General features: G+C 37.4%; 2 protein-coding genes and 1 non-coding gene across 7 annotated transcripts; 2 read left to right on the top strand and 1 right to left on the bottom strand.

The window, feature by feature from the left end:
- Positions 1-379: 379 nt before the first annotated feature.
- Positions 380-51,743, top strand: NBN (nibrin). Of its 2 annotated transcripts, XM_003821145.7 has the most exons (16): positions 380-667; positions 2,340-2,473; positions 3,670-3,818; positions 4,300-4,459; positions 6,874-6,977; positions 13,911-14,028; positions 14,651-14,844; positions 20,701-20,798; positions 26,360-26,489; positions 29,640-29,912; positions 31,530-31,977; positions 37,326-37,394; positions 38,913-39,068; positions 41,837-41,950; positions 48,145-48,194; positions 49,609-51,743. In XM_003821145.7, the coding sequence occupies exons 1-16, from the start codon at positions 631-633 to the stop codon at positions 49,637-49,639; spliced, it is 2,265 nt and encodes a 754-aa protein (XP_003821193.1). In that variant the 5' UTR covers positions 380-630; the 3' UTR covers positions 49,640-51,743. The 2 variants fall into 2 exon arrangements, with proteins under 2 accessions (XP_003821193.1, XP_054972689.1); XM_055116714.2 differs by lacking the exon at positions 2,340-2,473 and having other exon boundaries at positions 382-667.
- A 6,638-nt stretch (positions 51,744-58,381) lies between these two features.
- OSGIN2 (oxidative stress induced growth inhibitor family member 2) lies at positions 58,382-83,354 on the bottom strand. 4 transcript variants are annotated; one of them, XM_055116711.2, is made up of 7 exons: positions 82,041-82,268; positions 80,660-80,724; positions 75,545-75,699; positions 71,023-71,159; positions 70,490-70,681; positions 64,073-64,164; positions 58,382-60,734 (listed from the first exon to the last, which is right to left on the bottom strand). In XM_055116711.2, the coding sequence occupies exons 1-7, from the start codon at positions 82,053-82,055 to the stop codon at positions 59,702-59,704; spliced, it is 1,689 nt and encodes a 562-aa protein (XP_054972686.1). In that variant the 5' UTR covers positions 82,056-82,268; the 3' UTR covers positions 58,382-59,701. The 4 variants fall into 4 exon arrangements, with proteins under 4 accessions (XP_054972686.1, XP_054972687.1, XP_003821195.1 ...); XM_055116712.1 differs by having other exon boundaries at positions 81,974-82,254; XM_003821147.6 differs by lacking the exons at positions 80,660-80,724; positions 82,041-82,268 and adding an exon at positions 83,145-83,354.
- A 1,090-nt stretch (positions 83,355-84,444) lies between these two features.
- On the top strand, positions 84,445-84,548 carry LOC112440718 (U6 spliceosomal RNA). The gene has a single exon (XR_003028737.1). It is a non-coding gene; the product is annotated as a U6 spliceosomal RNA (small nuclear RNA).
- Positions 84,549-121,896: the final 37,348 nt, after the last annotated feature.

Here is a 121,896-nt window from a genome sequence, read left to right as displayed (position 1 = left end):
TGGAATTAGGAGGAGAGCTTGAACCAGCTTGAGACAGGTGGAAGTGGAAAGGAAGGGTATTAAATACAGGAGAATGCCCAGTATTTAGCAAGCTGAAAGTGTGGCATTATGAAATAAAGACGTTAAGACAAGTTGATCTGAACTTAGAAAAGAGTAAAAATAATGAGTTTACTTCGAGGTGAAATCCTTATCTTCATCATCATTATCACCATTACTAGAATCCAAAGGAATACCTGCAATTTAAGAAATTGCAAACGCACGAAACTACATAACTGGTCAGTATTTTAATGCATTTAATTAAAAATTTTCCTTATGTTGCTTTGGAGTTAGTTTTTAAAATTCTTTTCGTTCATAATCAGGAAAGGTTGTAACCTTACATTCAGCGACACCTTAGAAACATACCCTTTTAACGCAGCACATTTCAATACAGATTGTGCTGTTCCTTTTCCAACCACCAGGTGGCGGGCAAGCGCCCAAGTCGCACTCCCGCCTCATCCAAGGCAGCCTGCGTGGCTCCCGGGAGCGCGCACGTCCCGGAGCCCATGCCGACTGCAGGCGCCGTATCCGCGCTCGTCTAGCAGCCCCGGTTACGCGGTTGCACGTCGGCCCCAGCCCCGAGGAGCCGGACCGATGTGGAAACTGCTGCCCGCCGCGGGCCCGGCAGGAGGTAAGGGCAGAAGGGAAGCCTCGGGGCCTATTTTCCCGGTAGCGACTGCCTCGGGGGAGGGCCTGCGGGTGATGATTCCTGCGTCGCGTCCGTTCCTGCCCGGGGACGCTGCGGAAGCGGTCGCAGAAGCGGCGAGTACGCTGTATGGCAAGCGCGTATTCTTCCCGGGCGGCACGGCGGCTGTGAGCTGGCATTCAGCGCGGGCGGTGGGGTGATTGCGGCGCCCCCTGGCGGCAGTCCTCCGCGCCCCTCCCCTGACTCCCCCTCCCTCCCAGCCTCACCCCCGCGCCCTTGCAGCGCTCGGGCTGGATGGCCTGCGGGTAAGCGGCAGCAGGCGCCTAGTGGGAACCCCCGGCAGAAAGTTAGCAAGGGCGGACCACACGGGGGCCACACATGACTTGTGAAGAACTACTGGACAGTTTGGGGAAATGACTACCACGAAAAGGCTTACTTTCAGTTTTGTTTCAGACTCCTTTTCCACAATGTCATCAGAACAACGGGAAAAGTCGATTTTTTCCCATTCATTTCCAGCGGTGTGAAATGTGATCGCATGTTAATTGGTTGCCCGTGGTGGGTGTGAAGGGTCTTGTCCTCGGGAAGTTTACATGATGATTGGCAAAGATCTATGTAGAGATTAAATGGACTGGCAGGGTAAGAGAGTATGGAGAGCGCCAAACTAAATAAATTTTATACTGTGAAGACTCACAGGTCAAGGCGTCCCTGGAGACCTGGCTCTCCTGGACTCCCTACTCTTTATCTGCCCTAATCTCCCTGCCACTCGGGTAATGAAATTATGCTCCCAGACTCAACTCCGCATGTCTCCAATATATATACTGTTACTCCAACTTATGATTTACAGCAATTTTAAAAGAAACTGATAACCCTTTCCCACTGATTGGAGATGTTATCTTTAAGATAAAAACAAAATTTCAAAAAATGTACACGTGCATCTTAGTCTGGACTTTGTTGCATTGGTCTGTGTTGTTTACTCATGGTCCAGTACCATACTTTTAGTTTTATGGCATATTTTGCCATCTGGTAGGGCAAGCTCCTATTATATTATTCACATTTTTCTTGATTTTTTTTTTTTTGAGACAGAGTCTCACTCTGTCACCGAGGCTGGAGTGCAGTGGCACTGTGTCGGCTCACTGCAACCTCCATCCCCTGGGTTCAAGCAGTTCTCTTGCTTCAGCCTCCCAAGTAGCTGGGATTACAGGCTTGAGTATCCTTTTTTATAGTTTCCTGATATTTTTGTTTATCAAGTTCCAAACATAATATTGTGATTGTTGCTAGGTAATACATTAAGTTTTTAAGTTAATTTGAGGGAACATTGACTCCTTTCAGCATTGCTTTCCCTTTAGAAAAATGATGTAGCCTTCTATCTATTTAGATAACCTTTTTTTCTTTTTCCCTTTTTTATTGTATTTTAAATTTTGTTGTTGTTACTCCTGAAACACCATAGTTAGATAACCTTTGATAGCCTTCAGTGAGGCTTTACTGAAAACACAAGTTTGACATATGTAAAATTGACTAACATTTGAATAACAAAATAAAGGTGTTTTATTTAATATTTGTCATACCTATATCATATACACTTACATGTATGTGTGTGTTCGTGTACATGTGTATGTGTCTATCAACTTATCTTTTTTTAAAAAAAAATTTATCTCAGGAGAACCATACAGACTTTTGACTGGCGTTGAGTACGTTGTTGGAAGGAAAAACTGTGCCATTCTAATTGAAAATGATCAGTCGATCAGCCGAAATCATGCTGTGTTAACTGCTAACTTTTCTGTAACCAACCTGGTATGTTACTAATTTTATTTCACTAGTTTCCAGTAAGGGGATGGAAATCACAAAATATTCTCTTGGTGTGTATGTGAGAGAGAGTTCACAGGATTTGTCATTTTATAGAGCTGTGTAGACTTTTTTAATGTTAACAAAATTAAATACTTATATTGTGGCAGTGGTACCAGTGGTATTTGTTCATTTTGAGATTTGAAGTTTCTATTTCAGTAATTTACTCTTTGTTTTAGTTAGAAACTCAGAGGAAGTAGGACATAGTTATTTTTATTTGCTTACTAAACATTTATTGTTTACTATTAGTTTTGTGCAAAAGTTATTGCTGTTTTTGCCATTAGCAGTAATGTGTTTTTATGTGTCAGTAACTGTGCCAACCCTGCGAATAGAACAATGAACAGACCTTCATGACTCTGGCTCTTAAAGAGGTTATGTAGCTGTGTGGAAACGGGCATTTCTCATATAATACAAGTTTTTGCAATGGGAATTGATTTGTTTTATTAGGGAAATGCTTACTTATGCCCCACCGCTCCTTTAAATGGCTTTCAGTTTGTTTTGATCATAACCTTGGGTGATAAAAGTGCTAAAAAAAATACATAGGAATATCTGTACTCATGATAACGCTGGTGGTAATAAGAAAGATAAGCCATTATTTTAATCAAAGATTGCACATATGCGATCTGAATTTGTTCAGTTTTATTTAGGTTTTGTTTCTGTTCTTTTAGGTATAGAAAAACATTTTGGAAATTTCTACAGAAAAAGTAAAATTGTTACTGTAAGTCAGAAACACTAGCCTATAACCTCGTATTCTCATGGGACTAATTTTTACAATGTGGTTTTGATACTGTAAAACAAACAAAAAAGATCTAGGAATAGAAATTGTCATGTTTTAAATGAAACACACTGCACCAAAGCAAAAAATTCAAATGTGTGTGAGGGGTCAGGAGAATCCCCACTGACTTACACAAATAAAGAACATGTGTGTTCTAGGAGGGGTATTCCTGGGTTAAGAAACTTCCCTAAGGGGAAATATGAATTGTTAGTTGAGTGATCTTCCTCTCAAGGCAACCAAAGCAGTAATTGTTGTCTGCTGTGTTGGGAGGTTAGCCACCTGCCTATTGTCTTTTCTTATGAAACCTTTTTCTCTGAGAAGTGAATGTACTGAGTGGTAAAAGACTTTAAATTATTTGCTAACTTTTCAGAGTCAAACAGATGAAATCCCTGTATTGACATTAAAAGATAATTCTAAGTATGGTACCTTTGTTAATGAGGAAAAAATGCAGAATGGCTTTTCCCGAACTTTGAAGTCGGGGGATGGTATTACTTTTGGAGTGTTTGCAAGTAAATTCAGGTAAGACATTTTTAAATTGATTTTAAAATGGACAGCTTTGTTTCAGCCAAATCCTAAAGGAAAATGATATTTCTGATTAATGAATTTAAAACAGTATAATTTAGTTCCTGCTTAGCACAGTATTGGACTCTGTGCCATGGGTGGTGAGTGCATTTTGTACATCACGGTGATGAGAGTTTGAGTGGGCCCTGAGGGACTTCATGGGAAATTACATTTCTTCGATTCCTCATTGGTGAAGGTATAATGTTAACTTTTGGTCATTGTTTTTTCTTCATTTGGACTCAAGACTTAGGATTTGATAATTTTCTAGGTTACAAAGCTTAATGATGAGGAACTGATAATTTCATAGGTTACAAAGGGTAACAATAAATAAAAGTTACAATAACAGTATATGATGTGAGCTTAAAGTTTTAAAGTACTAAAAATTGCCATCTCTGCAACTCTGATACTACAACTTTATTTAACTTATTCTCATTTACAGAATAGAGTATGAGCCTTTGGTTGCATGCTCTTCTTGTTTAGATGTCTCTGGGAAAACTGCTTTAAATCAAGCTATATTGCAACTTGGAGGATTTACTGTAAACAATTGGACAGAAGAATGCACTCACCTTGTCATGGTATCAGTGAAAGTTACCATTAAAGTAGGTTGAATGTCTTGTTCTTATGTTAAAATACATTATTTGAATTTAAGCTTACCCACTATACACAGATTTTTTTTTAATTACTTTAAAACTATCAGAACTGTTAGTTGTAGATTTATATATACCCACTCCATCCCTTTGTATACCATTTAGGCTTGAGTGGCTTTTCATATAACCTGTTTATTATCTGAGACAAGCCAAAAGCAACTAAAATTATATTTCAGATTTTGTTTAGCATTTTAAAAAGCGATTCTGTTGTCCTTCCACCGAGAAGGTTATGACAGTGCATAGTTTGTGTTTTCAGTCTTAAAGCAACGCAACTAGAGATTAACTGCCAGTCTTCAAAGTTTGCATCTCATGTCTCTTCTATCAAGTTGTCTTTCTCCAGTCTCCAGGTGATTCATCTCCTTTTAAACAGGTTGACCTATAGATTTGTGGGATCCTTTTAGGTTAATATCTATAGTAAAAAGCCACAAATACTTAGATTGCTTTATTAAAAATCCTTTAGTATTTAATATAATTAAACTAGAATTATGTTTTATAGCTAAAGAGTTATCGTGGAGAAAGGCTTGCCGCTCAGCTGGAACTCAACTTGTACTTTGGTGGGGTTGTCTGTAATCAAGGGTTTTTTTATTTTTGCACATATATGAAATTGATTTTATAAATTCAGCAGTGTGATTAGCCTCCAGAGTACTAATATATGCATATAAACTCACAAATAGTAGATTTACAAATCAAAGTGTCCATTTATGGTTTTCAGTAGGGATGCACCTTTACCAGAATATTTAAGTGTGGGCCCTAGCACAGTCCTCTTTAAGATATTACTTAAGAAATAGAGTAGGTAATCATACACTAGCTTGGTTGGTGTGAAATATGATCAAAGGTAGTTAAATTGTCTTGAGAGATATTTTACTACATCTGTGACAGACCTGGACACTTCCAGCGAGTGGGATGCTGATGACCACCTTATGAATTGCTCCATTACACACACCAACATGGTTTACAGAGTAATTTGTTAAAAAAAATTCCTGGTCATTCATATGCCAAAATAGAAAACCTTGTTGTTATATTTTTTTTTTGGTAAATTTTCTGAAAGTACAGTTAGCTTATATTTTTTAAATCATTGAATGTTAGAGCCAAAAAGGAATTTAAAGACCATTTATTCTTACTATTAGCTACTTAAAAAAACAACAAGAGCAACAACAACAAAAAAAGCGTTCAGTTCAACTTTTATTTTCTGAAGTGTAAACTGAGGCATGGACCAATTAATTTCCCAAGTCACATGTATTAGAGTTTACCCAATACAGTGTTGATTTGCACATTACTGGTTCATGCTAGTTTATTTCTTTCACATTGGAAAGTGGTATCTTTCAGGTTCCATTCTTGAGAGACAATCTAAATCTACTTGCCCCTATTTAGACAATAAAATACCCTGTGTTATTGAAAGCATATTCATGGCTGGGTGCAGTGGCTTGCGTCTGTAATCCCAGCACTTTGGGATGCTGAGGTGGGAGGATTGCTTGAGCCCAGGAATTTGAGACCAGCCTGGGCAACATAGTGAGACTCCATCTCTACAAAAAATTTTAAAAATTAGCTGGGTATGGTGGCATGTGCCTGTAGTCCCAGCTACTCAGGAGGCTGAGACAGGAGGATTGCTTGAGCCCAGGAGGTTGAGGCTGCAGTGAACCAGGATCGCGCCACTGCAGTCCAGCCTGGACAACAGAGCGAGACCCTGTCTCAAAAATAAAAAAGCATATTTATATTATTCTGAATCTTATTTTCATTGCCCACTGTAGCATTTTCTAATGTTTGTCATATTTTTTGGATGTATCATATTTGAGGCTTATAGCTTAATTCACATGTGAGTTTAAGTTTCTTTTTTTCCACTTTATATGTACTTATTTTGTGCTTTTACCAAAAATTATTTCTTTATTTACTTTCTCAAAAAGGCTTTATTGCATAGTTACAATCTTTTTGAAAGACAATTAGTCTAAAAATAGCTCATGTTCATCTCCTAATATTGTCTTCCCTGAAGCAGATATGTTACATTTCCTCAATTCTGAAATATATTTTTGACATTTTAATGTCTTCGAAAGTGGAATGCATTTTAAAATTGAATTTTATTTTATGTTGTTCCACCCCTTCCAAAAAAGCAGTTTTAAAAATTAGTATTATAATTGGTGACTTCTTATAATTGAGTGATTATACTGTGATTTATGTTCTAAAATAATGCAGTGACCAAAGACCGACTTCTATTTTATAGATTGTGGCTTCTTTATAAATTTAGAGAGATGAAAGGGAAAACATTATTTTTTATGGATGTAAACAGCCTCTTTGTAGTTTATAACTTAAAACTTTTCTTTAAAAAATGCTAGCATGTGAATACATATATTCACATGTTTTCTTCATTTTAGACAATATGTGCACTCATTTGTGGACGTCCAATTGTAAAGCCAGAATATTTTACTGAATTCCTGAAAGCAGTTCAGTCCAAGAAGCAGCCTCCACAAATTGAAAGGTATATTATGTATTTTAAATATAACAAGATGTCACTTATATGATAGCATTGATTTTTATTTAGGTTAATTCCCTCTTTAATGCTTGTTTCAGGATGTAATAGTTGCTGTGTTATAGTTCGGTATTATTAATGGAAGGTTTTTTGTTAGTCTGTAAAGAAAGAGTTCCCCAAATTTCTTTGTTGGTTATTCTGTATCTCTGAAACAAATGTTAAATATGTGCTAATATTTAAAGAAAAAAATGGAAAGACAGTAAATGGCACTGAGGTAACCTCATGGTCAGAAGAGCACATATGTCAGTTCCAGGCATCACGCCACAGTTAGCTCTGGAATTGTGTGGTGCAGCAGCCCTCTTTGCGAGCCACATAGTCCAGAATATTAACAGCACCATAGCTTTGGGAATGGAGCTTAGTTTTTCTGAGCTCCAGTTACTCATTGCAAAATTGAGAGTAATACCTACCTAGCTGAGTTAAAAAGTCAGGAAACAACAGATGCTGGTGAGGCTGTGGAGAAATAAGGCTTTTACACTGTTGGTGGGGGTGTAAATTAGTTCAACCATTGTGGAAGACAGTGTGGTGATTCCTTAAGGATCTAGAACCAGAAATACCAATTGACCCAGCAATCCCATTACTGGGTATATACCCAAAGGATTAAAAATCATTCCACTGTAAAGACACATGCACACATATGTTTATTGCAGCACTATTAACAACAGCAAAGACTTGGAACCAACCCAAATGCCCATCAATGATAGATTGGGTATATGTCCATACCTATGCACATATACACCATGGAATACTATGCAGCCATAAAAGAGAATGAGTTCATGTCGTTTGCAGGGACATGGATGAAGCTGGAAACCATCATTATCAGCAAACTAACACAGGAACAGAAAACCAAACACCGTATGTTCTCACTCATAAGTGGGAGTTGAACAATGAGAACACATGGCCACAGGGAGGGGAGCATCACATACCGGGGCCTGTTTGGGGGTGGGGGACAAGGGGAGGGAGAGCATTAGGACAAATACCTAATGCATGTGGGTCTTAAAACCTAGATGACAGGTTGATAGGTGCAGCAAACCACCATGGCACATGTATACCTATGTAACAAATCTGCATGTTCTGCACATGTATCCCAGAACTTAAAGTAACATTAAAAAAAAATTTTTAAATGTTATGCCAGTTAGGAATTTTATTACTAATTTTAATCTGTTTTGAGCTGCTATAAGCTATTTGGCTTAATGTTAGTTTTTTAGGGACTGTTTATACCGGATAACAGCTGTCTGCTTTTAAAAGTAATCAAAAATCAGGTTTTTCTCTTTGTTTATAATTTTTATCTGGGAAGTTTTTTTGTATTTATACTCCAGTTGGCAGGTAATGTGATATATTTGGACTCTGGAAAAATATACTCAGATTTTAAAATAGAAGATTCTTAACATTTTTTGAGTCCAAGACCCCTCAGTATGTGCCAGGTCTGACCCGCAGACCCTGACCCAGCGACAGATGAACAAATGCACTCAAACACAGGTATCCAGTGAAAGAGTGAGCTAGGGGGCTGGGCCACCCACAGACACCGAGGAGGGTGCTGTAAAGAGTTAGCAGCCGCGGTCCCGACTAGCTGTTGCTGTGGTCATTTATTCAGTATAGACATAATGGCAAAGGCTTTGAGTCAACACACTTGTGGATAATTAACATGTTTCCCCTCCCCGGAGAGAGCAGTCCTACGAATGATTAAAGGCCAGGTTCCGAGCTAAGTAACTTATCTAGGTCAGTTTCTTAACATCCCGTTATCTAACCTAAGCTTTCAGGCACCATATAAAAGAATCTGGCTGCTTTCAGCCAAATCCTGTTGCGAAACTGATGTAAAACCTTCTGGCCTTCCAAGGTTTGCATCTTTCTACATTTTTTCCCACCACCCTGACTGAACTCCTGCAAATATGAAAGCAGGCCAGCCCTGGTTGGCTCATGCCTGTAATCCCAGCACTTCGGGATGCCAAGGTAGGCAGATCACTTGGGGTCAGGAGTTCGAGACCAGTGGGACCAACATACTAAAAATACAAAATGAGCTGGGTGTGGTGGCAGGTGCCTGTAATCCCAGCTACTTGGAAGACTGAGGCGTAAGAATCCCTTGAATCCAGGAAGTGGAGGGTGCAGTGAGCCGAGATCCCACCTCTGCACTCCAGCCTGGGCAACTCAAAAAAAAAGAAGATGAAAGCACTGGTCTCACCTCAAGAAACTTCACCGACATAACTACAAACTTGCATAGTATTTTAACAGAATCACATTTTTCCCTGAAGCCTCTTGAGGAACCTCCCTGAGGAAGTACATAAATCTTGTAAATAATGACTCTAGCTGCAAATAGTGAACTATTCTTAATTCTAGATTATACTTGAGGATAGAGGAGTCTGATAAGTTTTCACTACTAGTAGATATATTTCATGGTCTTGGAGTTTTTAGAATTAGTCGTTGATTCCTCTTTTTGTTCACATTGTCAGTTGTGTTTAACCTAAGGTTGTTTTTGACCAAGTTCAACGTAATTTTTTTCTAGATTCAATTTTTGATTGTATCAATGTACATGACGACTATACAACATCCCTACCATAAGATTGTTGAATCCCTCCTAATTCGGTGTTAACTAGGACAGGTTATTTATCCTATTAACCCATATTTGATGATGGCAATTGATAATACAATTTTTAAATATATTTAGTTATTTGCCTTAATAGAGTCCTATACCTATCTGGATCCATTTTGATGTGCTTGTTGAAGGCTTATTTGTCTGAGTACTCAATTAACAGAAAAAAGATTCAATTTATAAGCATTAGTAGAAGGAATGGGTTACGAAAAGGATATGAAATAAATTGTGGTGACGCCTTTGATTACATAAGTACCTCTAGTGTTCCAAAAAAGCATGACTGCTAGTCCTGGATTTAAATTAGGAGGCATACTATAATATTTTTTCCAATAAAATATACAGTCCTATTTAGTACAGCTGTGTCTACATCTTTGCACTGTTACCAAGAAACAGGATATGACAGTTATAACTTCATGTACATGAAATGATTTGCAATATCTCATTTTCCTTGCCTGTCATCAAAGTAGTAAAGTAGATGAAGTCATTTTTAGAAGAATACATTTAAAAGGAGTGTTTAATTTCAATAATCTGTGCTCTAATAGAGGAGATTTGTATGTCTAAATGTAAGGAGATTATCCCCTAGAAAGGAGGGGGAGTTGGCTTTTATTTGAGTTTTACAAAGTCTCTCATGTTGTAGGATGGTGTATTAATTATTTCAAACAACAAGTATTGTTTTAGTGAGACACTCTTGAGAGATGGACTCCTCCATGGGTCCCTTGCATTCATAAACAATTTGCTGAATAGGCCAAGAATGCAAAGCCTTGACCCTCCTTTACACAGACCATTTCTCAAGGGTATGTTTGCAGTGAGAAACCTCGAGGGATGAAGTAACGTTTCCTTCCTGTGACAAAATGTAGGCTTGCTTAAAGCTTGTTATAATACCGGTGGTTTCCCAAGTTCAGCGTTCCTCTCTCCTGTAACACACACGACTGTATGTACCTTTCACTGTATGTACCCTCTACGTCTTCCCTATGGGACTTGGTCAGAGAGGAGACCTGCAGCAAACATACTGGGGCTCATGCTGCTTGCTTTGCTGTGACTCAGGAGTGTTTGTCTTCTGCAAGCATCCATGAAACAGGAACAGGTTAACATACCAGCTGATAATCAAATCTCAGACCCAACAGACACATTGGCCTGAAATAATCTCAGTAAATGAAAGTTTGACAGTTTAGGAAGCTTATAGAAGTCACCTTACATAGTTAATTTAAATCGAAGGTAAGAAATATGACTAGTATTAGTAATTTTTTTCAGGATATGGAACCTCACATTTGCAAATTGTGGATGTCACTGTAGTCTAGCCTTTTCAAGATCACCAAAAAAAAAAAAAAAAAAAAAGCCATACAGTAAATGGTTCGAGAAATTATGAACATATGCCTGCAGGACTAATGAAATAAACAGCTGTCCAGATATTGAATAAATAAGTATGTGTGGCTTGGGATACAGTTTCTAGAGCCAGAATTATACATGGATTCAGAAAAATTCTGTATTTGCAAAATCTTCATACAGAAGTGATAATGATATACTGTAGGTTAGATGAAATTTATTGAAGATCATGTAAAGAATTTAAATAGAAAATGGGAATGGGAAAAAGCAAAATTTCTAGATTAATATCATTTTATAGAATGTGTGATTCATAATATGTACCAGTTACTGTGTAATAAAACATAATTATTTGTAGCTCTTGAAGTTTCTGTATAAACGAACCCAAAACATTTTAATTTTTTAATGATAGAAATTGGAGATCACTTTATATTTGTAGTATCGTTATATTCAGTCAATATGCCTCTAGCCTAGGTCTCTGACAGGTTACTTTCCTATTTTCCAGTTTTTGTATTAGTTTATTAAATTACTAGAGTGTCAGAAATGCTTTAAAACTTCTAGAATGTAATGCTTCAGACTTAATGATTTTCAATGATCTCTTCACATTCATCACTAGTCTTTTCTTTCTTGTTCTCATCATTACACTGGTAAAGAGAAAAAGGTTTATGTAGGTATTTGAAATTCTAGAACATAGTGTTTTTTAATCACTGTGTTATCAATTATCTATGTATGAATGTGTCTATCATATATCAAATGTATGTATTACTAAGAATAACCCATGTTGGAGTCATAGCCAGCATTTGGTTAGCTTCTAGATAATACAGTTTTGTATTTTTTTGTTCAAGATTGATCTTACCAAGTATTGGGGCTCAAATTTATCAGTGTTCTCAAAACAAAACCAAAATACATTGTTCAAGTTCTAGAATTTTAATACTTAAATCTATACTTGAGGGAATTGAAGGATGTTTATACTTTTTATTCACTTTTAAATTATTAAGTTGAATTTTTATTTATATTTTGTAATGTCAGTTTATTTGTAAATATGTATTGAATGCCTGCAGTGAAGCAGGCAAGATAGACTTGTGGATATAATGATGAGCCAAAAAAAGTTACAGTTTCTGCCCTCATGGCACTTAGTGGAGGAGCCAGCTGTTAAAGAATCACACTAATAAAGTTAGAACTCTGGTAGAACCATCAGAGAGGCCTAACAGGCTACCATACACATATGTTTAGGAACCTGGCTCAAACTTCATTGAACTAAGCTACATTTAGCTGCTGCCTGGCTACTGTAAACTGTTATCTATGGCATAATTAAGAATGACAGTGTGAATAATATAAAGCTGTAGATAATTTAAAAATCATTCAACTTTAGTGTTTTGGGAAAGCAGGAAGAATCTCACATCTACTCAGTCATAGTTTTATAGTCATGTATGACTATAACACACAGTCATATGTGTTAAACATTTCCTTACTGTTTTTGTCTGTAACTGGCTCTGTAATCTGTCCTAGTGTTGTTACATTATTGTGTGAACTAATTGGTAAACTAGTTATTTGTATGTAGGTAAAGTGTTAGTTGGCTTTTACACTAAAAAAGAAGTATAAGTTATGGGGGAATATTTATTAAGAGATAAAGGATAAAAAGGATTCAAAGAGATATTAAAATTGATCCTTTTTATGTGTCCGAATGTCTACTAACTTTCCAGTGCTCTTGTTGTAGATTTAGTTTTTGTTAACAGTTAAAATAGTTTCCACTGTTCTCTGTATATTTTAAAAGTAAAATAAATAGAATTTTAAAGTTGGTTGTTTAGAAAAACCATAACTAACGCAGTGGCCTGCATTCTGTCCTGCCAAGTGAGTCTGCTCTTGCCTGCAGATAACTCATTTGAGATTGCAGCTTCCAGAAATCATTGCTTTAAAATAGACTTACAGCATCTATTGTACTGAAATTAAAATACATGCATCAGTTATCAAAAAAATTTTAAAGTATTATAATTCTTCAATCATAACTTAGCTTTACTTTATGAAATGTATATGTTTCCAAGGAGAAGTCCAGGGGAAAGATGTAGGGTAATTAGTTCTAAAGTGCTGGATAGTGACTCTTAATGACTGCAGTGTTTTTACTACGTTGGATGTTGATCTCTGCAGATAGTTAACTCTTGATTTGTGACTGATCGTCCAGGTTGTGAATTTTTCCCTCCCTACATTGTTCCCTTATCATCATCATCATGGGTTAGTAATTTTTACTGAAAGGAAGAGAGACAAGTTGAAATGCCAGTCAGTTATGAACAGCTGTAGCAAAGGATCTGATTATACAGGAAGTTGAAACTCTAGGCTGATGAGAGGCTTAAGAATTGTCTGTTGATACTTCTCCATTTCTTATTTTCCTTCATTTTCATGGATGATTAAGATGTTCTTATAGCATTAAATTAAAGAGCTAAAACATTATATTCTTTAGTCTTCTTTTGGAAATTTTATTTAAACTGAGTAAATAATGTAAGTTTAAAAATTTCCTGAACTTCTCCAAAGAGATCTCTAACAAAACACTCATAATAGATTGTGCTAGTAGAATTGAAACATGAGCGTTTTAATAGATATTGGCTCCTAAGTAAACACAAGATGCTAATAGAATTTGATCTTTATGGATGATGTTTCTCTCAAACTTTTGTAATTCAGACACCTTGTTTGAGTCATGTGTGTTTAATGTTCATCTTGTTAAGATTGTCTACCTTGGACTATTTATTTTGAGATATTAATGATCAATTCTAGCTCTTCTTTGTGTCACCTGCCACCATATTTCTAGAAAACACGATTGGATGCTTTTTGTCATTTTGTCCCAGATAAAATTCTTACTTAAAAAAAAATACTATAAAGGTATTATGGAAATTACTCCTTTTGAGTGTCAGATAGTCACTCCATTTACAAATTTAATAGCAAACATAGTAGTATATAATTAGAATATACTTTAATTATTTTTACAGTTTTTACCCACCTCTTGATGAACCGTCTATTGGAAGTAAAAATGTTGATCTGTCAGGACGACAGGAAAGAAAACAAATCTTCAAAGGGAAAACATTTATATTTTTGAATGCCAAACAGGTAATTATGTTATAAGCTAAATTTTCCTAAAGAATACATTACAAACTAGGATACATTATTAACTCTTATCAGTAGTTGTTAACGTATTTCATTTTGGGATTTTGTGTAAAAGTGTGAAGTAGAATGAAAAACAGCCCAGGCACCAGACCTGCCCAGTGATCATGGCTGTGATTACAGGGTTTCTTAAAATCTGTGATAATTGGCCTATTCATAAATATGCAAGTGAGGAGGACAGGAAACTTAGTTTTAACTTCTTTAGTTAGTAAGCTAAACCTCTTTATTTAGTAAGCTAACTAAAGAAGTTAAATCTGTTGAATATGTTCTGTGTGCCAAAATGGGGTTTCAAAGAGTTTATGTTGTAGTGGAGAAATACAGATAAGCCCACAGTTAGAGTGCTGTTAGGAAGTGTGATGAGGAACCACAGAGAGTGTAACAGTTCCAGGGCTGCAGAGACTTGTTGAACTAGGGACTTTCTCAAAGTGGAAGCTGAAATGACCTACTCAAGAAGTAGCACCAAGTCTTCTTGAATTGTACTTCTATGTTTCCCAAATCAAATTATTATAAGAATGTGTTCAAAAAATTATTACATTTTACTTTTAAAAATGTTTCCTTCCATTTTTAGCATAAGAAATTGAGTTCCGCAGTTGTCTTTGGAGGTGGGGAAGCTAGGTTGATAACAGAAGAGAATGAAGAAGAACATAATTTCTTTTCGGCTCCGGGAACATGTGTTGTTGATACAGGAATAACAAACTCACAGACCTTAATTCCTGACTGTCAGAAGAAATGGATTCAGTCAATAATGGATATGCTCCAAAGGTATAGAATTATTCTTTATTAGTAAAAAACTGCAAGTAGGAGATTTTATGTTTAACCTTTTTGTTGCTTTTCACCTAACAATGTAAAAGTAGATACAAGAATTTTTTTTTTTTTTTGAGACGGAGTCTTGCTCTTGTCGCCCAGGCTGGAGTGCAGTGGCACGATCTCAGCTCACTGCAACTTCTGCCTTCTGGGTTCAAGCAATTCTCCTGCCTTAGTCTCCTGAGTAGCTGGGATTATAGGCACCCACCACCACACCCAGCTAATTTTTGTACTTTTAGTAGAGACAGGGTTTTGCCATGTTGGCCAGGCTGGTCTTGAACTCCTGACCTCAGGTGATCCTCCTGCCTCAGCCTCCCAAAGTGCTGGGATTACAGGTATGAGCCACCGTGCCTGGCCTATTTTTTATTTTTTTGAGACAGGGTCTTGCTCTGTTGTCCAGGCTGGAGTGCAGTGGCACAATCTTAGCTCACTGCAACCTCTGCCTTCTGGGTTCAAACGATCCTCTGCCTCAGCCACCCTAGTAGCTGGGACTACAGGTGTGCACCACCACACCCAGCTAATTTTTGTATTTTTAGTAGAGATGGGGTTTCAACATGTTGGCCAGCCTGGTCTCAAACTCCCATCCTAAGATGATCCACCCACCTCGGCCTCCCAAAGTGCTGGGATTACAGGCGTGAGCTACTGCGCCCGGCCGATACAAGAATTAATAAAAGGTTTTATAGTGTAGTATACTTGAAAATTAATTGTGACTTGGTATATTAGATATAGAATATCTTTATTCATGACAGTTTTACTCAAAAATATTTTATGCTTTTTTGTTACTTTAATAGAATTTGTAGAATTTACCTCTGTAAATTAACAAAGTAGTGTTAAGTTTTTTTACAGAATATGGTGCATTTGAGAAACTTAAAACTCAAAGGTAAAAGGTTTTCTGCAATTGCCTAGCGTTGAAATGTATTTGCCCTTTGATGGTTATTACCCATTAGAAAGACATATAAACATTTCTATCCTTATATAGGCTATTATGGGAAAGCAGACAAGAAGTCAGATAGGTTGAAATGATGTTTGTAGTGTGGAGGGAGACTGTAAAAGAGCTAACTGCCTTAGACTTTAATTTGCATTAATAATCTTAGCATCGTTGAAGCCAGTAAGTATTGTAGAAATATAAGGCTTGGCAGTCTTCTGACTAAATTGCTCTTCATGTGGCAAAAAGTAGGTGAGGACTAAAGTGTTTATATGCCTGAAAAGTCCACAGCCAGCTTCCTACAAAAGATTCATTTTTCCTGTCCCAGGAGTCCTTCTGACCATGGGGGGATTTTCTTTTTTTCTCTTACGGGCTTGCTGAAATAAAAAGTAAAATTTTAGTCATCTATCCTATAAATATTTTACTTAATTGAGATGTATTAACTACTGTAAAAAAGAAGATATACTATGTAACAAAAATACTATCTTACTACTACAACACAAATTTACTGTAGTTCCATTGTGTTTTAGGCATTGGAAATATAATGAAAAACAAGATAGTCACGGTCCCTGCCATCACTGGAGCTTACTGTCTAGAGGGAGAGACAGAGAAAGACAAGTAAACAAATCATTACACATGTATATAAAGGAAGCAGTAACCCGGCAGTGGGGAAGAAGCTTATTCTAAACAGAGAAGGCCTCTTTTAGGCAATGTCTTACCTATGACCAGTTTTTCAAAGAGCCAGACAAAGAATGTGCCAGGCAGAGCAACAGTAGTAATACATTAAAAAAAAAAATTATCCTACATAGCAGGTCCTGGTCTAAGAATTTATGTATGCATAAACATTTAATCCTCAACCTATATATTATTTACTGTTGTGGTCCTCACTGTGCAGATGAGGGAACTGAGGCAGAAGGGGGTTTGCATATAGCAGAGGCAGTGAGCAGGGTGGCCAGGATGTGAGCCCAGGCAGTTGGATTCTGGAGTCCAGGCTCTTTACTTTCAGCATATATTGACACCCTGAGGTTAAAAAAAAGTAGCTGGAGTACCAGGTAGCTCAGACGCTGGTGCCTTGATCATGAGGTGACACTTGGCCCCTGTTACAGTACGGTTTTTTGGGTTTTTGGTGGGGGGATGTTGAGACATGGTTTCACTCCAGGCTGGAGTGCAATGGTGTGATCTTGGCTCCCTGCAGCCTCCGCTTCCCAGGCTCAAGCAATTCTCCTGCCTCAGCCTCGCAAGTAGCTGGGACTACAGGCTTACACCACCACGTTGCTGCTAATTTCTTTACTTCTTGTAGAGACTGGGTTTTGCCATGTTGCCCAGGCTGGTCTTGAACTCCTGAGCTGAAGTGATCTGCCTGCCTCAGCCTCCCAAAGTGCTGGCATCATAGGTGTGAGCCACCACACCTGGCCACAATATGTTTTTTGGAGGGAATGCAGTATTATATTTTGAGAAAGACTGTCACTTAAAATGATACCTGTTAACTTAGTTCAAGCCAATGAAGGAGCAATTATATGAAGCAGAGTGGCTAGTAAAGCCAGCTATTGACCGAACTTCAACACGGCAACATTGTGATTGGTGATTGCCATGGCTGTATTGATTAGATGTCAGAAGTGAGTATAGGAAATCTGTGGTAAAGATTAAGTGTCTTTTGGAGAAGATTAGAAGTCTAGGGGAACAATACAGCCCTGATTTTTGTTCTTGCTGAGACCTTTTTCCAGTATCTCAGCTCAAATTTGGTAACTCTTCCTGTTATTAATTTAATTATTTTCTCTTTATTTCCTCCTGCTTTTCCTTCTTTCCTGACCTGTTCCCCAGCCTTGCACAGAATTGGATGAATCATAATCCTTGGTCCATGACACATGCTCATCATTGATTTATGCGTAATACACATTTATTTTGTTCACCAATTATTTAGTTATTTTTCAGACAGCAAGTGTTTGAAAAAATCTGTCATCTAAAATACCAGCCAGATCTTTGAAAATAACTTACATGGTTACCCCTAGCCCAGTTTTCTCCTGTGTGAAATAACTATCATCCAGAATCCAGTTTACAGTTGTGGGTGGCCAGAGCCTATTCAGCAGCTCAGGGTGCAAGGTGGGAACCAACCTTGGATAGGACACTATTCCATTGCAGGGCACACTGACACACCCACCCACACTCACTCAGACTGGTACAATTTGGACACACCAGTTCACCTAATGTGCACATCTTTGGAATGTGGTAGTAAAGCAGAGTACACACAGAAAACCCACACGGACACTGGGGGAGACTGCAAATTCCACACAGACAGCGGCCCTGGTTAGGAATCAGTTTTTTTCTTGCCGATGTTATAATGAAATGACACTGAATGAAATGATGTTATTCGAGGACCTGCTATATAGTAAAAATCTTTTCTGTTTTAGTCAGTGCTTTAAAGATACTCACCTATGTTTTTTACTAGTATTTTGATACCATCTTTTGTTTTTGACATTTGTTTTTAACTTATCTGGAATTCTGTTTTATACCAAAGTTACATGCACTTTTGTGTTTTTGACTTTATTCTTTTTCATTCATCAGTCTGCCTTTCTTTGTACCAATACCACATTGTCTTAATTAGTATAACTTCCATGAAGTCCTCCTAGCTGGTAGAACAAGTCTTTTTTTGCTCTTCTTCGGAAGCATCCTGGCTATTCTTGGCCCTTTATTTTTTCATTTACATTTAGAATCATCTTTTGTTAAAGTTTGTTTGGATTTTGATTAGGAAGTGCATTGAATCTACAAGGCAACTTGAGAATTAACAATTTATGTAAATTTTAATTGTTTTTATCCTTGAATGTGGTATCCCCATTTATTTAGGTTTGCTTGAAATCTCTTAATAGAATTTTATATTTTCTGTAGAGAGATCTTGAATATCTTACTGTATTTATTCCTAGCTAGTACATATTCTCTGATATTATTATAAATGAATGATATTGTCACTTTAATTACCTTTTCTAGCTCACTACTGCTGTAAAGAAATTCAGCTGACATTCAGATAATCATCTTATATCCAGCCATCTTGCCAGACTCCTCTTTTTTCCTAATAATTTATCTATAGTCTTTTCTATAAATCATTATCATCTATAAGGAATGTTTCCATTATCCTTTCTAATCGTTATTTCTCTGATACCTCTTTTTTCTGTCTCTTTGTTCCATACCAACTGGGACCTCCAGAGCAGTGTTGAACAGAAGTGGTGAAAATGGCCACATTTATCTCACTGTTGACTTTAAAATAAATGCTTCCAGTGTTTCTCCATTAAGGGCGATGTAATTTCTGTAGAGCATTATTAAATATGTATTAAAAATGTTTCTATTTTATGTAACCATTCTTTATAACTAATTCACATAGTATAATTTATAGTTGCAAAAGTTAGTAAATAAAATACCAGTTTTGAATTACCTAAATTATAGGTAGGTATATGTGATCACTTGATTATAAAGGTTTTTTAAATTTTATTTTTTTAGTCTGATACTTTAATTGCACATATAACTGAATCCTATTTAAGTAAGCTCAATACACACAAAAAGACACATTAAGCATTTCAAAAAGACCTTACGAACTAACCATTCAAAATATCTTGACCGAGCAAGGTGGTTCACGCCTGTAATCCCAGCACTTTGGGAGGCCGAGGAGGGTGGATCACTTGAGGCCAGGAGTTCGAGACCAGCCTGGCCAGCATAGTGAAACCCCATCTCTACTAAAAATACAAAAATTAGCTGGGTGTGTTGGTGCGCGCCTGTGGTTCCAGCTACTTGGGAAGCTCAGGGCGCAGGAATTGCCTGAACCTGGGAGGCAGAGGTTGCAGTGAGCCATGGTTGCACCACTGCTCTCCAGCCTGGGTGAAAGAGCAAGTCTCTGTCTCAGAAAAAAAAAAAAAAAAAATCTTGACAATGAGTATTGAAAGACATTTTGTAGTTGTTTGTTAAAATTTGAGGTGTAATTTTTATATGATATTAAATGGTGTATTTTTGTTTTTATAAAATCAGTCATTGACCTTACAGAACAACAAAAAATAGGTTCACCGTAAGATTCCTTTAATGTGAAGATACCTTAATACATGTAAATTTGGCAAAATGATTTGATTTACTAAAAGTTGTAACACATGTATAGATATACCTTAGGTATAGTTCTGTCTACTTCTCTCCGTCCTTCCTCTCTCTCTTCTTTTTTTCTTCTCTTTGAAGTTTCATCTTAGGATCATAGTATCCATAGATTTGTTTGTAAAAGCCTGTGGTGATTTTTTTTAATTTTTTTTTTTGAGACGGAGTCTCGGTCTGTCATCCAGGCTGGAGTGCAGTGGCACGATCTCAGCTCACTGCAACCTCCACCTCATAAGTTCAGGCGATTCTCTTGCCTCAGCCTTTTGAGTAGCTAGGATTACAAGCGTGCACCACTACACCCAGCTAATTTTTGTATTTTTAGTAGAGATGAGGTTTTACCATGTTGGCCAGGCTGGTCTCGAACTCCTGACCTCAAGTGATCCACCCGCCTCAGCCTCCCAAAGTGCTGGGATTATAGGCATGAACCACCATGCCTGGCCATAAAAGCCTGTTCTGTTGTTTAATTTGGGTAGTACTATATTCTTTTTATTCCAAAAATTGTAGAATTTTAGAACTGGGAAGATCTATATTCTTTAGCCCCTTATTTTACAGATGAAGTTAATGGAGTTACTAAAAGATGGTAGACTTGTCAACGTAACAGTGCCCCAGCGAGTAAGCTATTATAGTACTCTGCATTTGAAATTCTGTCTATACCATAACATTATTTGGGAGGAAAAAAAAGAGGTTGCTTTATCTTGACATTATCTGAATAAAAGTTGCTAGTTTTAATATATTATCATACTTAAACTATTTTATTCTAATAGGCAAGGTCTTAGACCTATTCCTGAAGCAGAAATTGGATTGGCAGTGATTTTCATGACTACAAAGAATTACTGTGATCCTCAGGGCCATCCCAGTACAGGTAACTGAAGCATTATTTTATTGATTTGTTAGCAACTTCATTATGTAAATCGATAAGCTAAATATACGTTACTCATATACTTGCTAGGGGTGACCATATTCACCATGTTTTAAAATTCATCCATTTATACTTTCATTTATTCATTCCATAAATATTTGTGGCTGCCATGTAGCAGAAACTGTTATGAAGTGGTAAATAAAATAAGAAAGATCCTTGTTATTATAAACTTTATGTTCTGAAGATCAAGATTTAGTAACCAAACAAACACACATGGTAAGTTCAGATCAAGCCAAGTATAAAGACAGGTAAAACAAGGTGATGTATGTAATAGTGATGGTAGTAGGCTGTTTAGATAGGTATTCAAGGAAAGTCTCAGGAGGTGACATTTGAGCCATGTGTCCTGAATGATGAGAAAAGGCAGCTGTGTGAGGATCTGGGTGGTGGATAATTCCAGGTAGAAGGAACAGATCACTCTTAGGTTTGTGTGGAGAATTCTAAGGGTTGACAATGTAAGAGGAGATATGAATAGAATGCTATTGTGGAAATCTGGATGTGAAAGAGCCTGATGCCTTGGACCAGCATGGTAGTAGTAGAGATGCAGAAAAATGAACAGGTTCAGGATATATTTTAGAACTAGACCTGGTAGGACTTTCCGGTGGAGCAGTTAGAAACAACTCCTAGTTTCCTGGCATAAGTAACTGGGTGGATGGTGGTGCCATTTACTGAGATGAAGAATGTGCATTATAATAATCTCAGTGTTAATCATGAAAGCCAATGTATTCAGAGACAGTCACTGTTTCCCCTTTATTATTTAAAACACATTTCCATAGTTTTTAAAAAAAATTTTTAGTAAGTTGTTGTAAAAATGGTTTATTTCTTTTCTTCTTGCTTTTTTACCTTGGAGATTTTTACATTTATTCTCTCTACTAACTTTTATCTAATTTGCCTAGCTCTCAGAGCATCCATTCTGTATTCCTTATATATTTATTTGCTTCCTGGATTTGTTCTGTAGTTATTTCATCAGCAGCTATTGAACTTGGGCTAAAAGAGACAAGTTAGAGAACAGCACTACCAGATTGCACACTCCGGGGAGCATCATTCACTGTAGTCCATTGAATGGCAACTATGGAGTCAGTCCGTGTATCTCCTGAGTGCTCTGTAACCTTGGTTTAAACAAGTAAGGAATGTGCTAAGCTAAATTTTGGAAGGAGTTAGCCATTACGGCCTAATGACCAGGAAGCTATTAGGTATGTAGATCGTTAGTAACCATGCGTAGTAATAATAACTGCTGTCTCTGGAGTGTGCAGAGACTAGAGTAAGCACTTTACCATCATCAAACTTTAATCTGCAAAACAGTCCTTATAAGATAGAGGGAAGAGCATCATCTACTTTTCGTAGATGAGGGAACTGACGGACAGAGAGGTTAGGAAATTAGCTGGAGGTCACATAGCAAGTAATTGGTTCAAGCTGAGTCTTAAAGCTGTTACGACATTACATTGCAGTACAAATGGCTTATATTTTAATGTGTGACGTTTTGAGAAATGGTGGTGTAGGGATGATTGGGAGCTGATGCAAAAGCATAGACATCTGATAAAATTTGACAGGCTAGTATTTTATTATTTGGATAAGAATATTTATTCAACTGACATCTCTACCCTGTCCCGTTGAGTATACTACATATGTTTGTGTCTGTACATAGGTAACCTTCAAATACACACAGTTGTAAGTGCTTGTGAAGTTTTAAATATAACCAAATCACTTATTTTGGTGGAATCGTGATATGATTAATATTTTCACCAAATTCCCAGAATTCATCCATAAAGTAAAAAGCTAAAGACCAACTCTTCAGGCTCTTGGCAAGGGAACTTTTTAAATGTGGACGCCAAAGAGAGCCATATTCTTGGAGAAACTACTGCTTCCTTGTCTACTAGAAATATGCCCAACTTTTAGAACTAGCAGGTGCTGTAGATATTATTTTGTTGATAGATTTCTGTTCTCTTACAGAAAAAAGATCAGTATCAGTAATTTTAGACTTTAATTACAACAAACATATAAAAACGGTGATTAGGTCTAAGTCAGTAGCTCCCCTTGTCTCAGCACCCATTTGGGGTCACTGTCCTGTGTTTCTCTGTTTAGAAAATCAGTTCTCAACTAGATACATGCTTCAGAAACAATTCTGAATACAAACGTACATTCTCCATGATTCAGAATATTCTGAGATGCATCCTAGACATCTGAGTTTTTTGGTTTGTTTTGTTTGATTTTTAAGCTCCTGTTTGCTATACAAACTCTAGAAACCACTAAATTAGAATAGTCTTGAGAAGAAATGAACTAGAGAGGAGTCTTCTTTTATATAAAAAGAAGAAGCACTCAGACTGGAAACTTTGGACATTTTTTATTTTTCCTTTTCCGTTTTATCACCAAGACCTGAAATTCTCACTCTACAGCTTCTGCTCAAGAGGTCTGTGACTGTCCCCTTCTCACAGCCAGTACCCTGTTTGAACCCTCTACATCCTTCTCTCTGGAGTGCTGGTTGTATTAGTAATTGCCCTAGTAATGGTCCTTACTCCAGACTCATCTCTACAGTTAATATTTCACTATGCCACTATTCAATTACCTTCTCTTTTCTCAAAAATTTTAACTAGCTCTTATTATCCACAGAATAAATCTCCAAGCCCTTTGTCTAGACTTCTGAGTCCTCAGTAGTTTAGCTGCAGCCTTCCTCCTCCCGACCTCGCCTTTTTTACATAGTCTCTCTACAGAATATGTGTGCCATATTTTTTATAGTTCCCACACTTCCTCACCTTGAACATCATGTTCCATTCCTAGAATGTTCAGTACTGCTCGTCAAAATCTGACTCATTCTACAAATGATTACCTCCTTCGTGAGGCTCTTCTAAATTGTTTTCACTCCCAACTCCTCCAAGTCAGATTTAATTATTCTGTTTCTGTGCTCAGTAGCTTTTTTGCATTCCAGCCGGAGTTTCTTCCTACTTTGGATATAACCGGTTGTTTCCACGCCTCTTTCAGCCACTGAATAGATTGTAGGCTCTTACTAATTTGGGATCCCCTAACAGCAGCAAGCACGGTACTTGTTTGTAATAGGTATAAATATTTTGCGTAATTGAACTAAGCTATTGGTACACAAGATTATGTTTTCCAGTGTGGAGCAACAAAATTTTGTCACCCACTGTTGAAATTGTGTTTATAGCTGAAAGGGCCTTAGAGATCATCTAATCGTTCTATTAAAAGATAAGGTATACCAAGGCTGAGAAAAGTTAAGGTACATAACTACTTCATGGCCAAGCCAGTTCTAAAATTTGGTTTTCTGACTACCAGACTGGTGCTTTTTTCTGATGTATTATTTCCTCTAGAAACAAAGTCATGAGAGTGAATTAAAAAGTATACTGTATGTAGTATTACTTCTTGCATATTTTCGTAGGTAGGTTTAGGTGGGTTCCAAGTCATAGTCCTCTGATAATAAAATAATTTTATAGCACAACAAACTTTGGGGGAACAGAGTGAATGAGTCTCCCTTTTCTCTCCTCCTTCCTTTGTTTTTATATTCACTCTTTTGTTATTCGACAAATATTTATTGAACATTTGTTATATACCTGTATTATGGCAAGCACTTGAAATAAAGAGGTGAATAGATGAGACCAAGTTCCTGCCCTTATGGTGTTTTTAACAAGGAGAAAATTGTAAGTAGTCTGTTAACAAACACCAGTTATTTTGGGTCATTAGCTTATTATTATTTCATAAAGTCTTGCTCTGTCACCCAGGCTGGAGTACAGTGGCATGATCATAACTCACTGCAGCCTTGAACTTCTCGGCCCAAGCAAGCCTCCTGCCTCAGCCTCCTGAGTAGCTGGGACTATAGGTGCGCACCACCATGCCCAGCTAATTTTTAAATTTTTTTGTTGGCATGAAGTCTCACTATGTTGACCAGGTTGGTCTCTTAACTCCTGGCCTCAAGCAGTCCTCTCGCCTCATCCTCCCAAAGTGCTGAGCAGCAGCGAGCCACCTCACCGAGCCTACATGAAATTATTCAGTGATGATATGAACATTTATAATTTTTACTCTTTCCAAACTTATGTGCAACTGAAAATGAATTCTAGAGATATGTGTCTTAAAGGAAATGCTAGTGAGCTTCTAGAGGTCACATGGAGAACGTGGCAGAAGTCATTTAAATATCTGAATTTAGAATTAGTAGTAAATATTAAGCACATCCTATGTCACAAGGACCTAGCAGAATGATAATTTAGCTTAGGTATTTAGTAAATATCAACTTAAAATGTTTTTCAGTTAATAGTTTAAACTGTAAACTTTTTTTACGTCTACTCTATACCAAATATTGCTCTAGGTACTGGTGATGTAGAAATACACAAGACTTAGTCCTTATTCTCAAGGATACACCAGTCTAACAAGGGAAAGTAGCAAGTAAACAAGTGATGATAATGATAACAGCTAATGCTGGCACAGTGCTTACTATGTTCCAAGCATTTTTCTATGGGCTATTTTACCCTCCAAACAACTTTGTGAGGCGGATGTTATAATTATTCTGATTTTATAGATGAGGAAAGGGAAGCAAAGGAAGTGAAATAACTTGACGCAGGTCACTCAGCTAGTCATAAGTGAATTTTGTTTATTGCTTTTTTGTTGCTGTTTTTTGAGATAGGGTCTTAGGCTGGAGTGCCATGGCATGATCACTGCTCACTGCAGCCTTGACCTCCTGGGCTCAAGTGATCCTCCCACTTTAGCCTCCTGAGTAGCTTGGACCGCAGGTGTGTGCCACCATGCCTGGCGAGTTTTTTTTTAATTTTTGTAGAGATGGGGTCTCCCAGTGTTACCCAGGCTGGGCTGAAACTCCTGGGCTCAAGTGATCCTCCTGCCTCAGCCTCCCAGAGTGCTGGGATAACAGGCGTGAACCACTGCACCTGGCTTGAATTGTTAATAGAATGATGTGCATGGTGGTATGGAAGCAGAATTGGAGAGCACTTAATTCAGTGTGGGAGATTCAAAAAAAAAGTATTCCAGAAGAGCAGCACTTGAACTAAGTTGCTTTTCTGGTAAATAAAAAGATGAGGTAATCATTATGGTTTTCTGGAGTAGCCAGAAGTTTATGTCTAAGATGGTTTTACATGATTTGTTTCAAATAATGCATTCCTTATGAAAATAAAACTCACTAATTCTGATTTGTATAGATGGTAGGGTGTATACACTTTCTGTGGGGGAATAAATGTAATTTTTTGGCCCACTGACTTAAAACATAATTTGAATTAGAATTTGCTTATTTTATTTTTCTTTCAGTTGATAAGACTTCAGCGCAAAGTATCTGATGTGGCTTTAAAATGATTTGGTTTAGATAAGCCCGTCATAGATGCCCGCAGGCTGCTTATAGACTGTTTTGTGTTTGTTGGTACCACTCATTGGAGAAAACCATGTGCAGTATTCCCTAGTTAATCCCCTCAGCATGGTATAGTCTAACAATTTTAAGTGACCAGATGTTCATCTTCTATCTAGCAGTAGTGATTCTTTCTTTCTACTTGTGTGATTTACAGGTTTAAAGACAACAACTCCAGGACCAAGCCTTTCACAAGGCTTGTCAGTTGATGAAAAACTAATGCCAAGCGCCCCAGTGAACACTACAACATACGTAGCTGACACAGAATCAGAGCAAGCAGATACATGGTAAAGCTTCTTCATTACCATACTATTGTTATTATTCTATCAATAAATTAATAGTATATTCAGGAAGTAATGCCTTTATCAGGTTGTCTCTTGAGAGAGAAAGCATGGAAGAATGGGATACCAGGGAAAATGATATCTCAGGACAAGGGTCAGCAGGTTTTCTGTAAAGGAGCGGCGAGTAGTTATTTTCGGCTTTGAAGACTGTTGATCTCTGTTCCAGCTCCTCCACTCTGCCACTGTAGCATGAAAGTGGCCATAGACGATATGTAGTCATTGTCAAGAGACAATACGTACTCTCTTAAAGACAAGGATACTTTCCAAGAAATGCTTCCTTACACAATTTTGGCATTGTGTGAACATCGAACAGTGTGTTGACATAAACCTACATGGTATAGCGTACTGTATAGTATAGATAGCCCAGGGGTTCCTTATCTCTCAGCCACGGTATCAGTCCATGACCTGTTAGGAACCAGGCCACACAGCAGTAGGTGATCAGCGGGCAAGCTAGCAAAGCTTCATCTTTATTTACAGCTGCTCCCATTGCTTGCATTACCGCCTGAGCTCCACCTCCTGTCAGATCAGCGGTAGCATTAGATTCTCATAGGAGCACAAACCCTATTGTGAGCTGTGCATGTGAGGGATCTAGGTTCTTATGATAATCTAATGCCCGATGATCTGTCACTGTCTCCCATCACCCTCAGATGGGACTGACTAGTTGCAGGAAAACGAGCTTAAGGCTCTCACTGATTCTACATTATGGTGAGTTGTATAATTTTTTCATTATATATTACAATGTAATAATAATAGAAATAAAGTACACAATAAATATGCTTGAATTATCCAAAACCATTCCCCCCTCTGCCCGCAAACATGGAACCTCACCACGAAGCTGGTCCCGGTTGCCAAAAAGGATGGGAACTGCTGGTATAGCCTATTTCTCCTAGGCTACACACTTATATGGCATGTTACTGTACTGATACTGTAGGCAGTTGTAACACAATGGGAAGTATTTGTGTATCTAAACATAGAAAAGGTACAGAAAAAATATTGTATAAAAGATAAAAAATGGTATACCTGTATAAGACACTTACCGTGAATGGAGCTTGTAGGACTGGAAGCTGTTCTGGGTAAGTCAGTGAGTGAGTGGTAAGTGAATGTGAAAGCCTAGGACATTACTGTACATGATTGTTGCCTTATTAGCACTACATTTAGACTACACTAAATTTATATGCAAAAAAATCTTCAATAATAAATTAACCTTAGCTTACTGTAACTTTTGTACTCTGTAAACTTTTAATAATACTTAGCTTAAAACATTTAAAATATTGTATAGCTGTGCAAAAATATTTTCTTCATATTATTCAATAAGCTTTTCTGTTTTCAAATTTTTTAATTTTGTTTTACTTTTTAAACTTTTGTTAAAAACAAAGACATAAACATACATGTTAGCCTAGGCCTGCACAGAGTTAGGATCATCGCAGTGATTGCCACATCCTGTCACACTGGAAAGTCTTCTGGGGCACTAACACACATGGAGCTGTCATCTCCTATGATAATAATGTCATCTTCTGGAATCCCTCCTGAAGGGACTGCCTGAGACTGTTTTAAAGTTATTTTTTTTATAAGAAGGAGTACATTCTAATGATAAAAAGTATAATATAGTAAATACATTAACCAGTAACAGTCATTTATTATCATTATCAAGTATTATGTATTGTACCGAATTGTATGTGCTATTGTGCTATACTTTTGTACAATTGGCAGCATAGGTTTGTTTACATCAACATCACCATAGACACTTAATGGGTTGCACTGCACTGTCAATAGGTGATAGCAATTTTTCAGCTCCTTTATAATCTTATGGGACCAGCATCATATGTTGCAGTCCATTGTTGACAGAAATATCATTATATAGTGTCTGTGACTGTAATTGAAAGTGTTGTGTTCTAATAACTGTGTTTATAAAAATAAGTGGCAGATCAGATTTGGCCTACAGGCTGTAGTTTGGCAACTCCTGTCTTAGGATAGTTTTTTTATTCCTTGCAAATGTACATGGATGACTGGAAAGAATTGTTCAACTTATTTGTAACTGGTGAGATAAGTTTGAAATACATATATTTGTATTGTGTGATGTTGCCTATATTTGAATGTTACTTGTAATTTTGAAGATACTTTATATGTGTTTACCTAGCTATTTAAATAGTTAATAGTTGTCCATAAAGATAGTTTTTCTATGGTTCTTTATCTGAAGAGGGATTTTGTTTTGTTTTTTTGAATGGAAGGGCTTAGCACTTTTATATTATTTGTTATTTTCTATTTACAACCGTATGTTTTTTATTTTAAATATGACATAAGTGTTCATATTAAGATACTTAAGATATCACTATATTAAACCATATTTATTTTAATTTTTGCTACACTCATATTGAGGCCAGATTTAACTTTTTCAAGAGAAATTGTTAAGGTTTTGGAAGTTGCTTGAATGACAGCCTGACCTCTTGTTTTTGTTTTTGTTTTTTTCTGTAAAATAAGAATAGCAAAGGCAGTGTCTAATTTAACCATACTGTGTAAAAGTAAAAAGTAAGTAAAAGTATACTCTGTGCATGTATGTTGAAAATATTTTTCTGGTAATCTAGAGTTCTGTTCTATTCTCGAGTCTGCCATCTGGCTGAAATAATGATATCAGTTCATTTACAGTGACCTGAATATCTTATATGTGATTTTATTCTGATTTTCCATTTTTAATAAAAAGGTACTATAATAATATAATAATAATAATGAAAGTACCATAATAATAGTGATTTTACATGGGAATAATTTAAAATTTTTAAACAAAACAGAAATTGCCTAGGATTATCACCTAGTTTAACTTATAATAGGCTATGCTAAGTTGGTATTCTGTGTGTGTTTGTCAGTGGACAACAATATGTGCTGTAGGGGGTGAAGAAGAGTAAGGTATCATCCTTCCACAGGATGCTTAAGTAATAAAGGAGTTGCTTTCTTGGGATGGTAAAATATATTCAGTGTATTTTTGTCTAAAAATTATCTTCTAAGGTTATATTACATTAGAACTATTTAACGATCTTTGTTTCTGTATTAAAGTTGCTGTAAACTTGATTATTTACCTTGCATTCTTTTCTTTTTCTACAGGGATTTGAGTGAAAGGCCAAAAGAAATCAAAGTCTCCAAAATGGAACAAAAATTCAGAATGCTTTCACAAGACGCACCCACTGTAAAGGAGTCCTGCAAAACAAGCTCTAATAATAATAGTATGGTATCAAATACTTTGGCTAAGATGAGAATCCCAAACTATCAGCTTTCACCAACCAAATTGCCAAGTATAAATAAAAGTAAAGATAGGGCTTCTCAGCAGCAGCAGACCAACTCCATCAGAAACTACTTTCAGCCGTCTGCCAAAAAAAGGTCTGTTTTTGATAACTTCTCTCATGTCTCTGAAAAAAAAATGTAAGTTTTTTATACTGTTGTAGAATGGTATTGTCTTTAGTCTGTTCTGATTAAGTATGCTTCTGCTGCTGCGGCTTTTTGACCGCTTTCCCTCTCAGAAATGTCCCTGATCTCCTTCACTAGAGCCACTAGACAGTTTCTCCTTCATCTCCTTCTATGTATGTACTTAACGTGTTATTTTACTTGCCGCAATTCTCTTCAATAAGAACTAAGCCCCCGTCTCAGTTCTAAAATCACATTTCTGCTGGTTTTCCTTGAGAACTGCTCTCACTCCCTCTAGGACCATATTCCATCAATTATTTTCTCAATTTCCATATTTTGAATATATTGATCATCCCAGATTTTTTTCTTCTGTTTTCAAAAGTTCAATCTCACCTTTATTTTTGAAAACCTTCCCTTGACCTGGTTTCTTCCTCTAGCTACTGCTGCCTTTTTTCTTGTGCCGTCCCTGTTAAGCTTCTCAGAAAAGATGATGTTATTTCTCCCATTTCTGTATGAACTTTGGAGGACTTCTTTTCTTTCCCCTACTGCTCTTTATACTCTGCCTTCAGGTTTTGAGACTTTATTACTGACAATCAACATATGCGGCCCTAACTTTTCCTTTAAACTTTACTTCTTTTCCACAGGGGTTTCATGCTGTTTCCCCAGTAATAGACCTAAAAACTTTTTCTATCCTCTCACCAAATGTGTGTTTTTTTTTTTTTTTTTTTTTTTTTTTTTTTTTTTTTTTTAGTAAAATAGCTTACGTTGTTACAATTTTTGACTCTTGTCCTCTGGCTCCTGAAATCAGTGTTATTGATTGTTATTTTCAGTGTCTGTCAATCCCTCCATTTCCATCTATTGCCAGGTTCAAACTCTGACCACCTAAATTATTACAAAAACCTCTCGATTGGTTGGTTTGTCCAGTACCTTGGCATTAAATTAGTGTTAATAGAACATTGGGTTGACTGTTCTTGTTCAACATGAATCCAATAAACTTCTGGAGAACAGAGTCCCAGATCTTTGTGTCTTCTATGGGCTTAGTACAGTTTGCATAAAGTGTTCGGTATTTATTGAATGAATGATACAGTATTGTATAGGAAACTTTTAGTGATATATTCACATAGCATTTGCAGTATACAGTCAGTACCGTATTGTAGATTTAGTCACTCTGACTTACTGTCTTGAATCCATCTCTCATTAACCCATCAGATTGTATTCCCAGGGTAATTTTCCCTGCCCACAACCCTACTACGTTATAAAGTAAGCTGCTGTCTCTTGGCAACAGTTTCTTTGTATTTTTATATTTTTCTACCTTTTCCTGTAATTTATCAACTAATGCAACTTAAGCAGAGAAGATAGAGATCACCGTACTGCTTTAGCCACAGGGTCCGTCAGTTCTATCAAAACAGCAGAATGTATGTGAGTTCTGCACTGTTTTCAAAGGTCTATTTGTTGATTTCCAGTAATATTGTTAATAAAATCAAGAGTACATTGTGAACTAAATGGAGGGAGTGATGAATATTGCCAAACTAAAAGGTTACTTAGCTGTGTTCATTTTCTTGTTTTGTTTTCTTCTTTTTTTTTAAATCTAAGGGAAAGGGATGAAGAAAATCAAGAAATGTCTTCATGCAAATCAGCAAGAATAGAAACGTCTTGTTCTCTTTCAGAACAAACACAACCTGCTACACCCTCATTGTGGAAAAATAAGGAGCAGCATCTATCTGAGAATGAGCCTGTGGACACAAACTCAGACAATAACTTATTTACAGATACAGATTTAAAATCTATTGTGAAAAATTCTGCCAGTAAATCTCATGCTGCAGAAAAGCTAAGATCAAATAAAAAAAGAGAAATGGATGATGTGGCCATAGAAGATGAAGTATTGGAACAGTTATTCAAGGACGCAAAACCAGAGTTAGAAATTGATGTGAAAGTTCAAAAACAGGAGGAAGATGTCAATGTTAGAAAAAGGCCAAGGATGGATATAGAAACAAATGACACTTTCAGTGATGAAGCAGTACCAGAAAGTAGCAAAATATCTGTAAGTAACATTTTAAATGAGAGGTATAGTACATAGAAGCTTAGAATGCTAACAGGTACTTTCGATTTTGTATTGACAGTATGAGCATCCATTAATGTCTTTAACACTCAGTACTATAGGAATTTGTTGGTTGATAAGGTAAATGGTAAATGTTAAAAGTACAGTGATTCTTCAGTAGTGTAAAATAAATGACCACAAATTAAACTTTCATATGAGATTGTTTTACTAGATTTCCAAATTAGGCTGTACTGTTACAAAAGACATTTGGCTATAATGATAAGTGTAGGAGATGCTTCAGTATAAGAAACAGGCACAGAAAGATGAAGTTAATAAAACAAAGTATCTACTCAATAAATTTTTAGGATATAACATCACTAGGAATTTTCATTTTCACTTAGGTTTTGTAATGTCCTTGTCTATTTTCATGACTGTTGATAATTTGTCTTACCCACTTTGATCTATGAAAACACCTCAGATTATTTTCTTTTTTGTATACATCAGTAAGTTGACCTATCTGTAGATTTGTTAGCTCTTTAGATGAGAGCACAGACCTGATGAAGTAAAACTTTAGTATTCTGATCTCCAACGTGGATTCATTAGCTCCACTCATTCATGGCTGTGGTCATCCTCTCCAGTAACACCTGCAGAATAAGGACAGGAATAGGCGAAAGGATAGGATTAAGTGAACGGACGTTATAGTTTATTAGCTAAGCAGTTGAGAACCTAGTGTGTATCAAGGACCTTATAAATCTACAACTACTATTCAAAAAACAGAACCTATGTCCTATTTGGCCTGTGTATTGTTATCTTCATATAGGCAAGGGAATCCCCATTATTTGTTACTTTTTCTGAGTGATCCTAAATGCCCTTCTGTGGACCAGCTGCATTGGAGTCAGCTGGTAAGCTTTTCGAAAATATAGATTCCCAGGCCAGAGCCCCAGAGATTTTCATTCAGTATATCTGATTTTCCTTCCCAGGATAAGTTCCCTCATTGTGTTAGCTAAGAATTCCTTTGATATTTTTAAAAATTCTAAAATCAGTGGCTTCCGTAAGATAGGATCTTTTTTCCCCTATAAAAGTATCCTGGAAGTAGATAATCAGAGCTGCTTCCCATGGTATTAATTTACTAGGTGTCTATCTTTCTGCTCTTTGAGAGGGTACCTCCAGCCATCAAGTCTACTTTCCAGGGAGGAAGAATGTGATGATGAGGGGACAGGTAAAGGCCTTTCCAGCTGAATTCCTCCCTGTTTTGTAAGGAGCTTTCTCAGAAACCCAACTTAATAGCTTTTGTTATTGGCCAGAATTGGAAATAATTTAGCCACTCTCTATCCTCAATCTAGAAGAGTCTGGAAATGTTTTAAACTTGGCACATTGCTGTCCCTGATAAAGAGTTGCATTTAAGGAAGAAAGAGAGAATGAATGTTGAATTATCGGATTCCATTTTGCAGCCAGAGTGAGAACTTCAGAGACAGAGGGTTTTTTTTTTATTGTGAAGGATTTAAGACTACTCTCATTTCACAGATGCACTAATTGAAACAAGAGATTTGTATGTTCTATAAGTCACTTCTGTCGCAATTCCTACTATGGTGGAGAGCTAGGTAAATTAGTTTAATGTGACATTTGTTGAAATCCAAGACATCATTTGCTAAGTTTAATACATTTACATATGTTTATAAAGCTATCTTTATTCTGTTGGCATTATGGATTTACATTGTTACTTTAGTTCCAGACTTTTCAGAATCTGTATTCAGGTTACTTAATATTACACGTAAGTGTTTAGAAAGTTAGCCACTTTTTACATTACTTTGGCCACACCTTTGGAAATACATTTCCCTTGCTGTGCTCTCTTCTCCTCTGATTTTCTCTGACATGTTATTTTCTTTAGTCTTCTTGTCCTAGTACATGCTTTAATCTTTTTTTTTTTTTGAGACAGAGTCTTGCTCTGTCGCCCAGGCTGGAGTTCAGTGGTGCGATCTCCGCTCACTGCAAGCTCTGCCTCCCGGGTTCATGCCATTCTCCTGCCTCAGCCTCTCTAGTAGCTGGGACTACAGGCGCCCGCCACCACGCCTGGCTAATTTTTTGTACTTATAGTAGAGATGGGGTTTCACTGTGTTAGCCAGGATGGTCTCAATCTCCTGACCTCGTGATCCACCCACTTCGGCCTCCCAAAGTGACTTTAATCTTTTTTTAAGTAGCTTCCCCAACCCCCTTTTTTTCCCTCAAATTCCACCCCAGATTAGTCTGCTGCTATGGTGGCCACAAATCTGTCTGGAAATGGTTGTGGTTTTAGTTTGTAACAGCTCTCCTTGGCTCATCCTGGATGACTGCTAATTAATCTTCCTGAAGACCTACTTTCACTGCACATTCTCCCAGGGCTTACGTCACTCGGGGCACTGGGCATTAGAGCACAGACAGGGAAAGACAAGAACTGAGCACTATACACCCTTGACATGGGAGCCATCAAACAGTCTTTCATAGACCAAAACTTTCATTTAATATGTAAGGTTTATATGAAGTATAACGATACCAGGAAATATAATTATTTTATTTTGCCCTATGATTCTATAGTATAATTCCATTTTTCCTTTATTTTACTGTTTGAGAATTCATGACATTCTAAATGAAAATTACAGTACAAAATATGTTGTAGGCTTTTGGAGAAAGAATAGCAATTTAATTGCGGTATCTCTCATTGAGATACAGTTGGCCCTCTGTATCCATGGGTCCCACATCCTCTGATTTTACCAACCTGTGATTGAAAGTATTTGGGAAAAAAAAATGGGTCTGTACATGTACAAACTTTTTAAAAATTATTATTTCCTAAACAATGCAATATAACAACTACTTACATAGCACTTACATTGTATTAGGTATTGTAAGTATTCTAGAGATGATTTAAAGTATATGAGAGGATGTGTCTAGGTTATATGCAAAATTTATGCTTTTTTTAATCAGGGACTTGAGCATCCATGGATTTTGCTGTCCATGGGAAGTCATGGAACCAGTTCCTCAGGGATACCACGGGGATGACTACTACAAGTTAAATCACTGTATTCCCACACTATAATATTTTTAGTAAGAATCTGTAATAGGTACAAAAGTATTTCTGTTTTCAATGTAAGGTTACTTTTAAAAACTGTTTGAGACACTTGTTTGTTCACATGCAGCGAACCCTTTATCTAATTTCCCCTGATTGTTACAGCTTGCATAACTACAGTACAGTATCACAACCAGGAAATTGACGTTGATAAAATCCATCAACCTTACTCAATGTGGGGTTGTTTTAAATTATTTTATTTTTGTTATTTTAAGAATTTGTCTGAAAGTTCATGTTAATCTCATGGATTAAAGGAATTGGTGCTTAATTTTTTTAGCTACAGAAGTGACTGTCAGAGAAAAATACTTCTTAATCCTTTTATTTAAAAATTTTTTTGGCGATTTTTTGAAGGCAAAAAATGTGATACTTCTCTTTGGTGTTGGAATCCCTAGCTATATTTCAGAAAGGCACTTTCCAATAGATGTTGATGGTAGAACTGTCATTTCTCTGTTTTTGGATCTAAATTTAGATTATAGCATGTCTGTAAGATTTCCTTTCAGCTGAAATGGAAAACTATTAGCTTAATATTCCTCCTAGGACTTTATCCTTATATGAATGATAGCTGTGCCTGAGTCTTGGCCTTACTTTCAGTTTCCCAGTCTCTATAAAATGCAAAACTGACTCAAGATCCTTAACATTCTTCTCCTTAACAGCACCCACTGTGTCTATAGTATATTTCCTCTTCACTTCATTGTACTCTCCTTTCTCAAGTCAAGCATTTTTATATAGCATTTTTTCAATACCCAGTAGTAAATTCTTAAAACTACAGCATTTTCCAGTACCCTGTAGTAATAGCTACCACTTATTGGATACCTTTATTATATTTACAGCAACCCTACAATGCAGCAGTTAATATCCTATTAAACATGTGTGGAAACTGACAGTGGGAGTTTTTAAGTAACTTGCCAAGGTCACATAGCTAGGTTTGACAACTTGGACTTAAACACAGGTCTACCATGCTCTTCTGACTGTTCCTTTTGTTAGCTTTCACTGTGTAATTCACTCAGTTATTCCATTACTGTAGGCATTGGGCATCTGCCATGAAAGGCAGTTTGAGAAGAGAAGTTTCATAAGCATTGAGGTAGAATCCCCAAGACTTGGTGGTTTACCTATATGGGAAATAAATAGATAGGAAAGAATATAAGTTAATTTCCAAGCTTATATTCTGAGTATCTAGGTAGGTCGTATGATTCTCTGAGTTGGAAAATCAAAACTTGCTCAAGAGGAAGAGCAACTTTGAGAGAGTAGGGCAGGATGGGGAGAAGGTCCATAAAGGGAGTTTGTATTCTGATTATGTATAAAGGGAGTAAAATGTTCTGATTGTGATAACAACTTTCTGTAAATGATATGTAAAAGTACTCAGCCTAAGTAAAATGGCACTTGATAGGGTTGAAACATACATTTAATTCTATTGATTAAAATATCCTCTTTACTCTGTGGGGAAGCACAAAGTACATTTGTTTTTCTGCCCTTTCCAACTTCATTTTTAAAACTTTTAAGACTTACTGCTATATTACTGAAAATGTGATGTAAAATGTTATGTGCCCCACTTTGCATCCAAGAGAATTGTAGTTTTTACTGAAATCATTACCCATTTATGTAATATTGTTCCGTCTAGGACATGATCCAGACATGTTAATGTGAAAGATACTGTGACTAATATACAAGGCAGTCTTCACTTTTATTGCAGACAAATATCTTGAACAGTTGAAGTAACTGTTTCTTCTTTAAGTATGATTTAAGATACTATTGTAAACTTGAATTCTTTTAAAATGTTTCTTTTTTGATTTTAAAAGTAATACACAATCGTACAGACATGTAGAAAATAAAACAGACAGTTTGTTGATAATCTTACCATCTACAGACAACCATGGTTAATATTTTGGTATTTTCTCTTTCCATTTTATTTTGCAGACTGTTAGTGCAATTTTGTAGTCATTTTTTAAATTTACTTATAATCATTTTCCCATATTGTTAAATATTCTCTAAGCATGTGATTTATATGGATTTAGATTGCTTCCAATTCTTTGTCCTGATACTGCAGTATCTCTTTCAGTATATATTTTCATCTCATAATTTCTTTTGGAAAGACAGTTGAAAGCCAAATGCCTGGTCATACATAACATGAATATCTCTTAAGTTTTTAGAAAGGAACCATTTTACACTTCATCTTATTCAAAAGGCTAAGAAGTGATAGAAACATACCATTTTATAACTCCTATGAACAGTATTTTTTGTTTTATTTCTTTAGCAAGAAAATGAAATTGGGAAGAAACGTGAACTCAAGGAAGACTCACTATGGTCAGCTAAAGAAATATCTGTGAGAAACGTTTTATTAATTTTTATACAGATTTGGCTTACGAGGACTGTCATCTCATCAATTTTTGTGATTTTACATTCTTAGGATTATTTCTCTTTCCTAATTATGGCTTACTTCATGATTGTGCCTTGAAATGGATTGATCATGGTATTATTATTATTATTTTATTTATTTGTTTATTTATTTATTTTGAGACGGAATCTCACTCTTGTTGCCTAGGCTGGAGTGCAATGGTGTGATCTCGGCTCACCGCAACCTCAGCCTCCTGAGTTTAAGCTATTCTCCTCCCTCAGCCTCCCGAGTAGCTAGGACTACAGGCATGTGCCACCACGCCCGACTAATTTTGTATTTTTAATAGAGACGGGGTTTCTCCATGTTGGTCAGGCTGGTCTGGAACTCCCGACCTCAGGTGATCTGCCCGCCTTGGCCTCACGAAGTGCTGGGATTACAGGCTTGAGCCACCATGCACGGCCTGGATAGATTGTATTATAACCATGATGCAGTGAAAAGAGTATAGAGAGAAGCCAGGGTGTAATTCCCTGCCTTCTGCTCCTTAGGTATGTGGCCTCGAACAAGTCATTTTCACATTTAAGAACCTCAAATACTCTATAAAATGAGGTTGATGCTTTTCTAGCAGAATTTATATCAGATAGAGTAATGGATGGGAAATATTTGTAAACTCTAAAAGTTTAGGCTGTTCTTAATAATGTGCTGATTACATTCTGTCACTATCAGATGAACCTTTTTTTCTGACTTTCCCCTTTTTTTTCTTTTTGACTGCTTTTATCTTAGATGTATTAGCAACTTGCATATTAATTATGTAGTTACAGCAGTTAAAAGAACTAAGATGTCAACCTTAAGCAGCTGTAATAATGTTGATGTGTAACTGACTAGCTAATAGTAAATGACATGAAGCCAAGAATCTCATCCAGCAATTGAAAGATAACAGGAAGGACTCTTGAGGCAAATTTAACAGCTATTAATCTTGAATTAAAAATGGCTTGTCAATTAATGAGATAGTATGTCCAGAATTGATGATTGACTTTTTTGAGGTGTTAAGAATAATAAAAGATACAAACTATTGAGATTCTCAAAAGTTTAAGAAAAGTAGATGAGGACCTGTAGAACAGGATATATTATAATCTCAGTGTACAATTTTAATGAAAAGCAAACAGTGCTGAGATTTTGTGTCAATAAGATATATATCTGGAGGTAAATTGTTTACTGAGATGATATTTATTAGAATAACTACTAGGTTAAAAATACTTCACAGTTTTTAGCCTTCTGTCACAGATGAGTATGTTATGTTTCCAAAGTTATAGAGCATTTGAGTAAGTAATTTTCTTATCTTGAATTAGATACAATTTGATTCCAAATACAAAGTTCAGGTACAAGAAATAAAACATTTTTACTATTTTTTCAGGTATTTGAACTTTTTTCTATAGATTCCCAAATGACAAGTGACTTTTCTTTGTTATTTCTTCTCTTTCTTACCTATCCATCTTAACCCCGTTTAAGAACAATGACAAACTTCAGGATGATAGTGAGATGCTTCCAAAAAAGCTGTTACTGACTGAATTTAGATCACTGGTGATTAAAAACTCTACTTCCAGAAATCCATCTGGCATAAATGATGATTATGGTCAACTAAAAAATTTCAAGAAATTCAGAAAGGTAGGTATTTCAACTGTATCACAAGAGGTCAGTGTTTGAAATGTTTTTAGAGATACCAGTGATGCTAAACAAAGATAAAAGCAGTTTACGTTGAAAACTGATACTTCTTCTGCTTAAAATGCTTTAAAAAATTCCTCTAGGAACGATATGAACTTACAGTTAATGAATATATTGAACACCTAGAATGAAATAGATTTCATCAAGATTGAATTCTTTAGAGGTTGCTGTTTATCTGGTTTTCTCTATCTTAAGCAGGAAGTTTTTGTTGATAATCACAGGATCTTCTCTGTTAGTCTAATATTGGTCTACAACTACTTGAGGAGGTTCTTTAGCTCAGGACTTTATGAAGATTAAAATGTATTTAAAATAACTAAGCATATTCAGTAATTCAAACTATAGTCTATATTTACATATAAAACACAATATAAATATATATGCTGAGTACGATCATCAGACCTGAGTTTCTGCTCATTAAGGAACTGATACTTATTTTATCAGTAATGGTTAAAAAGACTTCTATCCAGTAGGTATTCTTTTGTTGTCTTACATTTGCTTCTTGCTCCAGACCTACTTCTGACTGCTAGCCTTTACTTATCCATTTGATCAGAGTATAATAATTACTCAAAAGTAATTTTTGTGGAAAACTGCTTTCCTCTATAACATGATCTTGCCATGACTGTGAGGTAGTAGAGATTTTTCTCTCTACTGTGAGCATTTACTATTAACATTTCACAGTTAAATTAGTTTTTTCCCTTCTATAATAGTACCTAAAGGGTTCTGAACTCCATTTGATGGGAAGAATCTCTTCTACTTAGAGCAGAAGATGGAAATATCTTCCACTTAAATGGCACCACTATACTTTTTTGTTTAACACCACTTTTTCTCACCCTATATCTGAGGCTCATGAATAGCACAAAGGCATTCTTACTGCATGGTTACTTCATGTTTAATATTGTGTTATAAGATCTCATTAAATCAAAATTCAAAAGACTTTTTTTATAGTTTTACAAAGAAACAGTAATGTTTACTACTGGCACAGAGTGGTTTATTAACAACTGAAGAAGTATGAAGTAATATGAATCTCTGGAAAGTGGTTTGGAAATACTTAAAATGTTTAAAAATACTGCTATCCTTAACCAAGTAATCTGTTCTGAAACTATAGAAGAAATCCAATCCAAAATTTCTATAGGAAGATGTTTAACTGGATTGATATTAATGCAGGAATTTGTCTGAGTTCTTTACATCTCCAAATCATGCTGGGCCTGGTCGCTCACACCTGTAATGTCAGCACTTTGGGAGGCCAAGGCAGGTGGATGGCTTGAACCCAGGAGTTCGAGACCAGCCTGGGCAATATGGTGAAACCCTATCTCTACAAAAAAATATATAAAAATTAGCTAGGCATGGTGATGTCTGCCTGTAGTCCCAGGTACTCAGGAGGCTGAAGTTGAAGGATCATTTGAGCCCAGGAGGCGGAGGTTGCAGTGAGCCAAGATTACACCACTGTGCCGGGCCAGGTATCAGAGCCCCAGCACCAGGAAGTGGTCAACTTGCGGGTTGGTGAAAAGAATTTACCGACAACAGTATAGATTTGGAAAAGGAAAGTTTATTAGAAAGGAAGAACACTGCAGAAGAATGCAGAGGGGTGCCTCAGCGAGAGGACTGAGCACACCGTGGCGGATTGTCCTTAGGAGCATTTATGGACCTTAAGGTGGGAGCTTGGGATTGTAAAATGAGTTTCACCATGGCGTTCCAGAGATGTATAAAAATTGTAGTTACTTATAAAAGTTGAAAGAGGCCTGGAATCAGAAGCCGACTTTAGATACTAGGGAAGTTTGATTACTTCTAAATTACCCAGATAAGGAGTTTTGCCTCCAGTTAGCCTGTTTGATGGTCACCGGTTGGTCTTTGCCCCCTTCTAAATTGCTCAGAGAAGAAGTTTTGTCTCTGGGGCCTGTTCCATGGTCACCAGGTGATTTTCTCTCTCCTCACACTGCACTCTCCAGCCTAGGTGACAGAGTGAGACCCTGTCTCAAAACAAACAAAAAACCCTCCAAATCAATGACATAGCGTTTTTTAAACTTTTAAAATACTGCTTAGGGGTGAAAATAAATTTAAAATTCTCTTTCTACTTCATATATTGGAATTTTAAAAGCATGTTACAAATATTAAGGAACTGTTACTATTAACAATGTTATTAACTAATAACAAGTATTAACAATGATCTTGATGGGCATTTTCACATGGAATTTTCTTTTCTTAAAGCACCTCTTTACTTGTAAACAATTAAAATATCAATTAGAAGTATAAATTGTTGGCATCCCCAACATCTCCTGCTTGGACTCTGTGAACTGGAAAGTTTTGAAAAAGATTTAAATTTTCATCAATATTAGAAAGGGCTTAAGCTTTGAAGTCATTAGAACAAAATACAGTGCTTTGAATTGTAGTGTTTGTGTTCATCTTGAGTTGCTTTAATTGTGAAATGATAAGGTAAGGCCATTTTAAAATAAAAACTCCAAATGAAAAGTGTTAAATTATTTTTAATACATAAATCCCATGACATGTCCAGATCTGTATATAGTAATAGCTATAAAAGAAGGGCAAAAACAGATGGGTTTAGAACAGAGTTACTGCTCTCACTTTTATTTGTAGAATATAAACATCTTTGGCACTTATGCATGATTTACCATCTTTGCTTTTTAATCTTTTTAAAAAAATGGTCATTTTTGTTTGTTAATATGTTTTACTGTACTACTTTTATTATTCAATAGGTCACATATCCTGGAGCAGGAAAACTTCCACACATCATTGGAGGATCAGATCTAATAGCTCATCATGCTCGAAAGAATACAGAACTAGAAGAGTGGCTAAGGCAGGAAATGGAGGTTAGTAGGAAGTGAGGCCCAGAAACTTGCTTAAATTGCACTTTGGTCCATTATGGTGGCCTTCAAGCAAATTCTTCTTAAAACCAAATTAAAATAAGTGACATAAAGTCATTCATTCAGGAACATTCCTGAGTTACAGAGCATTAATCTATACCCTTCCATAACACTTCTTTAAAAGAATACTAAATGTATTTTTGTTAAAAAAAAAAAAAAAAAAGGTGAGACCTAAGAAATTCAGTTTACATCCTAATGAAAAGGGGGAGATAAAAGCCACAAAACTTTAAGGGAAACTAAAAGAATGTGGAGTATATTACAAATATATCACTTAAATGTATGTCAAGGGACTGGCCTTTTTAAATCTGGGGATTGTGTTTTAACAATTCTGAAAATTTCTTATTCATTTTCTTGAATATTAGTTACCTTTTTACTGTTTTCCCCATTATCTCCTTCTGGAATTCCAACTTAACGTAAGTTAAATTTTCTTTTCCATTTGTCTTTCCTGTGTATTTCATTTCTTTGTTTCTCTGGGTTATATTTTTGGCAACTGCTGCAGATCATCTTCCAATTTACTACTTCTGTCTTCAACTCTAGTTGGCATTGCATCCGTTCATTTATTTTTTCATTACTGGAAGTCTGTTTTATTTCTTTCTAAGTCTTCTTGTTCCTTGCTGTTTTTCAAGCTTCCCCTTTTATATTATTTGCCTAATGATACCATTACCTAAAATGTTTGATCTGTTTTCTGCTCTTATGGTACCTTGTTTTCAAGTTTGTGCTTTGTGATTTTTGAATATGAACTGATTGTTTTCTTTGTAACTTGATCTGTAGGGTTTTCTTGAGTCTTAAGTTCAGATGTATTTCCTCTAGAAAAGGTATGTTTTCTATCTTTGAGTCTTCTACCAATATGAGACCACTTTAAATTAAAATCTCTTGTGATTCTTTGAATCACCCAGACAGTTAGTACGTATTAATATTTGGACCAGAAGCCGGAGTGAATGAAGGCCGGCTTATCATTAGAAACTTCAAATGAGATTTTTATTTCTTTCCTTCACTAAGTGCCAGAATGAAGATGGACAAGTTTCTTTGCTAGCTCCTTCTGTGTTGTAAGGTTTATTTCTCTTTCTTCTTTTAGTGCTGGGTCTTTTATTAAAGTCACCACGTTGGGTTTTCTTTCGTATCACTCATACCCCGTATAGACATTAAAGCAGAGTTCAGGTTTTTCATGACTTGCAGATACTCATAGGGCAAGGCAAAAGCTGACTGTGGTCCTTGCTAAGCTCTCAGAGTTCCTTATTTTGCTTTATAGTGGGTATAGTGTAATTCACTTTTAAAAATGCTTTTTTCTCAGTTATTTTAAAATAAGGGTTATTTAGGAAAGTCACTTATGAAAGTAGAGTTGTTAAGGTCACTCAGGATACTTATTTTTTAAAAAATGAAAGAATGGAAATCACATCCTTTCTCCTTTTCTTTTTTGAAAGAATAATTGGCTTATTTTGTAACATGTGCATTCCACAGAATTATGGCAGTACACAAAGAATGAAGATGTGAAAACCTAAAGCCCAGAAATTACCTATTTAAACAGTGAAGTGAACAATATTCCAGACATCTCTTCATTGAGGAGTAGTGAGAGTCAGGGACAGACTGGGAAGGAAGAGAGAGACATTGATAGGAGGAAGTTAAACTGAAGGCATTGCTGAATTTCTATAAATGTTTCTTCCCTCCAAGATATTTTATTTTGTGAGATCTGTCTAATATTAAGGAGGAAAACTATAAAAAGCACTGTAAGTCGGAATGGGTAGTTCTAAACTTCATATTAAGCTCACATACAATTATTTGTTGGCTCGCTACAGTGAAAAGTGAGGACAGTATTAGTACTTCCTCCCACCTGGCCTCCCTTACCTTATGCCAGTCCTATTTTTCCCCTTTTTAGGTGACTTGCATGCATGACCAGTCATCTTTCTTAAGCTCGAAAGCCAGTAACACTCAGAATACATCTCAGTGTTGATCATTCTCCATTAGTTTTTCCTGACATATAGTATGCTGTTTTGATTTGCAGGCGTAATTCTCTTTCTCAAGGAACTTTTTTCTATTAAATATTTTGAATATTTTATATTTGCTGGGCTCTCTATAAGACATTTAAGACATAACTATCCTTTTATTGGATTACCTTTGTCGTCCACATCTATTTTTTCTGCATTCACTGTGGTTTTCTTAGGCTCTTTCACTGTATCAAAATTTTATATTTCAGGTGTGTCTGTAATGTTTCTCACCAAGTATGTGACCTTAGGCAGATTAATGTCTCTGTTTCCATCTGTGCAGAATGAGAATAATAATAGTACCTTTATTTCACAGACATATGAGGATGAAATCAGATACTACATATAAATCATTTATAACAGTGGAAAGTGTTAGCTATTTCTAATTTAATTCTGAAAGGCTGTTATTATGGTTCTTTTACTTAGCATTTGTTCTTTTTTCATTTCATTGTTCTTTTATCTGATTTTTTGTCATTATTTCATTGATTTCATGTTTCTATTTTACTTTTTATTTGTGGATTATTATTTCCTGAAGATTAGGTTCTTTATCTGTTTTTTGCATGTTCTGTATGTTCTGTTCCAATATCCCTTTTTTTTTTTCCTCTAGTAGATGGAGTAGCTTTTCTGTTTTTTGCCTTCACTTGAGTAAAGGGAAATGTCTTTTCCAGATATTCTGTTTGCTACATAAAGGATCATATGCCATCTTATGCAGGGATTACATTCAGAAGCCAGTTTGTGAGACAGAAATTCAGTATAATCAAAATTACTTCTAACATTCTTATCTTGCCCATAAGAACAGAATTCAGCCAGGCACAATGGTGTGGCTCATGACTATAACCCCAGCACTTTGGGAGCAGGAGGATCACTTGAACCCGGGAGTTAAGACTAGCCTGCACAACATCTTGAGACCCTGTCTCTACAAAAAAATAAATAAATGAAAATTAAACAAACAAACAAACAAAAAAACACAACAAATTAGCGGGTCATGGTAGTGCATGTGCCCACAGTCCCAGCTACTCAGGAGGCTGAGGTGGGAAGATTGCTTGAGCCTGGGAGGTCAAGGTTGCAGTGAGCCATGATTGAGCCCCTGCACTTCAGCCTTGGTGACAGAGCAAGGCCACATCTCAAAAATAATAATAATAAATAAAATAAAAATTAAAGAACAGAATTCCCTCATGCCTCACTGTCGGTATGGCATCATGCTGAAACAGTCAGTGGCACATGGCATATCCCATCTAGTTTCTGTTGTCTGAAGACATTGAATCCGGGAGAGGAAAGGCTCAGCTGGAGCTGTGTGCAGCTTGGGCTAGCTGTCTCCTGGGATTTTAATTAAATGTCCTATACCAGAGAGTGTGCCCTATATAAAAGAGAATAACCTAGCATTATTAGGTTGTTTACCTAATTTGTTAGGGATCCTTGGAGCCTATGTGTTTGGTCAGTGTCAGCCCTGCTTCTTTACCTTCTACACCATTAGTCCCTTCCCAGCAGCCCACTGGCAGTTGTTTTCCCTGTTCAGGCTACCTTTTCCCCAAATTTGAGGCATTAGTAAGAATCCTCAGGTTTGACCAGTTGTGTAGCACTTTTAATGGATTGAGACAGTATTAGGAATCAGCTGCATCAGAATCATTTGGTTCTTTTTACAGCTGCACTTTTTAAGTGTATGGCATGGCTTAAACTTTTCTCCTTGATTAATTAACACTGTCGAGTTTTGTTTGATTAATTTTAGATGGGAGAAGTTGAGAGAATGATGATACATCATACAGCTGCTGACTTTTTTCTATTTTTTTTTTTTGCTTATTTCATTAGGAATTAGATGGACTGTGTTCTAGATGATTTCACCAAATCACTTCTCTTTTTGCTAGAATCATTTTAGTTGCTATTGGTAGGACTTACTCTATAACAGACTTGACTTTCTTTTGCTGTGTGGCTACTGCTTATTTACGTAAATGTTCTGTACTGCCATCTCATTTCCCTGTTTGCTGCAGCTATTCTTTTTCTATATTCCCTTCCTATTTTTCTTTTTCATCCCTTCTTTCTCTACCTCTGCTGCAGACCAGTCTTGATTTTCATAATCACTGCGTCAGTTCCTGAAGTTCCCTTGAATTTAGGATATTTTCATTGTGTACATCAAACATAAAAATTATTTGAACTGTATCCAACCTGATTTGAATTTGAAAGACTGTGAGTAGTAGTTATCTCAGACCTCTGAAAAATGCCAGTAATATGAGGCATTTCTGTTTCTTAATACTATTTTATATGTTTTTACTAAAATATATGAAATAAAACTGCTTTCTCCTCAGTGGTTTTTCTTTACTATGCTACAACTTTATTCCCCAGGCAACCTCTAAGAATATTTAGAAAAATGTTGCCAGTAGTTATTTTGACAGCTGTTTTATTAAAATGATGTCTTCCCATTTATGTTTTGCTATCCCTATTAGAAAATATGAAAAGATAAGATGTAATTTTGTTTCACTATATGATAGAAAAATCAGTCTGTAAGATCAAATCCCTGCAAGTCACTCTTGTAGGCTTGCCCTAGAGATTCAGAAGCCCTGAGGCAGCCTCGTTAAGAGCTGGTGCTCTTAATAAGGTAGACCTGGTCAAATCCCAGCTATTCCATCTGAGTTCCCCTATCTTCTGCAGGTTTACCTAACCTAAGTCTCTGTTACCTCATTGGTTAAAACTGAGATAATAGTATAATAGTAATGAAGTTACATGAAGATTAAGTGAGATTTCATATATATATATATATATATACACACACACACATATAGAGAGAGAGAGAGAGTTTAAGATAGTATCTGGAAGCATTCAAATGTAAATTAGTAACAGTAAAAATGAACACAGTAAGTCCTTAACATTGTCAATAGGTTTTTGGAAACTGCAACTTTAAGCAAAATTACATAACCAATATTTTTTCTCATTATTACAACAAAACAACATGATTCAAGGAACTGCTGTATGTCATCTCACTTACAGTTGCAGTTTCCAAGAAACTATCAAAAGCATTAAGTCAGGACTTACTCTATCTGTATTTAAGGAACTTCTGGTCTTTTAGAGAGGATAGGGTACAAATATAAATAATTATAACAGAAGGTAGAAATTGATAAGCATCCTGGGAATTCTGTAGCTGAAGTTTTGGGAGAGTTCTTCACAGCAGGCATTATTTTTAGAAGAAGGGGATCAGGAAGCCTTTGCTAAAGAGGGGAAGAACATGTTCCTTGAAACATAGTAGGCACTAAATAAGTATTGAATGAATGTACCTTTAAAGATGGTTACATGTGGGAAGAGGGAAAAAAAGGAATTAACTTCCTTGGCAGAGGGAGAAATATGAACAAAAGCAGATAGAGGGTCACAGGATATTTATTAGGAGATGATTCTGGGGTTTTGTTTTGGTTTTGCTTTTTTCTTTTTTGTGTGATTCAGTTTTAACCAGCATACAGAGTCCACGAAGAGGAGGCTGAGAAGTGATTAGGAAAGTAAAATGGAACCAGGTTATGAAGAGCCTTGCACATTTCAGCGGGTCAAATGCAAGGGCTTGTGTTTTCATTGGTAGGTGGGAGAAGTCACGAAGGGTTTCAAATGGCATATGATAGGGGCATAGCTGGACTTTAGGAAGATGCACTCAGCACAGGGAGTTTTTGATTCTGACTCTGTAAGGTGCTGTAGAAGTTTAGTGAGTTTGTATTTAAAAGGACTTCAGAGGAGAGGTAATTTAGCAGCAGCTTCTAAGCCCTGATTTGGGACCAAGAACACAGGAGCCTCTTTAACTGTGGAGCTGCTCTAGTTGAAGGTGGGGTAAATGTTGCCCTCTTAGTCTCATCAGTGGTCTGACCCCCAAGCACTGAAATCTCATTTAGTAAAAGGGTTTTGCTGGAAAGAGTGTTTAAAAACTCAGCAAGCTAGCAATATACTATTGGTTGTCTTTGAGTGGAAATGGGTGGGAGAAAGCTGTTTAGTTAGAGCTCTTTTGTAATAATCTTAGCATGGATTGAAAATATAGAGGATCAGTTGAATGAAATATTGTAGAGGCAAGAACTCAGACGTGGTGACCTCCAGGATGTGGAAATCTCTAAGATGACAGTGACCTATCACTATCGCAATTCATTAACTATACGTTCACCACTGAGCAAATGTTTGAAATTATGTTAATTTTGACAGGTACAAAATCAACATGCAAAAGAAGAGTCTCTTGCTGATGATCTTTTTAGGTAAAGTTTGATTCACCTTTCTCATGTACCTTTGAGAGATGTATATAAAATTTAGTTCTGTTCATAGAAATTAAGAATTTGTTTCTTCTGTCCTCATAGACACCTAGTCCCTTCACCTAACACAAGTGTTTATTTTTATTACTTAAGCACCTCTCAATTGGGTTTATTGGCTATAGCATCGAGGTTTGGGGTTAAGTTATAAGATACTTAAAATTTGTATGGGGGCATTCAGGCAAAAAGACGGTTCCTGAATTGTGTGAAATTGTTGTATAGATTTGTGAGATTTTTCAGCTCTGAGTAGAATTACGATTGAGTTTTGAATTAAGACAAGTAAAATGCCAGACCATTTGTTTAGTTTTAATTGGCACATGCATAAAAACAAAAGGCTGGATTAAAGTTTCAAAGCAGGTTTTTGTGGGAGGTTTTAGAGTTGTACTTTGTGATTATAATTTAATTCTGATTTAATACATTTTCAGCATTCCTTCAGGCCTAACAAACCTATTATAATAATTGCCTCTGAAATACTAATAAAATACTGTATTAGAGGTAGATATCAGTTAGGGGAGAAGACAGAATGAAGAAATTATTTTTGAGTCTGTTTTGCAGCCAATTAGATTGATTCTCTAATTTCATAACTGACAGTATAAATTGCTGGTAAAAATGTTGACAAACAGGCCGGGTAATCCCAGCACTTTGGGAGGCTGAGGTGGGCGGATTACGAGGTCAGGAGTTCAACACTAGGCTGGCCAGCATGGAGAAACCCCGTCTCTACTAAAAATACAAAAATTAGCCAGGCATGGTGGCATGCACCTGTAATCCCAGCTACTCAGGAGGCTGAGGCAGGAGAATCGCTTGAACCCGGGAGGCGGAGGCTGCAGTGAGCCGAGATCGCGCCACTGCACTCCAGAGAGAGACTCCATCTCAAAAAAAAAAAAAAAAAGTGTTGACAGACAATACTGGTTTTTCATTAGTCAAATGAGATGGGTTGTTCAGCCATATTTGTTTAACTGCTGTAGGAGAAAATGTTGTAAAGTGCTAATTACATTTAAGTAGATGATGCTCTTTTGTGCAAATGATATGCTTTTATTATGGGGAGGAATGGGGATCTTTGAAGCCATACAGAAAGAAGTGTAAACATACCTTCATTTTTAAACTGTTTTCATTAATTATTTTAAAGCTTTAAAGGATTTTTGTTATTGTTGATTTTTTTTTGTTTTTACCATATTTTCATCAAAGCAACATCAAAGGGATACATGAAAATAAAAATGTCAGTGCTTAGTATCTGATCCTAAGGACAAAATTGTCATTCCCATCCTACTTGCCAAAGTGTGACTACAGTTTGAAAGTTCTTTACCTTTAAAAGAAATACCATCCCTTATCTAAATATCATTTAACCCCATTTCTTTCTTTGCAGATACAATCCTTATTTAAAAAGGAGAAGATAACTGAGGATTTTAAAAAGAAGCCATGGAAAAACTTCCTAGTAAGCATCTACTTCAGGCCAACAAGGTTATATGAATATATAGTATATAGAAGAGATTTAAGTTACAATGTTTTATGGCCTAAATTTATTAAATAAAATGCACAAAACTTTGATTCTGTTGTATGTAACAATTGTTTGTTCTGTTTTCAGGCTTTGTCATTGCATCTTTTTTTCATTTTCAAATGTGTTTTGTTTATTAAATAGTTAATATAGTCACAGTTCAAAATTCTAAATGTACGTAAGGTAAAGACTAAAGTCACCCTTCCACCATTGTCCTAGCTACTTGGTTCCCCTCAGAAAAAAATTCATGATACTCATTTCTTATGAATCTTTCCAGGGATTTTTGAGTCCTATTCAAATTCCTATTTTTAAATAATTTCCTACACAAATGATAGCATAACATATGCAGTGTTCTACACCTTGCTTTTTTACTTAGTAGATTAAAAATTATAGGAATATCAATATAATTTTTTTCTTTTAATATTTTTTTCTTTTCCATTATGCTGTAGTCTTACCTAAACTCTGGTGATCCAAACAAAATGGCTTCAGTGGTGCAGATGTCACCTACATGTTATTCTAGTACTAGAAACTGAAGACCATGTGGAGACTTCATCAAACATGGGTTTAGTTTTCACCAGAATGGAAAGACCTGTACCCCTTTTTGGTGGTCTTACTGAGCTGGGTGCGTGTCTGTTTTGAGCTTATTTAGAGTCCTAGTTTTCCTACTTATAAAGTAGAAATGGTGAGATTGTTTTCTTTTTCTACCTTAAAGGGAGATGGTAAGAAACAATGAATGTCTTTTTTCAAACTTTATTGACAAGTGATTTTCAAGTCTGTGTTCAAAAATATATTCATGTACCTGTGATCCAGCAAGAAGGGAGCTCCAGTCAAGAGTCACTACAACTGATTAGTTGTTTAGAGAATGAGAAATGGAACAGTGAGGAATGGAGGCCATATTTCCATGACTTCCTTTGTAAACAGAAGCAACAGAAGGGACAAGAGGCTGGCCTCTACATCACTCTCACCTTCCAAATCTTGTGGAAGTGCATCTACTTGCCAGAACCAAATTAACTTACTTCCAAGTTCTGGCTGCTTGCAGGTGGAACTCCAGCTGCAAGGGAGTTAGGGAAATGAAGGTCTTTTTTTAAAAGCTTCTCAGCCTTCCTAGGGAACAGAAATTGGGTGAGCCAATCTGCAATTTCTACTACAGGCATTGAGACCAGTTAGATTATTGAAATATTATAGAGAGTTATGAACACTTAAATTATGATAGTGGTATGACATTGGATAGAACATGGGATACTTTAGAAGTAGAATTGACAGGGCATATTAGTTGATGAAATGGAGTCATTTGAGTCTCTTAATAGCCATGTATCATCATTACCAAGTGAAGCTGGTGGAACATATGGTCTCCATTTTACAGTTAAGGAATATAATGGACAGATTAATATTGGTCTCTGTCATGCCCACAATCCCTTTCTAAGGAAGACTGCCCTACTATAGCAGTTTTTATATTTGTCAATTTATGAATATAATGAATGAGAGTTCTGGTACCTCCTATCTTTACAAATATTGGTGTTGTCAGTATTTTTCCTTTTTAACCATTCCAATCGGTGTGTAGTGATGTTTCATTTTGGTTTTAATTTGTATATCCCTGATAGCTATAATTGGGTCATAGAAATTCTTTATACATTCTAGATGCAAGTCTCTTGTCAGATATACGTATTGAGATATTACACCTAGTCTGTGGCTTGACTATTTTCTTTATGTCTTTTGATGAATAGAAGTTTTAAATTTTGACAAGGTCAAATTTATTTTTTTCGTTTGTTTGATATTTTTTCTCTCCAATTTAACCCCAAGATTTCAGATATTCTGCTGTATTATATAAACTTTATGTTTTTATATTTGTGATCTACCTTGAATTGATATGTATGTTGTGAATTATGGATCAGGGTTCTTTTTTTCCCCCATACAAGTATCCAGTCATTGTAACACTGTTTATTGAAAGAATTATCCTTTCCTCATTAAATTACCTTGCCAATTAGTAAAAAATCAATTAACCATAATGGTGGATCTGTTTCTGGACTTTCTGTTTTGTTACATTGAAATGTTTGTCCATCCTTGCACTCATACCATACTGCCTTGAATTACTGTAGCTGCATAGATGCTCCTTGACTTAAGTTGGGATTACATCGTAATAAACGCAACGTAAATTCAAAATACTGTATTTAAGTCAAAAGTGCATTTAATACACCTTAACCTACATCATAGCTTAGCCTAGCCTACCTCAAATGTACTCATGACACAGTAGCCTATAGTTGGGCAAAATCATCTAACACAAAGGCTATTTTATTGTAAAATACTGAATATTTCATCTAATTTATTGAATAGTAAACTGAAAGCAAAAAACAGAATGATTGTGTAGCTACTCACTATAAACATACACAGCTGAAAGCGCACTGGGCCTGAAGAATGTTTGAAGCATTGAACTAAAATTGCGGCATGATGGGGAATACTACACCAACAGGATTATCAATTTCCCTACTGATTAGGCTTGAGTAGAAGCATTGGTTGAAGGCACTAAGGGCATCAATACTTGATGGTTTAGCAGGAATAGTGTTCTTCACAAAGAGCAAGAATCAGTTTTTACCCTCTTGATGCTGTGGCTGACGGGAAGCTACGGCTTGCTGCTGCTGCCCAGCATTGCAAGATTGAGTATTGTATGGGCACATTACTAGCCAGGGAAAAGAACAAAATTCAAAGTAGGCTTTCTACTGAATGTCTATCACTCTTGTACTACCATCTAGTCAAAAAATGGTAAGTCAGGACTATGCAGGAAGTCTAGAAGTCAGATACATCAGTCCTCTGAGCATGTCAATTTCTATCCCAAAAATCGGCTAGAATTATTGTGCTGAATCTAAAAATCAATTTATGAAGAACTGACATCTTAAAAATATTCAATCTTTCAATCCATGCGTGTAAAATGTCTATTCATTTACTTAGATCTACTCTTTCCACATTGTTTTGTAGTTTCACTGTAGAGGCTTGGACATCTGTTTTAATCTGTCCCTAAGCATTTTTTTGGTACTGTAAATGATACTTTCAGAAAGTTCATCTTGCAATGATTTATTCTATATGAAAATACAATTACTTTTGGTGTATAGAATTTGGATCCTGTGAACTTGCTAATCTCACCTATTCTGGCAAATTTTTTTTTTTTTTTTGGCAGATTCCTTAGGATTTTAAGTACACAATCATGTCACTGGTGAATACAGGCAGTTTTACTTCTTCCTTCCAATTGTTTTTTTCTTTTTCTTACCTATTACAGTGGCTGTCAATACAATGTTAAATGTCTTTATTTTTTATCTCAAGGAACTATAGATTTTCTACCTCTAGTAGTTTCAGTAGTTTGCATCTTTTAAGGACTTCATATGTTCCAGTAAGTTGTGAAATGTATTGGTATAAAAGTTTATAGTATTTGCGTTAAAATGTCTGTAATATGTCATGGAGTCTCCCTTTCCTTTCTTGTTACCTGAACCTTGTGTTCTTAAGTTCTTATCTAACTAGAGGTTTATAAATTAAATTTTTTTGAAGAACATTTAATTTCATTGATTTTTCTCTAATGTATGTCCTTTTTCTATTATTTATTTATTTATTTATTTATTTTTTGAGACTCTGTCTCGCTGCCTCCCAGGCTGGAGTGAAATGGTGCGATCTTGGCTCACTGCAACCTCTGCCCCCCAGGTTCAAGCGATACTCCTGCCTCAGGCTCCTGAGTAGCTGGGATTACAGGCATGAACCACCGTGCCTGGCCTCTCCTTTTTCTATTTCATTGATTTTCACTTTCCTTGCTTCTGCTTACTTAGGGTTTAATTTGCTCTTTTTCCCTAGTCCTTTGTAGATCATTGATTTTAAACCCAGCTTCAAAAATGAGTATTTAGAATTTCACTCAACACACCTCTTTAGCTGCATGTGACAAATTTGGTTACTTGAGTGATCTTTTGGCTCAAAAAATGTCCTAATTTCCCTGTGATTTTTTTTCACTGACGTATGGACTAATTTCCAAATATAATTTTTCCATCTACCAAAAGATACAATAGTTAATTGCTATTTATTTCTATATGTTACTATTTCTAAAATTCCACTGTTGTCAGAGATCATATTCAGTAATATTTTAATCTTTTTAAATTTTTTGAGACTTGTTTTATGGGCAAGCATATTGTTGGCCCATTTTGGTGAATATTCTGGTTGCACATAAAAAGAATGAGTATTCTGCAGTTTAGGGGTGTAGTTGTTCTATAAATGTCAGATCAGTGGTTGGTAATGCCATTGAATATCCCTTACATCCTTTCTGATTTTGTCTACTCAGTCTCCAACTATGATTGTAACTTTGTCTCACCTTAGTTCTCCATTGTCTTTTATGTATCTTAAAACTCAGTAATTAGGTGCATATACATTTAGAATTGATATGTTCTCCATTAACTAAACATTGTTATAAAATATCTATCTCTAATACTTGAAGTATTTTATTAATGTTTTCATGGTATGTCTTTTTCCATTTTTACTTATAACCTATTGGTATCTTTATATTTGGATAAAGCTCTTGTAAACCTTGTTGAAGCTTTTTATTGAATCTGATGATCTTTGCTTTTAAGTTGGTAGTGCTTAATCCACTTGTATGTAAATATAATTATTGCTACGGTTGGGTTGGAGTATATGATCGTGGTTATTTTCTCACTTATTTTGTCCCATCTGTTTCTCTTTTTCTGCCTTCTTTGAATTATTTTTTAGTATTCCATTTCATCTCTTCTGTTGGCTTTACAGCTGTACCTTTTACTTGTTTTTAGTAGTTACTATAAAGATATGCATTCTTATCTAAATAACACACCACTAATTGTATAATGTATACACCTGATAAAAGTATACTTCTGCCACGCACAGTGGCTCATGCCTGTAATCCCAGCACTTTGGGAGGCTAAGGCAGGCAGATCACTTGAGCTCAGCTTAAGATCACCCTGGGCAATATGGCAAAACTCCATCTCTACAAAATCAGCTGTGTGTGGTGGCACTTCCCTGTGGTCCCAGCTACTTGGGAGGCTGAGGCAGGAGGATCGCTTGAGACTGGGATGAGGCTGCAGTGAGCCAAGATTACACCACTGCAATCCAGCCTAGGAGACAGGGTGATACCCTCTCTGGGGAAAAAAAATAAAGTGTACTTCTATTTGTCTTTCTATACAGTGCTACAATTATCATATATTTTACTCTACATGTCCTAAATCATACAATTTTTTACTTTTTGTTTTAAATTGTTTTTGGTTAAACACATTCTCAACAGTCAATTGGATTTTGAATAATTTAAGAAATGAGAAAATACATAATTTTTATTTACCATTTCTGGCATTTTTCTTTCTTTCATGTAGATACATGCAGGTATCATGTACCTTCAATGTGAAGAATTTCCACTTTTTGCAGTGCAGGTCTTCTGACAGCATATTTTCTCAACTTTCACATATCCAAAAACGACCATTTCACTCGTTTTGAAGAATATTTTCACTGGATATAGAATTTTAGTTTGGCAGTATTTTTACTTTAGCAATTCAAAGATATTTAAGACTGTCTTCTTGATTGCATTTTTTTCTAGTCATGTATTTCTTCTCATCATTGTTCCCTTTTTTCTCCGACAGCTTTTAAACTTTCCTATTTTTCTCAGCAATCTATTAGGTGCATAGGTGTGATTTCCTTAATATTTATCCTGTTTGCAGTTTGAGTTTCTTGGATCTATGGGTTGTAGATTTTTTAAATGAAATTTATAAATTTTTCAGCTTTTAATTCTCCAAATATATGTTTCTCTGGCCCAGTCTTCCTCTCCTTTTGAATTCCAACTGTACATGTTAGACACTTGATATTATCACATCAAGTCTGGCAATTGTTTTTTTAGTTTTCTCTATGCTTTTTTTGGATAGTTTATATTAACCTGTTCTCAAGTTCATTATCTTTTCTTCTCCAGCGTCCGGTATGTTAAGCTCATCCAGTGAATTTTTCATTTCAGAATGTACTTTTCAGCTATAGAATGTTCACTTTTTAGTTTTTCTTCTGAGATTCCCTACTTGTTCAGTGTCATTTTAATATTTTGAACATATTAACTTTTAAAGTACTTGTCTGCGACTTCCAACATTTATATCAATTCTTAGATCTGTTTTGATTGCTTGTTTTGTCTGGTTGTGTCACATTTTCTTGTCTGGACACCCAGTAATCTTTTATTGTGTGCTGGACATTACTGATGCTGTTGTGACAGTCTGGATTTTGTCTTCCTTGAGGAGTGTCAAGTCTTGTGCTGGCAGGCAGTTAATTTACTCACAGATCTGCTTGATCCTGTTGAGGCTTAGTTTGGGGCAAATTAAGGTACCCCTATTCACAAGGCATGGCCTTTTTGGGGTTTCAGCTGAATGCTTGAGGTGTTCAGCAAGGTCTGGCTCTGCTATTTGGCCAGAATTCCAATGTCTTCCAGAGCTGAATACCTTCAAAGTCTCCACTCGGCCCCTAACTTATAGCTGCTGATCCCTAAAGCCCCATGGTTTCTCCCTGTACTGTTTAGTATTGTGCCAGATGTAAGAAAATTATGCAGATTTCTGCAGCTGCATCTCTGCAGCTTCCTCCTCCCCAGTACTCTGCCCAGCAGATTCCAGCAGGAACCCTATACTGTGTTATTTTCTCCCAACCAGACATACTCCACTTTGTGTTAGTTTGCAAAGTACCTTCAAGCAGAAAGTCAGGGTGATTATGGAGCTCACCGCTTGTTTCTTCTCTTAAAAATCAGTCCTGGACTGCTGTCTACAACTGTATGAAAACACTGCTTTATATATTTTCAAGAGTTTTATAGTTGATTATTACAGTAAAAGGTAAGCCCTATTCTTATTACTCCATCATGATTAAAACCAGGACGCCATCCTTTTATTTTTAATTTGAAGGTTTTCATTCTTTTTATGCTTTATTAGTCATGATCTTCACCTTTTTTACCCTGTTCCTTCCCCAGACACCATTTCTCTTGAATAACCTGCATGGGTGGTTGGCGGTGGGGGGGGGGGGGGGGGGAGTGGGTAGTTGTTCAAAATAATCAGGGTATCTCTTTAATCCTTATTTCACATACTCTTCAGACTAGCCTTAGGGGACTCAGGCCCTTTATCCCCCTCCCCCCACAAGGAAAGTATACAACTTAAAAACTGTATGATCTGATCAGATCAAAATGGCTCTATGCAACAAGCAGCCTCTGTAACCGAGTTAGATTTTTAATTTTTTTTTTCAGATAGTTCTGCTCTGAAGCCCAGGCTGGAGTGCAGTGGTGCAGTCTCAGCTCACTGCAACCTCTGCTTCCCAGGTTCAAGCGATTCTTGTGCCTCACTTCCCAAGTAGCTGGGACTACAGGCACACACCACCACGCCCAGCTAACTTTTGTATTTTTAGTAGAGATGGGGTTTCACCATGTTAGCGGGGCTGGTCCCAAACTCCTGACCTCAGGTGATCCACCTGCCTCGGCCTCCTGAAGTTTTGGGATTACAGGCGTGAGCCACTGTGCCCAGCCCCCAGTTAGATTTTTAAATGACATTTACATTCAGTCTAATTTTGTTTCATTCTGGGTTCTTCAGTGTTCCAAACACTAAGATTTAGTGGAACTTGCATTTATTTAATAGTTGAATTTATTTAGAAATTTTCCACCACTTCCTATTGACTAATACAATCAACTAAAATTTGATGCCACAGAAATATATTACATAGAACTAGATTTTCAAAAAAGTAGTTGGATATGGTTCACATAGTCAAAACACTGGAAGCTGTAATTAAATCTTTTTGTTGTATCATTGCACTTTAAATCCCCAAATTCTGCTTTGTAAACGGTCTTTCAACATCTGCTAATTATGGACTGTTTGCCAGACACCACGCCAGGCATCGAGGGATAAGGAGGAGATGCTCACATCATGCTATAACTAGACAAGTATTTAGTGATTCTTCCCTTCCATGAATAGCTATAGCTAATAGCAAAGAAAAAATGTAAAGTGTTAGAATTACGGGACAGAAATTTATAGAACATGAGAGTATAGTATATCAGAGAAAATGCCCAAATGTTATATACCACACAGGACAGCTTGGATTGAGGAAGAACTCAGGAAATGGGAGATTACCAAAGATGAAATTATTCACCAGATTTATTTGCAGCTCCACTGAACTTTTATTTTTCTTGAAGTCTTTTTTTTTTTTTAACAAATACTCTCATCACAAAAAAGCCATTGTTTGAATAACTGTGGACTTTTGAGACACAAGGGGATGTCAAAGGTTTTATCCTTCCCTTTTTTATAACACTGTCATTTTCTATTTAGAAGTGACAGTAAGAAAAACATCTAATCCAACTCATGCAGAGGTCAAAAACAGGCAGGCAAGAGAGTACTGAAGCAAGTGCAGTCAGAGAATGTTATTTCATTAAGATGTGAAACTGGTTTGAAAAAAGTTATTATCACAATAGAAAACTAAAACTGGATTGTACAGCTTGTAAAATCAAGTTAAATTAGGTGTGATATTATCAAGAGTCTAAGAATTCATCTGAAGCAATTATTTGATCGACGCAAATATATTCTATACAATTATATTTAAAGTGAATTATGGTCCTAATAAGCTTAAGCATTTAATACTGCAATAAAATGAACAGAAAAACACACATTAATCCACTTTTAATTCTAAGAAAAATGGAATAACGAGAAGTTCAATGAAGACATTCCAGATGAAGTAATTGTACCAAAAAAAGAAAAGAAAATGACTGAAAAATTCAATTTGCCATGGAGAACTTCAGATGTTTTCGTCTTAACATTAAAAATTCTAGCAGTTTGTGTGAAAACACAGACAGTAAACACACTTATATAAAGATAATTAGAACAGATAAATCCAATAAACAACCATGATATAAGCTGCTATGTCATCTCGAATGAATACTAATAGAGATCTCTAAGTACACCTGTGGAATGGAAAAGAAAAATTCTGACTTTATTTTCTATTTTAACCTTTAATAATTTAGACAATGCCCAAACAATATTACAATTTTCGAAGTACTTACCACACCCAAATACCTTAGTTTCAGTGACAGAAAGTAATTCAGTGTTCACACAGGCATAAGTAGTTCAACCCACAATTTATTGAACTACAAATCAGATTCATTAAATGCTATGATAGTTAAATCGAGAATAAATCTCTGAAAAACATCTTGGTGAGTTCTTGGATGTCAAAGTGTATACCACATTATTGGACTGTTTAAATTATTAGAAGAATATGAAGTACCTGTCAAGGTTTCAACAATAAAAATATTTTTTAAAAGACCCTATTTGGTAATAAATTAGATTTATACAATTGATAATTTCAAAATAAATAAAATCTGAGTTGTAAATGCCTCCTACCCTCACCCCACCCCCAGTTATACATACCTTATATCCATTTTCATTTAAACCAGTGTCTCAAATTTTTATGAGCATACATATCCCTTAGGGATCTTGTTAAAATGCAGGAAGTAAGTTGTGGGGCCTGAGAGTTTACATTTCTAACAAGCTACAGATGTAAGATGCTGCAGGACCTTGCACCACCCTTTGAACAGCAAGGTGACCCATTATATATTTAAGATAATTTCTGGCATAATGACTGCACAGTTTTATAGATTCAAGGCTGTACTATTTTGGAATCAAGTATAATAAATAACCAAAAATGATCATGAAAAATAAGTTTTGCAAGAAAAGAATGTTTTAGTTAAATGAAAGCTTAAGATACACCAAGTTGGCAGTGTTTCTATTTGTCTGACAGTGACACCTTTGAAACATTACAATATAAATCAGGATACCAAATTCTAGTAACTTTTAAAAATGAAGTTACTATAGTTTGAGGCTCTCCTTCAGTTAACTCAAGTCCAGAAAATTCAAGCCAGTACACTGCAAAACCACTATTAAAAATCTTTAATGGCAAACTGTCCATTTTAATTACTTGTAAACTTGCTTTAAGCTATCCCATCTCCTCCTCCTCTTTCAACAAACAAATGCTTTTTCTTCTGTCTTGTAGCTAAACAGCGTGTAACACCCAGTGCCCCTCCCTTTAAAAATCGAACAAAATTGTCTCCAACCAAAGGACCCAATGCAAAAAGGTTGGCTTCTTTAATACACTCATAGGTATATGTATCTATTTCCACAGGATTACCCTTACATGTGATTGGCTGGCTTGACTTATGGCCTAGGTAACACCCTTGATCCTTCAGAAAAGACAGATTAGGATGAGAACCTATCAATACTACTGCTGCAGACAGCTTAAATATTTTCTTCAATCCAGAAACGCTTTGGAGAACACATTTCATGTCCGACTTAAAGGAAAGCACATGGTGCTCGGGAAAGCTGGTATAATCAGATAAAAGATTTGAGTCTACAGAATATGACTGAGTACACATCATATGATAGACTTTATGATATTCAGGATACAGCTTTTTGGGAAGCTGTTTGAAAATTAAGCTTGGATCAGTTACTCGTCTGCGAAACACATGAATCACAGGGATATTACTGTTGTAAGCACACAGTATTGCATCAGCGGCAGTAAGCCCAGAACCTACAATTAACACTGGATCCACTTTGCCACGCAACTTTCCTTTGTTTATAGCAGCTCCAAATTCAGGCATTGAATGAAACACAAAAGGAAAATCTTCCCCTTCAATTTCCAGATGGGCAGGAGAATCCAGCGTTCCAGTTGCCAGTGCTACATTCTCAGCAAAGAGGCAGAAGGGAACATGAGAACCATCAGCTATTCGCTGATAACCCCTAATTTCCCAGTTTCTCTTGATAAAGTTTGACTTCTCTATCTGTAAATGCTTTGTTGAAATATCTCTGTCTTGACTATCATCATCATCATCTTGATCTCTGTAGAGTCTTGATACGGAAGTTATGTAAGTATTCTCTCTGAAATTCTTCTGAAGACCCATGACTTTTACATAATGTTTATAGTAGCGAGCTATTTCCTCTGGCATAACTCGATCCCCTTTTAGGTTCCTAAAAAAGGAAAAGGAAAAATATCCTATAAGGATACTACTTTCAGTTTCCATGATTATTACTTATCTACCTAGTAAGCTTTTATAGCTTTTTAATTCTGCTGGACTGTCTTAGCTATACATTATCCTAACACTTAAAAAAAAAAACTATTTTTAGTTAAAAATCTTCATGAGTTACTTTTTAGCAAAAAATTGGAAGAAGTCCCATGAGAGCAGAGACTATATTTAATGCACTTCTGTTTCCCCAGTGCCATGCATAGTGTCTGCTCAAATACACTGCTTGATAAACTTTCATTAAATGAAGGTATTAAAATGTGGATATTTGAAAATTGGACTACTTTATCTCACAATTATAATCTATAACTATCAACTGAATTATTTTCATGGCAATCATTGAGATATTACAGGCCTAATATCTATGCTTCTTAAAATTATACATGCCATCTTGACATGAATTTTAGTACACTGCTATTTTCCTAACAGCTGAAAATAATTCAGATCTGTCTTTTGCTAAACAAAGTCATCTTACATCTAGGTTAAGTAACAGATGACATTTCACTCTATGTGTTTTCCTACTCACAAGCAGAGCTAAAACATAACTGTTCTTTATGAAAAACTTGCATTAGTCTTTATGTCATTTTCCAAAGTTCAAAGCAACAAGCAAAATCCCCTGCCCCAATCAGAGATAAGCAGCAAATTATTTGACATAATTCATGATGTGGATGCTCTTCAATTTACAGTAGGGTTTGTCCTGATAGACCAATTGTAAGTTGAAAATATTTTAAGTCAAAAATGCATTTAATAACAACTAGCTTACTGAACATCAAAGCTTAGCCTAGCTTGCCTTAAATGTGCTCAGAGCACTTACACTAGCCTACAGTTGGGCAAAATCATCTAACAAAATGCCTATTTTATAATAAAGTGTTGAATATCTCATGTGACTTATTGAATTCTATACTGAAAGTGAAAAACAGAACAGTTGCATTGGTACCCAAAGTATAGTTTGTATGAAATGCACATCACTTTGGTACCACCTTAAAACCTAAAAACCTTAAGTGAAACCATGATTAATCAGGGACTGTTTGTAACTTGTAATGGGAAGTTCACAAAAATTTTTCTTTTGAAGTTTAATAATTATTATTAAGATTTAGAATTAACTTTAGATTTTTACTTCTTCAGTCATGTGTCACATAATTCAATCAACAAAGGACAGCATATACAACAATGGTCCCATAAAGGATTATAAAGGAGCTGAAAAATTCCTACAGCTTAGTGACATCATAGCCATCTTAAAGTTGTGGTAAAATTACTTTTTTAAAAAGAAATTTAGTGTACCCTAAGTGTGCAGTGTTTATAAAGTGTACCTTAGTGTACAGTAATGTGCTAGGCCTTCACATTCACTCACCACTCACTGACTCATCCAAAGCAGCTTCCAGCCCTCCAAGCTCCATTCATGGTAAGTGCCCTTATACAGGTATACCATTTTTGGTATGGTACCTCCCACAGGTATACCATTTTAAATCTTTTATATCGTATTTTTACTGTACTTTTTGTATATTTAGATACAAAAATACTTACAATTGTGTTACAACTGCCTATAGTATTCAGTACAGCAACATGCTGTACTGGGTTGTAGCCTAGGAGCAACAGGCTGTACCCTATAGCCTAAGGGTATAGTAGGCTATACCACGGAGGTTTGTGTAAGTACACTTTATGATGTTTGCCCAACGAAATCACCTAACGACACAATTCTCAGAACATATCACCATCATTAAGCAATACATGGCTGTATTATCATCTCCATTTTACAGAATGGAAAATTGACAACTAGTTTATTTGTTCAGGATCACAACACTAGAAGTCATAAGAGTCAGAACTCAAACTCCACCAATCTCTAGAGACCTAAGAGTCTTCTCTTTATACAAAGGCAGCAACTAAACCTAAATTTATCACAAAATTCATTTGCACATATTACTTCAACACAATATGGATAATTTAGAAAAGTAAATGCTTCTGGTACATAAATCATAAAGCTTTCTCTTTCTTACCCTTTTACAAAGTGAAGAATGTGTTAAGCAATTTCACTTGCCAAGTTACGAAGATCAAGAACTGTACAACTTGCCTAATTTTACTTCAAGTTTCAAACCCATATATGATTCTTTTTAAAAATCTAAAATGAATTTTTGGAAAGGTTTAATCTCAATTACCCATGATGATGTAAATTTGCTCTCCCTGAATTTCCTCATATTAAGGAAAATTTCTATGAATTAACATGGTTGTTATGTAGCAGGAAGTGAAGTACTCAAATGTTACATCCCTGTTCTAACAAAGGTTACGTAACTTCTTGCTTATTTTGTGAGTAGTCAAATTAGAGTAGATTCTCTGTATTAGTAATTCTTATCTAATATTTACTATCCTTGAAAATGATTGACAGGATTTTCATATTTCTCTTTTTAAATTTTGGGATTTCCCCTTAAAATAAATAAATTTATAGTTTTCCAAGGTGAGATTTCTTCCGTCCTTTTTTTTTTGAGACAGAGTCTTGCTCTGTTGCCCAGGCTGGAGTCCAGTGGCGCGATTTCGGCTCACTGCAACCTCTGCCTCCCGGGTTCAAGCAATTCTCCTGCCTTAGCCTCCCGAGTAGCTGGGATTACAGGCATGCGCCACCATGCCTGGCTAATTTTGTGTTTTTAGTAAACAGGGTTTCACCATGTTGGTCAAGCTGGCCTCAAACGCCTGACCTCAGGTGATCCTCCCACCTCAGCTTCCCAAAATGCTGGGATTACAGGCGTGAGCCACTGCACCAGGCCCTCAGTTCTACTCTTATTTTTTTTTTATTAAATATGTTCCTTCATACCCAATTAGCCAACCATAAGCCAGATTCTAGCTTATCCATCATTTTAAATTATCAATCATAAAATATACAATCTTTATACTGAAAGTCAAACACTTTAGGTATGCAGAGTTTAGGTATTCATATAAGAGATATGCATAGATAAAGTTATATATCAATGCATAAAAATAAAGTATGAAAAATAATATATGGATGGATGAGAAAGTAACTAAACAGAGTGATGTAACAAGACAGTAGATAAACCCATGATTAACAAAAGTCACAGGAAACCAATCTGCAATAATCCCTTAGCTCTGTGCTTCGTTTTATAACATCTCTAAATGAAAACTAGCATATTATAATCACTGCTTCAAGGACACATTTTTATTTGAAAGACATGTACATTTATATTCTTCAGCCATGACAAAATCACAAATATTTTGAAATTTTTCCACATTCTCTTTTTCAACGTACATCAAAGAATTTTAATACAGTTCAATCTTTACCTTCGTTTACTTGATACCCAGTCCTTAAATTTAAGTCCAGGTAGTTCCATCCAACTTCCAAAGCTGATTGTCAACATGGAGCCTTCCATATTCTATTAGAGTTTAAAAAAAAAAAGTACAGTCAAAAAACAAGAAGTAACATGGTTTTTTTTGGTCTGTTTTTTAACCATATCCATCTCATTTACAATAATTATGACTCTGGACAAGGTGCGCTCCTGCAGTCCTAAATGGTTGGATAACTTACCTCAAAAACATTACTCCAATAAACTTTCACATACCTTCATCATTTGATATTATCCCGACAACCTTCTTTCATATAGTTATAAATTTATAAAACAAATTTACAATATTATCCAATGCCTACACAATGTTGATAACTTTGGTCTATGATCAACATAATTCAGATGTACAATATTATGTCAGGGAAACAAAAATTCAGTATATTCACTTTTTGAACAAAAGGAAAAATGTTCATTAAGTTCCAAAATTTTAGATGGCTTTCCATTTTAATATTATTAACTTTCTTTTAATTAGCAACAAAGAAGCTTTTCCCCCCTCCATCAATTATAATTCTAAAATCTAGGCTGATGTGGATACAGCAGCATCTCTTCTTAAGGATACAGAAATAGGCAGTGGATGCCTGAGAAACAAACGAGCTGAGGCTACTGCTTGCCATCAAGCTCCCTTGACCTACTTATTTCTGCTTTGTTCAATACAAAGCAAGAAAAGCCCAAAGGCCAAGTACCTGTTATACCTATGACCTCTATGATCTCTTTCAATCAACTCTTTTAGGCAGTGGCTCCTTTTCTCATAATTTCTTGCCCTGCTTCTATAACACCCAGTTTGAAAATGGGGCATATTATTATTATTATAACTGACTTTCACAGAGTACTTACTATGTGCTAGGCCCTGTGAAACCTCATTTGTGACTATATACAAATCACCCAAGAAAGAGAATGTAGCAAGCTGCCACCTGCTTTGAGGGAGGCTAGCCCTGATACCAGGTTCAGAACCTGGAATCATCATAAAAGGAGCTGTTAAGAATGTATTATCTATCAGAGATTATTTGGAACCTGAGAGTTTCACCTGTAACTCTAAAACCTTAAGACACTACTATTTCACTTTCTGACAACAATTTTTTAACATTATTCCCACTGCACCAGTTCTTCCAGTTGGTTGAGAGCCCTAATGCCTTGATCTCTTCATTTTTCTCCTATCTTTCTTTTTTCCCCATGTAACCTATATGCCATGAATACAAGCTGCCGTGGAGACTGTAGTATTAAAGGATGCAAACTAAATAGAAGTATGCAGGAGCATATAGAAAGTATCTGGTTCTTCAAGGACACAAATGGGCTGAGGAGTGTACCATTAGAAAGGGAAAATATTCCAAGCCAAATAAAAATCCATGTGGCAGCTTAATAAAGAGAGCAAATATGAGTGTCCTTCAAGGAGTCAAAAGAAATTCAGCCTTGTGCCTGAAAGGATTAACTCAGCAGGCCTGCGTTGTTCCAACCTTTTACGTTACCAACAAAAGCCTGTCTTCAGAACCGGGCTTGGCTGCCACCTTCTTAGAAATAACTTCTGAGCCCCTGAATACTCTACCTGATGAGCATGAGTTTTGCATGCCTAAGGCCTTGGCAATGCTATACCAGTGTAACCATGAGAGTTTATCCTAACAATGTGATTTATGTGAATACCAGTTTTTGCTCTGGGAGGCAGAGGTGAGTCACATGGGAGCTGCTGGCCTATATGACTGACCCCACAGAAAACATCCCTCGACACCACGCACCTGTGACTTTACTAGGAGTGGATATCTAGAATCTTACACTTGGTTTCTCCTGGACTTTGCCCTGTGAACCTTTTCCCATTGCTGATTCTAATCTGTATCCTTTCACTATAGTAAAATTTAACCACAAGTACACCATCTTTACTGAGTCCTGTGAATCCTATTGAATCTTCGAGACTGAGAATGAACTTGGACTCCCCAACAAAAGCATGCTAGAGCACAGAATGTCAGAGATAAAAAGAGGAATATGACAAGAAACCTAGTAAGGGCTAGATCGGAGTATGGTGAGATACATTACAAAGTCTACATACTATATGTTAGATGGAGAGCAACTGAAGAGTTTTATGCATTGGTGTAACATCTCAGACATGTAATTTAGAAAGATGAGTCTGGCTTTGGTATGGATAATGGATTGGAGAAGAGACAATGAGTAAGAAAACCATTCAGAAAGGGTTTGCAGTAATTCTGGTGAAAGACAGCGGTGACCAATATTAGCAACAAAATAGAGTAGATGGACCCAAAATATCATAAATGAAAAAGATTTGGTGATTAATTTGAAATGGGAGTTGAAGAAAGAGAAATCAAGGAAGACTCTCAGGTTCCTGGCTTGAGTAACTACATGAGAATGCCATTTAATGACAAGGAAATTGAAGGGACTTGATGATAAAGATAGTTAGTTTTAGGTACGTTGAGTCTGAGGACACCTGCAGAATAATCAAGGGAATGTATTTACTTGGGTATATGAGAAACAGCAATCTGGGCTGGTTTTGATTTTGGGAATTCTGATTTGGGAATCAATTAATATCAATATGCAAGCCATTGAAGTAGGTAAGATAACCCAGGGAGAATGAAGAGTATGAAGAAAAGACCTGGGCTTGGGATAAGGTCTACAGAAGGCAATTTTTAAAGAACAAGAGTCAGCTGGGTGTGGTGGCACACACCTGCAATCCCAGCACTGGGAGGCTAAGCCAGGAGGATCATTTGAGCTCAGGGGTCCGAGGCTGCAGTGAGCTATGACTGTACCATTGCACTCCACCCTGCATGACAGAGTGAGACCCTCTCTCAAAAACAACAACAACAAAAAAGACAAGAATCCACAAAGGTATCAGAAAAGGAGTGACCAAACAGGAAGAAAAACAAGGAGACTGAAGATTCAGAGAACCTAAGAAAGATATGAACACTGTCAAAAGCTGCAGAGATCAGAAAAGATAAATTCTGAGACTCGTCATCAAATTAAGCAAAAAAGAAAGTTACCGACTTTCAGAAAAAACAGTTCCAATGGAAAACCGGTGGCAGAAGGTAGAGTGAGTAAGCTAAGGAGCAGAAAGCAAAGGCAGGGAGAAGTATGTATAGGTAACTCTTTCAGGAAGTTAGCTATAAACCAAAGGATAAAGATCAGCTGGCACCTAAAATTTTTTTAAAGATGGAAATAATTTCAGCATGTTTACATACTGACCAATAGAAGCTGGCAGAGAAAGTGAAGATGTAAAAGAAATGGGGAAAATCAAATAAATAATGTTCTTGGGAAGACAGGGATCCAGAATGTGGCTGGAAGGTGAGCCTTAGTAGTAATATCTCTTCCATTATAATAGGGGATTAAAAAAAAAGAATTTGCATCAATGTGTAAGTTTTCGGTTTGAGTGTGAAATTGTGGAAGTTCAATCCTAATGGATTACATTTTATCTGTAAAATAAGAACCAAGACCACTTCTAAGCATGAAAGAAAAAAAAGAGATAAAGGTTTGAAAATAAGTTAATAAGGAAATATCAAAAGTTATAGTAGTGTTTTGGCCCCAACTGAGAGTGGAGAATATTTTCACAGTTGTATAATTTTTTTTCTGGGGGTCTGACTGCTCAAGTGTAAGAAAAGATAAAGTGGATAGTTAGATGAATTGCCTGTATGACAAACCTATGTGACAGAAGGACAATGGGTTAAGGGAATTAAAGAGAATAGTTAACTCCATGGACTACAGAAGCTGGGCTGGGTAAGTAAGGATATGAAGATCACAGCCTGAAGCACGCTCTGTGTTCAAAGATTATCTATAGTGTGAATTAACTGGGTGATAAGCTTGAAGAACAGGAAACTGTGATCAGAAAGGAAGACATTTGAGAATTTAGGTTTTTACAAGTTGAGTAGTTATGACAGATAAGATCTACAGTGGAGCCACTGGAGTGAGTAGCTAATGAAGAATACAACATCATCAAGAATGAGGAGACCAAGGAACAAAAAGGTTAAGATCTTGGTTCTGTGTCATGTTTGTAGAGGTAAAATTATTCAAGGTGATAACAAAACTTGGGATATAATGGAAGACCCATGAATTAGGTGCCACAGATTCAGTAACTGGAGACAGTCTGGAATGGTAAATAAGCCAGAAATGGAGACAGTCTGGAGACAGTCTGGAATGGTAGAAAAGCTAGAAAATGGCATGATCTGTTCAATGGAACAGGGCTTTTTACACAAGTGCATAGGGGTGTGAAGAGAAGACCAACCTTACTAGCCAAACTGATAGGACATAGGGCTATGGGAGAATGAATAGGCTCCACTTCAGAGGGCTGCAGTGGGAATGGTATCTTTAGGAAATAGTAAGCTTTCAAGAAAGGGAGCAGAAGCAGCATCTGACTGAATGGTTAAAGATGTGGGAAAGCAAACAAGTTGTTTATCACAAAATTGGTTCAAGGGGCCACAGAAAGTTTGGAAGAGAGAAGAGTGATGAGAAACTAGATCACAAGAGAAACAGAGAACTATATGAAGCTAAGTAGGAGAGAGGGGTGATGACTCAAGGAGTTTACGTCTTAAGTCACGACTCAGGTTAATTAGGATGTACATAAACCATAGCAGGGGAGATGGTCGCATAAACAGATAAATAGTACTACAGGCAAGCACAGTAAGATTAAGATATGGAATGCAGGTAGGATCAAGTAATTATGTCTGGGAACATTAGGAACCTTCACAGAGGTGATGACTGGCAACTGGTACACAGCTGAAATATTACTTACAGCCCTATTTTAGTGAATACATGCCTGAAAAAAATCAGCAACTTTTAGGTATATTTTAACCTTTATCACTGGCTCAAAATGTGTTTTCAGTAATCAGGGTTTATCCATACTTTAACTTTTTTATACATAAGTGAAAGAAATGAAACAGATCAATTATCACCTGCACAACTCATCATTCTTCTAAGCGGAAAAATGTAAGTAAAATAAAACCTCAGGAATTCAGAGAAGGCAGTCTAAATGCCCTCCCCACCTCCAAATACATTATGGCTTTTTTAAAAATTAAGAATGCTACTAATTAACAGAGAAAATATAAACACTTAAGTTTTGGGCATGATAGAATTCTTTCTTATCTTGTATTGGTGGTTTCACAGTTACAGGCATTTGTTAAATTATACACTCTAAATGGATGCAGCTTATTGTAAATAAAGCTTAAAGTTGATATGAAAAAGTAAAAATCATAAAACTTAAGCTAAAAGCAACAAATAATTTGGTAGTTGCTACTCATTATTAAAAAGAGAATAAAGATTTTAAAAGAAACCCATGATGTATTTAATCTAGGAATGTCCCGATACCCTGAAACAGTCATTTTATAAACGTAAACAACTTTTCAGATGTGCAAAACTGCACTAATACACGCCAACCGAAGTTTGTACTAAAAATTTGGTATGTAATATGTTAAAGTTCCCATGAAGTCTGTAATTCATAACACAGCAAACTAAATTACTTAACATCAACTTGTATAACAAATGAACACTCACTACACACTAGACACAGTGTTAACTGCTAAGAACACAGGAAGGATGAACAATTATTACTTACTGGCCCCCTAATGAAATGCACTGAGTGAATCCTTAATTCACTGGTTCTCTGGTTTAACCTCTGCTATGAACCGAATTGTATCTACCCTCAAAATTCTTACGTTGAGGTCCTGACCCCCAATGTGATGCTTTTGGAGATGGGGCCTTTGGGAGGTAAGTAGGGCTAGATGAGGTCATGAGGGTAGGTCCCTCAGAATGGGATTACTGGCTTCATAAGAAGAGACTATTTCTCTCTCTCTGCTATGTGAGGACACATTGAGAAGGCAGCTATCTGAAAGCTAGGAAGAGGGCCTTTACCAGGAACTGAACTGGCTGGAACCTTCATCTTGGGACTTCCAGCCTCCAGAACTGTGAGAAATAAATATGTTGTTTAAGACATCAATTCTACGGCATTTTGTTATCGCAGACAAGCAGACTAACACAACCTCTTTTACATTTTTCATTTAAGATTCTGAAAATGTAAGAAAATAATGGATACTGCTTTGAAATACTATGTGAGATTCTGTAAAGTCTAAAATGAATAAGTGAGTTTTAAATTTTTATTATACAAAACATTCTTGAAATGTTTTCTACATAATTCTTGTAAGATAGTATAGAGACATGCTTATTCTAAGACTGTACCAGTAATAAAATTTGGCTTGATTTACTGCTACTTGTAATAAACCCATATTTAACTAACTGAACAGCATTAAAGTTCTTCTCAAATAAAAATGTGATAAACATCACATATAACATTATCATAATGCTTAAGAATAAAGTTGGTCTTATCAAGACAAATAATTCACATACACTAAAATGCTAAGAAAAATATACTCACATGCCAAGCCCCACCAGGTGGACCTTTACCAAGAACTACGTGAGGGATATAATGATGTTGCTCTAATTTCCAATGCAAAACGGATGGATAATCATACCCAAAGTCAGCATCTGGATGAAGAAGTGTATCGAAAAGTACTGCAACTGGATTGGATGATCGGCCCTCAAGGCCCTCAGACAAGTATTCTAAGTCCTGAATGAACAAAAGGGAGACAGAGTTTGAAAAAAGCCAGCATTTCCCAGATAGTATATTCTAATGCTTACCATGATGCTCCAATGATAAAAAGCAGTACCCCCAACTTGACCACAGAGCACCTACTAAATCTCCATTAGAAAATAATTCAGAAAACTCTGCTCTAATAAATTCAAGAAAATAAACAGAAGTAACTCAGAATACATTTACGAATCTAAAATAAAAATGATATAAGGTGTTATTTAGAATAAGGGGTTTCAACTAAGAAAGTTCATATAAATAAAAACTAATCTTGTTTCAGCATAAAAAAATTTTTTAAATTGACATGTAAGAAATAATACCTGATCAACAATGGAAAGATGTCTTGCTTCTTCTAATTTACTATTTAAGATTGTATTTGGGTGTATTGCTTCTGATGATAAATACGGTCTGTAGCCTGATAACATATAAGAAAGGCATATTCCTGAGGGTCCATTTCCTATTAAAAATAAAAGGTGGAAAGGGGTAGGTCATGCATCTTAATACTCTTGTTCCTTGGCTTTTGTCCTACTTTGAAGATGGCTCTTTTCTCTGACCAGTTCTTCCTTTTCTAATCTCTTAAAACCAGATGTTTCATGAGATTTTAACCTCTGCCTTCTCTCCTATTTTCTTTTGAGAATCTCATCTACTCAAGGCTTCAACTCTCTAGGCTACTGACATCCAAAATTAGTTCTCTAAATTGACCTATTTCCCAAGGATATATCCCACATTTCCATTCCACTTCTTGATTCTACCTGATAGAATGGCCCACTAATAACTTAAATGTAATGTGCTCAAAAGCAAGCTCATGAGTCCCTTCATTGAGGTGCCCTCTCCTTCAAACCCTATCCTATCTCAAAGTATGGTACTAGCAAACTTCTAAGTTAATCAGTTTCTGGTTCTAAACCTAGTTTGCCCCCTATATCTTGTCAGTTGTCTTTGCTATTCTCATTCCTGTACTTCACCTAAAAGACAAGTCTCCTACTGTTTCTCTGCCCTGAGATTCACCCACTCCCAATCATTTCACATACTACATTCACATAAGTTTTGGTAACATAATCCTCATCATGTTAGCCTTCTGTTCTAAAGGTCTTCATTGTTTGTTTCTGACTATCCAGTGTTCTCCATTTGAAACAACTTTTGCAAAGATTATGACAGTGAGAGAAATCTAACATGGCTGACTCCATCTTGCTTCTAGCTTCAAAGGCCGGCTGTCTTCCCTCACTCCTGGGTATAGGCAAAGCTAATCATGGAAGGAATTTATAGTTTAACTTTAAAGCAAGGATGGTAACAGTCCTTCCCAAAATTAAACCACCTTTCTAAAACTAATGAAAGGCCACAAGGTTAGGATTATGAGAGGTGCCGGAATTCTGCTAAGATGTAGGCAGAGTTTCTATAATCCTTTACTGCTGAAGAGTCATGCAGCCAGAGGTCACATGATGTGTGACTTCCCTAATTGCTCTTACAGATAACATCGCTACTGTAGATCCTGAGGTTGGCCTTTTGAAATGTCTTTTCAGACTTTTGCGTTTCTGATGACTGTCTGACTCTATTGGTCCCAAGATTCAAGACTCAGACCCAAGACTCAACTGAACCAGTCCTGTGGCCCCCCAACCCAGAGCTGGACTCAGTGCTAGAGAACCATTTTTGACACCCCTGGCATGGCATCCCCAACCAATCAGCAGCACCCTAGTCCCTAGTCCCCTGTTCACCCAACTATCCTTGAAAAACCCTAACCTCCAAGCCATCAGGAGGGATCAGGAGTTTTGTTTTTTTCGTTGTTTTTTTTTTTTTTTTTGAGACAGAGTCTCGCTGTGTCACCAGGCTGGAGTGCAGTGGCATGATCTCGGCTCACTGCAACCTCTGCCTCCTGGGTTCAAGCGATTCTCCTGCCTCAGCCTCCCAAGTAGCTAGGACTAGAGGTGCGCGACACCACACCCAGCTAATTTTTGTATTTTTAGTAGAGACGGGGTTTCAGCGTGTTGGCCAGGACAGTCTTGATCTCTTGACCTCGTGATCCACCCACCACAGCCTCCCCAAGTGCTGGGATTACAAGTATGAGCCATCACGCCCGACCAATCAGGAGTTTTATCAGGAGACTAATTTGAACAACTGCAGTTCTCTCACATGCGCTGGCCTTGTGTCAACTTCTTTACTGCAACGCCATGGTCTCAGTGAAATGGTTTTGTCTGTGCAGCAGGCAAGAAACTGCCAGGTGATTATACATCTCAACCATCTTTCCAGTCCTAAATCCTGATATTGCTCTCCTATATGTTTATGTGCTTTAACTAAAACCAAACTGGATTTCCTGAACTACTTCCATTTATGAATTAATAATTCCTTTATTCTGGATTACCACTTATTATCTCTGCCTTTCAAAAATTTAATCCAACCTAGAGAATTGCTAGCTGCAAAGAAAAAATCCTGTTCCTTACCTAATATGTTACCCCAAATAAAAGGTACTCAAAGATATGAGAAAAGTAAAACCATAAGAATACTAGAAACAGAGAAAGCGGAGAAAGATTTCAACTTATAATTCTAGAATAGGAAGCCTTAAAGACTGAAAGAAAAATAAAAAATATTTAGAACTAATCTTATATCTTTTTTTTTTTTTTTTGAGACGGAGTCTTGCTCTGTCGCCCAAGCTGGAGTACAGTGGTGCGATCTCGGCTCATTGCAACCTCTGCCTCACAGGTTCACACCATTCTCCTGCCTCAGCCTCCCGAGAAGCTGGGACTGACTACAGGCGCTCGCCACCATGCCTGGCTAATTTTTTGTATTTTTAGTAGAGACAAGGTTTCACCCTGTTAGCCAGGATGGTCTCGATCTCCTGACCTTGTTATCTGCCCGCCTCAGCCTCCCAAAGTGCTGGGATTACAGGTGTGAGCTACCAGGCCTGGCCCTCTTTTCCTTTTTTTTTTTTTTTTTTTTTTTTGAGACAGAGTTTCACTTGTCGCCCAAGCTGGAGTACAATGGCGCAATGGCGGCTCACTGCAACCTCCACCTCCTGGGTTCAGGTGATCCTCCTGCCTCAGCCTCCCAAGTAGCTAGGATTACAGTCGCCCGCCACCATGCCCGGCTAATTTTTGTATTTTTAATAGAGACGGGGTTTCACCATGTTGGCCAGGCTGGTCTCGAACTCCTGTGCTCAGATGATCCGGCCCACCTCAGCCTCCCAAAGTTCTGGGATAACAGGCGTGATCCACCGTGCCCAGAGATGTCCCAGTCCTATCCCCTAGAACCTGCAAATGTTCCTACAGAGCAAAAGGACTTTGTAGATATGATTAAGGATCCTGAGATGGAGAGTAGTCTAGATTACCCAGGTAGACCCAATCTAATCACTAGAGTCCTTAAAAATAGAGAACTTTTCCCAGTTGTGGTGAAAGGGAGACATGACAATGAAAGAAGGTTAAGAAAGGACATTGCTGATTTTGAAGCTACAGAAGGGAGCCAGGAAAAGGAAACATTCTTCCCTAGAGCCTCCAGAAAGCAACACAGCCCTGCCAACACCTTGATTTTGGCCCAGGAAGACCCATGTTGAATTTCTGACCCACAGAACAGTAGAATAATACATTCACGTTGTTTAAAGCCACTAGTTTTGTGGTAATTTGTTACAGCGGCAACAGAAAACATATATTTAAGAAATTAGCTCTTTATGCTCAGGCTGGTGGTGCCATTGTCAACAGTAATGACACTATATAAATATACATGAGGCTAAGCTACTCACAGCTAGCTGAGGCAAAACAGGGATAGGCTGCTTTGTGGGAAGTGGAGTGGGCAGGTGCAAATGAAGGTTAAGTTTTTCTTTTCTGACCTTCCCACAGCCTAGCCACACAAGAAGACAGGATTCCTCCATTCATTCAGGATAGAAAACCAAGGTTAGAGGTAAGGGGGAAAATGAAACATGACGTATGGTCCCTGATATCTCTTGGTTGAGAACTATTACAAAAACTGTCACCTCTATCATATCCTGTAGAGGAGAATCTAGTATACAACCTAGTATAGAACAATCTTGCTCTCCTCTTTTCCTCCCACAAGCCAGAGGACATGAATTTTCTCCCCTTCCTACTAACTTTGAAATAAGCTGTCAAAGAAACACAGGAAGTCATATGCTACCAAGGCACCTATATTCCTTAACTCTCTCCTCTGGCTTAGTTAGCTTCACACTATATTCCTTGTCTGAATTCCTCGACTTTGTATATTAGATGAAAAATATACATAACAGGTAATTAAATGCATGCAATAAAACTAAATTATAAAAGCTTATAAATCTGAATTATGTTTTATTAATAGTTTAATTTTTAATATCTTAAATGCCTATCTGTTGAGGTGATACAAAGGATATAAAATAGTAGTGTTGTGGTTAAGGTAACTGTAAACATTACCTTAGAGTACTATAATGTCATTGCTAATACAGCACCGGTTACTAACTTGCACGTTACTCAACATCTGTGTCAGTTTCTCTGTCTGTATCCGCCCTACCAACATCAGAAGTCTGCAGAGTTGTAAGGTATTATCCAATAATATACATAGAATACTCTTCAGAGCTCTAATAATATTATCACATTACCATGACACTGTCATATAATTAACACAAATGTAGGAGATATTTTAAAATAATGTAGTAATATCAGTTCTTCACTAAAAAGATACTGCATTTTAACACAGATGCTAAAATCAGATAAACCAATTACTCTCCAAAGATTTGGTTATTAGTTTTTTAGCATATCAAACCACCTAAGAATACTTTTCAATAAAATCTTAAGAACTTGTACTAACTGTAGATTTATAAAAGTATTAAGGGTCATTAACTATAATTTTAAAAGATAAAATACAATAACTTACCTATTATTACCACAGGAAAAGTCACTGACGAATCTTCCAGTAAAGAAGTTTCTTCAACTAATGGCATCGCTTTAACTTTTCGCCCCAAGTTGTCACCAAAGTATTGCACTAAGGAATTAAAAATCTCTCCTTCAGTTTCAGTGTCACTATAGTTTCTTTAAAAAAAAAAAGGGGGGAATAAAAAGAGATATAGTCAATATAGCCTTTATAAAAATCAATCTCTACTCTGAGTTTATTTAGACATAAAATATTTTAATCGTTCCATAAAAGAAGCAAAGAAAATCCTTCTGATTAATGCTTTCAAATTAGTAGCTTCGCTACATGTCAACCTATACCAACTTGAAGGCCAAATATCCCCAATATTAATAGTTGCTTTTCTCTCACAAGTATCTTCTAGGCAAGTCTCTAATAAGCAGTTCTCTCATGATCAAAGACAGCATGGTGTTGAGGAGTTTATAATTCTCTGAAACTAGACTAGAAATGGCTAGTGTCTCCTCTACACCTTTCTTTTTAAAAGGTGAGTGCATTAAAATACAATATATAGTCATACACATTTTAAGAAAAAGTTACGGTATTTATATATTATAAATTGTGCATTTTCATATAAGAAATTAGGTTTATACATTTTTATTCAAAAAATATACTACATATACATTTTATATATATATATATATATATATATATTTTTTTTTTTTTTTTTTTTTTTTTTTGGAAACAAGCTCTTGCTCTGTCACCCAGGCTGGAGTACAATGGCACAAGCATGGCTCACTGCAGCCTCCACCTCCCGGGCTCATGTCATCCTCTTGCTTCAGCCTCCAGAGTAGCCGGGGCTACAGGTGTGCCACCACATTTGGCTAATTTAAAAAATATTTTTTGGTAGAGATAGGATCTCGCTATGTTACCCAGACTTCAAAAATATATTAAAATAATTTCTTAATGTTATTTTCCAATTTTTCTTTCTCAATTGGCTCTCTAGAAATTAGTTTTAGCATTCTCACATTTTCATGCAATACATGGAGTGTCTCCTGCACACAGGTAATGTTCTGCATTATACAACAGATTACTTTAGAATAGAATCCCTTAATTAATTTTATCTTCATACAGTCAGTAACAGCCACAATGTCTGGAAGTATTAAATTAAGTATCTACTAGTGGGTAAGTGTGTTTATTACTACTCTCAGATGATAAATAAGCATGGGATAGAACAGTTATTTCACAAGATTGAACTCACTGATCCCAGAGGAGGTTGATAAACAGAAAAAATCAGGCAGAGACAGGCATTTCTACTTCCCTATAACCTTCAGAGTTCCCAGTCTACCCTAGGATAGGGGAGACTTCCTCAGGACATACTGAGAGCTTTCTTGAAGCAAAGAAAGTAACCTGTACCCCAAATATTTGGTTTCCTCTTACATAGCCTCTTTTGACCAAAACAGACACCAATCAGACATGGCTACTAAGGGAAACCCCTCCTCACAGTGCAAGCCTACCCTTGGGAGGAAGTTTTATATGCTCAATCCATCTATTTCTGACTCATTCCAACTACTGCCTCTGATCAGATCCAGATGCATCAGCTGTCTTGCCCGTGCCTGCTTCTACCTCTTGGCAACTGCATTTAACATGTTTTATATTCTGCTCTGTCCCTGGTATTTCTCCAAAGTATGTGCAAAGGTTAGGTTCTCCCGTACCTTTGGAGGCTTCTGATCAAAGTCATTTTGATCAGAAACCTCCAAACCACTGCTCAAAGAAATCAGAGATGACACACACAAACCACTGCTCAATGAAATCAGAGGTGACAGGAATGGGAAAACATTCCATATTCATGTGTAGGAAGAATCAGTATCATTAAAATGGCTATACAAATTCATACAAACTGCCCAAAGCAATTTATAGATACAATGCTATTCCCATTAAACTCCCGATGACATTCTTCAAAGAACTAGAAAAAACTATTTTAAAATTCATATGAAACCAAAAAAGAGCCTAAATAGCCAAGGCAATCCTAAGTGAAAAGAACAAAGCGGGAAGCATCACCTCACCTGACTTCAGACTATTCTATGGGGCTACAGTAACCAAAACAGCATGGTACTGGTACAAAAACAGACACATAGACCAATGGAAGAGAAAACCCACAAATAAGACCACACACCTGCAACTATCTGATCTTTGACAAACCTGACAAAAATAAGCAATGGGGAAAGGATTCCCTATTCAATAAATAGTGCTGGGATAACTAGTTAGCCATATGCAGAAGATCTAAACTGGATACCTTCCTTATACCACATACAAAAAGTAACTCTAGATGGATTAAAGACTCAAATATAAAACCCCAAACTATATAAACCCTGGAAGACAACCTAGGCAATACCATTCAGGACACAGGCACAAGCAGAGTTTCATGAGGAAGACACCAAAGGGAATTGCAACAAAAGCAAAAAAAAAATTGACAAATGGTATCTAATTAAACTAACGAGCTTCTGCACAGCAAAAGAAACTATCAACAGAGTAAACAGACAACAAACAGAATGGGAGAAAATTTTTGCAAACTATGCATCCAACAAAGGTCTAATATCCAGCATCTATGAGGAACTTAAATTTACAAGAAAAAACAAACCCACAGAAAAGTGGGCAAAGGACATGAACAGACACTTCTCAAAAGAAGACATACAGGCAGCCAACAATCATATGAAAAAAAGTTCAACATCACTCATTAGAGAAACGCAAATCAAAACCACAATGAGGCACCATCTAACACCAGTCAAAATGGCTATTAAAAAGTCAAAAAATAACAAATGCTGACAAGGTTATGGAGAAAAGGGAATGCTTATATGTTGGGGGGAGTGTATTAGTTCAGCCATTGTGGAATAGTGTGGTGATTCCTCAGAGACCTAAAGATAGAAATACCATTCGACCCAGCAATCCCATTACTGGGTATATACCCAAAGGAATAAAAATCATTCTATTATACAGACAAATGCATGTGTACATTCACTGCAGCACTATTCACAATGGCAAAGGCATGGAATCAACCTAAACGCCCATCAATGATAGAATGGATAAAGAAAACATGGTACATATGTACCATAGAATACTATACAGCCACAAAAAAGAATGAGATCAGGTCCTTTGCAGGGACATAGATGGAGCTGGAGGCCCTTATCCTCAGCAAACTAACACAGGAACAGAAAACCAAAGACCACATGTTGTCACTTATAAGGGGGAGCTAAATGAGGAGAACACATGGACACACAGAGGGGAACAACACACACTGGGGCCCACCTGAGGATGAAGGGTGGGAGGAGGGAGAGGATCAAGAAAAACAACTAATGCAAGTTTGTTCAACCCACATGCGGCCCAGGATGGCTTTGAATGTGGCTCAACACAAATTCGTAGACTTTCTTAAAACATTATGAGATTTTCTTGCCATTTTTTTAAAGCTCATCAGCTATCATCAATGTGAGTGTATTTTATGTGTGGCCGAAGACAATTCTTCCAATGTGGTCCAGGGAAGCAAAAAGACTGGACACCCCTGAACTAATGGGTACTAGGCTTAATACCTGCGTGATGAAACAAACTCCCATGACACATGTTTACCTATGTAAGAAACCTGAACTTGCATCCCTGTACTTAAAAGAAAAAACAGAATATTAAGTTTTTCAATCCATGAATATAGAATTCCTTTCCATTTATTTAGACCTTTAATTTCTCTCAACATTTTGTAGTTTTCAGTGCACAAGTATTGCATTTATTAAATTTATTCTTATGTATTTCATTTTTTGATGCTATTATATAAATGAAATACCTTTGTTAATTTCATTTTAAATTATTCAGTGTTAATGTACAGAAATACAATTCACTTTTGTATGTTGATTTTGCATCCTGCGACACCGTTGAATTTATATATTAGGTCTAGTAGTTTTTTGCATGTGCAGCCCTCAAGCAATGAAGAACCAAAGTTTAGTTTATCCAAATTCTCTACACATTAGCTTATCTAAATTTACATAGTATAGGTAATCTGCTCTGATTTTTCAGGAGCCACTGGTATAAACTCTGTGATAAACTATTTGTAGTAAACCTGCCTACTATTTGATAGTGGTTTAACACAAAGAAAAACAAGGAAACAAAAAACGGAAAGTGTGATTCACTGGTTTTACATAAAACATTAATGAAACAAGACTTTTAGTAATTATTCTTTCTAAAAAATTCAGAGCTTAAGTTATAAATTTAGTATTGCTGTACATGTTTTATAGTACATGCACAGTATATCACAGGTCTATGAACAGTGTTAATCTCTAGATTTCCAATTTGATATTTGTTCTATTTAAAACAAGAGCTTATTTTGAGTAATAAAAATCTACTTTTTCTTCGAGGCACAAATTAAAATTGGAAAATATGTACAATTACATTTAGCAACTAGTAAAGAACAGCACTTTACATGCAAAAATAGTTACTCTATTGTTAGGAAGCAAGTTAAAAGCCTATTTGACATTTAAGATGCTTTTAGAGGCCTTCCATTTTTTGTTTTTGAAACATTACAGCACAAAGTTTCAGAGAACATTTCAAAGGATAGTGTGGACATAATATCAGGATAACAAAAAGACTTTTTCCATACCATAGCAGTACTTGTTTAAATGATCATTCAAACTAAAATGAAATGCTTTACTAACTGAATTTTTAGTCTTTGGAACCATGAACCTAAAATTTACCAAATTTATACTACCACATGGAAAGAAGGTTCTAAAGCCACAAATGAAGTCAGTCACACTCTTCATCTTCCAGAACACGAAGGAAGAGGTTTTTTCCTTTGGAAAGTTAGTGGACAGTTCTCTGACTACTTATCCATTCAGATGTTAGACAATAGATGTCACAACCTGTTTTATAATCTGTGTTTTTTTGTGTGTTTTTTGTTTTTTTGAGACAGTCTCACTCTGTCGCCCAGCTGGAATGCAGTGGTGCGATCTCAGGTCACTGCAACGTGTCTCCTGGGTTCAAGCTATTCTCCTGCCTCAACCTCCCGAGTAGCTGGGATTACAGGCGCACACCACCCTGCCCGGCTAATTTTTGAGTTTTTAGTAGAGACGGGGTTTCACCATGTTGGCCAGGATGACCTGAACTGACCTGAAACTGCTCGAGAAATAGCATTGGTAAATCAGAAACATATTCCTGAAGGAGCTGGTAAACAACTAAAAAAAAAAAAATACTTTAGACACAACAGAACTGTTTTTGCAATAAAAAGTGTGGTTTATTAATCATAATGTTTATCTTTGGCAGCTAGCTTGTTTTTCTTTCTGTCCCTCAAGACCAAAACATAGCAAATACTTTGTTTTCACTCCCTACTCCAAATTTCTGTGCACGGCAGGAAGCAAATGGTATTCAACACCCAGTATTAGTCAAAAGAATATGAATCCTACACTGTGCATCAAAAGGTGTCAAATAGCTTTCACACAATATTTTCTGAAAGGCATGTTAGATTCTCATGGGCTTTATTTAGTTTAACAAGTTTCACTAGGGGAACCTATTTCCTAAAACTTTCCATAGTGAATCTGATACCTTCAAACCGCTGTCTCAGTAGTCAACAAATTTGCCTAAAAGTTAAAATCAAGCAGTTTATTATATGAAACAATTTTTCCTTAATATCCACAACTTAGAGACTCATTCTAAACTCACTGAGAGGTTAGACAAGCTTGGATTATCGCTGTTACAAAAGAAGTTCCAAACTTTCTCTATGCCTTACATCTCTTTTACTATAGGATGACGCTTCTTAACCTCTTCTCTGAATACTGTTCTTAAATATACACAGGATTTACAAGAAAACTAATTCTATTAAAACAGTCATAAAAAGTAAACGTGATATATATGTGTATGTGCTTCTCTGTTGCATTCAATAAATTCAGTGATGTGTTACTATAATTTTGAATAAGTATAAACAGTATTTCTATATTAACTGCAATGTGATATAAACATATTTTATGATCTCTACTGATGACAGTCACAGATACTACTGTGATTTGTTGCTTATATTTGTAACTGAATATTAGTTTTTAAAATTTAGTGAAATGATATACCTTTCTTTCCATCCAAGTTCATGGGTTACCTAAATTGTATGAAACCCACTATTTAGGAACGCTTCATCAAAATTTCATATTTTACCAGGGAAGAAGTCTTACATAGAATTATTCTGGAACATCAGTATATGTAAAGAAGGTACTAAAGTATTCCCTATGCTTAACCATTCTTCACCCCAGGATTAAAATCAGTTTCTAGTGTCTGGTCTTTCCACCAATGACTGAGGTGTTGACCAAATGTGCTAGATCTAGAAAACATACTTTTATTTTAGAAATGTATTATATTTTATCACCCCTAAAACCTTTCCCCATAAGGTGATTGTAAAACCGCCTCATTCTTTAAATTTCTACAACACAAACGTCTTACCATGGCTAACATCTTAACAAGGCAGAATCTATTTGTGACTAGATGACACTGAAATGTAGTTCCCTACCTTCCTTCCACTCATTACATTATTTAGAAGACTTTTTAAGAAATAATTTTTTTTTAGGGAGGCAGGCACTTCGTAGAACCCTTCACTAAAACTTTGCACTACTGGGAAGTCTCAGCTCGCCGTAACCGACTCAGTCCGGGCCTAGCCGCTCCCGCAGTCCCGTGACCCGCGCGGTCCAGCGCGAGAAAAGGGAACGCGCAGGGCTCCCCGGAGCAAGGACCCCACCACACCGCACCCCACCCCACCCCCACGCCAGGCAGGACGGCCGAGGCGGGAGGACGCTGCGGTCCAGGCACTCGCCCTCCACCCCGGTCCCGGCCCGGGCCAGGCCAAAAAGCTCGAGAGCGCGGCATCCCCGCCTGCTCCCCTCCCATCCCCGGCGAGGAAGTCACCTGAAATGACCGGCCAGGGAGCAGCGGCAGCACCACACGGGCATGGAGCGCTGCGCGAGGGGCGCCCGAGCGCGGCCGCCGTGGCCGCCTCCGCCTCCCCCGGCGAGGCTGCCCGCTCGGGGCGCCCGCTGGCTCGGGGTCGCGGGGTCTGCCGGGCGCCCCTGCCTCGCGCCTCGCCGTTGCCGCGGCTGCCCCGGCTCTGTGGCGCCGGAGTCCGCCTCCAGATAGCGGCTTCCGCTCCTCGCCTGCAGGGAGCCAGGCGCCGGAGGCGGGTGATCTCCGGGCGCTGCGATAGGGGCGGAGCGGGGCGGGGACGCTGCGACGGCGGCTGCAGCGGCGCGCGGGCCCCTCCTCGCAGGTGCGGCTGCGGCGGGCGAAGTCTGCGATTGGTGGAGCCGCGGCCCGGGCGAGGGGCCGGGCCTGATGGAGCCGAGGCTGCGCGGGCAGGGGACCGAGGTCTGCAGGCAAACTGCGCGGCTCGAGCGGCGGCAATCGGGACCTAGACCTCGGTCAGCGCCCCGCCGCCCCTCTGCGTGCGACTTGGTGAGGCCGGTGGGTGCGCGTCGAGAGGGCCGAGGGACGAGCGGAAGAGAAGCTGCTGCGAACTCGGGCCACCCAGATGGCCCGGCGGAGGTCCCTGCGTAAGGCGCGGCCTCGGCCACCTTGCCGAGGACCCGGGGAAGGGTCGAGCTTCCCACGCCTGAGAACCCACCTTTGGGCATTTCCTCGCGCTGCCGGGGTGCAGACGCCGGGAGCTTCCGGGTGCCTCTCCCGCTGACCCCCGCATCACAGTCACCTGGGGGACTCACCAAACCACAGGTGCCCGGGGCCCGCCCACCACGCTTCTTTTATGGAAGTCCCGCTTCCGGGAAGAGGTCATCCTCCCCTCTTCATGTCTCTCAAACACCCACAAGTGTAGGAATTACCAGCACGCCGGGCGAAAATCCAGGTACTCATCAGGCCCGCCCCAGACCACACCGGCCAGTGTGGGGAAGGGCAGGAACCCCTGCTGCTTTTTAAGCCCCTGCGGGCGTTTGTGATGCAGTAGGGAGTTAGAAAAGTACTCAATAGTGAGTGTCGTTATTCGGTTTGTCAAAAATTAAAGGTGGGGAGGACAAAAATCAGGAGAGATTGATTGCATCTACTTTTCTACGGAAATGTCTAACTCCGCTTCCAAAAAAAGCCGTAATTATTTTTGTGCTTCAAATATACGTATGTTTATATCTTTCAACATAATTTTGTAAAACAAATGTTAAGTTTTACTGAATGTTGTCACTGAACAAACTTGTGATGAGCAGGTATTTTAGAGTCTTGGGAGCTTAAAAGAAAATCATAGGACCCAGACTGCCACCAGGGTTATGCAATCTAAGAGTATATTAACCACTTTTAAGAATTATATGTTTTTCTCTTTTTTGAGCTTTTGTCGATTTGACACGTTCATTTCATTTGAATGTTGGTTCTGAAAATGAAGCATGTAGTTACTTTTCCGTTAACATACATAACAGCATTTTAAAGTACCTAAATTCCTTTTCGAAGGCCGAGGCGGACGTATCACCTGAGGTCAGAAGTTCCAGACCAGCCTGACCAACATGGTGGAACCCCTCTCTACTAAAAATACAAAACCTAGCCCCGGGCGTGGTGGCACGCGCCTGTAATCCCAGCTACTCAGGAGCCTGATGCAGGAGAATCGCTTGAAACCGGGAGGCGGAGGTTGCAGTGAGCTGAGATCGCGCCATTGCACTCAGCCTGGGCCAAAGAGTGAGACTCCGTATCAAAAAATAATAATAAAGTACCTGGCCGGGCGCGGTGGCTCACGCTTGTTATCCCAGCACTTTGGGAGGCCGAGACGGGCAGATCACGAGGTCAGGAGATCGAGACCACGGTGAATGGCGTGAACCCGGGAGGCGGAGCTTGCAGTGAGCTAAGATCGCGCCACTGCACTCCAGCCTGGGCGACAGAGCGAGACTCCGTCTCAAAAATAAATAAATAAAGTACCTAAATTCCTAAAAGCAGTGCTTAATTCTGCAGCACATATACTAAAATTAGAATAATATAAAGATTAGCATGGCCCCTTCCCAAGGATAACACGCAAATTCGTGAAGCGTTCCGTATTTTTAAATATATACACCTACTATGTAACCAAAAAAATTAAAAATAAACATATAAATTCCTGAAAGCTATGCCAATCCAATCCAGATAATTCTTTTAAATTTTTATTTTTTGTGAGTACATGGTATATATATTTATGGGGTACATGAGATTTTGATACAGGCATACAATAAGTAATAATCACATCAGGGTACATGGAGTATCCATCACCTCAAATATTTATCCTTTCTTTGTGCTACAAACAATCTAATTATACTTAGTTATTTTAAAATGTTCAATGAATTATCGTTGACTAGTCACTCTCGTGCTGTCAAATACTAGATCTAATTCTGTCTATACTTTTGTACCTATTAACCATCCCCACTCTGCCCCTTAATTCCCCACTACCCTGCCCAGCCTTGTAACCATCATTCTATTCTCTGTTAGTTCCGTTGTTTTAATTTTTAGCTCCCACAAATAAGTGAGAACATGCAGAGTTTGTCATTCTGTACCTGGCCTATTTCACTTAAAGTAATGACATCAGTTGCATCCATTTTGTTGAAAATAACAGGATCTCATTCATTTTTATGGCTGAATGCTACTACGTTGTGTACATAAACCACATTTTCTTTATTTGTCTATTGATGGACACTTAGGTTGTTTCCAAATCTTGGCTGTTGTGAACAGTGCTGCAATAAACATGGGAGTGCAAGTATATCTTAGGATATACTGATTTCCTTTCTTTGGGGTATATACCTATCAGTGGCATTGCTGGATCATGTGGTAGCTCTATTTTTAGCTTTTTGAGGAATATCCAAACTATTCTCCGTAGTGGCTGTACTAATTTACATTCCCACCAACAGTGTACAAGGGTTCTCTTTTCTCCACATCCTCATCAGCATTTGTTATTGCCTGTCTTTTGGATATAGGCCATTTTAATTATGATGAAATGATATCTCATTGTAGTTTTGATTTGCATTTCTCTGATGATGAGTGATGTTGAGCACCTTTTCATATACTTATTTGTCATTTGTATGCCTTCTTTTGGTAAATGTCTATTCACATCTTTTGCCCATTTTAATTTTTTTTTTTTTTTGAGAGATAGGTTCTTGCTCTGTCACCCAGGCTGGAATGCAGTGGTTTGATCTAGCTCACTGAAGCTTCGAACTCCTGGGCTCAAGTAATCCCCCCACTTCAGCCTCCTGAGTAGCTGGGACTAGAGGTGTGCACCACCACACCTAGCTAAATTTTCTTTTAATTTTTTTCTTTTTTTTTTTTTTGTAGAGATGGGGTTTCTACAAAAACACAGCCTGCCCATGTTGCCCAGGCTGGTCTTGAACTCCTGGCCTCAAGTGATCCTCCTGCCTTGGCCTCCCAAAGTGCTGGGATTACAGGTGGGAACCATGGTGCCTGGCCCTTTTGTCCTTTTTAAACTCAGATTATTATAATTTTTCCTATTAAGTTGTTCATGCTCCTTATATATACTGGTTATTAATCCCTTGTCAGATGGATAGTTTGCAAATATTTTTTTCCCATTCTGTGGATTGTCTCTTTGTTGATTGTTTCCTTTGCGGTGCAGAGGCTTTTTATCTTGGTGTGGTCACATTTATCCATATTTGCTTTAGATGCCTGTGCTTTTAGGGTATTACTCAGCAACTCTTTTGCCCAGCCCAATGTCCTGGAGAGCTTCCTCAATGTTTTCTTTTAGTAGTTTCATAGTTTCAGATCTTAGATTTAAGTCTTTAATCCTTTTTGATTTGATTTGTGTGTATGGTGAGAGATAGAGGTCTACTTTCATTCTTCTGCATATGGCTATCCAGTTTTCCCAGCACCATTCATTAAACAGACTGTCCTTTCTCCAATGTGTATTCTTGGCACCTTTGTCGAAAATGACTGCAGATATATGGAGCTGTTTCTGGGTTCTCTATTCTGTTCCATTGTTTTTTTTTTTTTGAAATGGAGTCAGCCTCTGTCACCCAGGCTGGAGTGCAGTGGCAAGATCTCGGCCCACTTTTACCTCCACTTCTTGGGTTCAAGCGATTCTTCTTCCTCAGCCTCTCAAGTAGCTGAGATTACAAGTGCGTGCCACCATGCCTGGCTAAGTTTAGTATTTTTAGTAGAGACATGGTTTCACCATGTTGGCCAGACTTGTCTCGAACTCCTGGCCTCAAGCGCCGCCTCGGCCTTCTAAAAGTGCTCAAATTGCTGGGAATACTGGTGTGAGCCACCATGCCCAGCTAATTTTTGTACTTTTAGTAGAGACAGGGTTTCACCATGTTGGCCAAGCTGATCTCAAAGTGACATCAAGGGATCCACACGCCTCGGCCTCCTAAAATGCTTGGATTACAGGCATGAGCCACTGTGCCTGGGCCCTCTTCCATTGGTCTTTATGTCTGTTTTTATGCCAATACCATGTCATTTTGGTCACTATAGCTCTGTAGTATAATTTGAAGCCTGGTAATGTGGTTCGTCCAGTTTTGTTCTTTTTACCCAGGATAGCTTTGGCGATTCTGAGTCTTTTGTGGTTCTATATAAATTTTAGGATTTTTTTTTCTATTTATGTGAAGAATGTCATAGGTATTTTGATAGAGATTGCATTTAATCTGTAGATTGCTTTGGGAAATACGGACGGTTTAACAATATGGATACTTCCAATCTGTGAACATGGAATACCTTTCCATTTTTTTGTGTCCTCATTAATTTCTTATAGTTTTCACTGTAGAGATCTTTCACTCTTTGGTTAATTTCTGGGTAATTAATTTTATTTCTAGGTATTGTAAATGGAATTACTTCCTTGATTTCTTTTTCAGATTGTTCACTGTCGGCAATAGAACTGCTACTGATTTTTATGTGTTGATTTTGTATCTGCAACTTTACTGAATTTGTTTATCAGATCTAATAGTTTTTTGGTGGAGTCTTTAGGTTTTTCCAAAGATAAGATCACATCATCTGAAAAGGATAATTTGACTTCTTCGTTTCCGATTTGGATGCCCTTTATTTCTTTCTCTTGTCTGATTGCTCTAGCTAGAACTTCTGGTACTATGGTGAATAACAGTGGTGAAAGTGGGCATCTTTGTCATGTCCCAGGTATGAGAGGAAAGGCTTTAAATTTTTCCTCATTCAGTATGATACTAGCTGTGGATCTATTGTATATAGATTTTATTATGTTGAGTTTTATACCCAGTTTTTTTAGGGTTTTTATCATGAAGGGATGTTGAATTTCATCAAATGCTTTTTCAGCATCAATTAAAATGATCATATGGTGTTTGTCCTTCATTCTGTTGATATGATGTATCACATTGTTTTGCATATGATGAATCATTCTTGCATCTGAGATAAATCCCTCTTAGTCATGATGAATGATCTTTTTAATGTGTTTTTGAATGCACTTTGCTAGTATTCTGTTGAGGATTTTTGCATCAGTATTCATCAGTGATATTGGCCTGCAGTTAATTTTTTATTTTTATTCATTTGTTTATTTTGATGTGTCTACCTGGTTTTGGTAACCTGGTAATACTGGCCTCATAGAGTGAGTTTGCAAATATTCCCTCCTCTTCTGTTTTTCAGAATAGTTTGAGTAGGATTGGTATTAGTTCGTCTCTAAATGTTTGGCAGAACTCAGCAGTGAAGTCATTGGGTCCCAGGCTTTTCTTTGCTGGAAGATTTTTTTAATTATGGCTTTGATCTCATTACTTGTTATTGATCTGCTCAGTTTTTGGATTTCTTCATGGTTAAATTCTGGTAGGTTGTATGTGTCTAGGAATTTATTCATTTCTTCTAGATTTTTCAATTTATTGGCATATAGTTGCTCATAGTAGCCACTAATGATGCTTTGAATTTCTGCAGTATTAGTTATAATGTCTCCTTTTTTGTCTTTGATTTTATTTATGTGGGTCTTCTCTCTTTTTTCCTCAGTCTGGCTAAAGGTTTGTCAATTTTATTTTTTCAAAAACCAATGTTTTGTTTCATTGACCTTGTTTATTGTTTTCCTCTTTTCAATTCCATTGATCTCTGCTCTGATCTTTATTATTTCTTTTCTTCTACTAATTTGCAGTTGGTTTGCCTTTGCTTTTCTAGTTCTTTAAAATGAATCATTAGTTTATTTGAAGTTTTTCTACTTTTTTGATAATAGTATATAGCTATAAACTTTCCTCTTAGTACTGCTTTTGCTGTATTCCATAGGTTTTGGTATATTGAGCTTCCATTATCATGTGTTTCAAAAAAAGTTCCAGTTTTCATCTTAATTTCTTCATTGACTCAGTGGTCATTCAGGAGCATATTGTTAATTTCCATGTGTTTGTATAGTTTCAAAAATTCCTCCTGTTATTAATTTCTAGTTGTATTCCACTGTGGTCTGAGAAGATACTTTATATTATTATACTTTACATTTTTGAATGTTTTAAGGAAATGTTATGTAAATATCTATTAGGTCCATTTGTTGTATCATGCAGATTAAGTCCAACGTTTCTTTGTGGAATTTCTGTTTGGATGATTCATTCAGTGCTGAAAGTGGAGTGTTGAGATGTCCCCAGCTATTATCCTATTGGAGTCCATCTCTCTTTAGTGCTAATGTTTGCTTTAGATATCTGTTTGCTCCAGTGTTGGGTGATATGTATTTAAAATTATTATATCCTCTTGCTGAATTGACCTCTTTATCATTATATAATGAGCTTCTTTGTCTCTTTTTATAGTTTTTGTCTTCAAATCCATTTTGGCTGATATATCTATTCCTCCTCTTTTCTGGTTTCCATTTTCACGGAATATCTTTTTGAATCCTTTTATTTTCAGTCTATGTATTTCTTTATAAGTGAAGTATGTTTCTAGTAGGCAACAGATTGTTGTGTCTTGTTTTTATCCATTCAGCCCTGTATGTCTTTGGATTGGAGATTTTAGTCCTTTTACATTCAATGTTACTATTGTCAAGTAAGGTCTCACTCCTGCCATTTTATTGTTTTCTGGTTCCTTTGTGGTCTTCTCTTCCTTCTTTCCTTCCTTCCTGTCTTCCTTTTAGTGAAGGTGATTTTCTCTAGTGGTATGTTTTAATTTCTTGCTTTTTGTTTTTTTGTGTGTCCATTGTATGTTTTTTGATTTGAGATTACCATGAGGCTTGCAAATAACATCTTATTACCCATTATTTTGAACTTATGACAACTTAACACTGATTGCATAAACAAACAAGCAAGCAAAAAGAAAACTAATAAAAACTCTACCCTTTAATTCAGTCTCCCTGCTTTTTAACTTTTTCATTTCTATTTATATCTTGTTGTATTATCTATGTCTTGAAAAGTTATTGTAATTATTATTTTTGACTGGATCATCTTTTATTCTTTCTACATAAGATATTAGTAGTTTATACACCATAATTACAGTGCTATGATAGTCTGTGTTTTCTGTGTGCTTACTATTACCAGTTAGTTTTGTACCTTCAAATGATTTCTTATTGCTCATTAGCATCCTTTTCTTTCAGATTGAAGAACTCCATTTAGCATTTCCTATAAGACAGGTCTGGTGTTGATAAAATCCCTCAGCTTTGTTTGCCTGTGAAGGTCTTTATTTCTTCTTCATCTTTGAAGGATATTTATGCTAGATATACTATTCTAGGGTAGAAATTTTTTTTCCTTCAGCACTTTAAATGTGTCATGCCACTCTCTCCTGGCCTGGAAGGTTACCACTGAAAAGTTTGCTGCCAGACATATGGGAGCTCCATTGTATGTTATTCGTTTGTTTTCTCTTGCTACTTTTGGGATCCTTTCCTTATCCTTGACCTTCGGGGGTTTGATTATTAAATGCTTTGAGGTAGTTCTTCTTTGGGTTAATTCTGCTGGGTGTTCTGTAGCCTCCTTGTACTTGGATATTGACATCTTTCTCTAAGTTTGGGTTTGGGAAGTTCTATGTTATTATCCCTTTGAATAAACTTTTTTTTTCTTTGGCATAAAATGCAGATCCTGCACAACCTTTGAATAAACTTTCTATGCCTATTTCTCTCTCTACCTACTCCCTAAGGCTAATAACTCTCAGATTTGCTCTTTTGAGGCTGTTTTCTAGATCTTGTAGGTGTGCTTCATTGTTTTTTATTCTTTTTTCCTTTGTCTCCTCTGATTGTGTATTTTCAAATAGCCTGTCTTCAAGCTCACTAATTCTGCTTGATCAGTTCTGATGTTAAGTGGCTCTGCTGTCTTCAGCATGTCAGTTGCATTTTTGAGCTCCAGAATTTCTGCTTCATTTCTTTTACTTATTTTAGTCTCTGTTATATTTATCTGATAGGATTTTGAATTCCTTCTCTATGTCTTCTCTGTGTTATCTTGAATTTCTTTGAGATTTCTCAAAACACTTATTTTGAATTCTTTTTAAAAGGTCGCAGTATGTCTGTCTTTGTGGAACAGGGATTTTTCACTGGTGCCTCATTTAGTTCATTTGATGAGGTCATGTTTTCCTGGATGGTCTTGATGCTTGTGGATGTTCGTCAGTGTCTGGACATTGAAGAGTTAGGTATTTATTGTAGTCTTTGCAGTCTGGGCTTGTTTGTACGCACGCTTCTTGGGAAGACTTTTCAGTTATTCAGAAGCACTTGAGTATTGTGATCTAATTTTTTTTCCCACCGCAGCTGTATCTGGATTAGGGGGCATTCCAAGCCCAGTAACACTATGGCTCTTGCAGACTCAAAGAGATACTGCCTTGGTGATCTTGGGTAAGATCCGGTAGAATTATCTGGATTGCCAGGCAGAGCCTCTTGTTCTCTTCCCTCACTTTCTCCTAAACAAATGTAGTCTTTCTCTCTCCACTGAGCTGCCTAGAGCTGCAGGAGGTGTTGCACAAGCACCTCTGTGGCTACTACCACTGTTACTGCACTGGGTGAGACCTAAAGCCAGCACAGCACTGGGTCTCATCCATGGCCCACGGTAACCACTGCCTGGCTACCACTTGGGTTCACTCAAGGTCCTAGGCCGCTACAATCAGCAGGTGGCAAAGCCAGCTAGGCTGTATCCTTCCCTGCAGGGTAGAAAGATCCCCCTGGTCCTGGGGGCATTCAGAGATGCCACGTAGGAGCCAGAGCCTGGAGCTGGAAACCTTAGGAGTCTACCTGGTACTCTATTCTACTGTGGCTGAGCTGGCACCCAAGCCACAAGACAAAGTTCTTCCCATTCTCCCCTTCCCTTTCCACAAGCATAGGAGTCTCTCCCCATGGCCACCACCACCCCAGGCATGCAGCAAGTACTGTCTGGCTACCTGCTGTTATTCGTTCAAGGCCCAAGGGCTCTTCAGTCAATTTGGTAAATGCTGCCAGGCCTGGGACTTTTTCATCAGGGCACTGGACTTTTCTCTGGCGCAAGGTAGGTCCAGAAATGCCATCTAAGAGACAAGGCCTGGAATCTGGGACCCCTGAGAGCCCACATGATGCTCTACCCCACTGTGGCTGAGCTGGTACCTGAGCTGCAAGACAGAGTCCCTTTATTCTTCTTTCTGCTTTTCTCAAGCAATAGTCTATCCTTGTAGCCACCACACCTGGAAATATGCTTGGTCACACTTGAAGCTAGTACAGCACTGGGTCTCACCCAAGGCCAACAGCAAGTACTGCCTGGTTACCACTGCAGATTTTTCAGGGCCCAAGGGTTCTTTAGTCAGCAGGTGATGAATCCTGCCAAGACTGGGTCTTTCCCCTCAAGGCAGCAGGTTCCCTTCTGGCCTACGGTATGTCTAGAAATGTCATCCTGGAGCTAGAGCTTGGAATGGGGGCCTCAGGACTCTGCCTAATGCCTGTCCTATTGTGGCTGAGCTTGTATCCAAGATGCAAGAGAATGTCCTCTTTATTATTCCCTCTCCTTTCCTCAAGCAGAAGGAAGGTGTCTCTTTGGAGCTCTGCTGCTTGGGGTTATGGGAAGGGGTGGTGCAAGCACTCTAATTGGCTACCCTGGCTGGTGTCTCACTAGGTCACATGCCCCCCATGTCCACTGACTCCAAACCCAGCACAGCACCAGGACTTGCCCAGGAATGGCAGTCCTTATGGCCTAGACCACCTTTCAGCTTTATTTAGGACCGCAGAGCACTTTAGCCCGTGGTATGAGGTCTGCCAGAATGCATTCTGAGCACTGGGGTGGGCGAGTCCCCTCTGGCTAGGGCAGGTCCAGATGATCCCTTCATGGGTGCTGCCTGAGTTCTGCCTGGTGGTGGTTTCCACTGTTACAGGGCAGCACTGAGTTCCCATGCCAGTTTCCACAATCACTGCACTCTTCCTCCTCCAAGTGCACGGGTTCTGTCTCGGCACCATTGGGCCACTGCCAGGGAATGGGGAAGGAGTTGTGTTGGCAATGCAAGACTATTTTTCCTACCCTTTTCAGGGCCTCTTTCAGTGATATGAAGTTCAAAACACGTACTGTGATCACTCACATGATTTTTGTTTCTTATGGAAGTACTTTTTTGTATGGCAAGTTGTTCAATTTGGTGTTCCTGCAGGAAGAAGGATTGGTGGAGGCTTCTATTTGGCCATCTTGCTCTGCCTCCTCCCCAATCCAGATAATTTAAATAATATCTGACACTTACAGAATGTTTACAAGATCTTTGTATAAATTGTTCTTTTATGTCTTTGTTTTCATTTTGAGTGTTGTTGCAGTGTTTTCAGGTTAAATAATAAAGCAGGCATATCAAATTTTAGCCTTAATCTTAGCTTTGCATTTAACCTTGTGAACTTGTTGTCGTGGTTTGCACTTCATGATGACTTGTGATTAAAGCAGGCCACAATGACTACATAGAGGATTATTCTTACAGCAAATGGGTTATATCAGTATTTTCATATTTTTATTTTGAAGTTGTAGGTGAGGTCTTATTTAAATATAAAACCCAGAGTTGGTGAGATTGTAGAGAAACAACTCAGATCCTGTTGGTGAGAGTGCAAATTGGTATATAAGCTAAAACTCCCAATACCTACATGCTAGGAACTCAGTCCTCCTTTCAGTGCCCACAGTAGTATATTTACAGTAGGGCTTATCTCACACACGTAACCGTGCCAGTTCATGGTACCTTCTCAGTCTCCAGTGTCACCTGTTGTAAAATCCTTACTGAACAACACTTCTTACTGATATATAATGTACCAGCATTTTATACATTAAATTATAACATAGTAGCTAAGAGAATTGTCTGTGTTGGAATCTTTACTGTACTAGCCATGTGATCTTGGTTAAGTTACTTAGCACCTCTGAGCATCAATTCCTCATCTGTGAAATGAGGATAATTGAATTTATCTCATTGGTTGTAAAGATTAAATAAGAAAACATTTATAAAACATCATAGTGCCTGGCTCATGTTAATCACTAAATAAAGGTTTTTACAATTATCAATATTGTAAAATATTTTTACATTTTCTAAAAGCAAAATTCTGGAAGTATGTGCTGTGCACTAAACTGTGTCTACCTCAAAATTCTGATGTTGACGCCCTAGTCCCCAGTGTTGACAGTATTGCAGATGGGACCTATAAGGCGATAATTAAGGTTAAATGAGGCTATAAGGGTGGGGTCCTAATCTGATAGGGTTGGTACCATATAGGAAGATGAAGAAACACCAGAGCTCACTCTCTCTCACTCTCCAAGAAATCGACAAAATGGGAACAGAGTACTCACCAGGAGCCAAACTGGGGGGCAATCAACCAATCCTTGATCTTGGATTTCCCAGCCTCCAGAACTGTGAGAAAATAAATTCCTGTTGTTTAAGCGGCACGGTTTAGGGTATTTTGTTATGGCAGCCTGAGGTGACTAAAATAGTATGTTTATGCATTTTTCAAAAGCAAATAAATAATTCTAATGTAAACTATTCAGGATAAACTGTTGTATTTCATAAATTCTAGGCAAATCTGTCAATGGGCCATGTCATAAAAGGCCATAATTTGACAATGTAAGACTCAGGGGGTTCTAGTAAACATAATATCTGACACTTTCAGAATGTTTATAAGTAGCATACATAAATTTTTGCTTGAGGTCTTCATTTTCATTTTGAGTGTTCTTGCAGTATTTGCAGATCAAATGGTAAAGTGGGTATATCAAATTTTAGGCTTAACCTGGTTACATTCATATATTTCTCCTTTATTAACCTGAAGTTCTGGGAAGCTCATATGCCTTTTAGATTTATAATCCTCAAGCCCACTGATACTTTTTTTTTTTTTCAGATGGAGTCTTGCTCTGTCACCCAGGCTGGAGTGCAGTGGCGCGATCTTGGCTCACTGCTAGCTCTGCCTCGCGGGTTCACGCCATTCTCCTGCCTCAGCCTCCCGAGTAGCTGGGACTACAGGCACCGGCCACCACGCCCGGCTAATTTTTTGTATTTTTAGTAGAGACGGGGTTTCCCCGTGTTAGCCAGGATAGTCTCAATCTCCTGACCTCGTGATCTGCCCACCTCGGCCTCCCAAAGTGCTCATTGATACTTTTTGGTACAGTATTCCGTTTAGCTGTCAGCTTGGAATTCTCATCAGTTAAATTATCTGTCTAGATGGCAAATAGTAGGAATGCTTCCCTGAGTACATACAAAATTGAGGTCGGGGCTGTGCTGGGAACTTAAATGAGCTTTGCCCCTAGACTTTGGTCTCAGAGGACAGAAAGAAAAATACCAAGGAGGCTTCTTGCTGAAAAGTACAATCTATTTTTGTGACTATTGTAGCAGTCAGGTTCAGTTACAGAGAATAGAATTCATAGAAATCATTCTATGTGCTCTGTAATTTAAAGATAAAAAGAATTTCTCAACGAGTATTACATATTCTACTGAATCATAGGAGGGCTGAAGAAACATAGAACTCTGAGAAAAATTCCTAGAGTCACACTATAAGAGCAAGCCACCAAAGAAGCTGCTGCCTGTCTCTGAACAGAAAGCTGCCTACAAAATCAGAAGGCTGCAGCTACAGCTGCTGACTCCAGAATTATACTGGACATGCAACATTTTAATTTTTTATTGTCTGTGTCCCTCTACTACAAAGTCAGTTCAAGAAGTCAGGAATTTTTTTCTTTGTTCACTGTTATATACACAGCACTGAGAATGAATCTTGACTTGTAGTAGGAATGAATACTCACAGTCATAGGTAGCACTCACCCACTAAACCCAGCTGGGCTGATGTTGGGTAAACCTTTTAACTAAGTGGAAAGAATAAACATGAGTCATGAGAGATTTATTTCTCTGTCTCATAGTCTGTAAGGTCAGTTGGTAGGCTCAATTTGCATTACTACAAGATTAAAGAAAAGAGGAAAAGTAGAGAACAACAGAGAAAGAAAAGATAAATCCTAAGAATTTACATTTTCTACATCAGAATAGTAGAAGTTCCTGAAAGTTAGAAAAGATAAAGTGGTTGGATGAAACTTGCTTAATAAGAAAAAAATTTCAGAACTAAAGGGAAACATGATTCTGCAAATGTAGAAGACCTACTGAGTACTGAACAGAAAAAAGAAAAATATGTATATACATAGATATATCATGAAATTTAAGGATAGCAAGAATGAAGAGGATTCTAAAAGCTTCTAGGAAGAAAGTTCAAGTACTCCATAAAGGAATGAGAATCAGCCTGGCAACAAACTTTTGAGTGAGTGTTAAGATACAAGAAACCCTAAAAGTTCCTAGGAGAAATGACTTTAAACTTAGAATTCCTTTTTTTTATTTGGTCCACACAGGGTCTCACTTTGTTGCCCAGGCTGCTGTACAATGGCCCAGTCATGGCTCACTGAAGCCTTGACCTCCTAGGCTTAAGTGATCCTCCCTCTCTGCCTTCTGAGTAGCTGGGACTACAGGCGTAAGCCACCATGCCAGCTAATTTTTTTTATTTTTTATAGAGACAGGGCCGGGCGTGGTGGCTCACACCTGTAATCCCAGCACTTTGAAAGGCCAAGGCAGGTGGATCACCTGAGGTCAGGAGTTCGAGACCAGCCTGGCCAACGTGGTGAAACCCCGTCTCTACTAAAAATACAAAAATTAGCTGAGCATGGTGGCAGGCACCTGTAATCCCAGCTACTTGGGAGGCTGAGGCAGGAGAATCACTTGAATCCAGGAGATGGAGGTTGTAGTGAGCCGTGATCACGCCATTTCACTCTAGCCTGGGAGACACGAACAAAACTCCCCCTAAAAAAAAAAAAAATGGTTAGAGACAGGGTCTCGCTGTGTTGCGCAGGGTGGTCTTGAGCTCTTGGGTTCAAGCCATCCTCCCTCGTCAGCCTCCCAAAATATTGAGATTATAGGTGTGAGCCACCACGCCTCCTGAACTTGGAATTCTATACCATGCCAAACTATTGATAAAATATGTGGGCAGAATGAAAAAGAAAATGAAACCCAAACTTTTGAGAAAGCTTTGCCTCACTAATATTCTTTTTTAGGATGTTTCTTGAGAATACAGGCCAAGAAAACAAGGGACTTGTTGAAGGAAATGGAGTGGATTGGGTCTGTGAAACAGTGGAACAAATTCAGAAATGCAGTGAACGCAAGTTCCAGGATAGTTATGCAACAGGAAGCCTGTCTATCCAGATTGAAAGACTTCAAGACTGTAAGAACTGCCTGTAGAAGAAAAGGAGTTCCTGGATTTGCTAGTATTCTGGAAATGTTGGAAGAATCTAGTCTAATGATGCCATAAAGGAAGACAATTCAAGACAAAGTAAAAAGGCAATTTATAATTTAATTGAGTAGGGTATATGACAAAAAGCTGTACAAAAAAACAAGTAGAGACATAGAAGGTAACTTTCATGGACAGTGAATACTGTTTACACAGATGTAGCATAAATATCCTTTACTGATTTTCAAAAATACAGTCCACCTGTAGGCAAAGCAAGAATTGCTTAACTATAGTTACAGAACAGGTTGTAAATGTGAAGCATGATAGTGTAATAAAGGAACCAAAGATGAAGACAAGGGTAAGGGATACAAAATTCTTATCTGGCAAAGTGAAGAGGGATTGTTTATATTGAAGCAAGAACTGTGAGTTACATTATTTAAAGTTGCAAATGTAATAAGTGCAATGCTGACTAGTGATATAATTTATTAGCTGTTATGAGTAGGGAAAATTTGTGGTGGTTTAATGTAGTTAAATCTTTATCTATCTTGGCAGGAAGTGAGTATGCAACATCTAAGATTGAGACATCAAAAATTCACAGCATGAGCAGATTGTTTACAGATGGGGTAACTAAAAACAATGAGGTAAATGGGGTTGCCTCTGGGAAAAACATTGGAGGCATTGGAAAGGGTTGGGTTGGGGGCCTGTTGTTTTTTGCATTCGCCCCCTTGAGTTCATTTGTTCTTTCATCTAACAGACACTTACTGTTTGCCAAACACATGTAAATGAAACGACTTTACTGAAGATTTGAGGACATGAGATATTTTCTATCACCACAGTGCCAGATTTAAAATTGAATATTAGAGAAACTTGTTCTTAAAACTTTTTGCTAGGCACTTTATGCCAACCATGTTGCTACCCTCTTCTGTCCATTCCTCTTACATTCTCATTCTCTAACAACTTTTTCAGTCGTCTCACACCCATACACAGTCTTGTTTGTTGGTGTTATGGGGAACTCACAAATGGAGCCATAAAGAAGAAATATGACCTCTCCTGTGTTTCACCTCCAGTGGGGTTGACGGGAGGTCCCAGGATTTCTGTGAAGGGGATTTGTAGTTTTGGAGTTCCAGATGGTGACAACTAGAGCAGCAAGCCTGATGAGCATATTGAGCAGACTACTAAGAACAGGAATGAAAAACAAACAAACAACGACAACAACAAAAAACACCCTTCTCTTTTTCACCTGTACCAGAATAGTGGCTCTGAACCAAGGCTGCATATTAGAATCACCCAAGGAGCTTTTAAAAACATCGATGCCCAGGCACCACCTCTTCCCCTTTTGATGCTCTTCCTTCCAACTCCCACCACTACCAAATAAATTGAAAATCTAGTGAAGGGACCTCAGTCCCATGATTCAAATCATTAATATAAAAGTCACCTGCAATTTCTGCACAATTGATTGAATTGGGCAAAACAGATTAGAGCATTGAACCACTTTGTCGACGATTTTCAAACTGATATTCTAAGGAAGAGAACTTGCTCCTTAGAATTTTGCATTGGCTGTTCCTTCTGCCTGGGACACTTTCCCTTCCTATATGCATAGCTTACTACCTCACCTCCTCAATGAGACTGACCTGCCCTCCAGGCGCCAAAATGGCACTTCCAAGCTCACTCTGCTCTACTTTCTTTTTATCATAGCACTTATCAGTGTCTAACATAGAATTTGCCCACTTCTTGTACCTATTGTGTAATGTTTGTTTCCACCCACTAGAATGTAAACAAATATGATCAGGTATTTTTCATTTCATTCACTGATGAAACTTAAGTGTCTAGAACAATACCGAACATGACTGAGCACTCAATAAATACTCATTGAATTTCAGTGGCCTCTCAAATAGCATTTAACTCATTATCTCCATAAAAGATAAGTGTTAACCCATGTTATGTAATATGTTTGGAATGTGCTAGCATTACACGCTTGCATAAAGTTTTTTGAAGAATTATATACCTTACCAGGCAAATATTCTGTACCCCTATGAAGCCTGCTGGATATCTGGGCTGTCAGTCAGAAGATCTGGGCTATAATCTCATGTTGTCTGTTAAATAAATATGTAATATTGATCAAAGTACTTCATTCCTCTCAGTGTCACTTAGGTTATTTATAAAAGAAAGAGGTTGATATAAATGAATTCAATTTTTTTCTCTTCTATTATATAGTACTTTGTGACCACATATGAGGTTGAAATACAATAAAATGTTAATTTTGTGTTTTTTATTTTCTTCTGATAGCAATTAAAATATGCAGCTATCTCCATATTTCAAGTCCAATTTACTATAGTAGTTAAGAGCTATCCCCTTTGGAATCAGATTGTCTTGATTTTAACCCTTGATTTACTGCTTATAACCTCAGTATTTTTTCTATAATTTTATGTATTTAATTTATTTTTCTGTAGAGATAGGGTCTTGCTGTGTTGTCCAGGCCAGTCTCAAATTCCTAAACTCAAGCAGTCCTCCTGCCTCGGCCTCCCAAAGTCCTGGGATTACAACAGATGTGAGCCACTGCACTGGCCCTTATCTCAGTATTAAACAAATTATTCAATATTTCTCTGCCTCAGTACCCTCATCTGTAAAATGAATATAGTAATATCAATTTCAGTAACAATTTTTATATTTATTATGAAATTAAATTAGATAACTCATGCAAAAACATTTAATACAGTGTGTGATTCATGATAAGAGCTAAATGATTAACTTTTTATGAAATACTAACTTTAGTAATACCTTCTGTTTACATGCATTTGTGAAAATAAATGATGACCAATAAAAGGAGAAAAGCAAAGGCTATTTATTCTGAGCTTGCTATAGCAAGGGAGTCGGCCGTTTTCACTGGCATTTTGGCAGACACTCAAAAGCAGGCAAAAGAGTGGAAAAGCTTCTGGGATGCCCTGATCAGAGGCAGCTGGCATGGGGGTACTGGATACAGGCAAACCAGAAGCAGAGCATCTATGTGATTGATTAGGGTACATATTTGGCTTTATCTAGTTGGTTCTAAGTTGGAAGTGGGGACAACAATTAGGGAAGCCGTCAGTTATTAATCAAGTCCTAACGATTTGGGACTGATTGTTTTGTTTAGCTTCCTGGATTTTCACTAGAGATAGCAACCTGGCTTCCTGCAATTCTGACTTACATCAGACTGGCTTTCTTGACTGTTTATTGTAGATAAGAGGGTTGCTTCCCTGGACAGGTTGCTAAAGGTTGTTGGTCAAAGTTTGATTTTTATATATGTTCTGGCCATTGTCCATTTGCATATTCAGTCTCTCAGCCTTTATTAGCAAAGTTATTAAGAATATTCACCATTGGAAAATTAATTATTTTCATTTTTTTATCAGAGTTTGATTTAAATATTGCTGAATGGTTGGTGCTGTATAAACCTATCCAATCAGTATTTTGCAAATACATTACCTTCCCTTAATCCGTTTTATCTTTTAAAAAAAGGCATTAGAATAAATACAACTTGGTCGGGCACAGTGGCTCATGCCTGTAATCCCAGCACTTTGACCACTTTGGGAGGCCAAGTTGGGTGGATCACTTGAGGCCAGGAGTTCGAGACCAGCCTGGCCAACATGGTGAAACCCTGTCTCTACTAAAAATAAAAAAATTAGCCGGGCATGGTGGGATGTGCCTGTAATCCCAGCTACTCAGGAGGCTGAGGCAGGAGAATCACTTGAACCCTGGAGGTGGAGGTTGCGGTGAGCTGAGATTGTGCCACTGCACTCCAGCCTGGGAGACAGAGTGAGACTCTGTCTCAAAAAAAAAAAAAAAAAAAAAAAAGAATAAATACAACTGTTCTTTGTATTTTTGATGTTCTTTTTACCCAATCTTCTTCAGTGCTGATTTGTCCTTTGAATTTTAAGATGCAAAATTATATTTGGAAAGGGACCCATTTCCTACATTTCCCCCCAGAGCGTTCAGAATTTAAATTTATGCCACTGAATAGGATGCTTTTTATAAAGACACTAATATTATTTTTTTCCATTTAAGTGTATTTTTGTTGTTTTGCCCTTTATTCTCTTTTAATTTTAAAAGACTAGTCTCCCCAGTCAATAAAAGTTTGTATGACCTAGCAGTTCTTGCATATGTATAGTGTGTATATTCATTGTTACATGGCTTCTTGATTTGGATATCAGTCACAAGAGGTACTTAACAAGTAACAGTGACTTATTGGAAGACTCTCATTCCTGTTGAACATCCACTACAATTTTGCATTTATTCTCTATAGAATTGAAAAAGAACTGTAATGCCAAATATACCAAATACAAGGTTATTTGGAAAGAAAACATGAATTGGCAGAAACCCTACAAGCCAGAAGAGAGTGGGGGCCAATATTCAACATTCTTAAAGAAAAGAATTTTCAACCCAGAATTTCATATCCAGCCAAACTAAGCTTCATAAGTGAAGGAGAAATAAAATACTTTACAGACAAGCAAATGCTGACCGATTTTGTCACCACCAGGCCTGCCCTAAAAGAGCTCCTGAAGGAAGCGCTAAACATGGAAAGGAACAACCGGTACCAGCCGCTGCAAAATCATGCCAAAATGTAAAGACCATCAAGACTAGGAAGAAACTGCATCAACTAACGAGCAAAATCACCAGCTAACATCATAATGACAGGATCAAATTCACACATAACAATATTAACTTTAAATGTAAATGGACTAAATTCTCCAATTAAAAGACACAGACTGGCAAGTTGGATAAAGAGTCAAGACCCATCAGTGTGCTGTATTCAGGAAACCCATCTCACGTGCAGAGACACACATAGGCTCAAAATAAAAGGATGGAGGAAGATCTACCAAGCAAATGGAAAACAAAAAAAGGCAGGGGTTGCAATCCTAGTCTCTGATAAAACAGACTTTAAACCAACAAAGATCAAAAGAGACAAAGAAGGCCATTACATAATGGTAAAGGGATCAATTCAACAAGAGGAGCTAACTATCCTAAATATTTATGCACCCAATACAGGAGCACCCAGATTCATAAAGCAAGTCCTGAGTGACCTACAAAGAGACTTAGACTCCCACACATTAATAATGGGAGACTTTAACACCCCACTGTCAACATTAGACAGATCAACGAGACAGAAAGTCAACAAGGATACCCAGGAATTGAACTCAGCTCTGCACCAAGCGGACCTAATAGACATCTACAGAACTCTCCACCCCAAATCAACAGAATATACATTTTTTTCAGCACCACACCACACATATTCCAAAATTGACCACATAGTTGGAAGTAAAGCTCTCCTCAGCAAATGTAAAAGAACAGAAATTATAACAAACTATCTCTCAGACCACAGTGCAATCAAACTAGAACTCAGGATTAAGAATCTCACTCAAAGCCGCTCAACTACATGGAAACTGAACAACCTGCTCCTGAATGACTGCTGGGTACATAATGAAATGAAGGCAGAAATAAAGATGTTCTTTGAAACCAACGAGAACAAAGACACAACATACCAGAATCTCTGGGACGCATTCAAAGCAGTGTGTAGAGGGAAATTTATAGCACTAAATGCCCACAAGAGAAAGCAGGAAAGATCCAAAATTGACACCCTAACATCACAATTAAAAGAACTAGAAAAGCAAGAGCAAACACATTCAAAAGCTAGCAGAAGGCAAGAAATAACTAAAATCAGAGCAGAACTGAAGGAAATAGAGACACAAAAAACCCTTCAAAAAATTAATGAATCCAGGAGCTGGTTTTTTGAAAGGATCAACAAAATTGATAGACCGCTAGCAAGACTAATAAAGAAAAAAAGAGAGAAGAATCAAATAGACGCAATAAAAAATGATAAAGGGGATATCACCACCGATCCCACAGAAATACAAACTACCATCAGAGAATACTACAAACACCTCTACGCAAATAAACTAGAAAATCTAGAAGAAATGGATACATTCCTCGACACATACACTCTCCCAAGACTAAACCAGGAAGAAGTTGAATCTCTGAATAGACCAATAACAGGAGCTGAAATTGTGGCAATAATCAATAGTTTACCAACCAAAAAGAGTCCAGGACCAGATGGATTCACAGCCGAATTCTACCAGAGGTACAAGGAGGAACTGGTACCATTCCTTCTGAAACTATTCCAATCAATAGAAAAAGAGGGAATCCTCCCTAACTCATTTTATGAGGCCAGCATCATTCTGATACCAAAGCCTGGCAGAGACACAACCAAAAAAGAGAATTTTAGACCAATATCCTTGATGAACATTGATGCAAAAATCCTCAATAAAATACTGGCAAACCGAATCCAGCAGCACATCAAAAAGCTTATCCACCATGATCAAGTGGGCTTCATCCCTGGGATGCAAGGCTGGTTCAACATACGCAAATCAATAAATGTAATCCAGCATATAAACAGAACCAAAGACAAAAACCACATGATTATCTCAATAGATGCAGAAAAAGCCTTTGACAAAATTCAACAACCCTTCATGCTAAAAACTCTCAATAAATTAGGTATTGATGGGACATATTTCAAAATAATAAGAGCTATCTATGACAAACCCACAGCCAATATCATACTGAATGGGCAAAAACTGGAAGCATTCCCTTTGAAAACTGGCACAAGACAGGGATGCCCTCTCTCACCGCTCCTATTCAACATAGTGTTGGAAGTTCTGGCCAGGGCAATCAGGCAGGAGAAGGAAATAAAGGGTATTCAATTAGGAAAAGAGGAAGTCAAATTGTCCCTGTTTGCAGACGACATGATTGTTTATCTAGAAAACCCCATTGTCTCAGCCCAAAATCTCCTTAAGCTGATAAGCAACTTCAGCAAAGTCTCAGGATACAAAATCAATGTACAAAAATCACAAGCATTCTTATACACCAACAACAGACAAACAGAGAGCCAAATCATGAGTGAACTCCCATTCACAATTGCTTCAAAGAGAATAAAATACCTAGGAATCCAACTTACAAGGGATGTGAAGCACCTCTTCAAGGAGAACTACAAACCACTGCTCAAGGAAATAAAAGAGGATACAAACAAATGGAAGAACATTCCTTGCTCATGGGTAGGAAGAATCAATATCGTGAAAATGGCCATACTGCCCAAGGTAATTTACAGATTCAATGCCATCCCCATCAAGCTACCAATGACTTTCTTCACAGAATTGGAAAAAACTACTTTAAAGTTCATATGGAACCAAAAGAGAGCCCGCATCGCCAAGTCAATCCTAAGCCAAAAGAACAAAGCTGGAGGCATCACACTACCTGACTTCAAACTATACTACAAGGCTACAGTAACCAAAACAGCATGGTACTGGTACCAAAACAGAAATATAGATCAATGGAACAGAACAGAGCCCTCAGAAATAACGCCGCTTACCTACAACTATCTGATCTTTGACAAACCTGAGAAAAACAAGCAATGGGGAAAGGATTCCCTATTTAATAAATGGTGCTGGGAAAACTGGCTAGCCATATGTAGAAAGCTGAAACTGGATCCCTTCCTTACACCTTATACAAAAATCAATTCAAGATGGATTAAAGATTTAAACGTTAGACCTAAAACCATAAAAACCCTAGAAGAAAACCTAGGCATTACCATTCAGGACATAGGCGTGGGCAAGGACTTCATGTCCAAAACACCAAAAGCAATGGCAACAGAAGCCAAAATTGACAAATGGGATCTAATTAAACTAAAGAGCTTCTGCACAGCAAAAGAAACTACCATCAGAGTGAATAGGCAACCTACAACATGGGAGAAAATTTTCGCAACCTACTCATCTGACAAAGGGCTAATATCCAGAATCTACAGTGAACTCAAACAAATTTACAAGAAAAAAACAAACAACCCCATCAAAAAGTGGGCGAAGGACATGAACAGACACTTCTCAAAAGAAGACATTTATGCAGCCAAAAAACACATGAAAAAATGCTCATCATCACTGGCCATCAGAGAAATGCAAATCAAAACCACTATGAGATATCATCTCACACCAGTTAGAATGGCAATCATTCAAAAGTCAGGAAACAACAGGTGCTGGAGAGGATGTGGAGAAATAGGAACACTTTTACACTGTTGGTGGGACTGTAAACTAGTTCAACCATTGTGGAAGTCAGTGTGGCGATTCCTCAGGGATCTAGAACTAGAAATACCATTTGACCCAGCCATCCCATTACTGGGTATATATCCAAATGACTATAAATCATGCTGCTATAAAGACACATGCACACGTATGTTTATTGCGGCATTATTCACAATAGCAAAGACTTGGAACCAACCCAAATGTCCAACAATGATAGACTGGATTAAGAAAATGTGGCACATATACACCATGGAATACTATGCAGCCATAAAAAATGATGAGTTCATATCCTTTGTAGGGACATGGATGAAATTGGAAACCATCATTCTCAGTAAACTATCGCAAGAACAAAAAACCAAACACCGCATATTCTCAATCATAGGTGGGAATTGAACAATGAGATCACATGGACACAGGAAGGGGAATACCATACTCTGGGGACTGTGGTGGGGAGGGGGGAGGGGGGAGGGATAGCATTGGGAGATATACCTAATGCTAGATGACGAGTTAGTGGGTGCAGCGCACCAGCATGGCACATGTATACATATGTAACTAACCTGCACAATGTGCACATGTACCCTAAAACTTAAAGTATAATAAAAAATAAAATAAATAAATAAATAAATAAAATAAAAAATTAAAAAAAAAAACTGAAGGAGAACATAAAAAAAAAAAAAAAAAAAAGAAAACATGAATTTCCACCATTATATAATTTATTCTTGATAAGCTTCTATGGTAGGAGAATAATTATTAACTTGGCATTTTAAGGTATTTAAATTGCAAAACTATTTTTAAAATAAGATAATTTTCATTTATGTAATAGTGATGTTATCAGTTACATAGTATTACTAGAATATCCATATTTTTTCCTTGTTCTGCGACTAAAAACAGATTTTATAAGTACCAGAAATCATAGCTTTAATTATAAATGTAAATTGTTATTTTTAAAATTTTGTTTTAGAATACGTACCAGTCATGACACAGTTAAAATAATGATTTGATTAACTAATTACCTGTTACTTTATTATAACTAGGATATTTGAAAAGGGTGTCCTTTTGGGAGAGTGCCAAGAAATGTGCTTGTGTGTATTTTTATGTTAATTTAATAGAAATCAATGAAAACTCATGCTAAGTATGCTAGAAATTTAGTGTGGCATCCAGAGCTCAAAACTAGAGTTTGCAATCAATTTCCAAAAAAGGATGTAAAGCATATCTAGTCTTCCATATGCAATTCCAGGGTGGCAGGGGAAATTAGTCTTTCCTGTTTAAAAAAACATGTATGTTAGAGTTAATCTCCAGAGTTAAGTAACAAAAGACCACCAGAGTTGTAGATAAACTAATGAAAGAAAAGAGATTTGAACTCTATCCATTGAAGTTTTTTTTTTTTCTCATGAGTATATATTTTATTTGCAGGAGGATTCTGTTTGGCTCCTGTACAAATCTGCCTGCTCTGACTTACAATACAGCCTTGTTCTTTCATTGTCATTGTATTCCTTCCTTCCTTACAAATACTTATTTCAAAGTATCTTTACAACTAAACTATATCCTTTTTTCTCTTCCTTGGCTTACAAATTCTCCTATTTGTTGTGTCTGGCTAATACTTTCTTACAGTGATTCACTCATTTCCTGAAGCAGATTATAATCTCCAACTGTAAATTCTTCTCCAGCAGGGGGTTGATTTGGGCATTCTTGTTATGTACTCAGGATATGGAATCTGAACCACAGGGTAGTTTCACATTTGCCTCTGCCTAGGCTGATGGATTTCACCATACCTGGACCAGTTACAATGCAAACATCTCAGTTTAGGATCATTCCACAGTTACCTGCAGGCAGAGGTGCTGGCTTCCAGTGGGTGACTTCTTTTCCACCTAATATTTTAGACAGAGTGCAAAGCTTCCTTACAGTTTCCTAGGCAGGGTCAGTGGCTGAGCTTCTTTCATTTCATGGGATGGTCAGCCCCTTACGACTCCTGGTTGTATGCAGGGAATTTAGTTTGGAGATTTTCCTGTCAATTTCAAGCTTGACATTACAACCAAATCTTCCATTATTATATTTGATCCATGTGTTTGTATTGGGAGGAAGGGGTCTTTCTAATATCAGCTTGTGTTGACATGTTAACCTACAATTCATTGATTTATTTAATATTTGTAAGTCTTTCTAATCTTTCATTATATTATTGTTTCTTAGGAGTTCTGATTGGATTTATTAATCATTTCCTTATCATTATAATAACATTTACTTGTATCATGGCTACAAAGGTGATGGTAAGTAAAGAATTTTTCGTTTTCCCCACCCCCCTTGAAATAGTTGGCTCAGTTTAGTCTAATAATATTATGTGGTTTCTAAATGACCATCATTCCTCGGGCACAGTAAAATTATTTTTTTTCCAAAAGGTTCAAGCCAGAACTTTGAACTTGAATTCACTGCTGGTATGCATAATACTTAATACCTTTATTATTATTTGGCATCTAGTTAACAGCCAATGAAACCACTTTAGCAGAAGCATTTACATTTAATTATTCATTACTCAGAGTCAGAATTCCATTCCATAAGAGTAGGACTAGCAAAAGCCAAGAAAGTTCTAGATAGGCTGAACTATTAGGAAAACCAATACATTTGACACTGACACATGGAACAAAGCAGCCCTATTTTTAAATCTGAATTAAGTAAAAGTGGACAGTAGAGTTTTGGCTTGCAATAGAAGCCTAGTTACCAGAATTGGGACACAAGGTGGACAAAGCCACGCTTGAGCTAAGTTTAGACATACATGTCACGGCCACAAGTTACATGAGTCCGGTTAGTTAAATATTCTTAGAGAAGTGGTATAGCCCATTGGAACTGATTCATTGTCTTACACTCTCTCGTCAGTCCCCTACTTATTCATTCCTTTAGATATGCATTCTTTCCTTCCAGTATGGCCCCCTGGTTATTCCATTCAGATGCTATAGACCAAGGCAGAGCACTCAGGACTGCCAAGGAAACTTGGTGTAAAGGCAGCACGTAGCAAGAAGTCTCCATTACTATAACTTGTCTTTCTGGGAACAGTTCTGATGGCTGCTTCCCCTAGCTCCTCAGCTTCTTTAGTTCCAACTTTTCCCTGGTGACCATGATCCAGCTTCTTCCTATTTTAGATTTCTGTCTGGGACACTCCTATAGCTATGGCCAACCCATCCTAATGGGCTTTATTTGTTCTACAAATTTCTTAAATTGAAGGGTGGCCTATAAACTCTATGTAATTAATTTACATAGAAATGTGTTATGCTTCTTAGCTTCATCTTATGAAGATATATTTTAGTGCCAAAACCTGCAGTAAAATAGCGTTAAAACTTTATTAACTCTATTTTTTATTTTTGTCTTGAGACAGAGTCTCGCTCTGTCACCCAGGCTGGAATGCAATGGTGCAATCTCGGCTCACTGCAACCTCCGCCTCTTGGGGTCAAGCAATTCTCCTGCCTCAGCCTCCCAAGTAACTGGGATTACAGGCGCATGCCATCACGCCCAGCTAATTTTTGTATTTTTGGTGGAGATGGGGTTTCACCATGTTGGCCAGGCTGGTCTCGAACTCCTGACCTCAAGTGATCTGCCCACTTTGGCCTCCCAAAGTGCTAGGATTATAGGCATGAGCCACTGCACTTGGCCTATTAACTCTATTGACAGAAGAAAATATTATGTTCTTTTTCCCTCAATAGTCTTTTGATTACTTGGAAAGTATCGAATTTCTGAGTGTCTATACAGTCACTACTCTGACTTTAATAATGTGTTAACCTGAACATTGAAAGAGAAACTGTAAATCTAATGCAAACATGCAGAAATTACACAGAATCACATGTAGATCTTACCTGTCCTATGTATGTAAATCACAGTCTCCGGAAAATTCGAAAGGATGTCACTGTTCCCTTCCCTGTCTTTGACGTCCTAGCCTACCTATACAGGTTAGGATTCTTTGACAATATGCCAACTCATGCTCGTTGAACAAATATTTTTCTTTTCTGTTTATCTCAGTGTCTGCCTGCTTATCTTATTCTGCCCAAATCCAGTTGTAGAAGTTATACCCTTCACCAAAAATACAAGCCCTATGTCTTAGCATACTCTACAAGGTATGTAGTCTGTTTTAACAATGGCTTACCCCCTTACACAACCTTCCAGCAACCCTGAAATCCTAGTAGTTACATCAATACACCAAGCTATTTCTTGTCTTGAGCCTTTGTGCCAGGCATCCTCTTTCCCAGGAATGCCCTTCTTTTTATTATGAGATAGAATTCCATTATATGAACTGCCACAACCCATTTACCAGTTAAAGGACATTGGAGTTGTTTCCAGTTTGGGGCTCTCATAAATACAAATTTTAAAAACTAAACATTTGTATACAGGTCTTTGGGTAAACATATATGTTGTTTTATTTGAGGAAATTCCTAAGGGTGGGAATGCTGAGTTATCACCCGAGAGTATGTTTACCATATAAGAAACTTCCAAACTCTTTTCCAAAGTGTCAGTATCATTTTCCATTCTCACACGCAATACATGATAGTTTCAGTCACTCAGTATCCTCACCAACACTTAATGCTAGTTAGTCTTTTGATTTTAGACATTCTGGTGATATGTAGTGACATCTCATTGTGGTTTTAATTTGCTTTTCATGAATTATTAATATTGTTGAGCATCTTTTTGTTTTGTTTTGTTTTTGAGATGGATCTCACTCTGTCACCTGGGCTGGAGTGCAGTGGTGCAATCTTGGCTCACTGCAACCTCCACCTCCAGGGTTCAGGTGATTCTCCTGCCTCAGCCTCCAGAGTAGCTGGGATTACAGGCGCCCACCACTACGCCCAGCTAATTTTTTCAATTTTTAGTAGAGACGGCGTTTCACCATGTTGGCCAGACTGGTCTCGAACTCCTGAGCTGGTGATTCACCCGCCTTGGCCTCCAAGAGTGCTGGGATTACAGGCATAAGCCACCACGCCTGGCCGAGCATCTTTTTATGTGTTTATTTGCAATTCATATATCTTCTTTAGTGAAGTGGGTATTCAAATCTTTTGTGCATTATTGGGTTGTTGGTTTTTTATTGTCTTGTTTTTTTGTTTGTTTGTTTTTGTTTGTTTTTCTGAGACAGGATCTTACTCTGTTGCCCAGGCTACACAGTAGCCTCAAACTCCTAGGCTCAAGTGATCCTCCTGCCTCAGCCTCTTGAGTAGCTAGGACTATAGGCACACACCAACATGCCTGGCTAATTTTTTAAAAAAAAATGTTTGTAGAGACAGAGGCTCACTGCATTACCCAGGCTGGTCTAGAACACTTGGCCTCAAATGATCTTCCTGCCTTGGCCTCCCAAAGCATTGGGATTACAGGTGTGAGCCACTGACCTGGCCAGTTTAGCAATTCTTGAAAAATGAATTTTATTAGGAAGAGACATTGTGGGTTTATCAAACATCTGGAGTGGTTTTTTTTTTTTTTTTTTTTTTTTTAGACAGCGTCTCACTCTGTTGCCAGGCTGGAGTGCTATGGCACGATCTCCGCTCACTGCAACCTCCGCCTCCCAGGTTCAAGCAATTCCCCTGCCTCAGCCTCCCAGGTAGCTGGGATTATAGGCCTGCACCACCACGCCCAGCTAATTTTTGTACTTTTAGTAGAGACAGGGTTTCACCATGTTGGCCAGGATGGTCTCAATCTCTTGACCTTGTGATCCACCCACCTCAGCCTCCCAAAGTGCTGGGATTACAGGCGTGACCTACCATGCCCAGCCTGGAATGTTTTTAAAAAACATTTATTCTCTATAATTTTCAAACATGTTTAAGCTAATAACTCTCTTCCATTAAAATATATTTAAATTTCTACATTAGAAGTAATATATGGTCATTACAGAAAATTAAGAAAAAAGGTATATATTTCTTTAAAAAAAAAAAAAAAGAAAATGAGTCCAGATGTGGTGGCTCATACCTGTAATTCCAGCACTTTGGGAGGCCAGGGTGGGTGGATCACTGGAGGTCAGGAGTTCGAGAGCAGCCTGGCCAACATGGTGAAATTCCATCTCTACAAAAAATACAAAATTAGCCAGGCATGGTGGTGCGCGCCTGTAGTCCCAGTTACTTAGGAGGCTGAGGCACAAGAATTGCTTGAATACAAGAGGCAAAGGTTGCAGTGAGCTGAGATGGTGCAACTGCACTCCAGCCTGGGTGACAGAGCAAGACACTTTAAAAAAAAAAAGAAAGAAAGAAAGAATGAAAGAGAATTAGAGATATAAGAATCATACCACTAAATGTAACAACTGTTAATATTTTTGTATATTTCCTTCTATAATATACATATATGTACCGATATAAACATATACTAGATATATATACACATACTTTTAAAATTCTGATTTTATTAAATATTCTTTTAAAATCTTATTTTAATAATTTCCTAATAGTGTACACTATTGTTTTATATCATAACATTTAATTATATTCCTTCCTGTTGAGCATTTAGGCATAAAACATGGGATTTACTAACTTAAACATCAAAACCAGGTAAGTCCCATTCTGAACTCTTTTCTTTGGGTTTTTTTGTTTGTTCATTTGCTTGTTTTCTCTTTTTTGAGACGGAGTCTTGCTCTGTCCGGGCTGGAGTGCAGTGGCCCGATCTTGGCTCACTGCAACCTCCACCTCCCGGGTTCAAGCAGTTCTCTTGCCTCAGCCTCCTGAGTAGGTGGGACTACAGGCACGCATCACCACGCCCAGCTAATTTTTGTATTTCTGTATTTTTAGTAGAGACGGGGTTTCACCATGTTGGCCAGGATGGTCTCGATCTCTTGACCTCGTGATCCGCCCACCTCGACCTCCCAAAGTGCTGAGATTACAGGCGTGAGCCACCGCGCCTGGCTCTTTTCTGTGTTTTTATCCCGCAGTGTACTACAGGTTTGGGATGGCTCAGAGTTGAGGTCTTTTTGTATCAAATCCAGTTGTCCATTGAGAAAGCTAGATGGTCATGGCCATATCTCTATCACAGTTCTCTTCCTCCACTCCAAATATACGGCCAAGGTCTAATATAAAACTCTTTAAATGAAAGAGTGGAAAGCAAACCATGTTGTGTTCTAATGGATGTTACATTCACAGATTATATTAGAGATCAGGCTCCTCCCTGCTTTAAGAGACATAAGGAATTCATTTAAGGTAAGTTATTTCTTACCAGAAAAACAAGTTCTTTATCTGGAATCACACAATCTTTAAATGAATTAAAGAATTTGAGTATGCAGTGTTGTCTTTCTGCAGAGAATGTCTTAAGAAAAACTAATTTGTTCTGAAAATTGAAACATGGAAACGTGGACAAACAGCTAGAAAAATTTTTTTTTAAGAAAAATTTAAGACTCATATTTCCCTTTATATACTTTTTAAAAATCAACCTCATAATTATATAAATAAGACAGAGCTTAATGGCTAGCTAAGCTAGGTCAGAAATAAAGCAATCCAAATGAAAATTTAGAAATGTGGTTGGTAATGGGAGCACAAGGGGCTGGATGGGAACAGGGAGTGAGAAGGAAAGCTCACAACAGTCCATTCCTAAAGCCCTCTGCAAAGACTCTTCACTCCTCACTGAAATGGGGGAGGGCTCTACCCTAGGACACAGATGGGTTTACAGCAAGGACACCTAGCCACTTCCAGATATCTCAAATGTCCCACAGGCTTCTTCCCTAGATGAACCCTTAATGAGACCTTGGATAATGTGGAAGTTACAACAGTGAACTACATCTTGAGATTGTTGTCCCAGAGGTATTATGGTAATTTAGTGAAAGCAGCTGAAAGCAGGGTTGAGTGTGTGACTGGCATGATTGTCAGGGGTCGGTGGGTAAAAATAAGGAAGAGGGCACATACTAATAATTAACATCAAGCACTTCTAAGAGGATTGTACATATTAATCCATGTATACCTCACACCACCAAGTAAATATTTTTATTATAAAAAGTATTTTATTCCTAATAATAACAAATCATGTTTGTATATCACTCATTGGACATAAACGAAGCCAAGGAGGATCTAATTCTTGAGTTCCCTTCAGATAATAGAGTGTTAACAATAGTTTTTAAAGGCTGGGTAGATTACTACTTAACGCGGAATGAGAGGGTGCAGGCTGACCAGCTCAGAAAGCAACTAGGCTTCTCATTTACATTCTGAGAGCAGGTGGATTTTTGCCATCTGAGCTTGTTACTGGTGAGTGATTACCTTTTTACCTTCTATATTTAGTGCCTTCCTAGGACAGTTGCTTCTCCCAGGCTAGTTGCTTCTTTTAGAATCTTACCTGGCTATTTATCTAAAGATTGGACAAGCAGTGTAATCCAGAAGCAAAAATGTTGACTTTTCTTTTTACTTAAATCAAGAGATTAGAAAATGCTATTTCCTGGGAAGTGAATAGAAGCACACACTTAGCTTGACCACTGTCCCAAAGTGCTTTACATATATTAATATATTTAGTCCTGACACAACCCAGTGAAAATCCCCATGTACAGTATAAGGAGATTAAATCACTTACTCAAGATCACATAGCTCAGAAATGGTGAAATCAAGATTCCAACCTTCAAAGTCTGGACCCCCAGTACACTCTAAACCACTATACTCTGAAAACATCAGTGCCATATGCACCTAGTCATGTATACTTGGAGAAATCACTGCGTATCTCAGTTTCTCTACTTTTCTGCCACTGATTTACCTGCCTTAGAAAATTGTTGAGCATGGGAAATGATCATATATATATGAACGTGTATAATGCTACAAGATACTGTTTTAAGCATAAATATCTAGCAGTTGTGAGATCTCCCTTAATGATGATGTTATGTTACTACTTCTTTTCACTACTGTTGGAACTCCCAGAGCTGACTCTTTACATGTCTTTTTCAGAGTGTATGTTTTAGGACAAGATGGGGTTCAGGGGACAGTGAGCATTGGACAGCAGTCAAGAGGAGTTTGGTTATGCCTGTTGGTTGACTTGGTGCTGGTTTGTGGTCGGCTTCTCCATTGCTTTTTATTTTAAATCAGTGGCTGCTACTGCCAACTACCCTGGTACCTCTGACTGCCATGGTTCTTGCACTGCCACAGATTAGGACCAAATGTTGGGGAGAGATTATTAAATGGTAAGGATAAGGGGATAGAGTGATCGCTCTGAAGTAGGGCTAGAGGCAATATAGTTGAGTGAAAAGTAAAATCACAGCAGTAGGCATGTGATTAATATAAAAATCACTTAAAAATTAGCCAGAATATTAGGCTAGAGAAAGAGGAGGGAAAAAAGTATCTTCCCTTCTTCCTAGTCCTGTGACTACTCAGTTAACACAACAGTTCTGAGACTAGAAATGAATTGTAATAAAATAATAACCAAACCTCCTGCCAGACTAGAAGAAAATATAAAACCTTGTAGTTCACAGTTTTCACTGATCTTAAAATTTACAACTTTTGATCAGCATCCTGATGATGTTATTTTAATTTTAGATATCTTAGTAAATACAACTCCATAACTTAAGTAATTCTTATTAAGAACTAGAATTGATTTTTAAACACCTAAGAAAAAGCATAAATCCAATAAGCTGGCTTAAATAATACTTTAATTTTTGCTATTTGTAGTGTTATGCTCTTTGCTAAGCAAATTTTATTTTATTCTTATTTATTTATTTATTTTGGAGACAGGGGCTCACTCTGTCCCCTAGGCTGGCGTGCAGTGACACAATCACTGCTCACTGCAGGCTTGACCTACCCTGGCTTAAGCAGTTCTCCAACCTCAGCCTCCAGAGTAGCTGAGACAACAGGCATGCATCACCACAACCAGCATTTTTTAGTAGAGATGAGGTTTCGCTACGTTGCCTGGGCTGGTCTCGAACTCCTGAACTCAAGCAATCCACCCGCCTCAGCCTTCCAAAGTTCTGGGATTGCGGACGTGAGCCACCATGCCTGGCCTAACAAATTTTAAGATTCTTTTGTTATTCACATGCTTACTGCTGTGGCTTTATTTATTTTATTTTATTTTATTATTTTTTTTGGTTGAAGATGACGTCTTGCCCTGTTGCCCAGGCTGGAGTGCAGTGGCACGATCTTGGTTCACTGCAACAACCTGTGCCTCCTGGGTTCCAGCGATTCTCCTGCCTCAGCTTCCCGAGTAGCTGGAACTACAGGTGCCTGCCACTGCACCTGGCTAATTTGTGTATTTTTAGTAGACACGGGATTTTGCCATGTTGGCCAGGCTGGTCTTGAATTCTTGACCTCAGGTGATCCCCCTGCCTCGGCCTCCCAAAGTGCTGGGATTACAGGCGTGAGCTACTGCGCCCAGCCTATTTTTGACACTCACTATAGTTTTGGTTCTTATGGATTGTCAGATATTACACTGAACAATTGGGACTTTTTTTTTTAGATTGTACAAATAGAACATTTGCCACAGTTAAAATGTGAAGAAAACATACTATTTCTATTTTGGAAAATTTCTGCAGAATGTTTTTCTAAAAGACAAAGCATGTTTCATTGTTTACTTAAGCCATAAAGGTCCCATTTATATTATTCGAAGGAGGGACTGTAGGGCTTGGGGAATATAAGGTATTTGAAGCAAAGAGGGGTTTAAGAAATAACTCAAATGATTAAGATTTCCAGCATGGAGTTTGTTTAGTGATTTCATCAATCAGTCGCTATTTCTAGATGGAAATGGGTCTAAGAATAATGCAAGCTTTAGCATTTGATTATATTTTAGACAAAATAAGTTTAATACCAAAAAAAAAAAGTTGTCATGTGTTAGCTGAGTTCCATTTAAAGATCCTGGTATTTTTACTTATTAGCATAGTTCTTTCTGCTTCTGTGGGCCTCAGCTATATGAATGTGGTGCTTATTTGCTTTATACTATATTCCATTTTGTTAACTCAACAGAGACCAGACTGCCAACTGCAATGTAAGTAATGCAATAAATGGGTTAAAAATACACCATGTCAATTTTGTACAGCTAAATTAAATAAAATATATGACTACAGGTTCACAAACCCTTACCTGAAACTTTAACAAAAAATTTTTGTCTGCTTGCTTTTTGTTTTTGAGATGGAGTCTTGCCCTGTTGCCCAGGCTGGAGTGCAGTGGCACGATCTCAGCTCACTGCAACCTCTGCCTTCCGGGTTCAAACAATTCTCCTGCCTCAGCCTTCCGAGTAGCTGGGATTACAGGCACCCACCACCACGCCTGGCTAATTTATGTATTTTTAGTAGAGACGGGGTTTCACCATGTTGACCAGGCTGGTCTCAAACTCCTGACTTCGTGATCCGCCCACCTTGGCCACCCAAAGTGCTGGGATTACAAGCATGAGCCACCGTGACCAGCCAAAAAATTTTTAAAATTCAGTAGTTTGGGGGGAACGGGTGGTTTTTGGTTACCTGGATAAGTTCTTTCATGGTGATTTCTGAGATTTTGGTGCACCTTCACCCAGGCATTGTACACTGTACTCAGTGTATCGTATTTTGTCCCTCATTTCCCTTCCACCCTACCCCAAAGTTCTCAAAGTCCATTATATCATTCTTATGACTTTTCGTCCTCATAGCTTAGCTCCCACTTACAAGTGAGAACATCTTACCTGAAACCCTTGAGGTCATATGTTAAAAATGTTTCAGACATTTTTTAAAAAAACACGCTGCCTTTCATCATGCATGTAAGATTCCATCAGGGTCTGAGGCAGCACTCTCTAATCAAACATAGTGAATATATTTGCAGTAAAAAATATATTCACATTAAGCGAATTAACTTCACATCATTTCTGGTAGATTCTGCTGCCCAATAAGCATACACTAAATTTATGAAAAATTTAGTGTTCAGAATTTTTGTATTTTGGAATTGTAAAGAAGAGACAGACTATAATGATGTCACAACGCATCTAAAGCTGCAAAATATTATATTCTTCTCTTGTTATAATATATACTTATGTCCAAAACAAAATATGTATTTTTAAAAGTAGCATTTTTTAAAACAAAATAATTTAAGAAAAGCAATGTGTCATACTTATCCTTTTTTATTAATGTCCTTCTTAGAATCAACAAAGTAGTCTATTATAATTATTGTGTATTATAAATTTTGTATATTATATATTTTAAATATTGACATTTTAAAATCTTGACATTAGACTGAGTGTGGTGGCTCATGCCTGTAATCCCAGCACTTTGGTAGGCCAAGGCTGGTGGATCACCTGAGGTCAGGAGTTTGACACCAGCCTGGCCAACATGGTGAAACCCCGTCTTGATAAGAACTACAGAAAATTAGCCAGGCGCACTGTAGTCCCAGCTACTCAGGAGGCTAAGGTGGGAGAATTGCTTGAACCCAGGAGGCAGAGATTTCAATGAGCTAAGATGGCACCACTGCACTCCAGCCTGGCTAACAGAATGAGACCCTGTCTCAAAAAAAAAAAAAATTGACATTAAAAAATATTACTCTTTAGTAATGTTTCTAATTAACTCAAAGTACAATATTAAATTGATACCTATCATCATTTGCTTTGCAAATACAGGATTTATTATAAACAGATATCTAAAATTTGCCTTTAAAACTTCAGCCAAAAAAACAAAGGAGGAATAGATGAAATAATATTGGCAAAATACTAGTAATTGTTAAAGCCAGGTGGTAGGGGTTTACTATATCATTCTCTGTTTTTGTGTATGTTTGAAATTTTCCATAATAAAAGTGTTTTTATATATGGATGAACAATTTCCCCTTTAACAGTCCTAATTACCACATAATTCCTTCTCTTTGAACTCAGATTTTCATTCTACTCTCCTTTTATGCTTTTATCTTAATGTAGTTTTTAAGCTTGAAAATGTTATTTTGATCACCCTATCATACTTTTCTGTAACAATAATATCCATATTAATTGAATTATAAAATGACATTTTGTGATCCTAAAGCTCTGAGTGTTAAAATTTCTTTCTGCAGTTTTCAATGAAACAATACCTTGGTACATAAAAGAAGTATGGTACATAAAAGAAGTATAGTACATAAAATGTATGCAATTATTAGAAACAAAAGCTAAATTTTTATTGGAATTGCACCCTTAAGGAGATGGGTGGATCTATTTTTTTAAATTTCAAATTAGGATAATTTTACCTTGATGAATATTACTAGCTGCTAGAATGAGACAAGGTTCAGCATAAATTCCATTCTTTCTTTTTAATATGCATATTTTACATCCTGAGAAACTGTGCTTACATAAATAAGTAGATACAAATGTAAAAAGTTTTGCTGTAGCCATGTCATTTTGAAGTCTTTCCAGGTTATGCAAAAAGAAAACCCACATGATGACTTATTATTAAGTAATTTTTTTCTCACAACTCTAGCATGTAGTTTTAAAAAAAGGAAAAAGTTATTTTTAATATATGTCAGCTGATGTAATGGATTATGTCCTCCTCCAGTTCTGCTGAAAACAAAGAATTGGAAAACCCAGCCAGGCATGGTGGCTCATGCCTGTAATCCCAGAACCTTGGGAGGCTGAGGTGGGTGGATCACTTGAGGTCAGGTGTTTGAAACCAGCCTGGCCAACATGGTGAAACCCCGTCTCTACTAAAAATACAAGAATTAGGTGTGCTCACTTCAACCCAGGAGGTGGAGGTTGCCCTGAGCTGAGATTGTGCCACTGCACTTCAGCCTGGGTGACAGAGCGAGACTCTGTTAAAAAAAAAAAAAAAGGGAATTGGAAAACCCCTCACTTGCAAAAATTATTGTTACCCTGTCATTAGAATAATTCACTTTCTCAACGCCAACTTTACTACTTCAGTTTTTCCCTTCGTTTTGTATGCTGGAGGTGTTTATACTTGAAGCATTATAGTAAAGTTCAGGATGATTGAGAAATTTGCCTTTCTTTTGTAATGAGGGAGATGAGCCATGGTAAAGATCTCTTGGGAAAGAGTTCACATGAAGATAAAGTCAAGATCTGGCAAATGATTCCCTTGAAATAGCTGTGACTTTCCATCTTACTCTTTTGGTCTTAAAGTGATTTTTTTAATACAAAAAGTTGCAAAAGTAATACAGGCTGCTTGGGGAAGAAAGGTCAACTGAAATAGATGTTTATAATGTCATTTCCTAGGCCAGGTGCCATGGCTTACATCTGTAATCCCCACACTTTGGGAGGCCGAGACGGGCAGAACACTTGAGCCCAGAAGTTCGAGACCAGCCTAGCCAATATGGCAAAACCCTGTCTACAAAAAATACAAAATTTAACTGGGTAACTACAGGCGTGAAACACCACACCTGGCTACTTGAGAGGCTGTGGCTGGAGGGATTGCTTGAGCCCAGGAGGTCAAGGCTACAGTGAGCCACGATCTCACGACTGCACTGCAGCCCAGGCAACAGAGTGAGACCCTGTCTAAGAAATGATAATAATAATGTATCTCTACCCCCAAATATGAATTTAAGTTTAAAGATTGCTCAGAGATTGGGTCAAAGAGCCTAGTCAAAATTAAGAGGCAAACCAAATATAAAATTCAAAGATGTAAAAGGAAGAACGGAGGACCAGCTTTAACCGTGAACACAGGAGAAAGTTCTTCAAAGTATGATGTGAGTTGACAGGGAAAAGTCCCCAAATATTTTGTATCCTTAAAAAATTGAGCTAAGTTCTAAGTGTCCATGTTGGGGGTTAGACAGCTTATTCCAAGTGGCTAGGTGGGAGTAGAAGATGCAACTGTGAATGAAGTTAGCAAATACTGTAGAAGCGAGCCAAGGCCAAGGTGAAAACAGCAAATAGGTGGAGGGTTCACAGCTTACGCAAAATTAAAGGGAGCCAAAAGTAAATTATCAAACTGAGGCAACTGAACCGAGAAGCTGGGGCATAGAGAATTGACAGGCGCAAGTGAATTGGGAACAAATAGGAAATGAATGGGAATTCCAGTGGGTAATTTATCTTCTAGAATCTGAGTACTTGTCTAGACTCTAGAGATCTCACAGATACTTATTTGTATCTTGCTTTCATGAGTGGCCTGGGCTATGGCGCATGGATAGTTTGTCCTGACATAAAGTGCTTTGGTAGAAGAATCCTAACGAGAGTTTTATCCCTTTGGTTTAAAGGATGTGAACAGAATTCTGTTAAAGTGTAAATGTGCCTGAAATAATGAGTTATCAGATCCTTAGCAAGAGTGACACAGAAGCCTTAAAACTAAATGTATAGTGGTGTTTCTGTCATTTGTAAAAACTTATTGTATACTTAAAACTGATTGAAATTTATTATATATAAATTACAGTTCAATAATTTCAATGAGAAAATCAGGTAAACAGAAGATAGCATCTTCAGATGGGAAGAATTTTAACTGTGAGACAATTGGACTACATGGTTTGCAACTCTGTCTCCTTAACTTGATCTTCTTGAGATTTTTCTCAAATCAATTTCTATCCATGCAACACATTTAGGGATGTGCTTTTCTCACTTCTAAAAATGTTTCTGTCAGGCCAGGCATGGTGACTTATGCCTGTAATCCCAGCACTTTGGGAGAGTGAGATAGGCCGGTCGCTTGAGCCCAGGAGTTCAAGACCAGCCTGAGAACATGGCGAAACACAGTCTCTATGAAAAAAAAAATGCAAAAATTAGCAAGGCGCGGTGGCACCTGCCTATAGTCCTAGATACTCAGGAGGGTGATGCAAGAGTATCACTTGAGCCCGGGTGGTCAAGGCTGCAGTTAGCTGAGATCGTGCCACTGCATTCCAACCTGGGTAACAGAGCAAAACCCTGTCTCAAAAAATATATAATAAAAAATAAAATAATAAAAGTGTTTATCTTTTTTACTTAAAAATATTTTTATGATGATGAAAATAGTTGAAAATTAGTAAATTTTACCAAAATTATGATGTTTCTTTACTTTTCCCTGCAACTTTCCCTCCTTAGATGTAACCTTTTTTTTTTCTTTTTCTTTAATTTTTTTTTGTTTATTTTATTTTAAAAATAGAGACAGGGTCTCACTATGTTGCCCAGGCTGGTCCTGAACTCCTGAGCTCAAGTGATCATCCCACCTCAGCCTCCCAAAGTGCTAGGATTACAAGAGTGAGCCACCACACCCAGCAAGATGTGACCATTTTTAACAATTCAGTTTCTAGCCTGCTATACCTTTCATTGTAAAATTCAGACATACGTTATTTTTGTTAACCATATTGTATCATAACTAATACATTATGCTGCAACTTGCTTTTTTATTCAGTAACATATCACAGATATCCTTCCACTACTTGTACATCTGCTTCATTATTTTAAAAGTGTGAATTATATTCTAATGAATGTGCCACAATTTAATCAGTCCCCAAATGATTAAATGTGTTCTAATTCTTTATAATTTCAACACTGCTGTTAAGAATATTCTCGAACATACGGCTGGGCGCAGTGGCTCATGCCTGTAATCCCAGCACTTTGGGAGGCCGACGGGGGGTGGATCACCTGAGGCCAGGAGTTCCAGACCAGCCTGGCGAACATGGCGAAACCCCTACTCTACTAAAAATACAAAAATTAGCCGGGTGTTTTGGCGTATGCCTGTAATCCCAGCTACTCGAGAGACACGAGAATTGCTTGAACCCGGGAGGTGGAGGTTGAGTTAGCCAAGATCGTGCCACTGTACTCCAGCCTGGGCGACAGAAAGAGACTTTGTCTCAAAAAAAAAAAAAAAAAAAAATTATCAAACATATATCCTGGCCCACTTGGGTGAATATTTGTATAGGAGACATACTAAGAAATAGTCCCGATAGGCCTAAAGGTATGTGTGTCTTGACTTTTTAAAATAGGTGCTATTTTATAGTCCCCAAAATAGTAATAAATATTTTTATAGGTACTAA

The sequence above is a fragment of the Pan paniscus genome, chromosome 7 (assembly GCF_029289425.2).
Source record: "Pan paniscus chromosome 7, NHGRI_mPanPan1-v2.0_pri, whole genome shotgun sequence".
In the NCBI taxonomy this organism is placed as follows: domain Eukaryota; kingdom Metazoa; phylum Chordata; class Mammalia; order Primates; family Hominidae; genus Pan; species Pan paniscus.
This window is presented reverse-complemented; position numbering and strand designations above follow the sequence as displayed.

What these genes read in the sequence shown, in the direction of transcription:
- NBN (XM_003821145.7), top strand. Translation starts at nt 631, where the DNA reads ATGTGGAAACTGCTGCCCGCCGCGGGCCCGGCAGGAG. An exon ending in GGTCAGCTAAAGAAATATCT is followed by an intron (nt 37,395 to 38,912) that starts GTGAGAAACGTT and finishes ACCCCGTTTAAG; the next exon opens with AACAATGACAAACTTCAGGA. An exon ending in CTTGCTGATGATCTTTTTAG is followed by an intron (nt 48,195 to 49,608) that starts GTAAAGTTTGAT and finishes CTTTCTTTGCAG; the next exon opens with ATACAATCCTTATTTAAAAA.
- OSGIN2 (XM_055116711.2), bottom strand. An exon ending in TTTTCCTGTGGTAATAATAG is followed by an intron (nt 71,160 to 75,544) that starts GTAAGTTATTGT and finishes TATTTTTAATAG; the next exon opens with GAAATGGACCCTCAGGAATA. An exon ending in TGGGTATCAAGTAAACGAAG is followed by an intron (nt 60,735 to 64,072) that starts GTAAAGATTGAA and finishes TTCCTTTTTTAG; the next exon opens with GAACCTAAAAGGGGATCGAG.